Source organism: Amblyraja radiata, chromosome 43 (genome assembly GCF_010909765.2).
Source record: "Amblyraja radiata isolate CabotCenter1 chromosome 43, sAmbRad1.1.pri, whole genome shotgun sequence".
Classification (NCBI taxonomy): Eukaryota; Metazoa; Chordata; class Chondrichthyes; order Rajiformes; family Rajidae; genus Amblyraja; species Amblyraja radiata.
Genome location: NC_045998.1, coordinates 6,063,482 through 6,207,660, shown reverse-complemented (window position 1 = coordinate 6,207,660; position 144,179 = coordinate 6,063,482). Strand labels below are relative to the sequence as shown.

The 144,179-nt window shown below is 47.0% G+C and overlaps 2 protein-coding genes and 2 long non-coding RNA genes across 4 annotated transcripts in view; 3 read left to right on the top strand and 1 right to left on the bottom strand.

Annotated features, from left to right (window-relative positions):
• fis1 (fission, mitochondrial 1) overlaps positions 1 to 646 on the top strand; it is a 14,964-nt gene extending 14,318 nt beyond the window's left edge. The window contains exon 5 of the mRNA XM_033014658.1: positions 263 to 646. Within this exon, the coding sequence (XP_032870549.1) occupies positions 263 to 360 (98 nt within the window). The 3' untranslated portion in view covers positions 361 to 646. The remainder of the gene's footprint in view (positions 1 to 262) is intronic.
• Positions 647 to 43,604: 42,958 nt separating this feature from the next.
• On the top strand, positions 43,605 to 61,925 carry LOC116968036. The gene is made up of 3 exons (XR_004410387.1): positions 43,605 to 43,614; positions 43,740 to 43,743; positions 61,807 to 61,925. It is a non-coding gene; the product is annotated as an uncharacterized LOC116968036 (long non-coding RNA).
• LOC116968037 lies at positions 51,067 to 61,943 on the bottom strand. Its single transcript, XR_004410388.1, has 3 exons — positions 61,823 to 61,943; positions 58,724 to 58,727; positions 51,067 to 51,078 (listed from the first exon to the last, which is right to left on the bottom strand). It is a non-coding gene; the product is annotated as an uncharacterized LOC116968037 (long non-coding RNA).
• Positions 61,944 to 84,110: 22,167 nt separating this feature from the next.
• LOC116968050 (claudin-15-like) lies at positions 84,111 to 137,164 on the top strand. The gene is made up of 6 exons (XM_033014672.1): positions 84,111 to 84,416; positions 114,551 to 114,702; positions 116,963 to 116,975; positions 124,529 to 124,610; positions 132,312 to 132,419; positions 136,842 to 137,164. The coding sequence occupies exons 1-6, from the start codon at positions 84,203 to 84,205 to the stop codon at positions 136,951 to 136,953; spliced, it is 681 nt and encodes a 226-aa protein (XP_032870563.1). The 5' UTR covers positions 84,111 to 84,202; the 3' UTR covers positions 136,954 to 137,164.
• Positions 137,165 to 144,179: the final 7,015 nt, after the last annotated feature.

Genomic DNA, 144,179 nt, shown 5'->3' with positions numbered 1-144,179 from the left:
TATCACTCTGATGCTATGATTCTAGGTGGACTGAGCGGAGGTGTTCAGGGAAACGATCGGCCCACTGACTTTCCTCTCCTCCCTCAAGTAAAGTCAAGTCAAGTTTATTCGTCACATACACATACGAGATGTGCCGTGAAATGAAAAGTGGCAATGCTCGCGGACTTTGTGCAAAAAGACAAACAAACAACCAAACAAACTACAAACAGAATGGAACAGAATCACATATTCTTTTACATATTACCTCTCCTCCTCTCCGCAGATGGTCTGCTGGGCATGGCGATCGTTGGAGGTGCCATCGTTGGCCTGGCTGGGATGGCGGGGCTGATCGGACTGGCCGTGAGCAAGGGCAAGTCCTGACCCACGTGGCGGGCGAAGGTGCCAACGCCCCCCTCCAGCCATCTTGCCTCTCGTCTCACACTGAAGCAACTAGATACGGACTCTTGGGTTGACCGGATTTTTTTCTGCATCAAAGCTTAATGATGGAAGTGATTGTTTGATGTACGTATAATATTTAATTACCTAATATTGTATCATTGACTGTCCCTTCAGCGGTGGTCCAGTTATTCCTTCGGGAAGAAGAAGACTGCGCCAAACGTTGTAAATAACTGCTTTCTAAAATGAATAAACGTAGCCACGGAGTTTGGTGAAGTGTCAGTGGGATCTTGTTTTGCCCGGGGTCCGGCTGGAATCTGCTGCGTTATTTGCATCATGGACAGTGTGGAAACATGCCTTTCTGCCCAACTTGCCCACGCCGACCAACATGTCTCAGCTGCACTAGTCCCACCGGCCCGCATTTGGCCCCTATCCCTCCAAACCTGTCCATTTCCATGTACCTGTCTTAATTGCTTCTTCAATGTTGCGATAGTCCCTGTCTCAACCACCTCTTCCCGGCAGCTCGTTGCATGCACCCACCTCCCTTTGAAAGTGGTGCGTCAGTGGATAGAGTGGTGAAGAGGGCGTTTGGCGCTCTTGCCTTCACTGGGAACGGTGTTGGGGACAATTCTGGAACACTGTTTCTCTGGAACATTGGAGGTGAGGGGAGACATGGAAACAGAGAAAATAGGTGCAGGACTAGGCCATTTGAACCTTTGTGCCAGCACCGCCATTCAATATGATCACAGCTGATCATCCAAAATCAGTACCCCGTTCCTGCTTTCTCCCCATATCCCTTGATTCCTTTTGCCCTAAGAGTGATATCTAACTCTCTCTTGAATACATCCAGTGAATTGGCCTTCACTGCCTTCTGTGGCAGAGAATTCCACAGATTCACAACTCTCTGGCTGAAAAAGTCCTAAATGGTCTACCCCTTATTCTTAAACTGTGACCCCTGGTTCTAAACTCCCCCAACATGGGGAACATTTTTACCTACTTCTAGCCTGTCCAATCCCTTAAGTATTTTACTTTTCTATAAGATATCCTCTCATCCTTTAAAATTCCAGTGAATATAAGCCCAGTCGATCTATTCTTTCCTCAAATTGCCAGTTCCACCAGCCCGGGACTGGGATCATTGCATCCTCCTCGCAGCTCACACTGCCACCCAGCTTTGTGTCATCCGCAAACATGCATACAAATCTGACAAGCGTTTTCTGCCCTTGGCTATTTCGCAGTTCTACCCATGCCGATTCTACAACATACAAGCTAATGTCTCTCCTTGCTATTGCATTAATTTCCTCTTTAAGCAGCAATGCCACCCCACTTCCTCTTCCTTTCTGTCTATCTTTCCTGAATATTGAATACCCCTGCATATTTAACTCCCAGCCTTGGCCACCCTGGAGCTATGTCTCTATTGTCTTTATTTATGGAGGTAACATTCTGAGGGATGGATGGGTGGGCAGTCAGAACCTTCTCCCCAGGAGAGGGCATTGTTACAGTGACAGTGGGAACATTTAATGAATGTATGCCGTGCAAGTTTTTTGTAGAGAGTGGTGGGGGCCTGGAATGCGTTGCCAGGGGTGGCGGTGGAGGTAACATAGAAACATAGAAAATAGGTGCAGGAGGAGGCCATTCTGCCCTTTGAGTCAGCACCGCCATTCATTGTGATCATGGCTGATCATCCGCTATCAATAAACCCATGCCTGCCTTCTCCCCATATCCCTTGACTCCACTAGCCCCTAGAGCTCTATCTAACTCTCTCTTAAATCCATCCAGTGACTTGGCCTCCACTGCCCTCTGTGGCAGGGAATTCCATAAATTCACAACTTTCTGGGTGAAAATGTTTTTTCTCACCTCAGTCTTAAATGACCGCCCCTTTATTCTAAGACTGTGGCCCCTGGTTCTTGACTCGCCCAACATTGGGAACATTTTTCCTACATCTAGCTTGTTCAGTCTTTTTATAATTTTATATGTTTCTATAAGAATCCCCCTCATCCTTCTAAACTCCAGTGAATACAAGCCTAGTCTTTTCAATCTTTCCTCATATGACAGTCCCGCCATCCCAGGGATCAATCTCGTGAACCTACGCTGCACTGCCTCAATCACAAGGATGTCCTTCCTCAAATTAGGAGACCGAAACTGTACACAATACTCCAGATGTGGTCTCACCAGAGCCCTATACAACTGCAGAAGAACCCTATGCAACTGCAGAAGAAGATGCGATAGTGGCGTTTAAGAGGCTTTTAGAAGGGCACATGGAAGTGCAGGGAATAGAAGGATAGCTATGAGCCTATCTCTTGGAGTGCAATCCGCTTGGAGTGCATACTGTCGTTGTGTCCTTGGGCAAGACACTTCACCCACCTTTGCATGTGTGTGAGTGATTGGTGGTGGTCGGAGGGGCCATAGGCGCAGATTGGCAGCCACGCTTCCGTCAGTCTGCCCCAGGGCAGCTGTGGCTACAGAAGTAGCTTACCACCACCGAGTGTGACTGAGGAGTGAATGAATAATGCGATGTAAAGCGCCTTGAGTATTAGAAACGCGCTATATAAATCCCATCCATTATTATTATTATTATCTAAAAGCCTCTTAAATGCCACTATCGTATCTGCCTCCACCACCACCCCTGGCAGCCCGTTACAAGCACCCACCGCCCTCTGAAACAGAACCTGCAATGCGCATCCTTTTTGAACGTTGCCCCTCTCACTTTGAAGCTATGTCCCCTAGCCTTTGATATTTCCACCCAGGTTCAGACTGTCAACCCTATCTACACCTTCCATCATTTTATATACTTCTGTCAGGTCTCGCCTCCACGAATGGTGTTCCATTGAAAACAATTCATTGAAACAGGCACAAAGTGCTGGAGTAACTCAGTGGGTCAGGCAGCATCACTGGAGAAAGGGGATAGGTGACCTGTAGGGTCGAGTCCCTTCTTCAGACCAAGAGGGTGGTTGGGTGTAATTGAATGACGGAAGATCGGTGGACTTGAGGGATGTCGTGGGAAATGTGGATCAAGGCTATGTTTACAGATACAGCGCAAAACCAATCCCTTCGGCCCACTGCACCGACCAGCGATCCCTGCTTATTAACACTATCCTACACACACTAGGGACAATTTTACATTATACCAAGCCAATTAGCCTACAAACCTGTACGTCTTTGGAGTGTGTGAGGAAACTGAAGATCTCGATGAAAACCTACGCAGATCACGGGGAGAATATCATGGGGAGAACGTACAAACTCCGTACAGACAGCACCCGTAGTCGGGATCGAACCCGGGTCTTTGGCGCTGTAAGGCAGCAGCTCTACCGCTGCGCCACTGTGCCGCCCTGTGGTGACCCATATTACGGGAGGCTATAAATGGTTGGGTTCTGAAATGAAGGATGGAGTTGTGTTGGTTTGAGAGATCCAGTTTTTTTTTGTGTTTTTTTTTGCTCGAGTTTTCAGCATCAAGATGCAACCAAGATGGCGCCCAAGCCAGGCGACGCTTTGCATGCTGGTCCCAGAAGTGGAGCGGTAATCATTCATTACAATCGCTCCACTCTTTTTAAAATCAAAATCTTTTTTATTTAGTTTTCAGGACATAACAAAGTGCAAAGTTGTCCATTTGTTACAGACAGAGTGTACGAAAAGAATAAATAAAAAACAACTTATGCCAACATATAACAAGACAACAACAGTAAAAGAAAAACGAGATACCAAAAATAATCCCTCCCCAGTCACTGCCAGTGAGCATATGCAGATATCAGCCTGTCACAACAGTAATCCACGATAAGTGAATGGGTAGACTGTTAAGCTGTTAAACTTTCCCCACGCTTTCTGAAACCTTCCATTTGAATGTTGAAGTGAGTACCTGATTTTCTCGAGCTTTAACCATATAACCATATAACAATTACAGCACGGAAACAGGCCATCTCGGCCCTACAAGTCCGTGCCGAACAACTTTTTTCCCTTAGTCCCACCTGCCTGCACTCATACCATAACCCTCCATTCCCTTCTCATCCATATGCCTATCCAATTTATTTTTAAATGATACCAACGAACCTGCCGCCACCACTTCCACTGGAAGCTCATTCCACACCGCTACCACTCTCTGAGTAAAGAAGTTCCCCTCATGTTACCCCTAAACTTCTGTCCCTTTAGGCAGGACCTAATATCTGTCAGCCATTGTGTATGAGTGGGCGGGGTAGGTTGCGTCCGCTTGAGCAGGATTGTTCACCGAGCCAGAAGAGAAGCAAAAGATACAAAGATAGAAAGAAACAATCGCTCCTCTCTTTTATACCTTTATTTCAACAGCAGCATTTCTTGCTGTTCCCAATATACTGTATCGGTACACTGTGGACGGCTTGATTGTCATCATGTATTGTCTTTGCGCTGACTGGATGGCACGCAACAAAAAGTTTGACTGTATCTCGGTACACGTGACAATAATATTCTCCATCGGGTGGCGCCACTGCTCGCCCGCAGCTCGTCAGTCCTTTTGCTTTTTTTGTTATTTTTAGTGCGTCTAAATGTATGTTTAATGTTCCTCAGTATGTCTTGCGTGGGGGGTTGTTGGGGGGAAAACCGTTTTTTCAGTCACTTACCTGGACGGAGATGCGTCTTTTCTCCGTGTCGCATCTTTGCCCTGCCCCTTGCGGCCCCCGTCCCGACGTCGGAGTTCCGATCATCCCGGCGAGTGGGCCCTACATCAGGCCATCCATAGCGGCGACTGCAGAGGGTTCTGGACCCCGACCACGGGGGAACAAAAGAAGGAAGTGTGAGTGAACTTTATTGCCTTCCATCACAGTGAGGTGTTGATTCCAATGTGGTGGATGTTTATGTTAAATTCTATTGTGTATTGTGTTCTTTTTATTTGTATTGCTGTATGGTAACTCAAAATCGCTGTACCAATTGGTGCATGTGACAATAAATATGAACGAACTTGAACTAATAACGTCACAACAATGGGTGGCAGAAGAGCTACTGCCTCACAGCGCCAGAGACCAGGGTTCAATCCTGACAACGGGCGCTGAGTTTGTACGTTCTCCCTGTGACCTGGATAGAGTGGATGTGGTGGGGATGTTTCCACTATCGAGAGAGTCTAGGAACAAAGGTCATAGCCTCAGAATGAAAGGAAGGGGATGAGGTGGAATTTCTTTAGTCAGAGGATGGTGACTAACTCATTGCCACAGAAGGCTGTGGTGGCCAAGTCAATGGATATTTTTAAGGCAGAGATAGATAGACTCTTGATCAGTGCGGGTGTAAGGGGTTATGGGGAGAAGACAGGAGAACGGGGTTTGGAGGGAGAGATAGATCAGCCATGATCGAATGGCAGAGTAGACTAGATGGGCCGAATGGCCTAATTCTGCCCCTATCACTTATTAAGTTATGTGACCTGCGAGGGTTTTCTCCAGGTGCTCTGGTTTCCTCCTACACTCCAAAGACGTGCAGGTTTGTAGGTTACTTGGCTTGGGTAAAAATTGTAAATTGTCCCTAGTGTGTGTAGGATGGTGTTAGTGTGTTGGGATCGATGATCAGCGCGGTCTCAGTGGGTTCGGAGGGCCTGTTTCCGCGCTGTATCTCTAAACTAAACAAAACTAAACTAAAAAATAAACTGATCATACTTTACTGGACTTTATCTTGCACTAAACGTTATTCCCTATATCCTGTATCCATACACTGCACTGTACGGTGCACAGAGGTAGAGTTGCACTTACAGTGTCTGAGACTCAGAGACCTCCAATAAATCTACGTAGTTCAATCCTGACTACGGGTGCTGTCTGTATGGAATATGAATGTTCTCCCTGTAATCTGCGTGGGTTTGCTCTGGGATCGGCAGTTTCCTCCCACACTCCTAAGACGTGTAGATTTGTAGGTTAATTGGCTTGGTAAAATTCTAAATTGTCCCCAATGTGTATAGGATAGTGTTAGTGTGTGGGGATTGCTGATTGGCGCGGACTCAGTGGGCCGAAGAGCCTAGTTCCACTCTGTATCTCTAAACTAAACTAAACACTGTGGCCGGCTAGACTGTAATCATGTATATAGCTTTTCTGTTGACTGGATAGCACAAAACAAAAGCTTTTCACTTTGTACAAGTGACAGTAAACTAAACAGGCCTTTTCCAACCTCCATAGAAACATAGAAAATAGGTGCAGGAGGAGGCCATTCGGCCCTTCGGGCCAGCACCACCATTAATTGTGATCATGGCTGATCATCCCCAAATCAATAACCAGTGCCTGCCTTCTCCCCATATCCCTTGACTCCACTAGCCCCTAGAGCTCTATCTAACTCTCTCTTAAATCCATCCAGTGATTTGGCCTCCACTGCCCTCTGTGGCAGGGAATTCCATAAATTCACAACTCTGGGTGAAAAAGTTTTTTCTCACCTCAGTCTTAAATGACCTCCCCTTTATTCTAAGTGTGGCCCCTGGTTCTGGACTCGCCCAATATTGGGAACATTTTTCCTGCATCTAGCTTGTCCAGTTCTTTTATATATCCCTTGATTCCACTAGCCCCTAGAGCTCTATCTAACTCCAGTCCATCACCCTGTATTTTCTGTCTGAAGAAGGGTTCCGACCCGAAACCTCACCCATCCTTTTTCTCCAGAGATGCTGCCTGACTCGCTGAGTTAGAGTCATAGAATCATACAGTGTGGAAACAGGCCCTTCGGCCCAACTTGCCCATGTTGACCAAGGTGCCTCATCTACGCTAGTCCCACTTGCCTGTGTTTGCCCCGTATCCCACATTTTACAACATTTCCTATCTGCACTTGCTCCAAATGTCTTTTAAATGTTATTGAACCAGCCTCAACAGCTCGTTCCATACATCCACCTTTTTGACTCGAAAAGCACTTTAAATATTAGAACGTAGCGCATGGAACTGTACAGCACCGGAGATGGGCACGAATTACTGGAGGAAGTCAGCAGGACAGGCAGTAATCTCTGGTGAGAATGAATGGGTGATGTTTCGGGTTGAGATGGGCCGAGGGGCCTGTTTCCATGAAGTATCTCTAAACTAAACTAAACCAGAGGGATTACATGTGAGAGAGAGGTGGAGTGAAGGGTGTTATTAAGGAAGTCAAAGTTAAGTTTGGGTCTTGACTTCGAAACGTCACCCATTCCTTCTCTCCAGAGATGCTGCCTGTCCCGCTGATTTACTCCAGCATTTTGTGTCTATCTTTGATTTAAACCAGCATCTGCAGTTCCTTCCTGTACAGCACATGGACAGGCCCTTTGGCCCACTATGTTTTGTGCCGAACATGACGCCTAATTGAACTAATCTCATCTGCCTATACAGGATCCATATCCCTGTATTAGAAACATAGAAACAGAGAAAATAGGTGCAGGAGTAGGCCATTCGGCCCTTCGAGCCTGCACCGCCATTCAATATGATCATGGCTGATCATCCAACTCAGTATCCTGTACCTGCCTTCTCTCCATACCCCCTGATCCCTTTAGCCACAAGGGCCACATCTAACTCCCTCTTAAATATAGCCAATGAACTGGCCTCAACTACATTCTGTGGCAGAGAATTCCAGAGATTCACCACTCTCTGTGTGAAAAATGTTTTTCTCATCTCAGTCCTAAAAGATTGCCCCTTCATCCTTAAACTGTGACCCCTTGTTCTGGACTTCCCCAACATCGGGAACAATCTTCCTGCATCTAGCCTGTCCAACCCCTTAAGAATTTTGTAGGTTTCTATAAGATCCCCCCTCAATCTTCTAAATTCTAGCGAGTACAAGCGGAGTCTATCCAGTCTTTCGTCATATGAAAGTCCTGACATCCCAGGAATCAGTCTGGTGAACCTTCTCTGTACTCGCTCTATGGCAAGAATGTCCTTCCTCAGATTAGAAGACCAAAACTGTGCACAATACTCCAGGTGTGGTCTCACCAAGACCCTGTACAACTGCAGTAGAACCTCCCTGCTCCTATACTCAAATCCTTTTGCTATGAATGCTAACATACCATTCGCTTTTCCGTGTGTTTCCATGTGTCTTATCTCGAAGCCTCAAACAGCACTAACGCATCTGCCTCCACCCCTGGTAGCGTGTTCCAGGTCCCGCCAACTCTGTGTAAAAAAAGTTGCCCTGCACATCCCCATTAAACTTTCCCCCTCTCAACTTATAGCTGTAAACAATAAAATATGATTGATTTGTATTGAATGCCCTCCAGTGGTGGACATTACCACCCTGGGGAAAAGTTTCTGACTGTCTGCCCTCACATAATTACATGTACTTCCTTTAAGTCGCCCCTCAACCTCTCACGTTCCAGGGAAAATAATCCAGACATCCTTCCGGTAAACCTCTACGCCCTCTCAAAAGCCTCTGCATCCTCCCTGCAATTGGGCAACCGGAAATGTACGTAATACTCCCTGTACAAGAAGGGACTTATTCGCCTTCATAACAAGAGGATTTCAGTATAGGAGTAAGGAGGTTCTTCTGCAGTTGTATAGGGCTCTGGTGAGACCACATCTGGAGTAGTGTGTACAGTTTTGGTCTCCTAATTTGAGGAAGGACATCCTTGTGATTGAAGCAGTGCAGCGTAGGTTCACGAGATTGATCCCTGGGATGGCGGGACTGTCATATGAGGAAAGATTGAAAAGACTAGGCTTGTATTCACTGGAGTTTTAGAAGGATGAGGGGGTATCTTATAGAAACATATAAAATTATAATAGGACTGGACAAGCTAGATGCAGGAAAAATGTTCCCAATGTTGGATGAGTCCAGAACCAGGGGCCACAGTCTTAGAATAAAAGGGAGGTCATTTAAGACTGAGGTGAGAAAAAACTTTTTCTCCCAGAGAGTTGTGAATTTATGGAATTCCCTGCCACTGAGGGCAGTGGAGACCAAGTCACTGGATGGATTTAAGAGAGAGTTAGATAGAGCTCTAGGGGCTAGTGGAGTCAAGGGATATGAGGAGAATGCAGGCATGGGTTATTGATAGGGGATGATCAGCCATGATCACAATGAATGGGGGTGCTGGCTCGAAGGGCCAAATGGCCTCCTGCACCTATTTTCTATGTTTCTATGTTTCTAAGGGACAGAGCTGGCTGTACTTTTTGAGAAGGCTCCGCTCCTTCAACGCTTGCAGTAAGATGCTGCAGATGTTATACCAATCGGTGGTAGCCAGTGCCAGCTTCTTCGCTGCCGTGTGCTGGGGCAGCAGGGCGAAGGCTGCGGACAGGAATAGGATCATCAGGAAGGCCGGCTCCGTCCTGGGAGCGGAGTTGGATTCATGGGAGGTTGGTCTTGGAGGGGAGGATGCTCCTCCAACTGTGGAGCATCCTGGACAATACTGCTCACCCCCTCCATGACACACTGGTCAACCTGAGGAGCACCTTCAGCAACAGACTGGTTCCACCAAGATGCAGCTCAGAACGCCACGGGAGATCCTTCTTCCCTGTGGCTACCAAACTGTACAACTCCTCCCCCTTCTGTCATGGGGTAGACTGACTCCCTCCAACTCCCACCCCCTCCCCAATCTTTGCACATTTCCAATCCTTTCCACTCGTCACTTTAATTTCATATTTCATGCATTTTGTGTTTGATGACTGTTGGCAGATCAATTTCCCTCCTGGGATAAATAAAGTTCTATTGTATGGCATTGTAAATGTTGAGCATATATCAGTTGTGGTACCAGTTACTGAAGTACACAACTCCCTCGCCACTGAGTCAGCTTGGATTGGGTGGAAGGTTAGTTGAGTGTCATCCTCCAGATAAGACACGTCAATATCTTTGATCGTCCTGCTTGTTAAAAAACCCAATAAATCTACGCTGAGTGTCCTTGATTGATTAATGCCTTTGTAACTGAGCGATATGATTTTCATTCAGACTCTTATTGCATAACTTGTCCCCTCTCTGAACTTCAGAGCTTGCACTGTTTTGTCCAACTTAAACAATGCAACAATTGTCAGACATCACCAGTTTTGCAATGCGGTGCCAGAAACATCCTCTTTGTAATCACAATGACGTGCGTGGAAACAGACCCTTCAGCCCACTGGGTCAGCCCCAACCATCCAACAGCCATTTACACTAATCCTCCAGTAATGCCATTTTTAAAAGTCCATCTACGCACTCCTCTGTGCCCATCCCATTGCAACTCACATACAGATGAGGGGCAATTAACTAACAGTTCAGCCCAGTGGCACAGCGGTAGAGTTGCTGCCTCACAGCGCCAGAGACCTGGGTTTGATCACGACTACGGGTGCTGTCTGTACAGAGTTTGTACGTTCTCCCCATGACCTGCGTGGGTTTTCTCCGGGATCTTTGGTTTCCTCCCACACTCCAAAGACGTACAGGTTTGTACGTTAATTGGCTTTGGTAAAATTGTAACTTGTCCCTGGCGTGTGCAGGATAGTGTTAATGTGCGAGGATCGCTGGTCGGCGCGGACTCAGTGGGCCGAAGGGCCTGTTTCTGTGCTGTATTTCTAAACTAAACTGAACTAGACTAGCTTGCACATCGGGGATGTGGGAGGAAGCAGGAGTGCCTGGAGGAATCCCACATGACCACAGGGAGAATGCAAACTCGGTACACGGATAGGATCGTAGGTAGGGATCGATCTTGGCTGCCTGGTACAAGAGGCAGCAGCTCTGCCAGCCACATCCTGTGCCCTTGTAGAAAGGTATCGGAACAAACTCTAGATCTCAGTTTAGTCTAGTTTAGAGATACAGTGCGGAAACAGGCCCTTAGGCCCACCGAGTCCGCGCCGACCAGCGCTCCCAGCACCATCCTACACACACTAGGGATAATTTTACATTTACACCAAGCCAATTAACTGACAAACCTGTACGTCTTTGGAGTGTGGGAGGAAACCGGAGATCCCGGAGAAAACCCACGCAGGTCACGGGGAGAACGTGCAAACTCCGCACAGACAACACCCGTAGTCAGGATCAAACCCGGGTGTCTGGCGCTGTGAGGCAGAAACTCTACCGCTGCGCCACCGTGCCGCTCATCTCTTCTGTGAATCTCTTTGCCGCTGTTTTACCTTGAAGTGTTTCAGCTGAAACTTATCCCTCCCTCCCTCTCCCCTCTCCCATCAAGCAAGAGGTACAGAAGTGTGAAAACCCACACCTCCAGATTCAAGGACAGTTTGTTCCCAGCTGTTATCAGGCAACTGAACCGTCATTTCACCAACTAGAAAGCGGTCCTGATGTCCCATCTACCTCATTTTGGACCCTCGGACAGTTCTTAATCGGGCTTTACTTGACTTTATCTTGCAGTGAACATTATTTCCGTTATCCTGTATCTGTACACTGTGAACGACTTGATTGTAATCATGTATAGTCTTTCCACTGACTTAATAGCAAGCAACAAAAAACTTTTCACTGTACCTCAGTACATGAGATGATTAACTAAACGGAACCAACCAGGAGAAGGGATTACATGAGAGAAGGAGGGGGGGGGGGGGGATGAAGGCTGTTAATCTTGTCACAGAGGTGCAGCGGTAGAGTTGCTGACCTGGGTTCGATCCTGACTACGGGTGCTGTCTGTACAGGGTTTGTACGTTCTCCCCGAGACCGTGTGGGTTTTCTCCGGGTGATCTGGTTTCTTCCCACATTCCAAAGATGTGCAGGTTTGTAGATTAAATGGCATCTGTAAATCATTCCCCAGTGTGTGGGATAGCACTAATATATGTAAGTTTGCAGGTTGGACCAGTGTGGATGGGCCGAATAGCCTGTTTCCAAGCTGTATCTCTGCACACTGTGGGGACAATTTACAATTCTTCTCAAAGCCAAATAACCGACAAACCTGTACGTATTTGGAATGCGGGAGGAAACCGGAGCACCCGGAGAAAACCTATGCGGTCACAGGGAGAACGTAAAACTCCGTAGACGTCCCCCGGAATCTGGGTCTCTGGCGCTGTGAGGCAGCTGCTCTACCCGCTGCACCACCGTGCTGCCCTTTGCTCACTTTGTTGTAATGCCATTGGATCATAGGAACATCCAGTGTTTAAGTCAGAATGGTCGTGGCCAAGAGCATTTACAGTCCCACAGCAATGAGTCCACAGAGCTAGGTTGGTCAATGGTATGGTACCTTATTTGTCACATGTACCGAGGTTCAATAACATTCATTTTTGTATTCAGTTTAGTACAGGTATCACTGTACATAAGCTCTTAGATACATCTTAGATAAGCTGCAGATACATCTTAGATAAGCTTTAGTTCATAACAAGAGGATTTCAGTATAGGAGTAAAGAGGTTCTTCTGCAGTTGTATAGGGCTCTGGTGAGACCACATCTGGAGTATTGTGTACAGTTTTGGTCTCCTAATTTGAGGAAGGACATCCTTGTGATTGAGGCAGTGCAGCGTAGGTTCACGAGATTGATCCCTGGGATGGCGGGACTGTCATATGAGGAAAGATTGAAAAGACTAGGCTTGTATTCACTGGAGTTTAGAAGGATGAGGGGGATCTTATAGAAACTTATAAAAGGACTGGACAAGCTAGATGCAGGAAAAATGTTCCCAATGTTGGGCGAGTCCAGAACCAGGGGCCACAGTCTTAGAATAAAGGGGAGGCCATTTAACACTGAGGTGAGAAAAAACAGTTTCACCCAGAGAGTTGTGAATTTATGGAATTCCCTGCCACAGAGGAACAGTGGAGGCCAGGTCACTGGATGGATTTAAGAGAGAGTTAGATAGAGCTCTAGGGGCTAGTGGAGTCAAGGGATATGGGGAGAAGGCAGGCCCGGGTTATTGATAGGGGACAATGATCACAATGAATGGCGGTGCTGGCTCGAAGGGCCGAATGGTCTCCTCCTGCACCTATTTTCTATGTTTCTATGCTGCGTATTTCAGATACAGCAGTGGTACAGTGAGACAGTGTACAGAGTCGCCAGTTTGGGGCCATTTCCAAGTCCCAGTTGCTGTAAGCGCAGGGATCTTGAGCTGACCAAGAAGGCCCGTTGCCATGGCAGCGTTGCAGGGTCGGCCTGGCCAAGCGTAGCCGTGGTGTCCTCCGCCACTGCTCCACCGCTGTAGGCTGCGTCCGGTCCACGTGCTTGGCCTCTTGGAGCGGGGCCCAGTCCAGGCGAGCCCCCAGGCTGCTGCAGCGGCCACTCATCCGTCCCTCCCTCAGCCGGTCTGCTCACCGGCCCTTTAGGTAAGTTCCCCTGGTTCCTCGATGCAGAGTAATCACTGCTCTTCCGGCCTGCAGTTCTTGTTGGCATCGTCGTTCATAAGTGATAGGAGCAGAATTAGGCCATTTGGCCCATCAAATGTACTCCGCCATTCAATCATGGCTGATCTATCTTACCCTCCTAACCCCGTTCTCCTGCATTCGCCCCATAACCCCTGACACCCGCACTAATCAAGAATCTATCTATCTCTGCCATAGAAATATCCATTGATGGCCTCCACAGCCTTCTGTGGCAAAGAATTCCCCAGATTCACCTCAATCTGACTGAAGAAATTCCTCCTCCACTCTATTCTAAAGGTGCGTCCTTTTAGTCTCGGGCTGTGCCCTCTGGACCTGGACTCTCCCACTAGTGGAAACATCCTCTCCACATCCACTCTATCCAGGCCTTTCACTATTCTGCAAGTTTCAATGAGGTATCCCCTCATCCTTCTAAACTCCAGCGAGTATAGGCCCACAAACGCTCATCATTTGTTAACCCTCTCATTCCTGGGATAATTCTTGTAAATCTCCTCTGGACCCTCTCCAGCGCCAGCACACCCTCAGATATGGGCCCAATGCTCACAATACTCCAAATGCGGGCCTGACTAGCACTTTATAAAGCCTCAGCATTACATCCCTGTTTTGATATTCTGGTCCTCTTGAAATAAATTGATCTATTTTTTTTGGCATTTTTATTTACGATCATTCACCACCTTACTTGCAGCAGATAGAAACATAGAAATTAGGTGCAGGAGTAGGCCATTCGGCCCTTCGAGCCTGCGTCGCCATTCAATATGATCATGGCTGATCATCCAACTCAGTATCCTGTACCTGCTTTCTCTCCATACCCCCTGATCCCTTTAGCCACAAGGGCCACATCTATCTCCCTCTTAAATATAGCCAATGAAGTGGCCTCAACTACCTTCTGTGGGAGAGAATTCCACAGATTCACCACTCTCTGTGTAAAAAATGTTTTTCTCATCTCGGCCCTAAAAGACTTCCCCCTTATCCTTAAACTGTGACCCATTGTTCTGGACTTCCCTCTTATCCTTAAACTGTGACCCCTTGTTCTGGACTTCCCCAACATCGGGAACATTCTTCCTGCATCTAGCCTGTCCAACCCCTTAAGAATTTTGTAAGTGTCGCTGTTTCTATGACAACGGGCAACCCCAACAGGAACTTGGTTGGGGTTTTGGTTGATGTTTTACCAACACACGATACATGAAATCTCACACTACTGGTGCTATTATCTCAAAACAATTGTCAAGCCCAAAGTATTCCCAACTTACATTCGGAAGGTACAATCCATCTAAGGTGTTATGTAGACTTAATAAACGAGGGGTGGCACAGTGGCGCAGTGGGTAGAGCTGCTGCCTTTCAGCAACGGACACCAGGTTCGATCCTGACTGTGGGTCCTGTCTGTGTGCGTGTGGAGATTGCACGTTCACCCTGCGACTGTGTGGGTTTCCTCCGGGTGCTCTGGTTTCCTCCCGAACGGAAGCACGTTAGGTGGAAGAATTAACCGACAGACTTGTATGTCTTTGGAACGTGGAAGGGAAGAACCTTCTTCCTTTAAAGAAGTGGGAGGAAACCAAAGCTTAAATCGATGCACTTTGATCTTTCCACCATGGGCCTAAAGGTTCTGGCTGTCTATTCTACGTATGCAAAGAGGTTTACTAGAATGCTGTCTGGATTAGAGGTTATAAGATCATAAAGTGAGAGGAGTAGAATTCCCCATAACCTCTGACACCTGTACTAATCAACAATCTATCTATCTCTCCCACAAAAATATCCACTGACTTGGCCTCCACAGCCTTCTGTGGCAAAGAATTCCACAGATTCATAACCCTGTGACTAAATAAATTTCTCTTCATCTCCTTCCTAAAAGAACTTTAATTCTGGCACTATGACCTCGAGTCCTAAACTCTCTCACTAGTGTAAATGTCCTCTCCACATCCACTCGATCCAAGCCTTTAACTATTCTGTACGTCTCAATGAGGTCCCCCTTTATTCTTCTAAACTCCAACGAGTACAGGCCAAGTGCCAGCAAACGCTCATCATAGGTTAACCTACTCATTCCTGCGATCATTCTTGTAAAAACCGGCTCTGGACCCTCTCCAGAGCCAGCACATCCTTCCTCAGATATGGTGGCCAAAATTGCTCACAATATTCCAAATGCAGCCTCACCAGCGCCTTATAGATCCTCAGCATTACATCCCTGTTTTTGTATACAACCCCTCTTGAAATAAATGCTAGCATTGAGTTTGCTTTCTTTACTACCGATTCGACTTGCAGATTATCTTTTTGGGAATCCTGCACCAGCTCCCAAGTCCCTTTGCACCTCCGATTTCTGGATTCTCGCGCCATTTAGAAAATAGTCTACGCCTTTATCCCTACTACCAAAATGCATGACCCCACACTTTGCTACATTATATTCCATCTGCCACTTCTCTGCCCAGTCTCCAAGTCCTTCTGCAGAGTCCCTGGTTTTTATACACTACCCGCCCTTCCACCTGTGTGGTGTGGCGGCGCCTATAGGCAGCGGATCGACTACAATCCGTCTGTCTTTTTTAAATTTTTGTCTTGTTAAATGTATGTCATGAGCCTAGTTTTTGTTATTTTTCTTTAGCTGTGTATATATATGTGTGTGTGTGGGGGTGTCGAAAACGTTAGTCTCTTCCCTGTGCGGGGACCCGACTTTTTCCCTGTCGGATCTCCGATGTCGTTGGGCCTAACATCGTGGAGCCGGCGGCAGCCTCCAACCGGAACTAACTTGAGGGCTCCAGTCGAGGTACCTGCGGACCTGACATCGCGGAGCTGGCTGACTTCGGAGCGGGAGGAGCTGTGGTGGGGCGCGGCTACGACCCGACTTCGGAGCTTCGGAGGCTCCGTCCGCAGGCCCGATGGACAGGAACATCGGGAGCTCCAGGTCCCTGGTGGGAGACCGCTTTTCGGAGCTCCCGCAACGGCAACTTCTCCCGCTGGAATCGTGGGGTGAAATGACTTGTAGCGCGGCCTAACATCGCCCGGCGTGGCTTAAACGGTTACAGGACTTACCATCGCCCGCCGGGCCTTTAGCATCGTGAGCCCCAGTCGCCTCGACGCTACAGTTGGACTGCTGGACCTTGGGAGAACAAAGGGAAGAGATAAGACTTTGCCTTCCATCATAGTGAGGAGGTGTTGGAGATTCACTGTGTGTCTTGTTTTTTTTTGTAATTGTTAAGACTGTAGAAAATGCAATTTTGTTCAAACCAAGCTGTTTGAATGACAATAAAAGGGATTCTATTCTATTGTATTCTACCTATTTTCATATCATCCTTAGATACAAGGAGAGATTGGACAAACTTGAAGAGTTTTCTCTGGAATATTGGAGGCAGAGGGGAGAGAGGATAGATGTACAGAATATGAAATACAAGAGGCATGCGTGGAGTAGGCAAGCAGAACTTCTTCCCAGGGTGGAAATGTCAAACGCTAGAGGGCATAGCTTTAATGGAGGAGGGAGAAGTTTATAGAAACATAAGAAAACAGGTACAGGAGTAGGCCATTCAGCCCTTCGAGCCAGCACCATCATTTAATATGATCACAGCTAATCATCTAAAATCAGTACCCCATTCCTGCTTTCTCCCCATATGCCTTGATTCTGTTAGCTCTCAGAGCTATATCTAATTCTATCTTGAAAATATCCAGTGGATCGGCCTCCACTGCCCTCTGTGGCAGTGAATTCCACAGATTCACAACTCTGAGTGAAAAAGGTTTTCCTCATCTCAGTCCTTATTCTTAAACTGTGACCTCTGGTTCTGGGCTCCCCCAACATCAGGAACATTTTTCCTGCACTTGTCCAATCCCTTAAGAATTGTATATGTTTCTATAAGACATCCTCTCATCCTGAATTCCAGTGAATACAAGCCCAGTCGACCCATTCTTTCACCATATGTCAGTCCCGACATCCCAGGAATTAACCTGGTGAACTTACGCTGCACTCCCTCAATAGCAAGAATGCCCATCCTCAAATTAGGAGACCAAAACGGCACACAATACTCATCAGGGCCCTGTACAATCATCAAAGACTCACACCATCCTGGCCACACACTCATTTCACCATTGTCATCTGAGGAAAGACATTCTTGCCATAGAGGGAGTACAGAGAAGGTTCACCAGACTGATTCCTGGGATGGCAGGACTTTCATATGAAGAAAGACTGGATAGACTCGGCTTGTACTCGCTAGAATTTAGAAGATTGAGGAGGGATCTTATAGAAACTTACAAAATTCTTAAGGGGTTGGACAGGCTAGATGCAGGAAGATGATTCCCGATGTTGGGGAAGTCCAGAACATGGGGTCACAGTTTAAGGGTAAGGGGGAAGTTTTTTAGGACCGAGATGAGAAAATCATTTTTCACACAGAGTGGTGAATCTGTGGAATTCTCTGCCACAGAAGGTAGTTGAGGCCAGTTCATTGGCTATATTTAAGAGGGAGTTAGATGTGGCCCTTGTGGCTAAAGGGATCAGGGGGTATGGAGAGAAGGCAGGTACAGGATACTGAGTTGGATGATCAGCCCTGATCATATTGAATGGCGGTGCAGGCTTGAAGGGCCGAATGGTCTACTCCTGCACCTATTTTCTATGTTTCTGTGTCATCGGGTAGAAGGTACAAGAGCCTGAAACTGTAATGTCCAGGTTCAGGAACAGCTTCTTCCCTACAGCCATCAAGCTATTAAACACAACAACAAATAAGTTCTGAGCTCTGAACTGCAAAAGTCTATATTATTATTGCACTATATTCGTTATTTATTGTACTTTTTTTCTCTTCTCCCCTTATATACAATGTTTACATATTCACAGATTCTGTTGTGCTGCAGCAAGTAAGAATTTCATTGTCCCTCCTGGGACATATGACACTCTTGACTCTTACAGTAGGACTTCCTTGCTCCTGTACTCAAGTCCTCTTGCTATGTGATGTGTGTGGCATTGATGTGTGTGGCAAGTTTTCCACACAGAGGGTGGTGGGTGCCTGGAACTTTGTTTTCCACACAGGGTGGAGGCAGATATGATAGTGGCGTTTAAGAGTCGGTAGTAAATGGAGGGATATGGATCACATGCAAAGAGAGGAGATTATATAAGGCGTTGTATAAGACATTGGTGAGACCGCATTTAGAATAATGTGTTCAGTTCTGGGCACCACGTTATACGAAAGATATTGACATGCTTGAAAGGTTTCAGAGAAGATTTACGAGGATGTTGCCAGGACTAGAGAGTGTGAGCTATAGGGAGAGGTTGAGTAGACTGGGTCTCTATTCCTTGGAGGGCAGGAGGATGAGGGGTGATCTTATAGAGGTGTATAAAATCATGAGAGAAATAGATCGGGTAGACGCACAGTCTCTTGCCCGGAGTAGGCGAATCGAGGGCTAGAGGACATAGGTTCAAGGTGAAGGGGAAAAGATTTAATAGGAATATGAGGGGTAACTTTTTCAGACAAAGGGTGGTGGGTGTATGGAACAAGCTGCCAGATGAGGTAGTTGAGGCTGGGACTATCCCAACGTTTAAGAAACAGTTAGACAGGTACATGGATAGGGCAGGTTTGGAGGGATATGGACCAAGCGCCAGTAGGTGGGACTAGTGTAGCTGGGAATTCTCTGCCTCAGAGGGCAGTGGAGGCAGGTTCTCTGGATGCTTTCAAGAGAGAGCTAGATAGGGCTCTTAAAAATAGCGGAGTCAGGGGATATGGGGAGAAGGCAGGAACGGGGTACTGATTGGGGATGATCAGCCATGATCACACTGAATGGCGGTGCTGGCTCAAAGGGCCAAATGGCCTACTCCTGCACCTATTGTCTATTGTCTATTGACATGCTGGCTAGTGTGGGCATCGGGCCGAAGGGCCTGTTCCCACACTGTATCACTCTATGACTCAATGTAACTTGGCATCATGTTCGGCATGGACATTGTGGGCCGATGGGCCTTTTACTGTGTTGTGCCGGCTGTTTACACGCTATGCCCTCTAGTCTTTGATCTTTCCAATGTGCAAAACAAGATTATGACTGTACATCCTACCGATGCCTCTCATACTTTTATTAACTTCTGTCAGGAATCAGATGTCTATTGGGGGTGGCACGGTGGCGCAGCGGTAGAGTTGCTGCCTCACAGCACCAGAGACCCCGGTTCGACCCCGACTACAGGTGCTGTCTGTACAGAGTTTGTACGTTATCCCTGTGACTTGCATGAGGTTTTCTCCGGGATCTCCGGTTCACTCCCGCACTCCAAAGACGCCCAGGTTTGTAGGTTAATTGGGTTCAGAAAAATTGTACGTTTTCCCGACTGTAGGACCATGTGTGCGGATCGCTGGTCGGCGTGGACTCGGTGGGCCGAAGGGCCTGTTTGCGCACTGTATCTCTAAACTAAAGATCTCCCAACCTGCCCATCAATCTCCGACGCTCCAGAGAAAACAATCCAAGTTTGTCAAATGTCTTGTAGCCATTTAAGCCAACACCCTCAAAATCAGGCTACATCTCACCTGCCAATTCTGTAATGGGATGAGCAGAACAGAATGTCACACAATATGTTGTCAGCTTTATTGAGGCTTATTTATTGTGGTTTTTGTACCTGGCTTGTCTTTCATATCAGTTATGATCATACCATTTTTCCAGAGATGAGTTACAGCCCAGTTTCCAAAATGCCATAAATGGTGTCATAAATGTATAATCAATAATCTTTTTTTTATCAGCACATCAGGTCAATTTGACCTTGAATGATCTTGTTTTGAAGAGGACAATAAGCAGGGCAAACAGCCTTCTCTATCGTTCCTTGATACCTTGGATTAGTTTTTGATTTTAGGTTTAGTTTAGAGATAAGGGCCTGTCCCACGAGCATGCGGCTCCATGCGACAAGCACGACCTAAAGCGCCTGTACCACCAGCATGCGCTTGCATGCGGCAAGCGTGACCAAACCAGAAGCGGGAGCCGTACGGAGGTCGAGTGAGTGACATGAAGTTCGAGCGAAGTCCGCGGGAAGTTTGCGCGTGACGTACGGCGTCGAGGCGGGTGCGTGCTGGTAGGCTGTTAGCGCGCGGAATTTTTGAACAGTCAGTTTTTCGGAGCACCGCGCGATGTCGGGATCAGCTCCACACAACTCCATACAGCTCCTGCGATCGAAGTGGGACCGGCACGCGAGGCCGTACAGCTCAAGCGACCACGTTAGGTCGTGCTTGCCGCATGGAGGCGCATGCTGGTGGGACAAGCCCTTTAGGTCGCTTTTGCCGCATGGAGTCGCATGCTCGTGGGACAGGCCCTTTACAGTGTAGAAGCAGGCCCTTTGGTCAACTGAGTCGGTGCCGACCAGCGATCGCCGCACACTAACACTGCCCTACACACACACATGGGACAATTTACCATTTTTACCGAAGCCAATTAACCTACGACCCTGCATGTATTCGGAGTGTGAGAGGAAACGGGAGCACCCGGAGAAAACCCACGCAGGTCACGGGGATAACGAACCAACTCCATACAGACAAGCACCTGTAGTCAGGATCGACCCCGGGTCCCTGGCACTGTAAGCGCTGTAAGGCAGCAACTATACTGCCGCACCACCGTGCCACCCCATGTTTGTAGGTTAACTGGCTCTGTAATTTACCACTAGTGTGTAGGGAGTGGATGTGAAAGTGGAATAACATTACCGGTTAATTGGCTTCGGTAAAAACTCTTACATTCGGTGGCACTGTTGCTAGCTGCCTCCGCCTTCAGTCTGGTATCTTTTTGTTTTTTTGTTATGTTATGTTATGTTGAAGAGCGTTTTTTGTGGGGTTTTTTATGTCTTTATGTGGGGGAAGAGGGTATGGTAAGGGGGATACCGTCCTTCAGTCGCTTCCTGGAGAGTATGCGACTATTATTCTGGTGAGCAGGACCGCCGAGAGCAACATCTCCGGGCTGCGGGTCTGCGGAGCGGAGAGGCGGCGCCGACTTTAACATCGGGAGCCTGGGAGCTCCAAACCGGCGCGGCCTTGTCGGCTCCGGAAGCCGCGGTCTCCAACCAGGAAGCGGCCGTTCCAGGTGGCCCAGCCGCCGAGAGGACTCTCCCGACGCCGGGGCAAGACCACCCGGTGAGAACGGCCAGGAACATCGGGCCTCCGTAGAGGCAATTGCGGTGGCCTCAATAGGCCTGACTTTGGGGTGAACTTGGGGTGGGGACTGGACTTTGTGCCTTCCTCCACTGTGCTATCCACTGTGGGGGGATGATTTTATTGTCTAATGTAATCCTGTAAGTCTGTGTCCAAGATGGCTGCCGTGAAGAGAGAGTGGACGCTGGCGCGCTTTGGCTGCCGCTGCTCTCTCTTCACACTGTGTTTTTGATTTTCTGTTTTTGGACTGAATTCTGTTTTTAATTTGTGTCTCTGTGATGTCTTTATTACTTATTTTATTCTGATTATATGTTTTTATTTCTATTAATCTACGTAAGGTGTCCTTGAGATGTCTGAAAGGCGCCCATTAAATAAAATTTATTATTATTATTATTATTATTCGAGTCGCTGTGGGGTTATGTTGTGTCGTGGACTTCTGTATTTGTGCTTTTTTAAAATGTTTTATTTATTTATTATTTATTTTTATGTTACTTGACTGTAAGGAAAATCCATTTTGTTGTCTCTTATGAGATAATGACAATAAATTGAATACAATACAATACTAGTGTGAACGGGTGATCGATGGTCGGCGTGGACTCGGTGGGCCGAATGGTCTGTGTCCATGCAGCATCTTTCAATCTATCAGCTGGAATTGACTTGACACAGTTTATTGCGTTTTGGAAACTGGGCTGTAACTCATCTCTGGAAAAATGTTATGATCATAACTGATATGAAAGACAAGCCAGGTACAAACACCCACAATAAAGAAACCTCAATAAAGCTGACGACTTATTGTGTGACATTCTGTTCTGCTCATCCCATTACAGAATTGGCAAGTGAGATGTAGCCTAATTTTGAGGGTGTTGGCTACGAGGTTTGACAAACTTGGATTGTTTTCTCTGGAGCATCGGAGATAGATGGGCGTCTTTAGTTTAGTTTAATTTAGAGATACAGCGCGGAAACAGGCCCTTCAGCCCACCGAGTCCGCGCCCACCAGACATCCCCGCGCACTATCCTACACACTAGGCTACAATTTACAATTTCATCGAAGCCAATTAACCTACAAACTTGTTTGTCTTTGGAGTGTGGGAGGAAATCAGAGCACCCAGAGACAACCCACGCAGTCACGGAGAGACCTACCAACTCCGTACAGACAAGCAACTGTAGTCAGGATCGAACCCGGGTCACTGGTGCTGTAAGCGCTGTAAGGCAGCGACTCTACCGCTGTGCCACCGTGTCGCCCCAGGTTACCGCTAGTGCCTCGGGAGTGGATGAGAAAGTGGGATAACATAGAACTAGTGTGAACGGGTGATCGATGGTCAGCATGGACTCGGTGGGCCGAAGGGCCTGTGTGTCCACGCTGCATCTTTCAATCTATCAATAAGAACATCAGCATGAGTTGACTTTAGGCAGCTGGAATAGGCGTCTATTCGATACGATTGTGGCTGAATTGATCTTGGCTCATGTCCACGTTCCTCTCAATGCCACTATTGATGAGAAAGTTATCGTATCCTTGACCACACATAGTGACTCAGCTCCCCTGGGATGGAACAATTCACTGAGAGAGAGAGAGTAAAAAATCATCTTAGTTTTGGACTCTTCAACTTGGGGGGAAATCCCTACTTTGCTAACCCCGTCAAAGTCTCTGGAGTGAGATCACATCTAAGTTAGTTTTTTTGTTTTATTTTTTCAGATACAGCGCAGAAACAGGCCCTTCGGCCCACTGATTCTGCACCGACCAGCGATCCCCACACACGAACACTTCCCTACATACGCTAGGGACAATTTTAACATTTTAGAAACATAGAAACATAGAAATAAGGTGCAGGAGGAGGCCATTAGGCCCTCCGAGCCAGCATCGCCATTCATTGTGATCATGGCTGATCATCCCCTATCAATAACCCGTGCCTGCTTTCTCCCCATATACCTTGACTCCACTCGCCCCTAGAGCTCTATCTAACTCTCTCTTAAATCCATCCAGTGATTTGGCCTCCACTGCCCTCTGTGGCAGGGAATTCCTAAATTCACAACTCTATGGGTGAAAAAGATTTTTCTTACCTCAGTCTTAAATGACCTCTCATTTATTCTAAATCTGTGGCCCCTGGTTCTGGACTCGCCCAACATTAGGAACATTTTTTCTGCATCTAGCTTGTCCAGTCCTTTTATAATTGTATATGTTTCTACAAGAGCCCCCTCATCCTTCTAAACTCCAGTGAATACAAGCCTAGTCTTTTCAATCTTTCCTCATATGACAGTCCCGCCATCCCAGGGATCAATCTCGTGGTTCAATCACAAGGATGCCCTTCCTCAAATTAGGAGACCAAAATTTTGTACAATTATACCAAGCCAATGAACCTACAAACCTGTACAAACTTCGTGCAGACAGCTCCTGTAGTTGGGATCGAACCCGGGTCTCTGGCGCTGTAAGAGCTGTAAGAGCTGTAAGGCAGCAACTCTACCGCTGTGCCACTGTGCCGCACAGCCAGTCCCATGGATTGGAACTCTGTAGAGTTTAAGCCTAATCTTATCAAACTTCTCCTTATTGAAACCTCCGCAGTCTAGAATTCGAAGCAGCGAATATGATATAAGGCTCGTCCATAACTCCCTCACAGTGGATAGATCAGTTGAGTGTTTGACTCACATATCCCAAACAGTTCAATGAAATTCTTACTTCACATACAACACAGTCACGCACACAGTCACACAATGCTGGTGTAACTCAGCGGATTAGGCAGCATCTCTGGAGAGAAGGAATGGGCGACGTTTTGGATTGAGACCCTTCTTCAGACTGATGTCAGGGCAGGGGTCGGGACAAAGATAGAATTTAGTCAGAGACAGTAAAATGCCCCTGTCCCACTTAGGAAACCTGAACGGAAACCTCTGGAGACTTTGCGCCCCACCCAAGGTTTCCGTGCGGTTCCCGGAGGTTGAAGGTAGTTGCTGGAGGTTGCAGGTAGTGGAAGCAGGTAGGGAGACTGACAAAAACCTCCGGGAACCTCTGGGAACTGCACGGAAACCTTGGGTGGGGCACAAAGTCTCCAGAGGTTTCCGTTTAGGTTTGCTAAGTGGGACAGGTGCATAAAAGACTAGTGGGGAACTGGGAAGGAGAGAGAAAGCAAGGGCTACCTGAAGTTAGAGAAGTCAATGTTCATACTGCTGTGGTGTAAACTACCCAAGCGAAATATGAGGTGCTGTTATTCCAATTTGCGCTGGGCCTCACTCTGATCATGGAGGAGGCCCAAGACAGAAAGGTTGGATTGGGAATGGGAGGGGGAGTTGAAGTGCTGAGCCACCGGGAGATCAGGTAGGTTAAGATGAGTGTTCAGTGAAATGATCGCCGAGCCTGCGCATGGTCTCGTCGATATCCAGGAGTCAACACCTGGAACAGCGGATACAGTAAATGAGGTTGGAGGAGGTGCAAGTGAGCCTCTGCCTCACCTGGACTGTTTGGGTCCTTGGATGGAGTCAAGGGGGGAGGTAAAGGGACAGGTGTTGCATCTCCTGCGGTTGCAGGGGAAAGTACCTGGGGGGTGACACATTCCAGGTGCCAACTTCACTACATCGGTGAGAACAATAGTGGCGTTTAAGAGGCTTTTGGACAGGCACGTGGATATGCAGGGAATGGAGGGATATGGGTCTTGTGCAGGTAGGTGAGTGATAGTCTTGGCATCATGTTGGGCACGGACATTGTGGGCTAAAGGGCCTGTTCTTGTGCTGGACGTTCTATGTTCTATATCTTTGGGTTAACCCCATTTGGAGTATTCTGGCCGCCCCATTGCAGGAGGATGTGGAGATGTTCAAGAGGGTGCAGAGGAGGATTAGCAGAATGCTACTGGATTAAGGGGCATCAGCTTCGGGAAGAGGTTGGACAGACTTGGATTGTTTCCTCTGGAGTGTCATAGGTTGAGGGGAGACCTGATATAGATGTATCAACTTCTGAGAGGCACAGATAGGGTAGACAGTCAGAACCTGATTCCCAGGATGGAAGAATCAAGTATTGGAAGGCACAGATTTACGGTGGGAGGGGTAAAGTGTAATGGAGACGTCAGGGACATGTTTTTTACACAGGGTGGTGGGTGTCTGGAACGTGCTGCAGGAGTGGTGGTTGAGGCAGATGTGTTAGAGGCGTTTAAAATATTTTAAATATACAGGGAATGGAGGGGTATGGACTATGTGCAGGTAGATAAGTGATGGTCTTGGCATCGTGTTCAGCATATACATTGTGGGCAGAAGGGCCTGTTCTGTTTTATGGTCTATTAGACTTCGGTCAGGCTGCATGTGGAGTATTGAATGCAGTTCTGGTCGCCCCCATTACAGGAAGGATGTGGAGGCTTTGGAGAGGGTGCAGAGGAGGTTCACCGGAATGCAGCCCGGATTAGAGGGTGTGAGATACAGGGAGAGGTTGGGCAGACTTGTTTTTTTTTCTCTGGTATGCTGGAGTTACTGATAGAAGTATCTAAAATACTGGGAGGCATAGATAGGATAGACAGTCAGAACCTTTCTCCTGAGGGTGGAAATGTCAGACTAGACTAGAGGACATACAGTAGCCTTAAGGTGAGAGGAACACAGTTTAAAGGAGACTAGACTAAGTGGGACCCGTTGGGTCCCATGTTCACACGGGAGGGCTGGTCCCCCAATGCAATATTCCACATCTCCATCTATTCTAATATTGGTGGCCAGTGGGTGGGGCACTTTCTGGGGTGCTAGTATGGGTGTTGTGGGCCGAAGGGACTAGCTTCCAGAAGGCTAGTATGGACATTATGGGTCGGCGTGGACTCGGTGGGCCGAAGGGCCTGTTTGCGCACTGTATCTCTAAACTAAAGATCTCCCAACCTGCCCATCAATCTCCGACGCTCCAGAGAAAACAATCCAAGTTTGTCAAACGTCTTGTAGCCATTTAAGCCAACACCCTCAAAATCAGGCTACATCTCACCTGCCAATTCTGTAATGGGATGAGCAGAACAGAATGTCACACAATATGTTGTCAGCTTTATTGAGGCTTATTTATTGTGGTTTTTGTACCTGGCTTGTCTTTCATATCTGTTACGATCATACCATTTTTCCAGAGATGAGTTACAGCCCAGTTTCCAAAATGCCATAAATGGTGTCATAAACGTATAATCAATAATCTTTTTTTTATCAGCACATCAGGTCAATTTGACCTTGAATGATCTTGTTTTGAAGAGGACAATAAGCAGGGCAAACAGCCTTCTCTACCGTACCTGAAACCACCCCGGTTGGATTAGTTTTTGATTTTAGGTTTAGTTTAGAGATAAGGGCCTGTCCCACGAGCATGCGGCTCCATGCGACAAGCACGACCTAAAGCGCCTGTACCACCAGCATGCGCTTGCATGCGGCAAGCGCGACCAAACCAGAAGCGGGAGCCGTACGGAGGTCGAGTGAGTGACATGAAGTTCGAGCGAAGTCCGCGGGAAGTTTGCGCGTGACGTACGGCGTCAAGGCGGGTGCGGGCTGGTAGGCTGTTGCCGCGCGGAATTTTTGAACAGTCAGTTTTTCGGAGCACCGCGCGATGTCGGGATCAGCTCCGCACAGCTCCATACAGCTCCTGCGATCGAAGTGGGACCGGCACGCGAGGCCGTACGGCTCAAGCGACCACGTTAGGTCGTGCTTGCCGCATGGAGGCGCATGCTGGTGGGACAAGCCCTTTAGGTCGCTTTTGCTGCATGGAGTCGCATGCTCGTGGGACAGGCCCTTTACAGTGTAGAAGCAGGCCCTTTGGTCAACTGAGTCGGTGCCGACCAGCGATTGCCGCACACTAACACTGCCCTACACACACACATGGGACAATTTACCATTTTTACCGAAGCCAATTAACCTACGACCCTGCATGTATTCGGAGTGTGAGAGGAAACGGGAGCACCCGGAGAAAACCCACGCAGGTCACGGGGAGAACGAACCAACTCCATACAGACAAGCACCTGTAGTCAGGATCGACCCCGGGTCCCTGGCACTGTAAGTGCTGTAAGGCAGCGACTATACCGCTGCACCACCGTGCCGCCCCATGTTTGTAGGTTAACTGGCTCTGTAATTTACCACTAGTGTGTAGGGAGTGGATGTGAAAGTGGAATAACATTACCGGTTAATTGGCTTCGGTAAAAACTCTTACATCTGGTGGCACTGTTGCTAGCTGCCTCCGCCTTCAGTCTGGTATCTTTTTGTTTTTTTGTTATCTTATGTTATGTTGAAGAGCGTTTTTTGTGTTTTTTTTAATGTCTTTATGTGGGGGAAGAGGGTATGGTAACGGGGATACCGTCCTTCAGTCGCTTCCTGGAGAGTATGCGACTATTATTCGAGTCGCTGTGGGGTTATGTTGTGTCGTGGACCTCTGTGTTTGTGCTTTTTTAAAATGTTTTATTTATTTATTATTTTTTTTATGTTACTTGACTGTAAGGAAAATCCATTTTGTTGTCTCTTATGAGATAATGACAATAAATTGAATACAATACAATACTAGTGCGAACGGGTGATCGATGGTCGGCGTGGACTCGGTGGGCCGAATGGTCTGTGTCCATGCAGCATCTTTCAATCTATCAGCTGGAATTGACTTGACACAGTTTATTGCGTTTTGGAAACTGGGCTGTAACTCATCTCTGGAAAAATGTTATGATCATAACTGATATGAAAGACAAGATTAGATTAGATTAGATTAGATTAGATTAGGTTAGACTTTATTAATTAAGATTAGACTTTATTAATCCCCTTATTCAGGGGAAATTCAGATGTCCTTGCAGCACACTAATAAAAACACAACATAGTATTCATGAAGAAATTCCACACCAAAACATAAAAACATCCCCCCACAGTGATTCCCACTGTGGGGGAAGGCACAAAGTCCAGTCCCCATCCTCTTGTCCACCCAGAGTCGGGCCTATTGAGGCCTCCACAGTCGCCGCCTCGGCGCCCGATGTTCTCGCCGGGTGATGGTACTCCGGCGTCGGGAGAACCCCCAGCGGCTTGGGGTGCCAGGAACGGCCGCCTTCCCACCGGAGCCCGCGGCTTCCAAGCCAACAGACCGCGCCAGACGGAGCTCCGCACACTGGCGATCTCGGTGAGAGATCCCAGGCTCCGGGATGTAAAGTTCAATGTCGCAGCTGGCCGCTCCACAGAACCACGGCTCCACGATATTTTCACAAGCCAGGTACAAACACCCACAATAAAGAAACCTCAATAAAGCTGACGACTTATTGTGTGACATTCTGTTCTGCTCATCCCATTACAGAATTGGCAAGTGAGATGTAGCCTAATTTTGAGGGTGTTGGCTACGAGGTTTGACAAACTTGGATTGTTTTCTCTGGAGCATCGGAGATAGATGGGCGTCTTTAGTTTAGTTTAATTTAGAGATACAGCGCGGAAACAGGCCCTTCAGCCCACCGAGTCCGCGCCCACCAGACATCCCCGCGCACTATCCTACACACTAGCTACAATTTACAATTTCATCGAAGCCAATTAACGTACAAACTTGTTTGTCTTTGGAGTGTGGGAGGAAATCAGAGCACCCAGAGACAACCCACGCAGTCAGGGAGAGACCTTCCAACTCCGTACAGACAAGCAACTGTAGTCAGGATCGAACCCGGGTCTCTGGTGCTGTAAGCGCTGTAAGGCAGCGACTCTACCGCTGCGCCACCGTGTCGACCCAGGTTACCGCTAGTGCCTTGGGAGTGGATGAGAAAGTGGGATAACATAGAACTAGTGTGAACGGGTGATCGATGGTCAGCATGGACTCGGTGGGCCGAAGGGCCTGTGTGTCCACGCTACATCTTTCAATCTATCAATAAGAACATCAGCATGAGTTGACTTTAGGCAGCTGGAATAGGCGTCGCCAATCGGTACGATTGTGGCTGAATTGATCTTGGCTCATGTCCACGTTCCTGTTTATTCCACATTACTCTCAATGCCACTATTGATGAGAAAGTTATCGTATCCTTGACCACACATAGTGACTCAGCTCCCCTGGGATGGAACAATTCACTGAGAGAGAGAGAGTAAAAAATCATCTTAGTTTTGGACTCTTCAACTTGGGGGAAAATCCCAACTTTGCTAACCCTGTCAAAGTCTCTGGAGTGAGTTCACATCTAAGTTAGTTTTTTTGTTTTATTTTTTCAGATACAGCGCAGAAACAGGCCCTTCGGCCCACTGATTCTGCACCGACCAGCGATCCCCGCACACGAACACTTCCCTACATACGCTAGGGACAATTTTTACATTTTAGAAACATAGAAACATAGAAATAAGGTGCAGGAGGAGGCCATTCGGCCCTTCGGCCCTTCGAGCCAGCATCGCCATTCATTGTGATCATGGCTGATCATCCCCTATCAATAACCCATGCCTGCCTTCTCCCCATATACCTTGACTCCACTCGCCCCTAGAGCTCTATCTAACTCTCTCTTATATCCATCCAGTGATTTGGCCTCCACTGCCCTCTGTGGCAGGGAATTCCTAAATTCACAACTCTATGGGTGAAAAAGATTTTTCTCACCTCAGTCTTAAATGACCTCTCGTTTATTCTAAATCTGTGGCCCCTGGTTCTGGACTCGCCCAACATTAGGAACATTTTTTCTGCATCTAGCTTGTCCAGTCCTGTTATAATTGTATATGTTTCTGTAAGAGACCCCTCATCCTTCTAAACTCCAGTGAATACAAGCCTAGTCTTTTCAATCTTTCCTCATATGACAGTCTCGCCATCCCAGGGATCAATCTCGTGGTTCAATCACAAGGATGTCCTTCCTCAAATTAGGAGACCAAAATGTTATACAACTATACCAAGCCAATGAACCTACAAACCTGTACAAACTCTGTGCAGACAGCTCCTGTAGTTGGGATCGAACCCGGGTCTCTGGCGCTGTAAGAGCTGCAAGGCAGCAACTCTACCGCTGTGCCACTGTGCCGCACAGCCAGTCACATGGATTGGAACTCTGTAGAGTTTAAGCCTAATCTTATCAAACCTCTCCTTATTGAAACCTCCGCAGTCTAGGATTCGAAGCAGCGAATATGATATAAGGCTCGTCCATAAATCCCTCACAGTGGATAGATCAGTTGAGTGTTTGACTCACATATCCCAAACAGTTCAATGAAATTCTTACTTCACATACAACACAGTCACACACACAGTCACACAATGCTGGTGTAACTCAGCGGATTAGGCAGCATCTCTGGAGAGAAGGAATAGGCGACGTTTTGGATTGAGACCCTTCTTCAGACTGATGTCAGGGCAGGGGTCGGGACAAAGATAGAATTTAGTCAGAGACAGTAAAATGCCCCTGTCCCACTTAGGAAACCTGAACGGAAACCTCTGGAGACTTTGCGCCCCACCCAAGGTTTCCGTGCGGTTCCCGGAGGTTGCAGGTGGTTGCCGGAGGTTGCAGGTAGTGGAAGCAGGTAGGGAGACTGACAAAAACCTCCGGGAACCGAGCGGAAACCTTGGGTGGGGCACAAAGTCTCCAGAGGTTTCCGTTTAGGTTTGCTAAGTGGGACAGGGGCATAAAAGACTAGTGGGGAACTGGGAAGGAGAGAGAAAGCAAGGGCTACCTGAAGTTAGAGAAGTCAATGTTCATACTGCTGTGGTGTAAACTACCCAAGCAAAATATGAGGTGCTGTTATTCCAATTTGCGCTGGGCCTCACTCTGACCATGGAGGAGGCCCAAGCCAGAAAGGTTGGATTGGGAATGGGAGGGGGAGTTGAAGTGCTGAGCCACCGGGAGATCAGGTAGGTTAAGATGAGTGTTCAGTGAAATGATCGCCGAGCCTGCGTCTCGTCGATATCCAGGAGTCGACACCCGGAACAGCGGATACAGTAAATGAGGTTGGAGGAGGTGCAAGTGAGCCTCTGCCTCACCTGGACTGTTTGGGTCCTTGGATGGAGTCAAGGGGGGAGGTAAAGGGACAGGTGTTGCATCTCCTGCGGTTGCAGGGGAAAGTACCTGGGGGGTGACACATTCCAGGTGCCAACTTCTCTACATCGGTGAGAACAATAGTGGCGTTTAAGAGGCTTTTGGACAGGCACGTGGATATGCAGGGAATGGAGGGATATGGGTCTTGTGCAGGTAGGTGAGTGATGGTCTTGGCATCATGTTGGGCACGGACATTGTGGGTTGAAGGGCCTGTTCTTGTGCTGGAGGTTCTATGTTCTATATCTTTGGGTTAACCCCATTTGGAGTATTCTGGCCGCCCCATTGCAGGAGGATGTGGAGACGTTCAAGAGGGTGCAGAGGAGGATTAGCAGAATGCTACTGGATTAAGGGGCATCAGCTTCGGGAAGAGGTTGGACAGACTTGGATTGTTTCCTCTGGAGTGTCATAGGTTGAGGGGAGACCTGATATAGATGTATCAACTTCTGAGAGGCACAGATAGGTTAGACAGTCGGAACCTGATTCCCAGGATAGAAGAATCAAGTATTGGAAGGCACAGATTTACGGTGGGAGGGGTAAAGTGTAATGGAGACGTCAGGGACATGTTTTTTACACAGGGTGGTGGGTGTCTGGAACGTGCTGCAGGAGTGGTGGTTGAGGCAGATGTGTTAGAGGCTTTTAAAAGATTTTAAATAAACAGGGAATGGAGGGGTATGGGCTATGTGCAGGTAGATAAGTGATGGTCTTGGCATCGTGTTCAGCATATACATTGTGGGCAGAAGGGCCTGTGCTGTTTTATGGTCTATTAGACTTCGGTCAGGCTGCATGTGGAGTATTGAATGCAGTTCTGGTCGCCCCCATTACAGGAAGGATGTGGAGGCTTTGGAGAGGGTGCAGAGGAGGTTCACCGGAATGCAGCCCGGATTAGAGGGTTGGGCAGACTTGTTTTTTTTTCTCTGGTATGCTGGAGTTACTGATAGAAGTATCTAAAATACTGGGAGGCATAGATAGGATAGACAGTCAGAACCTTTCTCCTGAGGGTGGAGATGTAAGACTAGACTAGAGGACATACAGTAGCCTTAAGGTGAGAGGAACAAAGTTTAAAGGAGACTAGACTAAGTGGGACCCGTTGGGTCCCATGTTCACATGGGAGGGCTGGTCCCCCAATGCAATATTCCACATCTCCATCAATTCTAATATTGGTGGCCAGTGGGTGGGGCACTTTCTGGGGTGCTAGTATGGGTGTTGTGGGCCGAAGGGACTAGCTTCCAGAAGGCTAGTATGGACATTATGGGCCGAATAGATTATTGGGCTGGCAGCTCAGTCACTCGGGCCCGTTGGGCTGGCAGCTCAGTCACTCAGGCCCGGTGGGCTGGCAGCTCAGTCACTCAGGCCTGGTGGGCTGGCAGCTCAGTCACTCAGACCTGGTGGGATGGCAGCTCAGTCACTCAAGCCTGGTGGGCTGGCAGCTCAGTCACTTAGGCCTGGTGGGCTGGCAGCTCAGACACTCAGGCCTGGTGGGCTGGCAGCTCAGTCACTCAGGCCCGGTGGGCTTGCAGCTCAGTCAATCAGGCCTGGTGGACTGGCAGCTCAGGCCTGGTGGGCTGGCAGCTCAGTCACTCAGGCCTAGTGGCTGACAGCTCAGGCACTCATGCCCGGTGGGCTGGCAACACAGTCACTCAGGCCTGGTGGGCTGGCACCTCAGTCGCTCAGTCCTGGTGGGCTGGAAGATCAGAAACTGCCAGAAATTCTGCCGCAAACAGGTGAGAGACTCTGTGAGAGAGAAGGGGGGAGAGGTGGAGAATTTTAGACATTTTTCATCTTTTTCTGCAGATCACAGCAATGAAGGAGGAAAGTATATCCTGACCTGGATCTCCCAGGGGTTTAATACTTGCAGGGGGAATACTTACTGATGGGCCGAAGGGACCCCTCTTGGGCCTGATGGGCAAAAGGGATTCTCTTTAAAAAAACAATCTGAGTGAAATCTCAGTGAAAGGCAATTTTTCTGGACTTTTCCTGGCCTCGCACAGGAAATGCACCCCCTGGGCTAATACAGGCAATTTGGGCAAAAGGGACTGGCTTCTCGGCTAATAGGGGCATTGTGGGCCGAAAATTGTGATTTAAGGCAAACCAAACAACTCATTTAATTTCATTTCCATTTAAATTTCAAGCACAGGGCAGACCAAACAACTCATTTCATTTCCATTTCCATTTCAATTTCAAGCACAGGGCAGGCCAAACAACTCATTTCATTTCCATTTCCATTTCAATTTCAAGCACAGGGCAGGCCAAACAGCTCATTGCATTTTAATTTCATTTCCATTTCCATTGTAGTTTCTAGCACAGGGCAGGCCAAACAGCTCATTGCATTTTAATTTCATTTCAATTTCCATTGCAGTTTCAAGCACCGGGCAGGCCAAACAGCTCATTGCATTTTCATTTCATTTCCATTTCCATCGCAGTTTCAAGCACAGGGCAGGCCAAACAACTCATTGCATTTTCATTTCATTTCCATTGCAATTTCAAGCGCAGGGCAGACCAACTCATTGCATTTTCATTTAATTTCCGTTTCCATTGCAGTTTCAAGCACAGGGCAGGCCAAACAACTCATTGCATTTTCATTTCATTTCCATTGCAGTTTCAAGCACAGGGCAGGCCAAACAACTAATTGCATTTTCACTTAATTTCCATTTCCATTGCAGTTTCAGGCACAGGGCAGACCAAACAACTCATTTCATTTTCATTAAGGGCTAACAGATCATTTATTGCAAGTACATTGCAGACTCACCGTTCAGTTGATTCACAGCTTAGAATCACAGTTGCGGCCTCTCCCTCACGACCTTCCAGAGTGATTGACTCATGTCCAGGCATCCGGGGATTTATAGTCCTGCCCCCCCCCCCCCCCCAGAAGGGGCGTAACCTTTATCATTGTGATTGACAGGCGAGAGGACCAATCTGTTGATCTCAAGATTTTTTAAACACTCTTAACTTTTTTATTTTTCATCGATCAGAAAAATCCTCGGAGCTGCGGAGGAGGATTGTGGGTAAGATGGCCAAAAATCATAGCATATAGGGTAGCGTTTTTTCTAAAATCAATATACAACGCAGACAGGAAGTGGTCAAGATGAGACTTTTAGTTATATAGATGTGTTGGAAGGAACTGCAGATGCTGGTTTAAACCGAAGATAGACACAAAATGCTGGAGTAACTCAATGGGACAGGCAGCATCTCTGGAGAGAAGGAATTGGTGACATTTCGGGTCGAGACCCTTCTTCAGACTTAAAGGAGATGTGCAAGGCAAGTTTTCTTTCGACAGAGTGATGGGTGCCTGGAACGCTGCCAGGGGTGGTGGTGGAGGCAGATACGATAGTGGCGTTTAATGGGCTTTTAGATAGGAACATGGATATGCAGGGGATGGAGGGATATGGATCACGTGCAGACAAGGGAGATCAGTTTATCTTGGCATCCATTTTGGTTCTGTATGGCACTTTGGCACTTTCCTATCACAGTCGGCACAGAAATTGTGGGCCGAATGGCCTTTTCCTGGTGGTACGGTTTTGTGTTCTATGAGATGGGGCAGACTTGGCGGATTGTGGAAGGGGAAGGGAAGCCTCCGTGCCGGTCCCTGCTCCTCCCCCGATGACCAGAGGATAGAAACATCGAAAATAGGTGCAGAGGTAGACCATTTGGCCCTTCGAGCTAACACCGCCATTCAAAACGATCATGGCTGATCATCTAAAATCAATAGCCTTCTCCCCATAGCCCTTGATTCCTTTAGTCCTAAGAGCTATACCGCATCATAATCTCTCTTGAATACATCCAGGGAATCGACCTCCATTCCTTTCTCTGGCAGAGAATTCCACAGATTCACAACTCTCTGGGTGAAAAAGGTTTTCCTCATCTCAGTCCTAAATGGCCTACCCCTTATTCTTAAACTGTGACCCCTGGTTCTGGACTACCCCAACATCAGGAACATTTTTCCTGCATCTAGCCTGTCCCAATCCCTTAAGAATTGTATGTGTTTCTATATGATTCCCTCTCATCCTAAATTCCAGTGAATACAAGCCCAGTCAATCCATTCTTTTATAATATGTCAGTCCCACCATCCCAGGGATTAACGTGGTGAACCTTCACTGCACTCCCTCAATGGCAAGAATGTCCTTCCTCAAACTAGGAGACTAAAACCGCACACAATACTCCAGGACGGGGCTAGAGACGAGAAACGAGGCCGGTCGGGGAGGAGAGGGAACTGGGGTCTGGCCGACCGCTCCCTCATGGTTTGCTGTGGGGAACAGAGGCGGATGGGCGAGGAGAAGGACGTGGCGTTCAAGGAAGGAGATGGCCGGAGGCCGGCAACAGCCTGGGATTTTCCTGGAACAGGCACCGCTCGTACGAAATAGAGCGTGGACTTTGAAAATGGCGACAAAACATGGCGCCTCTTACAATGCGGGTTCGTTAGACCATTTCTGTTCATTTGCTAATTGGGTATGACAACACTCTACTGGACTGTTTAGTGTAGTTTAGTTTAGAGATACAGCACAGAAAACATGCCATTCGGCCCACCGTGTGTGCGCCGACCAGCGATCACCGCACACGAGCACTATCCTATACACACTAAGGACAATTTTACAATTTTACCGAAAGCCGTACCACGCAGGGGAGAAAAGTTTAATGTGGAAGTTAGACGCACAATGTTGGCGTAACTCAGCGGGACAGGCAGCATCTCTGGAGAGAAGGAATGGGTGACGTTTCGGGTCGAGACCCTTCTTCAGACTGAAGGCAGCGGAGTAGGAGTGGAAGTATTTATGTACCTCCCACTCGTGTAACATCAGTCGGAAGAAGGGTCTTGACCCGAAATGCCTCTCATTCCTTCTCTCCAGAGATGCTGCCTGTCCCGCTGAGTTACTCCAGCTTTTTGTGTCTCCCCATATTGAAGTAACGACCAAGAGGGCACACCCAACGCTCTCTACTTCCTTGGAAGGCTCAGGAAGTTCGGCATGTCCCCTACAACTCTCACCAACTTCTACAGATGCGCCGCAAGAAGCATTTTATCAAACATGCATTTTATGACAGCATGGTTTGGAACCGCTTCAACCAAGAACGCAAGAAATTGCAGCGAATTGTGGACGCAGCCCAGACCATCACACAAACCAACTCCCTTCCATTTACTCCATTCATATACACGCTGCCTCGGCAAGCCCAGCAGCATAATCAAGGAAGAGTTGCACCACGGTCACTCCCTCTTCTCCCCTCTCTTATCGGGCAAGAGGTACACAAGTGTGAAAATACACACCTCCAGATGAGAGACTGTTTCTTCCCAGCTGTTATCAGGCAACTGAATCATCCCACCACAACCAGAGAGCAGTGCTGAACTACTATCCACTTCATTGGTGATCCTCAGACTATCCTTGATCGGTCTCTAATGGCTTCATCTTGCATTAAACGTTATTCCCTTATCCTGTATCTAATCACTCGGGCTCGATTGTTATCATGTATTGTCTTTCCGCTGCCTGGATAACACACAACAAAAGCTTTGCACTGTACCTCAGTACACGTATAAATAAACCAAATTGTAATTGTAAAGGGCCTGTCCCACGAGCATGCGACCTGCATGCGACAAGCGCGACCTAACGTGGTCGCTTGAGCCGTACGGTCTCGCAGGGCCGGTCCCACTTCGATCGCCGGAGCCGTATGGAGTTGAGCGGAGCTGGTCCCGACATCACGCGGGGCTCCGAAAAACTGACACTGTTCAAAAATTCCACGTGGCAACGGCCTGTCGGCCCACAGCCGCATTGAGGCCATACGCACCGCCTCGAGGGGCGTACGTAACGTCTCGATGTCATACGCACCGTCTCGACGCCGTACGCAGCGTCTTGATGGCGTACGCCTAGTGCGAACTTCCCGCGGACTTCGTTCGAACATCACGTCAACTCGTACGGGATCACTCGACCTCCGCGCGGCCCCCGCTTCCGGTTTGGTCGTGCTTGCCGCATGCAGTTGCATGCTCGTGGGACAGGCCCTTAACTGTAAAAAGCCAAACTCCGTTCTCTTCTCAAATCCTTGCTTTGCCTCTGTGTGACAACTGTACTTGTGAAAGATTACTGAAAGCTCCCAGAACACTAACGTTCAAACATGTCCAACCATCTGCCTATAAAGATATAATAAAGGAACTGCAGAGAGTCATAGAATCATACAGTGTGGAAACAGGCCTCTCGGCCCCACTTGCCCACTGACCATCTACACTAGTCCCACCTGCCTGCGTTTGGTCCATATCCCTCTACCCCTGTACCATCCATGTACCTGTTGGACAGTTTCTTAAACATTGGGATAGTACCAGCCCTAACTACCTCCTCCGGCAGCACATTCCATACACCCACCATCCTTTGTGTGAAAGAGTTACGCCTCAGACTCCTATTAAATCTTTTCCCCCTCAGCTTAAACCTATGTCCATTGGTCCTCGATTCCCCTACTCTGGGCAAGAGACTGTGTGCATCTACACAATCTATTCTTCTCATGATTTTGTACACCCCAGTCATTCTCCTGCACTCCAAGGAATAGAGTTCCAGCCTATTCAACCGCTCCCTGTAGCTCACACCCTCTAGTCCTGGCAACATCTTCGTAAATCTTCTCTGTACCCTTTCCAGTTTGACAACATCTTTCCTATAACGTGGTGCCCAGAACTGAACACAATACTCTAAAAGCGGCCTCGTCAACGTCTTCTACAACTGCAACATGACCTGCTTCTAGTATTTTTATTTTTTATAGAAAGCGAGAAAAAGAGAGGGTAGAAAGTTACAAATAAAAAAGAAAGCAAAAAAAAAAACAAAAAAAAAAACACAACAGAAAAACAAGGGAGGTGGAATGGGTTACCTGTAATACATCAATGGAGATAGGTTCGTAGGTTATAAAGTATAGCTTTTCATCTGTTCCTGAGTTCAAGTTTCAGCTGGGTCCTCGTGCTGTGCCAATCTATCCCTTCAGATAGTTAATGAATGGAGCCCAAATTTTATGGAAAAGATCTTGTTTGTCCATTAAGACAAGTCTAATTCTTTCTAAGTATAGGGTCTCCGACATTTCCGTAATCCACATTTTAATTGTGGGGGTTGTAGGGCCTTTCCAAAATTTTAATATTAATTTTTTTCCGGTTATTATACTGTAATTGAGGAAGTTTCTTTGCTTTGTTGTGAGTGTTAAGCTTTGTTCTGATATTCCAAGTATTATTAATTTTGTGTCTGGGTCCAGTTTTGTATTAATAACTTCTGAAGTTATTTCAAAAATATCTGTCCAGAAATGTTTAAGTTTTATACAGTTTGCAAACGTATGTGTTAAATTAGCCTCTAAATGTAGACATTTATCACAAATAGGAGAGATTTGTGGGAAGATTCTATTTAGTTTTATTTTAGAGAAGTGTAGTCTATGTAAGACCTTAAATTGTATTAAAGTATGTCTGGCATTTAATGAACATTGATGTATTTGTTGTAAACTTTCGTCCCACATATCTTTCGTGATAGGATGACCTATTTCATTTTCCCATTTGTATCTATATGGTTCGGTCGGTGGTACCTCGTTATTTAGTAGGGTGTTATAAATATAAGCTATTAGTTTTTCAGTATTAGGATGCTTGTTCAGACATTCATCAAGAATTTCTGATTCCCTATTCCTGTAAACTTGTGTATTAGATTTAACATAATCTCTAATTTGTAGATATCTGAAGAAATTATTTGAGTGCAGTCCATAATTCTGTTGTAACTCTTGAAATGAAAGAAAAGTACCTTTCCCATAAAGATGTCCTATATTTTTGATTCCATGATTTTTCCATTGTGTGAAACCTTTGTCCATAAAGGATGATTTGAATAAAGGATTATTTACAATGGGAAGGCAGAGTGGTATATTATTCAATTTTAAATCTTTTTTTATTTGTTTCCAAATTCGTATTCCACTATGTATTATGGGGTTTTCTTTATAGGTTTTTTTGTGCAGTTTTGTGGGGGCAAATATGATCGGTCCAATTTCAAAAGGTATACAGTCTTCCTTTTCCATCATTAGCCAATCTGGTTGTTGATCCATTTCTTCCAGCCAAAAATTCATGTTTTTAATATGGACTGCCCAAAAATAAAATAAGAAATTTGGCAAAGCCAGACCTCCATTTATCTTTGATTTACATAAATGTTTTTTACTTATTCTATGATTCTTATAATCTCAGACAAAACTTGTAACAATGGAATCGACTTTTTTGAAAAAAGTTTTTGGGATATATATCGGAATTAATTGAAGTAGGTACAGCAGTTGCGGTAAAAAAATCATTTTTATAGCATTAATTCTCCCAAGCATTGAAATGGGGAGTGTTTTCCAGTATTGAATATTCTTATGTAGTTTATTCAGTAAGGGTGGGAAATTTAGTTTAAATAAAGAGGTATATGTCTTAGTTACATAGATTCCTAAGTATTTAAATTTATCTTTAACTATTTTAAAAGGGGATTGTTGTATTGTATGTAAATTGAATTTTGTTATTGGCATGATTTTGCTTTTATTCCAATTGATTCTATATCCTGAAAACTGACCAAATTGAGTTATTAGATTTAATAGGTTTGGAATACTAGTTTCTAATTTTGTAATATATATTAGTATATCATCTGCATATAAGGAGATTTTATTCCTTGTGTCTCTAGTATTGTATCCAAATATTCCTGGATGGTTTCTAACGCTTTCTGCTAGGGGTTTGATTGCAAGAGCAAATAATAGTGGGGATAGTGAGCATCCTTGTCTACAGCCTCTAGAGAGATTAAATTTAGTTGATAACATTTTGTTTGTTAATATTCTAGCTGTTGGGTTAGAATATAACAATTTAACCCATGTACAGTACTTCTCTCCTAGTTGAAATTTTTCCATCACCGAAAATAAATATGGCCATTCTACCTGGTCAAATGCTTTTTCAGCATCTAACGAGATAATTGCTAGCTCTGCTAGCTCCTAATGTCTATACTGCTGATGCTGGTTTGTACCAAAGCTTGACACATAATGCTGGAGTAACTCAGTAGGTCAGGCAGAATTTCTGGTGAAAAAGGATAGGCTGAGTTACTCCAGCATTTTGTGTCTATCATCTGCCTATCAAACCCACCCCTCCAACCTGAATCCACCTATTACTCGCCAAGCTTTGTCCTGCCCCACCTATCTTGCAGCTATCTCCCCCCCCCCCCACACAACAATCAGTCTGAACAAGGGCCATGGCCTGAAACATTGCCTACCCATGTTCTCCAGAGATGCTGCCTGACCCACTGATTTGCTCCAGCACTGTGTGTCTTCTTTTTTTGTAAAGTCTTGCGTCATTTAGTTTGTATTCTTCTCGATTCTCATCAAGGGCGATAATCTCACTGTGGAATCAAGGAACTGCAGATGCTGCTTTACAAGTCCCGGCCCGAAACGTCATCTATCCGTGTTCTCGAGAGATGCTGCCTGACCCGCTGAGTTACTCCAGCACCACTGGAACCATCCTCTCCACATCCACTCCATCCAGGTCTTTGGTTTATTTTATACATTTCAATGAGGTCCATCCTTCTCAACTCCAGCCAGTGCCGTCAAACGCTCATCATACTTTTTTTGCGATCATCTTATTGACTTTTGTCCATTCATTTGATGTGTGGATTTTACAAACATTGTGCTTTCTTCTCACAACTTCCTCCACAGTTATTTTTGCAGCGTTGTCTACTTGATTATGTACCGTTCTGTCCCTGCATCTGAGTGGAGACACAAGAGACAGCAGATGCTGGCAACTGGAGCAACAAACAACACAATGGACAAACCAACTTCTCTTCCATTGATTCCATCTACACCTCATGCTGCCTTGGCAAGGCCAGCAGCATCATCAAGGACCAGTCTCACCCTGGTCATGCCTTCTCCCCTCTCCCATCTGGCAAAAGGTACAGAAGTGTGAAAACGTACATCTCCAGATTCAGGGACAGTTTCTTCCCAGCTGTTATCAGGCAACTGAACCATCCCACCACAACCGGAGAGCAGTGCTGAACTCCTATCTACCCCATTGGTGACCCTCGGACTTTCCTTGATCGGAATTTGCTGGCTTTATCTTGCACTAAACATTATTTCATTTTTTGTGTATCCATACACTGTAAATGGCTCGATTGTAATCATGTGTTGTCTTTCTGCGGACTGGATGTTACGCAACTGTACCTAGGTACACGTGACAATGAACTAAACCGAACGGAACTTCGAGCTTCCAGTGGAAGTGGTGGCGGCAGGTTCGTTGGTATCATTTAAGAATAAATTGGATAGGCATATGGATGAGAAGGGAATGGAGGGTTATGGTATGAGTGCAGGCAGGTGGGACTAAGGGAAAAAAATTGTTCGGCGCGGACTTGTAGGGCCGAGATGGCCTGTTTCCGTGCTGTAATTGTTATATGGTTATATGGTTAACTTACAGTTTTGGTCTCCTAATCTGAGAAAAGACATTCTTGCCATAGAGGGAGTACAGAGAAGGTTCACCAGACTGATTCCTGGGATGGCAGGACTTTCATATGAAGAAAGACTGGATAGACTCGGCTTGTACTCGCTAGAATTTAGAAGATTGAGGGGGGATCTTATAGAAACTTACAAAATTCTTAAGGGGTTGGACAGGCTAGATGCAGGAAGATTATTCCCGATGTTGGGGAAGTCCAGGACAAGGGGTCACAGTTTAAGGATAAGGGGGAAATCTTTTAGGACTGAGATGAGTAAAACATTTTTCACACATAGAGTGGTGAATCTGTGGAATTCTCTGCCACAGAAGGTAGTTGAGGCCAGTTCATTGGCTATATTTAAGAGGGAGTTAGATGTGGCTCTTGTGGCTAAAGGGATCAGGGGGTATGGAGAGAAGGCAGGTACAGGATACTGAGTTGGATGATCAACCATGATCATATTGAATGGCGGTGCAGGCTCGAAGGGCTGAATGGCCTACTCCTGCACCTATTTTCTATGTTTCTACATTTCTATGAACTCGACTGAGGGACTCAGTGGAAGAAGGGTCTCGACCCGAAATCACCCATTCCATTTCTCCAGAGATGCTGTCTGTCCCGCTGAGTTACTCCAGCATTTTGTGTGTATCTTGGACTGAGGGACTCAGCAGGTCAGGCAGCATCCGTGGAGGGAATGGACAGGCGACGGATGGATGGGGGGGAGGGGGGGGGATATGTTAGGTATAAGCAGCTGGGGTCAAGGGTATCCTTTGGGGAGTGTTGGGGATGTAGGGGTTAAAGTAGGAAGTAAACAGGTACATCAACAGGGCAAAAAGGGACATGAGAGAGCTTTATCGGATAAAGTAAAGGAGAATCCGAAGGGATTGTACTGGTATCGTTTAGTTTAGTTGAGAAATACAGCACGGAAACAGACCCTTCGGCCCACCGTGTCCACTGACCAGCGATCCCCGCACATGAACACCATCCTACACACACTAGGGACAATTTTTACATTTACACCAAGCCAATTAACCTACAAACCTACAAAAAGTATGTCTTTGGAGTGTGGGAGGAAACCGAAGATCTTGGAGAAAACCCAGGCAGGTCACGGGGGAGAACGTACAAACTTCTCGCAGACAGCACCCGTAGGCAGGACTGAACCCGGGTCTCTGGCGCTGTGAGGCAGCAGCTCTGCCCGCTAATTGTAAGAGGAAAGATTTGGACCAGTTTAGTTTGTTGACATACGGTGAGGTACAGGTACAATGAAAATCTTGCTTGCAGCAACATCTCAGGCACACAGACTCAGACAACGCACAAGCACACATTATACATAAATTACGCAAGACGACATGGGGCAGCGGTAGAGTTGTTGCCTTACCTGGAGACCCGGGTTCGATCCCGACTACGGGTGCTGTCTGTGCGGAGTTTTACGTTCTCCCTGTGACCTCTAATTTCTTCGGTTTCCTCCAACACTCCAAAGACGTACATGTATGTACTGTCGGTAAATTGGCTTGGTGTAAATGTAAAGATTGTCCCTAGTGTGTGTAGGACAGTGTTAATGTGCCGGGCTCGCTGATTGGCGCAGACTCGGTGGGCCGAAGGGCCTGTTTCCATGCTGTATCTCTAAACTAAACTAAACCAAATTCTGCGAGAGAGTAAAAAGAAATAATGGCTGTCCAAAAATCAAGACGTTTGTCTCTGGTATTTCTGACTGCTGATTCAAGCTTTGGAAGGTGAGATGGGAGTCTCACTGTGAGAGAGGAAAATTTGTGGATGGAACGAGCTGCCAGAGGAGGTTGTTGAGGCAGGTAGTATAACAACATTTAAAAGGCATTTGCATGAACAAATTTAGGAAAAGTTTAGTTTAGTTTAGTTCAGTTTAGAGTTTACAACGGGGAAACAGGCCCTTCGGCCCACCGAGTCAATAGACAATAGACAATAGACAATAGGTGCTGGAGTAGGCCATTTGGCCGTTCGAGCCAGTACCGCCATTCAATGTGATCATGGCTGATTATCCCTAATCAGTACCCCCGTTCCTGCCTTCCCCTCATATCCCGTTTCAGAGCCCTATCTAGCTCTCTCTTGAAAACATCCAGATAACCGGCCTCCACCGCCCTCTGAGGCAGAGAATTCCACAGACTCACAACTCTCTGTGTGAAGAAGTGTTTTGTCGTTACCTTTCTAAATGGCTTACCTCTTATTCTTATACTGTGGCCCCTGGTTCTGGACTCCCCCAACATCGTGAATATGTTTCCTGCCTCTAGCATATTCAAACCCTTAATAATCTTATATGTTTCAATAAGATCCCCTCTCATTATTCTAAACTCCAGAGTATACAAGCCCAGCCGCTCCATTCTCTCAGCATATGACAGTCCCGCCATCCCGGGAATTAACCTTGTAAACCTACGCTGCACTCCCTCAATAGCAAGAATTTCCTTCCACAAATTAGGGGACCAAAACTGCACACAGTACTCCAGGTGTGGTCTCACTAGGGCCCTGTACAACTGCAGAAGGACCTCTTTGCTCCTATACTCAACTTCTCTTGTTGTGAATGAGTCCATACCAACCAGCGATCCCCACACATTAAAACTGCTCTACACACACTAGGGACAATTTCGACATTTTGTTTAAAACCAAGCCAAATAACCTACAAATCTGTATGTCTTTTGAGTGTGGGAGAAAACCGAAGATCTCGGAGAAAACCCACGCAGGTCATGGGGTGAAGATGCAAACTCTGTACAGACAGCATCCGTAGTCAGGATCGAACCCGGGTCTCTTTTTCTTTTTAAATCCTTTTATTAATTTTTTCAAAAACAAAAACAAAACAACACAAAAAACCCCCAATAATGATAAACAAAACAGTGATATTGATACATAGAGATCAGGATTACATTAATAACAAATATAACCTATGAATGAGTCCAGTGTCAAAATACACATTGGGTATAGACCTCCCGGTCTCTAGGTAAATATAGTTAAGTGTTTAAAAGATAACTTGTATATATAAAAACAAAAAGATAAAAAGAAAAAAAAAAGAAAAAACAGAGAAAAACAAAACCCCCTAAACTAAAAAAAAAGCAAAACAAAACCATTATATTGGGATCAGTAGGACGTTCTGATTGGTATAGGGAGGTATAAAATTCCTGGAAGGATTTATTAATTTCATCATGGTCTATTGTCAATATACCATCACGTTTACTCACTTTAATAATCTGACGTTTGGCTGACACAGCTTTCAACTGATTGGCGAGTAATTTGCCAGATTTATCGCCATGTATTTAAAATTCACTTTTGGTTTTAAGTAGCTGATTCTCAATCATTGATACTAATGACAAATTATGTCTCAGTTGAAGTTCAACTCTATTCTTATAGAGCTCTAGACTAGGAGCTTTTGAATATTTTTTTAATCAATTACTTTAATCTCATCTGCCAATATACGTATTTCATTTTTAGTTTGTTTTTGTAATCCTGCGGAGTATGAAATAATTTGTCCACGAATATATGCCTTAAAAGCATCACAGACTACACTATTAGATATTTCTTCAGTAGAGTTTGTTAAGAAGAAGAAAGCAATCTGATCTTTAATAAAATTAACAACATTTAAATCTTGGAGCAAAGTAGTATTAAATCGCCATTGTTTAGCACTAAACTTGGAATCAGATAGTTTGATTTATAGTTTCAATGGTGCATGATCAGAAATAGCAATTGCATCAGACTCACACGCAGTGACCGATGAAACTAGCCGGGAATCTATTATAAAGTAGTCAATCCTAGAGTAACTATGATATACATGAGAGAAAAAATAAAATTATTTGTCATTTGTGTGTAGGAATTTCCAGACTGCTAACTTTCCAGAGTCAAGTAAAAAAGAATTGATAAAAATAGCTGATTTATTTAGAAGCGCATGATCAGATGCAGATCTGTCCATCAAGGGGTTCAAACAGCAGTTAAAATCTTCACCCATTATCAAAAGATGTTCGTTTAAATTAGGAAAGGGTGCGATTAACTGTTTAAAAAACTCAGGGTGATCAATATTAGGTGCATAAACATTCTCCATAACAACTTTTTTTTTTTTTTTTTAATATTTTTATTAGAAGCAAACATATTATGGTAAAGTATAGTTACATATTATAGTAAAAAAACCTTTTCATATACATCAATCATACATTATTAAAATTTTCAATTGTCGATTAATTCTGCTTCTAGTGTTTTTTTATGTAGATAGAAAGAGAGAGAAAGAGAAAAAAAGAATTACAAATATCAAAAAAGAGAAAAGGTGGAATGAATTACTTATAATACGTCATTGGAGATAAGTTTTTGGTTATGAAGAACACCAGTGATCATCAAAAATCTACCATATGGATCAGAAATGGTTTCATAATGAACAACAAAATTGAGGAATCAATAAAAATAGAGACTCCTTTCACCTTCGCCTGTGAATTTGAATGAATCTGCTGTCCTCTCCAAAACTTAAAGAATCGTTGATTGTCGTCTTTCCTTACATGAGTTTCCTGAACAAAGATAATCTGAGCATTTAGTCTATGAAGAACTTTCTTAAAAAATCCTCTTAATGGGATGATTCAGACCATTAACATTCCATGAAAGGAAGTTAATAACTTTATCCATAATATTTGTAAAAATCATGTGGAATGTAAAGGGTTAATTTCGTAGGCCATAGCAGTTCATGAGACTGGAAGGAGAAAAATCTAATGCGGAGTCAGAAGTGACGACATTTCAGACATTTTTGTCGTTCAAATTCTGCCCAGATAGAAAAAACTAAACTTAAAGGAAAAGTCTCCCCCAACCCATACAAACCCCGAAACTGCCCAGTAGACAGTCAGTATGCTACCTAATCCCTCCCCTACACTCATCTCTTCTAATGACAGCTCCCAACATAAAAAGAAGGTATATTTACCACTCAATAGCCAAAACAAATTAATTTAATTGGTTAAAAAGTACATGCTTACTGTGAAAAACAAGAACTACTTCATATTGCTTATCCAAGGTCAAAATACGTGCAAACTATGAAAATCAAGAACTGCTTCACATTGTTTGTCTAAAGACAGGGGGAAAGATCCTTCAATGGACATTTTAAAAGTAGAAGAGCTAACAAAGAAGATCTTAAAAGTTAATATATAATACCATTACATTAAATCAACAGTATCTTAGAGAAAGTAAAAGTTATGGTCTGATACCATCATACTAAAATTCTAAAAAGTGATTAGACAATAATCTTAATTCTTAATCATTTACAGAACGATATATTGTCAAAATATGAACAATAACAGCTTTGAGAACAGCTTTCTTCCAGACTCTGTGTGCGTTGTCCAAAATTGGAAGATTTTCATACTGTTCAATGTTGAAAGTCTCCTTTATCATTTTAGAGGCATATTTTATAACATTATCCCCTTCTGGACCTTCAGGCAAACCAACAATCTGCAGATTCAGTCGACAGCTTCTGTTTTCCAGATCCATGTTTTTAGTCTTGTATTGCTCGATTGCCCGAGTATTTTCATTTATTTTCCGTTCCAGTATTTCAATCTTCAAATCTCTTTCCTGACCCATCGTTCGCAAGTTATCAATTTGTTCCTTCTGTTCACGAGATTCATCTTGTAACATAATAAGCTTGTCTTGAACTTCCTTCAATTTGCTCGAAATTCCTTTCTACATTTCTTCCAAACCGCAGAATCTTGTGTTCAATTCTCTGTTCATTTTCGATATTGCTTCTGAGGTACCAGAGTCAGAGGCTGCGCCTTCCCCACGCTCCTTCCTTGAAGAAGCTTTTTTTGCTCGTCTCCATCCTTTACACGATTGAAGCGTGTAAAAGTGTTGTCAACACTTTAAAAAAGGTTAGACCATGTCTTGAAATCAAGAAATAACAAGTAACATTGAAAGAGTGGTAGGCAAGGAGTTAAAAGTTAAGGGAGCAAACGACGTTACAACCTTACAGCATGCTACCACTAGGAGAACCCGGGTCTCTGATGCTGTAAGGCAGCAGCTCTACCGATGCACCACCGAGCCGCCATGCTATGTCACCGTGCTGCCCATTTGGATGAATATGGGCTAAATGTGGGCAAATGGGTCTGGCTTGGATGGGGCATCTTGGTCGCCATGGACTAGTTAGGATGAAGGGCCTGTTTTTGTGCCGCATGAAACTATGACTCTGTGTGTGTCTGTGAGTTTCCTCCAGCATGCTGCATGCAAAAGGTCTCTTCTCTCTGGAGTAGCTTGGGTGAGAGCAGGGCTCATTAAAGATATGTGATGGCGTCTACACCTGGAGCCGCAGGAGATGGAGGTGATGTTAAATAAATATTTCTCGTTTGGGAAAAGGTGCCCGGAAACTCGGGGATTACTCCTGAAGTCCGGATGAGACTACACATTACAGGAGATGAGGTGCTGGAGGTCCTACATTGCAAGAAAGTATATGATCCCCTAGGATTTTTTCTAACAACTTTGTCGAAAATCCATGTAAGAAAAGCACAGAGTCTTTGATCCAGAGCAGGAGAATCAGGAATGAGAAGGCTTTGGTGTAAGTTGAGAGGGGAATGATTTGATAGGAACATGAGGGGTAACTTTTCCACACAGTGTGTATGTGGAAGGAGCTGGCAGAGGAGGTTGTTGAGGCAGGTACAATAACAACTTAAAAAAAAAGACATTTGGACAGGTACATGGATCTTGACTGTGGGTCAGGAGTCGGCCTTTGATGCTCCAACCTGCGGGAGCTGTGGACTTTAACATCGTGAAGCTCGCTGTCCCTGGTTAGGGACCGACTTCGGGAACTTCAAGCCACAGGAGTTTCGACCGCCCGGATGCGGGAGCGTAGACCACCCTGTCGTGGGAGCTCGATCGCCGGCTGTGGATGGTTCAACTCCCCCGACCGCGGGAGGAAATGAGGAAAGAAGATAATACTTTATTGCCTTCCATCATAGTGGGGAATGTGGAGGAGTTGCTGTGGTGGATGTTTATGGTCAATGTTTTATGAAGTTGTGTGTCTTGTTGCTTTTTTGTTATGACTGTACGACAAACCAAATTCCTCGAATGTTGCAAAATATACTTGGCTAATAAATTATGATTATGATTATGATTAGTTTAGTTTAGAGATAGAGCGCTGAAACAGGCCATTCAGCCCACCGAGTCTGTGCCCCCACATTTTAACACGATCTTACGCACACTAGGAAGAAATTTACTGCATTACGAAACCGATTAACCGACAAACCTGTACATATTTGGAGTGTGGGAGGAAACCGAAGATCTTGGAGAAAACCCACGCAAGTCACAGGGGGAACGTACAAACTCTGCGCAGACAATCACCCATGGTCAGGATCAAACCCGGGTCTCTGGCTCTGTAAGCGCTGTGATGATGCCCCTGTCCCACTTATGAAACCTGAACGGAAACCTCTGGAGACTTTGCGCCCCACCCAAGGTTTCCGTGCGGTTCCCGGAGGTTTTTGTCAGTCTCCCTAATGGTCGAAAGTGGTTTCCGCTTCTTCTATGTTCTGCCGATTATTTCAAAAAATTCAAAACCGGCCGTGACTAAAAATAGGTTGCCGATTTAAAAATCGGTCATTTTTTAGTCGAAGCCGGTTGCGATGCTAGTTGAAGGTGGTTGCAGGTGGTTGCCGGAGGTTTCAGGTGGTTTCCGGAGGTTGCAGGTGGTAGCCGGAGGTTGCAGGTGGTTGCCAGAGGTTGCAGGTGGTTGCCGGAGGTCGCAGGTGGTTGCCGGAGGTTGCAGGTGGTTGCTGGAGGTTGCAGATGGTAGCCGGAGGTTACAGGTGGTTGCCGGAGGTTGCAGGTGGTAGCGGAGGTTGCAGGTGGTTGCCAGAGGTTGCAGGTGGTTGCCGGAGGTTGCAGGTAGTGGAAGGTAAGACCTTCCATTAGGGAGACTGACAAAAACCTCCGGGAACCGCACGGAAACCTTGGGTTGGGCGCAAAGTCTCCACAGGTTTCCTAAGTGGGACAGGGGCATAAGGCAGCGACTCACGGCTGCACTACTGTACCGCCCGAGTAAAGTGAAGAGTAAGGCAGCTTGGAGTAAGTAATGACGAGGGAAATCGAGGCTCTGGATAGGAAGGGGAGCCATGGGTCAAGTATAGGCAGCTGGGATCTAGTGCATCCCTGGAGGGTGAGGATTATTATGAAGTAGGAGAAAGGGGGGGGGGGGGAATTAATCTCATAAATGATGGGAGCAGAATTGGGCCATTCGGCCCATCTAGACTCCTCCACCATTCAATCATGGCTGAAAAGGGGGCAGGAATGGCTCTGGCAAATAAAAATGAGGGGAATCCAGGGATTTTATACACATATTAAGGTGAAAAAGGGTAACTGGAAAGAGAGCAGGGCCACTCAGAAACCAAAGTGGTCATGTCTGTGTGGAGTTGCAGGAGATTGGCATGACCCTCAATAAGTGTTTCTCCTCTGTTTTTACTGAGGAGAAACATAAAAACATAGAAACATAGATGCAGGAGTAGTCCATTCGGCCCATCGAGCCAGCACCGCCATTCAATATGATCATGGTTGATCATCCAAAATCAGTGCCCCTGTTCCTGCTTTCTCCCCTCAATTCCTTTAGCCCTAAATCGAACTCTTTCTTGAAAACATCGAGTGATTTGGCCTCCACTGCCATCTGTGGCAGAGAATTCCACAGATTCATAACTCTCTGGGTGAAGAGGTTTTTCCTCATCTCAGTCCAAAATGGCCTACCCCTTATTCTTAAACTGTGTGTGACCCCTGGTTCTGGACTCCCCCAACATCGGGGGATATGGGACGTTTCGGATCGGGACCTTGAGTCTGTGGAAGGGTCTTGAACCGAAACTTCACCCATCCTTTTTCTCCAGAGATGCTGCCTGAGGTGATGAGTTACTCCAGCACTTTGTGTCTGTCTTCATGGGTGTTCTTCCGCCCAGTGGCCTGTCCAGTGATGTGCAGGTGGAGCCGTAATCTTGGCATGGCATGGTCTATCCGAAGAGTGGACACAGGAACTGCAGATAAGACGACACACGGTGGTGCTGCGGTAGAGTTTACAGCGCCGGAGACCCAGGTTCAATCCGGACTACAGGTGCTGCCCGTACAGAGTCTGTGCGTTCTCCCTGTGACCTGCGTGCATTTTCTCCGAGATCTTCGGTTTCCTTCCACACACCAAAGACGTACACGGTCCCCTAATCTGAGGAAGGACATTCTTACAGAGAAGGTTCACCAGACTGATTCCGGGGATGTCAGGACTTTCATATGAAGAAAGACTGGATAGACTCGGCTTGTACTCGCTAAAATTTAGAAGATTGAGGGGGGACCTTATAGAAACTTACAAAATTCTTAAGGAGTTGGGCAGGCTAGATGCAGGAAGATTGTTCCTGATGTTGGGGAAGTCCAGAACAAGGGGTCACAGTTTAAGGATAAGGGGGAAATCTTTTAGGACCGAGATGAGAAAAACATTTTTCACACAGAGAGTGGTGAATCTGTGGAATTGTCTGTCACAGAAGGTAGTTGAGGCTAGTTCATTGGCTATATTTAAGAGGGAGTTAGATGTGGCCCTTGTGGCTAAAGGGATTAGGGGGTATGGAGAGAAGGCAGGTACAGGATACTGAGTTGGATGATCAGCCATGATCATATTGAATGGCGGTGCAGGCTCGAAGGGCCGAATGGCCTACTCCTGTACCTATTTTCTATGTTTCTTTGTTTCTATGTATGTAGGTAAATTGGCTTGGTAAATATGAAAATTGTCCCTAGTGTGCGTGGGATATTGTTAGTGTGTGGGGATCGCTGGTCGGTGCAGATTTGGTGGGCCGAAGGGCCTGTTTCTGCGCTGTATCTCTGTACTACACCAAACTAAACATTGCTGGAGTAACTCAGCGGGGCAGGCAGCATCTCTGCAAAACATGGTTAGTTGTTATTTCGGGTCGGGACCCTTCTTGAGACTGATTTTGATGGGTGGGGGGGGGGTGGTGGAAAGAAAGTTGGTAAAGAGGTGGGGAGACACAAAGTCTGGAGAGTGATAGGTGGATACAGGTCATTGAGACATACATGGAAACAGGTCCTTCAGCTCAACTTGCCCATACCGACCAAGATGCCCCTTCTACATTAGTCAAATCAATTCAAGTCAAGTCACTTTTATTTATATAGCACATTGAAAAAACAACTCTTGTTGGCCAAAGTGCTTTACATTGGTATAAGACGTCCCGAAAGGCTTGGGAGTAGAGATGAGTTTTTAGTCTCGACTTAAAGGAGTCGATGGAGGGGGCAGTTGTGATGGGAAGAGGGATGCTGTTCCACCGTCTAGGAGCTGCAACAGCAAAGGCGCGGTTGCCGCCACCTGCTCGTGTTTTGTCCAAGTCCTTTGAAACCTGTGGGCGGCTTGATTATAATCATGTATCGTGTTTTCGCTGACTGGATAGCACACAACAAAACAAATTTCTACTGTACAACTGTACACTGTGACTGAAAGAAACTAAACTAAACAACACCTTCCCAATCCATACACTTGTCCAAATGTCTTTTAAATATTGGGATATTGTACTGCCTCAACTATCCATTCCATAAACCCAACCTTTCTGTGAAAACCATCTTTCCTCTCCCACATCTTAAACCTATGTTCTCTGAGTTTTCATTCCCCTACTCTGGATAAAAGTGCATTTACCCTCTCGATAAACCTGTATAAGATCACCCCTCAGTCCCCTGTGCTCCATGGAATTAAAGCATATAGTAGCGATGTTACAAAACCTACCTTCAGCGGTGCTGCAGATCTGCCACTGGCCGTGTGCGACTCCGGATCCTTTAAGGGGGGAGAGGGTGGGGGGCAGGATTAAATTGAAGGTTTGTATCGCTTGTCGGAGAGGGATTTCCTCGGGCTGCTAGTCGATGAAGAAAAATCGATTGGACTTCCGTTCCCGGTTTTTTTTAAATCGCTGGACAATTTAATCGCTGGATTAAAGTAAAAAGCGACTTCTAACACCCTCAACGCCTTCAAGGTGACGGATCTATCATAATATCAGGACAAAACTAAAAGTAAGTTGTCTATTTCACATATAATCTTGCTTCTTGGGGTGGCTTTAGTCTAATTTTACGATGCGAAAATGTTATTTAGTCCCCAAACGATTCGGCGGTGTCTTTCCTGCCGATACGGGGTTAAAATTCATGGCAACGGCAATGTTCCAATTGATCACATTCCAGAAACACCCACTCGCAAGATGATTAAAATTCTCATTTTTTTGGACAATCATGTCATAAGAGCAACTAAATCGTCTATATTTTGTGTAATAATCTATCCATAATCAATATTTTTATACTAAATATCCACAACGGTTTTAGTCACATGTATTGTGTAAAAAAATAATAATTTTGATTATATTGAGAGTGGATGTTTCTAGATTAATTTATGGGAATGAAACATTAAATTCCTTCCATTTTTGCATATACGTTCATGACGGTGAGATTTAAAAATCATGTTATATTGTGAATTCTTGTGTGAATGGGGTCAGTTTGTTATTTGGATACTTAGGCTATTTAAAAAATGCAGCCCTTTCTTAAGAAACGGAAAGATGTTTAGATCTACTAATTGAATTTAGATGAATTTAATTGAATTGATTTGATGAAACTGATGAATATGAATTTTTTGTTGGGTATTTACTATTTGTTTTAGCATTTAACTTTATAATTTCTACCTTTTTTCTAAAACTGTAAATAATAACTTGTTTCTGTTAATGCTGTTCAGTGTTTTTTTACCTTTACATTTTAAACAGATGTCTCCGAAGAAGAAATGCAAAGTTGTCAATCCAAATGCCCAGCAAAAGAAACTGATTTAGACAGCATTCGCAGAGATTATCAGAATTTGGACTACTCCAAATGTGATGATCTACAGGACATTCTTAATGGGAAAGTAGTGGGCAGAAAGGCATGTCATGCGTGGTTTGAAGAGCAAGAACTTGCAGTTTAGAATGCCTAAATTGAGGAAAAACAAGGTGTACAGAGTTGCTTATTGGTTACAATCTGAGGAGTATGATGATGTTACTGATTATGATATGCTAATGTACCAGCTAGCAACTGATCTTCTCCATAAAGACTTGTCCTATTGCTAGAAATTGTAATTTATTTACCTATCTCATACGGACTTACAGCATATAATACAATAATATTAAAGCTCTGATCTTGAGAATATCATATTTTTGAATTTTCAAGGCAGTCTGGGTGTGTATTACTATTTCCATCATAACGGTCAATTTTATAATTAGCTACAATTAGGTAACTAACTAATTATATGCTTTAATTTCAGGTCATCCAAGTAAGATGTTTTATATTTGTTTCGGAATGCTTCAATCTATAATAACTGAACATTTCATTCAGTTCTCTTAATTTTTAAGAAAGTTATGGGCTTTTGACTGTCCTCGATCACAGCTTTTGTGTTAAGTCAATGGAAAAGCAATAGGGAACAAGATGCTAATTTCTGAGTATGAAATGGCCATCACTTTATTAATACTGAAGATATGAAAGTGAATTAGGTGTCAAATTAAAGTTCTTTTTATGCTTTATCTGATGGGATAAATTACAGGCTTGATTTTTTTAATCTCACCATTTTGTAACATTCCTATGGGGTCTGGGGGTGGTCAGAGGCCAGAGATGAAAAGACATATGGCGTGAGAAAACAACAGAAAAGGGGCTAATTGTGAAGCCAGAGGAAGGAATGCAGGTGGAAGGGGAGTGGGGAGGGGGGTTGAGAAATGCATGTGAGTCCAGGTACGGCAGGGACAAGGAGCGGCTGGGGAGGGAAGGAAAAAAAGGAGGGAGTGTTTTTTTGTAGATCAGTTACTTAAAGTTGGAGAATTCAATGTTCATAGAACATGGAACAGCACAGAACAGGTCCTATGACCCATTCCCAATATCTGTGCCCAACATAGTATTTTGATTAGAAACACAGCGTGGAAACAGGCCCTTCGGCCCCACCGAGTGCATGCCGACCATCGATCACCCCGTTCACACCAATTCTATGTTATCCCACTTTCTCATCTACTCCCTACTAGAGGTAATTTACAGAGGGCCAATTAACATCTTTGGAGTGTGGGAGGAAACTGGGGCACCCGGAGGAAACCCACATGGTTCAGAGGGAGAACGTGCAAACTCCGCACAGACAGCACCCGTCGTTAGGATCGAACCTGGGTATTGGGTGTTGTGAGGTTGTGCCGCTGCGCTGCTGTTGCACTGAGATGCCATGTCCATCTCTTATCTACCTGCACATAATCTAAATCTTTCCATCCACACCATTAGGTTGTAAGCAACCCAAGCGGAATATGAGGTGCTGTTCCTCCAGTTTATGTGTGGCCTCACTCTGGCCTTGATGGAGGCCCAGGACTAAAAGATCAGTGTGGGAATAGGGTGGGGGGTTGGTAACCGGGAGATCCAGCAGTTGGGCAAAATGGTCACACAAGTGTTGGGCAAAATGGTCACCAAGTCTATGCTTGGTAGGAAAGTAAGTGTGTTTTCACTGAATCCCTCAGTTCAAAAGGTGGAGTCATAGAGTGATACAGCGTGGGAACAGGCCCAACTTGCCCATACCGACTAACATATCCCATCTACATTCACCCCACCTGCCTGCATTTCCCCCAAATCCTTCTAAACCTGTCCTATCCTGTTCAGTTGTTTCTTCAACTTTGCAAATGTGACCTCACCAACATTACACACATATAAATTCCATCAACAATTCCTCAGCCCACCCGATCCAGATCCTGCTGAAATATTTCACATCCATCTTTACTCTCTGCAATACCACCCACTTTTGTATCAGCTGCACACTTGATAATGTTGCCAGGCACATTCTCAACCAAATTATTGATAGTGATGACAAACAGCAATGGGCACAACACTGAACCCTGAGGAACACCGCCTGTCACAGGCCTCCAGTCCGAGTAGCAACCTTCCACCATCACCCTCTGCTTCCTTCCATGAAACCAATTTTCTATCCATTTGGCTATCTCTCCTTGGATCCCATTCGATCCAACCTTCCAGAGCAGCCTATACCATGTTATCCAACTTTTGCATCCACTCCCTAAACACATGGGGCAATTTATCAAAGCCAACTAACCTACAAACCTGCAGGTCTTTGGAATGTAGGAGAAAAACCATGCAGGCCACAGGGAGAACGTACAAACTCCGTATGACAGGCAGTCAGGCAGCAACTGTACACTGAGATGCCATGTCCATGCCTACCCGTTCATCATCCATCTCTTTCCATCTGACTGGGTCATGTAGCTAAGAGGAATATGAGGTGTTGGTCCTCCAGTTTGTGTGTGGCCTCACTCTGGAGGAGGCCCAGGATAGAAACGTCAGTGTGGGAATAGGAAGGGTGGTTTAAAATGGTTGGTAACTGGGAGATCCAGCAGGCCTTGGTGGACCGAACGCAAGTGTTCGGAGAAATGGTCGCCAATTCTACGCTTGGTAGGAACTGAAGCGTGTTTTCACCGCATTCTTGCTATTGAGCGTAGGTTCACCAGGTTAATTCACGGGATGGCGGGACTGACATATGATGTACGAATGGGTCGACTGGGCTTGTATTCACTGGAATTTGGAAGGATGAGAGGGGATCTTATAGAAACAAATATGATTCTGAAGGGATTGAACAGGCTAGATGCAGGAAAAATGTTCCCGATGTTGGGGGAGTCCAGAACCAGGGGCCACAGTTTAATAATCAGGGGTAGGCCATTTAGAACTGAAATGAGGGGAAACCTCCCCAGAGAGTTGTGAATCTGTGGAATTCTCTGCCACAGAGGCAATGGAGGCCAATTCAATTTATGTTTTCAAGAGAGAGTTAGATATAGCTCTTAGGGCTAACGGAATCAAAGTGGGAAAATAGGAACTGGGGTACTGATTTTGGATGATCAACCATGATCATATTGAATGGCGGTGCTGCCTCGAAAGGCCGAATGGCCTACTCCTGCACCTATTTTCTATGAATCCTCAGTCGAAGAGACATCAAATGTGTTGTTGAAGTCCGGAGAGAGAAACAACCGATCATTTATTAACAGAGACACATACCAGCCTCACTTTCTCATAGTGGATTGTCCTTGATCAGTTTCTGTGAAACCACAACAGACGTCATTTGGTGCTGCTCGATACCCACTGGTGTTAATCAGTTACAGTCAACGTAGGAGCGAATGTATCATCTGGCAGGGTAAATGTTGACATAACCATCTTAATAGGATATTGCCAGAGATAAGGACTTGATCCAATTGCACTCTGCAAATCTTTCACCAAATACCGTCACATCGTAGACACTGTTGTAGACTTTGCAAGGGAACAATACATTGTGTTTGTGGAAGGAACTGCAGATGCTGGTTTAAGCCAAAGATAGACACCAAATGCTGGAGTAACTCAGCGGGTCAGGCGGTATCTCTGGAGAGAAGGAAAGGGCGACGTTTCGGGTCGAGACCCTTCTTCAGACTAAGAGTCGGGGGAGATACCGAGATAAGGAAGTGTAAGGTGTAAAAACGCGACAAAGGGGATGAGATGAAGGAAAATGTAGATTAGATCATTGCTCGTTAAGAAAGTAACAACAAAGCAAACAGAGATAAAATATAGTCGGAGATAGCAAAGGGCCTGTCCCACCAGCATGCGATTGCATGCGTCTAGCGCGACCAAACGTGGTCGCTTGAGGCGTACGGCCTCGCGGAGCCGGTCCCACTTCCAACCGTGGAGCCGTCTGGAGTTGTGCGGGGCTGGTCCCGACATCATACTCACCAATCAGCTGGGCAGGAGGCGGGCCGACTGAATTTGACGTCGCACGGCGTCGGTCGGTGACGTCATCACACAACGGCACGCCGGGCGGTGACGTCATCGCGCAACGCCATGCACTAGGCGTATGCCGTCAATACGCTGCATATGGCTTCAAGACGCTGCGTACGGCCTCAATGCGGCTGCAGGCCGGCAGGCCGTTGCCGCGCGGAATTTTTGAACACGGTCAGTTTTTTCGGAGCCCCGCGCGATGTCAGGACCAGCCCCGCACAACTCCATACGGCTCCGGCGATCGAAATGGGACCGGCCCCGCGAGGCCGTACGGCTCAAGCGACCATGTTAGGTCACGCTTGCCGCATGCAGTCGCATGCTCGTGGGACAGGCCCTTTAGACTGGTCGGAGAACTGGGAAGGCGAGGGATGGAGAGAGAGGGAAAACAAAGGTTACTTGAAGTTGGAGTAGTCAATGTTCATACCACTGGGGTGTAAACTACCCAAGCGAAATATGAGGTGCTGTTCCTCCAATTTGTGCTGGGCCTCACTCTGACAATGGAGGAGGCCCAGGACAGAAAGGTCAGTGTGGGAATGGGTAGGCGAGTTAAAGTGTTTAGCAACCAAGAGATCAGATAGGTATCTTCAGACTGAAGAAGGGTTTCGGCCCGAAACGTTACCTATCTCCTTCGCTCCATAGATGTGCTGCACCCGCTGAGTTTCTCCAGCATTTTTGTGTACCTTCGATTTTCCAGCATCTGCAGTTCCTTCTTGAACACAACAGATCAGATAGGTTTAGGCGGACTGAGCAGAGGTATTCATCGAAACAACAGATTGTCTTGTCATACGACGTGAAAACCACATTGCAGATCCTCATACTATCTTTAATTGGGTTTTTCTGGACTTTATCTTGCACTAAAGGTTATACCCTTTATCCTGTATCTGTACACTGTGGGCAGCTTGATTGTAATCATGTAAGATAGACACAGAAAGCTGAAGAAACGCTGCGGGTCAGGCAGCATCTCTGGAGAAAAGGGATAAGTTGGTCGACAGGCTTGTAATTGTGTAAAGTCTTTCTGCTGACTGGATAGCACAAAACGAGAAAGCTTTTGTCTGTACCTCGGTACACGTGACAATAAACAAAACTAAAATAAACCTTTATCCTATATCTGTACACTGTGGTGTAGTCCCTCTCTCGTGTCACCTGGGAGTGGACGTTACCCCGGCAAAGGGGACGGAAGCCGGCTCGGGCAGAGCCCTCTTCCGCCTGGCACTGTGACTCGCAGATCACTAGCTGGACCAGGCCTAGGATGCAACCGAACCAGGACATCTTCACCTCCCCTATGCACAGGGTGTTCAAAGATGAGGATGGTGGGTGTGAAGTGCAGCCAGAAGGTAAGGAGCAGCCCCTTTAGATATTGGACAGGGTAGGTCAAATTGTGGGTCAAAAGGCCTGTTCTGGTGCTGTATTGTTCTACTTTCTATGTTCATAGAATCATAGGAGGAGGATGCTAGGAGGCTGCAAGGTGACTTGGATAGGTTGGGTGAGTGGGCAAATGCATGGCAGATGCAGTATAATGTGGATAAATGTGAGGTTATTCACTTTGGTGGCAAAAACAGGATAGTAGACTATTATCTGAATGGTGGCCGATTAGGAAAAGAGATGCAACGAGACCTGGGTGTCATGATACACCAGTCATTGAAAGTAGGCATGCAGGTGCAGAAGGCAGTGAAGAAAGCAAATGGTATGTTAGCATTCATCGCAAAAGGATTTGAGTATAGGAGCAGGGAGGTTCTACTGCAGTTGTACAGGGTCTTGGTGAGACCACACCTGGAGTATTGCGTACAGTTTTGGTCTCCAAATCTGAGGAAGGACATTATAGCCATAGAGGGAGTGCAGAGAAGGTTCACCAGACTGATTCCTGGGATGTCAGGACTTTCATATGAAGAAAGACTGGATAGACTTGGCTTATACTCGCTAGAATTTAGGAGATTGAGAGGGGATCTTATAGAAACGTACAAAATTCTTATGGGGTTGGACAGGCTAGATGCAGGAAGATTGTTCCCGATGTTGGGGAAGTCCAGGGCAAGGGGTCACAGCTTAAGGATAAGGGGGAAATCCTTTAGGACCGAGATGAGAAGAAACTTTTTCACACAGAGAGTGGTGAATCTCTGGAACTCTCTGCCACAGAGGGTAGTTGGGGCCAGTTCATTGGCTATATTTAAGAGGGAGTTAGATGTGGCCCTTGTGGCTAAAGGGATCAGGGGGTATGGAGAGAAGGCAGGTACGGGATACTGAGTTGGATGATCAGCCATGATAATGTTGAATGGCGGTGCAGGCTCGAAGGGCCGAATGGCCTACACCTGCACCTATTTTCTATGTATCTATGTATCTATGTACTCGCTTGAATTTAGAAGATTGAGGGGGGATCTTATAGAAACTTACAAAATTCTTAAGGGGTTGGACAGGCTAGGTGCAGGAAGATTGTTCCCAATGTTGGGGAAGTCCAGAACAAGGGGGTCACAGTTTAAGGATAAGGGGGAAGTCTTTTAGGACTGAGATGAGAAAAACATTTTTCACACAGAGACTGGTGAATCTCTGGAATTCTCTGCCACAGAAGGTGGTTGAGGCCAATTCATTGGCTACATTTAAGAGGGAGCTAGATGTGGCCCTTGTGGCTAAAGGGATCAGGGGGTATGGAGAGAAGGCAGGTATGGGATACTGAGTTGGATGATCAGCCATGATCATATTGAATGGTGCAGGCTCGAGGGGCCGAATGGCCTACTTCTGCACCTATTTTCTATGTTTCTATAACGTGGAAACAGGCCATTCAGCCCAACCTGCCCATGCAGACCAACATGTTCCATCTACACTAGTCCCACCCGCCTGCCTTTTGTCCATAGCCCTCCAAGTTAAAAGATACTTGGGCAGGTACATGGCTCGGATAGGTTTAGACGTATAAGGGGCGGATGTGGGCAAGTGGTACTAGCTTACACATGGCACCAGCGTGGGAGAGATAAGTTGGGCCGAAGGGCCTGTTTCTGTGTTGCTTGACTCCACCTGTGAAGCGTGGAGAAACCCACGCGGAGAACGTGCAAACTCCACACGCGCAGGCATTGGCAGAGTGCCTTCAAGGTCAGCTGCAGGATGTGCCCCCAGGACACAAAGATGGCCGGGTGAGGAGAGGAGAGGGACGGTGGTTCGCTGGAACCGCACCAGTACATCGAGCGCATGGGCCAACCAGACTTTGTGGACTTAGATATATCGTTATTTATACATGTATATATATATACTGGACCAAGTGGGACCCCTTGGGCCCCGTCCCCCAATGCAATAATCCACCACTCACCCGTTCCCCCAATGCAATCCGTTTACACCACTCACCTGTTCCCCCAACGTAACCCGTTCCAATGCAATAATCCACCAAACACCCATAGCCCCCACGGGAGGCCTGGTCCCAACGCAACCTGTTCCCCAACGTAAGATTCTACAACTCACCCGTTGGGTCCCTGTCACATGGGAGGCATGCTCCCCAAATCTACCCATCCCCCAACGTAAGATTCCACCACTCACCCGTTCCGCCAACGCAATCCGTTCCCCAATGCAATATTCCACCACTCACCCATAGCCCCCAACTGTGCAGGTCGTTTTAAACTTAAAATAAAATGCAATTGCACTAAGATTTAATGTGATGCAGGTGCCACCGACACGGCCATCCTTTGTTAGCCAAATTTAATCATTGAACTTTGCTGTGCTAGGTTAGGCTAGCAGATTCTTTCTCCGAAGGACATTTGCTGTGAAGGACTCAGTGTTCTGGGATAGAAACATTGTGGCCAGTAGGGCATTGTGACATCATAACTGCCTAACTGCCTAACTGCCAGTGCAGACTTGAAAAAAATCCGACTTTTAAATGTCACTTTAAAACTTTTAAATCTCCCCTCTGCGTCCCTGTCCTTACAACAATGTAAAAACACTCTCACAGCTTGTGTATTGGCAGCTGAGATCACATTGTGATGTCATTTTTGGTTTACGGGATCTTCATGGCAGCTTGTGTAAATGAGATCCCATTGTGATTGGAGGACTGTAAGATGCCATTGTGACATCATCACTGGAAGCTGCTGGAAGAGTCTCACTCTCAAAGGCAGGTATTATTTTCAAAATTGGCTTTTTTTAAACTTAAAATGTCAATAACTTGTGAAATATAACATCAAATCTGAAGGAAGCGTGAAAAATGATGACGGGAAAAAGCTGAGTAAGGTTCTGCAAATATTTTCACGCTATTGTGTAGAGTTTTGGCGTAGTTCCTTGAGATCGCTCACATGCACGCAGACAGATCCAAACACAACAAGACTATAAGTATAATATACTAGACCATGTGGGACCCGTTGGGCCCCGTCCCCCAACATGGGGGGGGAGGGGTGCGGCATCCCATGGGAGGTCTGGTCCCCGAATGCTGCATTGCCGTTCAACCCGGAGACAGGCGTCCCCCGAAGCCAATCACCCCATCACCCGTTCCTCCAACGTAACCCATTCGTCAACACAAATTTCCACCACTCACCCATAGCCCCCAACTGCGCAGGCACGACTCATTTCCCCTCATCCCCAACACTCCCTCCCCCTTCTCTTCACCCTCCCTCTTCTCTCCCTCACCGCCTTCCCTCCTCCACTCCATCCTTCACCTCTCCCTCCCTCTCCTTTACCCTACCCTCAGTCACTCCTTACACTCAGTCACTTCCTCCCACCCTCCCTACACCCCTGACCCATTGGGCCCCATTTCCCCAATGCAATATTCCACCACTCACCTGTTTCCCCAACGCAATATTCCACCACTCACCCGTTCTCCCAACGCAACCCTTTCCACCAACTCAACCAATCCTTCCCATGTGGTGGTGGGGGGGGGGGGGGTGGTGGACAGTTGCTGCTTCCCGGAGCCAATGAATGGACTCGACGTTTGGGTTGGTATAAGCGCTCCCTTGAGCCAATCAATCCTTCTCACATGGGGGGGCGGGGAAATCTCACTCTCTCCTTACTCCCCTTTCACTCATTCATTCATTCATTCATTCATTCATTCATTCATTCATTCATTCATTCATTCCCTACCCTCAGTCAATCCATCCCTCACCTCTCCCCTTTCACACTCTCCCACTAAAGACAATGGTTAAATAACATTTCTTCTCCTCCCATCCCCCACTCCGTCAACTCTCATAGCTTGTGTATTGGCAGCAGAGATCACATTGTGATGTTATTTTCAGTTGTCGGAATTTTCAGGGCAGCTTGTGTAAATGAGATCCCATTGTGATTGGAGGACTGTGAGATGCCATTGTGACATCATCACTGGAAGCTGCTCGAAAAGTCTCACTCTCACTGTCAGTTATTATTCTCATAGTTCTCTTTTTTTGAACTTTAAATATTAATAACGTGAGATATAACATCAAATGTGAAGAAACTTGATACGAATGACCACGGGAAAAAGCCGTGTAACATTCTGCAAAACAATGTTGCGCTATTGTGTACCGTTTTGGCGTAGCTACTGAGATCACAGACAGGCAGACAAACAAGTCGAGACTTTTAACAGTATACTAGACCAAGTGCAGACCCGTTGGGCCTGTTCCCCGAACGTGTTTCAGACCCCGAGTACGGGGAGGGGGGGGGGGGGGGGGGAGTGGGCGGGCGGGCGTGATGCCGAGTGAGCCTGCGGGCCAGGCGTACGCTGTCAAGACGCTGCATACGCCGTCAAGACGCTGCGTATGCCGTAAAGACGCTGCGTATCACGTCGAGACGCTGCATACGCCCTCAATGCGCCTGCAGGCCAACAAAGATCGGCTGTTCCCCCGCTGCTTTTCGCCATCCTCGGACAGAGTACGGCGAAAAGCAGCGGGGGAACAGCCGATCTTTGGCTTCAGACAGCATGACAGAGCCGGGCCGGGGGGGAGTGGAGGAGAGCCGGGCAGCAGCAACCATTATGGTGGCTGGCCAGCAGGAGGCGAAGAAATGAGTGAGTGGGGGGGGGAAGGATTTTATTAAAAATGTGTACATAAAAACGACGAAATTTAATGAGGAGTGGATTCACGAATGTAAAAGTGAAATGGCTAGCGACATGGAAAAAATCTCGGAGTTTTTGCGTGTGATTTTGGCGGACCAATGAATCAAAGGCCAAAAATCGAATCTGAAAATCGAATCTGACATACACCAACACACACACACACACACACACAACACACACACACACACACACACACACACACAATTTTAAAAGTATATACCCTGTAGATGGATAGATACTCTATGTGTGTGTGTATATATAAATATATACACACACACATACACATGTATATGTTTATTTATCTATATATCTATATTTTATTTATTTGTATATATATATATATACAAATAAATAAAATATAGATATAACTATAAACAAATAAACAAACAATAATAGTAAAAAGTCAAAAATAATGCTCCCAAGTCGATGTAATTCAGAGATTAGTTGAGGTTGTAGTGTTTAATAGCCTGATGGACATTACAGTTTTCAGGCTCCTGTACCTTCTTCCCGATGGCAGTGGTGAAGATAAAGATGCAGGGGATTAACAATGCCTTGATTCAGAACTGGCTAAATGATAGAAGACAGAGGGTTGTGGTTGTGGTTGAAAGCCAATATTCAGGCTGGGGGTCTGTGACCAGTGGAGTTCCCCATATATCTGTGGGGGGACATCTACGGTTTGTGATATGTATAAATAACAGGGTTAGTTAGTAATTTTGCAGATTCCTGGTGTTTTGTAGTGGAGGAAGGCTGTCAAAGTGTGCAGTGGGATATAGATCAGCTACAGAAATGAGGGGTGAAGTGGCAGGTGGACTTTAATCCAAGCAAGTGTGAGATGGTGCACTTGGATAGGGCAAATTCACAGGGGAAAATATACAATTAATACAATGACCCTCAACAGCATTGATGTACAGAGGGACCTTAGAGGCCAAGTCCACAACTCCCTGAAAATGACAACACATTTCACAAGGATTTTGTGTACAAAATCATGAGGGAATAGATCCATAGATGCACAGAGTCTCTTGCCCAGAGTGGGTGAATCGAGAACCAGAGGACATGGATTTAAGATGAAGGGGAAAATAATTAATAGGAATCTGAGGGGTAACAGTTCCACACAAAGGGTGGTGGGTGCATGGAACGAGCTACCAGAGGAGGTGGTTGAGGCAGGGACTATCCCAACATTGAAGAAACAGTTAGACAGGTACATGGATAGGACAGGTTTGGAGGGATATGGACCAAGTGCGGGCAGGTGGTACTAGTGTAGCTGGGATATGTTGGCCAGTGTGGGCAAGTTGGTCGGGTTGGGCCTGTTTCCACATGTATCACTATGGCACTATGTATCTATGTTGCTGGGACTCGAGGGCCTGAGCTATAGGGTAAGGTTGGGCAGGCTGGGACTTTATTCCTTGGAGCACAGGAGGCTGCGGGGTGATTATAGACGTACACAAAATCATGAAGGGGATAGATGGGGTGAATGCACAGAGACCTTTGCCCAGAGTAATGGAATCGAGAATCATAGGACATAGATTGAAAGTGAGAGATGATAGGAATAACATTTTCACACGTAGGGTGGTGGGTAGAGGGTATAACCTGCCAGAGGAGGTAGTTGAGGCAGGTACTGCAACAACAGGCAAGTGAGTCTAGCATAGACAGGTGAATGCACAGTCTTTTTTCAAGCTTTTTTTGTGGCACCCACAATTGCTGCCTCGCCAACAGTCTGTCTCTTCCTTTCCTTCTATGTTGTTTGCTAATATGAATGTTTTAGTGTTCTTTATCTTGTTTTATGTGAGGGGTCGGGGAAACTTTTAAGAATCTCTTACCTGGACGGAGATGCGAGTTTTTTTCCTGTATCGTATCCGTCCGCACTGTGGCCGAACATCGTGGAGCTGCCGGCCTCTTGCTGGAGATCGACTTCGGGAGCTCCAACCACGGAGGCTTTGATCGCCGTCTGCGGGAGCTTTGATCGCCCCGACTGCGGATGGTTCAACTGCCCCGACCGTGGGAGTAAAGGATGGAAGAAGATTAGACTTATCTTTATGTTAACTTTTATGTGGTAGTGTGGCTTGTTGCTTTTTATAGTCAGGCTTTATGGCAAATCGAGTTTCACTGTACCTTATCTGCAGAAGGGTTTCGGCCCGAAACGTTGCCTATTTCCTTTGCTCCATAGATGCTGCTGCACCCGCTGAGTTTCTCCAGCATTTTTGTGTACCTTCACTGTACCTTAATTGGTACATGTGACAATAAAAGACCTTTGAACCTTTGAGGGTAGAGATCAACATCCAAAGGGTTTAAGAAGGAACTGCAGATGCTGGAAAATCGAAGGTAGACAAAAGTGCTGGAGAAACTCAGCAGGTGCAGCAGCATCTATGGAGCGAAGGAAATAGGCAACGTTTCGGGCCGGAACCCTTCTTCAGACTGATGTAGGGTGGAGAGGGGAGGGGGGGGGGGAGAAGAAAGGAGAAAGGAAGAGGGGGTCCCGAGGGCTGAGGGAGGACTGAGAAGGGGAGGAAACATAGAAATAGGTGCAGGAGGAGGCCATTCGGTCCTTCGAGCCGGCACCGCCATTCATTGTGATGATGGCTGATCGTCCACTATCAATAACCCGTGCCTGCCTTCTCCCCATATCCCTTGACTCAATTTGCCCCTAGAGCTCTATCTCACTCTCTCTTAAATCCATCCAGTGATTTGGCCTCCACTGCCCTCTGTGGCAGGGAATTCCACAAATTCACAACTCTTTGGGAGAAAAGTTTTTTTCTCATCTTAGTCTTAAATGACCTCCCCTTTATTCTAAAACTGTGGCCCCTGGTTTTGGACTCGCCCAACATTGGGAACATTTTTCCTGCATCTAGCTTGTCCAGTCCATTTATAATTTTGTATGTTTCTATAAGATCCCCCACTCGTCCTTCTAAACTCCAGTGAATACAAGCCTAGTCTTTTCAATCTTTCCTCATATGACAGTCCCGCCATCCCAGGGATCAATCTCGTGAACCTATGCTGCACTGCCTCAATCAGACGTACAGGTTTGTTGTTAAATTGGCTTGGTATAAATGTAAATTGTCCCCAGTATGTGTAGGATAGTGTTAATGTGCGGGGATCGCTGGTGGGCGTGGACTTAGTGGGCCGAAGGGCTTGTTTCCGCGCTGTATCTCTAAACTAAGCTAAACCTAAACTAAATTGTCTGACAAATTAACTATTAAAAAGTAACGATAAATGGACAATGCCTTGGTTATTCAGTAACAATAATATGGGTGGCAATAATGTGATGATCGTCAGAATGTAATAGCGGGATCATAAAGATACCCATTACACTTGTTTGCCTGACCCCTCCTTTTGGAACAGTTACTGTCATTGTTCTGGGTAAAATTCTCACCACTGTAGGAACTCAGCAGTTCAGGCAGTAGCTGTGGGGGGATGGATAGGCACTGTGTCGAGTCGGGACCCTTCTTCAGATTGGTGAAGTAGTAGGGGGATAAAGGTGGAAGAGAGAGAGGTGAGGGCGTGACAAAGTCTGGCAAGTGGTAAGGTTAGCTACAGGTGAGGAAGGAACGCTTACAGGTGGGTGGAGTAAGTGACAAAGGCTAGATGTGAACAAGAGACAAAGAGCAAATATAAGGAGAGAAAGATGAGTAGAATGTAAAGCCATGGAGAGATACGAAACTAAACTTAATCATAATCCTTCCTACAGCACAGAGTCAGAGAGCCTTAGAGTGATACAGCATGGAAACAGGCCCTACAGCCCAACACGCCCACGCTGGCCAACATGTCCCATCTACACTAGTCCCACCTGCCTGCATTTGGCCCATATCCCTCTAAACCTCTCCTATCCTATCCTCAACTGAATCATGCCACCACAATGAGCGAGCGGTCCTGGTCTACCTCATTGGTGGCCCTCGGACTATCGTTGATCGGACTTTCCTGGCTTTACCTTGCACTAAACGTTATTCCCTTTATCATGTATCTATACAGCGGATGGCTTGAGTGTTGTCTTTCCGCTGACTGGTTAGCACGCAACAAAAGTGTTTCACTGTACCTCGGTACACGTGACAATAAACTAAACTAAGCTGAACTGAACATAGAGACATAGAGTCATAGAGTGATACAGCGTGGAAACAGGCCCTTCAGCCCAACTTGACCACACCGGCCAACATATCCCACCTACACTAGTCCCACCTGCCTGCATTTGGTCTACATACCTCCAAATCCATGTACCTGTCTAAATGTTTCTTAAACGTTGGGATAGTCCCAGCCTCAACTACCTCCTCTGGCAGCTTGTTCTATACACCCACCACCCTTTGTGTAAAAAAGTTACACCTCAGATTCCTATTATATATTTTCCCCTTCACCTTGAACCTATGTCCTCTGATCCTCGATTCCCCTACTCTGGGCAAGAGACTCTGTGCATCTGTCCGATTTATTCCTCTCATGCTTTTATCCACCTCTATAAGATCCTCATAAGGTCATAAGTGATAAGTAATACCATTTGGCCTATCAAGTCTACTCCGCTATTCAATCATGCTGATGGATCTCTCCCTCCTAACCCCATTCCCTGCCTTCTCCCCATAACCTCTCGTACCTGTACTAATCAAGAATCTGTCAATCTCTGCCTTAAATATATCCACTGACTTTGCCTCCACAGCAAAGAATTCCACAGATTCACCACCCTCTGACTAAAGAAATTCCTCCTCATCTCCTTCCTAAAAGAACATCCTTTAATTGTGAGGCTATGACCTCTAGTCATAGACTCTCACACTAGTGGAAACATCCTCTCCACATCTACTCTATCAAAGCCTTTCACTATTCTGTATGTTTCAATGAGATCCCCCCCCTCATTCTTTTAAACTCCAGTGAGTACAGGGCCAGTGCCATCAATCTCTCATCATATATTATCAAATGCTCATCCTCCTGTGCTCTAAGGAATAGAGTCCCACCCTACTCAACCTCTCCCTGTAGCTCACAAGAAGTTCCTGTCTAATTGTTTCTGAAATGTTGCCATAGTCCCTGCCTCAACTAGCTCCGGACCAGAGCATGGTGACCAGAATTGCAGGATGTTCAGTTGTTGGGGAATCTGCGGGTCCAGCACAAACAAAGTATATTTAAGAAAGCAAGAAAAGAGAAAACCAGGATTTACTGATCTCTTATTTAACCAGCTGTTTGGACTATGTTAAAATGTTAATGTTAATTTAGTTTAGAGATACAGCGCGGAAACAGGCCCTTCGGACCACTGAGTCCGCTTCAACCAGTGATCACCCCGTACACTAGCACTATCCTACGCAGGGGTACAGTGAAAAGCTTTTGTTGCGTGCTAACCAGTCAGCGGAAAGACTATACATGATTACAATCAAGCTGTCCACAGTGTACAGATACAGGATAAAGGGAATAATGTTTAGTGCAAGGTAAAGCCAGCAAAGTCTGATTAAAGATAGTCCAAGTGTCTCCAGTGAGATAATATAGTAGGTCAGGACCCGCTCTCTAATTGGTGATAGGATAATTCAGTTGTCTGATGATAGCGAGGAAGAATCTGTCCCTGAATCTGGAGGTCTGGGTTTTCACACTTCTGTACTTCAAGGCAGAGGTAGATAGATTCTTGATTAGTACGGGTGTCAGCAGTCATGGGGAGAAGGCAGGAGAATGGGGTTAGGAAGGAGAGAAGATCAGCCATGATTGAATAGCGGAGTAGACTTGATGGGCCAAATGGCCTAATTCTGCTCCTATCACTTATGACCTCTTGCCTGATGGGAGAGGGGAGAAGAAGGAGTGACTGGGGCGAGACTTGTCCTTGATTATGCAGCTGGCCAGACTTGTAAACAGGTCCTGTATGTAAACAAGGTTAGAGCACATGGAATTGGGCTGATATCCCAGCATGGGTTATTTAACAGATTAAAGGCAAAGATTGGGAATAAGACGTTTAGTTTAGTTCAGTTGAGTTTAGTTTAGTTGAGTTTAGTTTAGTTTAGTTTAGTTTAGTTTAGAGATACAGCGCGAAACAGGCCCTTTTGGCCCATCAAGTCCGCACTGACCAGCGATCCCCACACACTAACACTCGTGCTAGTGAAGGTAAGAATAGGAGGACAGGGGAAATGAATGTGTAGCTGAGGAGTTGGTGCAGGGAGCAGAGAGTCAGATTTCTGGAACATTGGGATCTTCTCTGGGGCAGGGGTGACCTGTATAAAAGGGACGGGTTACACCGTAACTGGAGGGGGACCAACATCCTAGCGAGAAGGTTTGCTAATGCTGCACCGGTGGGTTTAAACTAGACTGGTAGGGGGGTGGGATCTCGTGCAGGACAGAGGCACGTGAGAGGCTAGAAGTTGGTATGGAGGGTGTTGAGGGAAAGGTTAGTGGACGGAATAAGCAGGTGAAAGGCGGAGAGCGAGGAAGGAGGGTTGGTTTAAACTGCACTATTTTAATGCAAGGGGCTTGACTGGTGAGGCAGATGAGCTTGGGGCGTGGATAGGTATGAGCGACTGGGATGTTGTAGCCATGACGGAAACCTGGTTAAGGGAGGGGCAGGACTGGCAGCTCAATGTTCCCGGGGTACAGGAGCTTCAGGAGAGACAGGGGTGAGGGAAAAGAGGAGGGGGTTTGCATTGTTGGTTAAGGAGGATGTCAAGGCTGAGTTCAGAGGTGACATTATGGACATTTCGTCTAGTGAGGCTATATGGGTGGAGCTGAGGAACAAGAAAGGGATGATCACCTTGTTGGGGGTGTACTACAGACCCCCAAATAGTCAATGGGAATTAGAAGAACAAATGTGCCGGGAGATTGCAGACAGCTGCAGGTCAAATAAGTTTGTTGTAGGAGGGGATTTCAACTTTCCCAATATAGACTGGGAAAATCATAGCGTGAAGGGTTCAGATGGGGTGCAATTCCTCAAAAGTGTTCAGGAGAGTTTTCTTAAACAGTATGTGGAGGCCTCAACATGTGAGAAGGCAACACTGGGTCTAGTATTGGGAAATTGGGAAGGCAAGTTAATGAAGTGTGTGTGGAGGAGCCTTTTTGGGACTAGTGGCTACAGTTCGATTAGGTTTAAGATAGTTATGGATCGGGACGGAGAGGGTCCACGTGTTAAAATGCACAACTGGGGTAAGGCCAACTTTGAGGGTATGAGAGAAGGTCTCGCTCAAGTTGACTGGAGCAGGTTATTTGAGGGGAAAGGAACATTGACTAAGTGGGATGTTTTTAAAAGTGTACTGACGAAAGCTCAGGATGTGTACGGCCCCGTTAGAGTGACGGGCAAAGCAGGCAAATGTAAGGAAGCTTGCCTGACGAGGGAAATTGAGACGTTAGTCAAAAACATGAAGGATGCATGGGACAGGTATACGCAGCTGGGATCAAGTGCATCCCTGGAGGACTTTCGGGAACTAAGCAGCAAACTAAAAAAGGAGATCAGAAGGGCAAAAAGGGGCCAGAAGATATCTGGTGGGTAGCATTAAGGACAATCCCGAAATTTTTTATAAATACATATGGGGGAAAAGGGTAACTAGAGAGAGAGAGTGGGACCTCTCAGGAATCAAAGAGGTCACCTCTGTGTCGAGCCACAGGAGATGGGCAAGGTCCTAAATGAGTATTTCTCCTCTGTATTTACTGAGGAGAAAGATAGTAAGAATTGAATTGAATTGAATACATTTTATTAGCCAAATATGTATACATACAAGGAATTTGCCTTGGTGCTTTGCTCATAAGTAACAAACGGAGAGCAGTAGACAATTACAAATAAAACATTACAATTTAAACAGGTGATGAATTAAATAAACTACCAGAGCAAAAGGAGGCTACAGACTTTTGGCTGTTGAGTAGAGCTACCACTCGTGGAAAAAAACTGTGTTTATGTCTGGCTGTGGCGGCTTTGACAGTCCGGAGTCGCCTTCCAGAGGGAATTGATTCAAAGAGTTTGTGGCCAGGGTGAGAGGGGTCAGAGGTGATCTTGCCCGCTCGCTTCCTGGCCCTTGCAGTGTACAGTTCATCAATGGGGGGGGGGGTTGCAGCCAACAACCTTCTTGGCTGATCGAATGATTCGCTGCAGCCTCCGGATGTCATGCTTGGTGGCTGAGCCAAACCAGACCAGTCGATGGTGGCCTCCCATTTAATGTCCCTGCAGATGATGGTTCCAAGGAACTTAAAAGACTCCACAGATGTGACTGTGGTGTTGTTGATAGAAGGAACTGCAGATGCTGGAAAATCGAAGGTAGACAAAAATGCTGGAGAAACTCAGCGGGTGAGGCAGCATCTATGGAGCAAAGGTCCGAGATGTGCTTTCTCAGCCTCACATGTTGATGGTGAGTGGGGGGAGCTCTCCTAAAGTCTACAATAAATTCCACCCTCTTAAGATCATTGAGCTCCAGGTTGTTGCGATGGCACCAGGACGCCAACTGTGTCACTTCCTGTCTGTAGGTAGATTCCTCCCCATCCCCGGCTAGGAAGCGGCCGTTCCAGGTGGCCCAGCCACTGTGAGGACTCTCCCGACGCCGGGGCAACTCCACCCGGCCAGAACGGCCAGGAACATCGGGCCTCCGTAGAGGCAATAGGCCTGACTTTTGGGAGAACTGGGGTTGGGGACTGGACTCTGTGCCTTCCCCCACAGTGGTAACCACTGTGGGGGGATGATTTTTTTGTATGTAGTTACTATGTTAGTCTGTGTCCAAGATGGCTGTCGGAAGGGAGGGTGGACGCTGGCGCGCTTTAGCTGCCGCTGCTCTCTCTTCACATTGTGTTTTTTGATTTTGTGTCTTTGGAGCGATTTCTATCTTTAATTTGTATATTGATGATGTCCTTATTATTTATTTTTCTCCGACTATGTTTTTTTCTCTTCTGTTAATCTTTGTAAGGTGTCCTTGAGATTTGAAAGGCGCCCGAAAATAAAATGTATTATTATTATTATTATTATACCAGGTCAGTCCAATCAGGGTTGTGTCATCCGCAAACTTGAGAAGCTTGACAGAGGAGTCAGTGGAGGTGCAGTCATTGGTATAGAGAGAGTAAAGGAGAAGGGAGAGTACACAGCCTTGCGGTGCTCCTATGCTGAGGGTCTGCGAGTCCGAGATGTGCTTTCCCAGCCTCACATGCTGCTTCCTGTCTGTCAGGAAGTTGGTGATCCACTGACAGAGGGGTTCAGGCACAGTCAACTCGGAAAGTTTGGAGTGTAGTAGCTCTGGCACAATGGTGTTGAATGCAGAGCTAAAATCCACAAACAGGATCCTTGCATAGGTCCCCTGGTGGTCTAAGTGCTGGAGGATGAAGTGCAGGCTTAGGTTGACTGTGTCATCCACCGATCTATTTGCCCGGTATGCAAACTGCAGGGGGTCCAGCACATCTTTCATGGGTCTTCATGATTTGTGCGATAGGAATTATGTCTCCGGAATAGCTTTTCCACCTCCTCAATTGCAATTGTTAGATGGGGGAAATTGGAGCAGTCACTGGAAGTGTCTTGAGAGCAGTCAGGGTCACTGTCGAAGAAGTACTGATGGTACTCTCATGTTTGAAGGCAGGCAAATCTCAAGGGCCTGACCTGATATATCCGAGGACATTGTGGGAAACTAGAGAGGAAATTGCGGGAGCCCTGGTTGAAATTTACAAGTCGTCCTTAAATACAGGAGAGGTGCCGGAAGACTGGAGGGTGGCAAATGTTGTGCCTCTTTTCAAGAAGGGCTGCAGGAAGAATGCTGGGAACTATAGGCCGGTGAGCTTAACATCTGTAGTTGGTGAGTTACTGGAGGGTATTCTGAGGGATAGGATATACAGGCATTTGGATGGGAAAGGGCTGATTAGGGATAGTCAGCATGGTTTTGTATGTGGGAGGTCATGTCTCATTGATTTTTTTTGAAGATGTGACCAAAAAGGTTGATGAGGGCAGAGCTGTAGATGTTGTGTACATGGACTTCAATAAGGCGTTCGACAAGGTTCCGCATGGTAGGCTGCTCTGGAAGGTTAGATCGCGTGGGATCCAAGTAGAGATGGCTGAATGGATAGCACATTGGCACAATGGAAGGAAGCAGAGGGTGATGGTGGGAGGTTGCTTTCCAGACTGGAGGCCTGTGACTAGTGGTGTGCCTCAAGGTTCGGTGATGGGCCCGTTACTGTTTGTCATCTACATCAATGATTTGGATGAGAACATACAGGGCAAGATTAGCAAGTTTGCTGATGATACACAAGTTAGTAGTCTTGCAGATAGTGAAGATGGTTGTGAACGATTGCAGCAGGATCTGGATCGGGTGGGCGGAGGAAAGGTTGATGGAATTTAACGTGAGGTGTTGCATTTTGGAATGTCGAACAAGGGCAGGTCCTACACAATAAAAGGTAGGCCTCTGGGGAGTGTTGTGGAGCAGAGGGATCTAGGAGTACAAGTGCATGGTTCCTTGAAGGTCAAGTCGCAGGAGATAAAGTGGCCAAAAAGGCTTTTGGTACTTTGGCCTTCTATACTCAGAGTATTGAGTATAGAAGTTGGGAGGTCAGGTTGCAGTTGTATAAGACGTTGGTGAGACCGCATTTAGAATATTGTGTTCAGTTCTGGGCACCATGTTATTATAAAGATATTGTCAAGCTTGAAAGGGTTCAGAAAACATTTACGAGGATGTTGCCAGGACTAGAAGGGTGTGAGCTACAGGGAGAGGTTGAGTAAGCTGGTTCTCTATTCCATGGAGTGCAGGAGGATGAGTATTGATCTTATAGAATTATTCAAAATCATGAAAGGAACAGATCGGGTGGATACACAGAGTCTTTTGCCCAGAGTAGGGGAATGGAGGACATACTGTAGGTTCAAGGTGAAGGGGAACAGATTTAATAGGAATCCGAGTGGTATCTTTTTCACAAAAGGTGTGGTGGATGTATAGAACAAGCTGCCAGAGGAGGTGTCTTGAGAGCAGTCAGGGTCACTGTCGAAGAAGTACTGAAGGTACTGTCGTGTTTGAAAGCAGGCAAATCTCCAGGATCTGATATATCCGAGGACATTGTGGGAAACTAGAGAGGAAATTGCGGGAGCCTTGGTTGAAATTTACAAGTCGTCCTTAAATACAGGAGAGGTGCCGAGGACTGGAGGGTGGCAAATATTGAGGCCTAGACTATCCAATTGTTGACAAAAGAAACAGTTGGACAGGTAAATGGATAGGACAGGTTTGGTGGGGTATGGACCAAGTGCAGGCAAGTAGGACTCGTGTAGCTGGGACATTGTTGGCCGGTGTGGGCAAGTTGGGCTGAAGCATCTGTTTCCACACTGTATCACTCTATGACTCTATCCTACACACACAATTTATACCAAGCTAATTAACCTACAAACATGTACGCCTTTGGTGTTTGGGAGGAAACCGCAGATCTCGGAGAAAACCCACACAGGTAACGGGGAGAACGTACAGACTCTGCACCCGTAGTCAGGATCAAACCCGGGTCTCTGACACTGTAAGGCAGTGCACCACAGTGCCGGCCTATGTTGTGACCACATAGATCGATGCTTAGACCCTGATTGTTAATAATCTATATCAATAATCATCATGATCTGGCCTGGGAGATCAAATATCACAGAGTTAGTTGACTAATCCATTTGGACCAATGAGTTATGCCCCTGTCGCACTTAGGAAACCTGAACGGAAACCTCTGGAGACTTTCCGCCCCACCCAAGGTTTCCGTGCGGTTCCTGGAGGTTGCAGGTGGTTGCCGGAGGTTGCAGGTAGTGGAAGCAGGTAGGGAGACTGACAAAAACCTCCGGGAACCGCACGGAAACCTTGGGTGGGGCGCAAAGTCTCCAGAGGTTTCCGTTCAGGTTTCCTAAGTGGGACAGGGGCATTAGTTGACTAATCCATTTGGACCAATGAGTTAGGGAGAAGGATGCAAAGAGGCTTCACGGAGAGATTGATCAGTGGTGCAGCGGTAGAGAGACGCTGCCTTATAGCGCCAGAGACCCGGGTTCGACCCGGGTGCCGTCTGTACGGAATTCGTACATTCTCCCCGGGACCTGCGTGGGTTTTCTCCGTGTGCTTTCGTTTCTTTGCACACCCCAAAGACGTGCAGGTTTGCAGGTTGATTGGCTTCTGTAAATTGTCCCTCGTGTGTATGGTAGAACTAGTGTGAATGGGCGTTCGTTGGTCGGCGCAGACTTGGTGGGCTGAAGGGCCCGTTTCCAGGCTGTATCTGTAAAGTAACCTAAACAAATAGGTTGATTGGGAGATACAGCATGGAAACGGCCCATCGAGTCCATGCCGACTATTGGTCACCCGTTCACACGAGCAAGGAATCAACGCGATGTGTTTCCAATTCCTTGTTGGATCCCAGCTGCCCATTTCTCAATGAATATTTGAATGAATGAATGAATCAATTTCCTAATCAATCAATCAATCAATCAATCAATCAATCAATCAATCAATCAATCAATCAATCAATCAATCAATCAATCAATCAATCAATCAATCAATCAATCAATCAATCAATCAATCAATCAATCAATCAATCAATCAATCAATCAATCAATCAATCAATCAATCAATCAATCAATCAATCAATCAATCAATCAATCAATCAATCAATCAATCAACCGACCGACCGACCAATCAATCAATCAATCAATCAATCAATCAATCAATCAATCAATCAATCAATCAATCAATCAATCAATCAATCAACCAACCAACCAACCACAATCAATCAATCACAATCAATCAATCACAATCAATCAATCAATCAATCAGCCGATCAAGTAATTAACCAATTATTTATTTATTTAACAGACGATACTTTATTATCACATGTGCCATGTCACAATAAATGACATTTTCTCCGGGTGCTCCGGTTTCCTCCCACACTCCAAAGACGTACAGTACAAGTCTGTAAGTAAATTGGCTTCGGTAAAATTGTAAATTGTAAATTGTCCCAAATGTGTGCAAGGTAGTGTTAAGGGCCTGTGCCACGAGCATGCGACTCCATGCGGCAAGCGTGACCAAACCAGAAGCGGAAGTTCGAGTGAAGCCCGCGGGAAGTTCGCGCGTGACATACGGCGTCGAGACGCTGCATACGGCGTCGAGGCGGCTGCGGGCCGGCAGGCCGTTGCTGCGCAGAATTTTCGAACACGGTCAGTTTTTCAGAGCCCCGCGCGATTTCGGGACCAGCTCTGCACAACTCCATACGGCTCCGACGATCGAAGTGGGACCCGCCCCGCGAGGCCGTACGGCTCAAGCGACCACGTTAGGTTGCGCTTGCCGCATGGAGTCGCATGCTCATGAGACAGGCCCTATAGTGTGTGGGAATCGCTGGTCGGAGTGGCCTCGGAGGGCCGAAGGGCCAGTTTCCACACTGTCTGTAAAATAAACTAAAACTAATTGTTAGACATGAGTGAGGTGACAGATAACTGCAGTGTGGTTAATATTATTTTATTTAAGAAGGGCTGCAAAGAAAATGCTGGGAACTATAGACCGATGATAGTAACATCTGTGGTAGACAAGTTACTAGAGAGGATTCTGCTAGATAAGATAAATATGTATTTGGATAGACAGAGGATGATTAGGGATAGTCAGCATTGTTTTGTATGTGGGAAACTGCATCCTACAAATTTGATTGAGCTTTTCGAAGAAGGAACCCAAGAAGGTTGATGAGGGGAAGGCAGTAGATGTTGTATATATGGACTTCAGCAAGGCTTTTCATACGTGTGGGAAGGAACTGCACTGAAGATAGACACAAAATGCTAGAGTAACTCAGCGGGACAGGCAGCAAGTCTGGATGGAAGGAATGGGTGATGTTTTGGGTCCCGACCCGAAGCACCACTCGGCTTTTCATAAGGTTCCGCCTGGCAGGCTGCTCTGGAAGTTTAGACCGCATGGGATTCAGGGAGAACTAGCTGACTTGACTTCATGGAAGGAATTGGCTTCATGGAAGGAACTTCATAGTGGAAGGTTGCTTTACGGACAGGAGGCCTGTAGTTGCTGGTGTGGCTCAAGGATTAAGACACTTATCCGTTCTCTCCCCATATATTTGCTTTTCTTAATGCCCGCTGACTATTGGGGCGGGAGGGCAACAATATTACTCCGTCAAAGTGATCACCCCTTTCTTAGTTCTAAGTTTTAGAGATACAGTGCGGAAACAGGCCCTTCGACCCACTGAGTCCATGGGGACCAGCAATTATCCCGGACACTAACACTATCCTACACGCACTAGGGACAATTGTATGGAAGCTAATTAATCTACATTTCCCCATCTCTCTCCATCCCTCCACCTTCCCAGTTCTCCGACCAGTCACTGTCTCTGACTACATTTTATCTCTGTTTGCTTTGTTGTTACCTTCTCCTGGCTAACAATTATTTATTCTACATTTTCCTTGGTCTCCATTCCCTTTGTCCTATTTTCACACCTTACACTTCCTTATGGTGTGGGGGGGAGGAGGTGGTGTGGGGGGAAGGAGAGAGGAATGGGGGAGGGGTAAAGGGAGGTGTGGGTGTGTGGGGGGAGGGGGGGTGTGGGGGAGGAGGGGGAAGGGGCTTGGGGTTGTGGGGAGGAGGGGGAAGCGGGGAGATGGGCAGGGGGGCTGGGGGGAGGGACTCCACTCAGCGGCCACCAGCCACAGTTCCACACAGCACCTCCCGACTCCACACAGTGACTTTGCCGACTCCACTCTTGTGGACACAATCAGCACGGCTTGTTTACTCAGCCCCGCCTCCAGGGCTTTATTCTCCAGCGGGTGTCAGAAGGGGTGTTACCTTCATAGAAACATAGAAACATAGAAACATGGAAAATAGGTGCAGGAGGAGGCCATTCGGCCCTTTGAGCCAGCACCACCATTCATTGTGATCATGGCTGATCGTCCCCTATCAATAACCTGTGCCTGCCTTCTCCCCATATCCCTCGATTCCACTAGCCCCTAGAGCTCTATCTAACTCGCTCTTAAATCCATCCAGTGACTTGGCCTCCACTGCCCTCTGTGGCAGGGAATTCCATAAATTCACAACTCTCTGGGTGAAAACGTTTTTTCTCACCTCAGTCTTAAATGACCTCCCCTTTATTCTAAGACTATGGCCCCTGGTTCTGGACTCGCCCAACAATGGGAACATTTTTCCTGCATCTAGCTTTCCAGTCCATTTATAATTTTATATGTTTCTATAAGTTAGTTCTATAAGTTAGTTATTCATGGTTAGTGACAGGCGAGAATCTGTTGAACTCATGATTTTTTGAACCTTCATCTTTTCTCATATATCACCGATTGGAAGTGGCTTGGAGCAGAGGAGAACGGTGAGTAAGGTGGCGAAAAAATCCTAGCGATATAGGGTAGCGTTTTTGCGCAAATTTCATTACAACGCAGAAGGAAGTGGTCAAGATGAGAGATTTAGTAATACAGGTGCACAACCTTTTATCCGAAATCCTTGGGACCAGACACTTCTCGGATTTCGGAATTTTTCGGATTTCCGAATGGAAGATTTTTGGCGTAGATTAGGTAGGTAGCGCGGGCGGCTTGAAAAGTCTGGAGCGGCTGCCTCCTCCCCGGAGACCGGGGAATCATTGTAAATCATTGCTTAAATGTTAGTCAGTTAGTTTGGAGGGATTTTCTGTGGTGGGGGTGAAGGGGGAAACCTTAATTCTTAGTCCCCTACCTGGTCGGAGAGGCGGGGAGCGGGCAATGCCTTACCGGGTCGCCGTGCAGTAAGCTCCGGAGCGCTGTGGCCGCCGACTCCCAACATCGCGGAGCTGGGGCTGCGGGCGTCCGGCCGCGGGCGGCGCCGGTTGTAGCTCCGACCCCGGCAACTCTACCCCTGGCTGCGCGGCGCTCCAAATCCAGCGCCGCCCGCGGCCGGACGCCCGCAGCCCCAGCTCCGCGATGTTGGGAGTCGGCGGCGTCGCAGCGCTGGGATACCAGCGGGGAGCGGGCAATGCCTTACCGGGTCGCCGTGCGGAAAGCTCCGGAGCGCTGTGGCCGCCGACTCACAACATCGCGGAGCTGGGGCTGCGGGCTTCCGGCCGCGGGCCGCGCTGGATTTGGAGCGCCGCGCAGCCAGGGGTAGAGTTGCCGGGGTCGGAGCTACAACCGGCGCCGCCCGCGGGCGCTACAGTAGTACAGACCTGGGTTGACCGTGGGTCGTTTCGGGTCAACCTTCCCTCATCTTCCCTAATTTTCATTCCTTCCCTATTCTTCTCTCAGCTTCCCTCTTCATTTTCCATAACTTGCATTCACATTCCCTCATCTTCCCTCACCTTCCTTAATCTTCCCTTATTTCTTCTCATCTTCCCTCCGACTTTGGTGAACAAGGTCCCTTCTCTAAAGGAAGACTCTCCCTCGAGAACGAGAAAAGGAGCAAGAAAGAGAAAGAGAAAAGAAAGAGCCTCCCTCGAAAAGAAGAGAAAGGAGAAGAGATCGAAAACCTCGAAAGCGACCCTCAAGCAACCCTCTCCCTCCCCTCTCCCCTCCCTCACCCGACCCACCTCAAATCCTCTCCCCTCCCCTCCCCTCCCCCTCCCCCCTCACCCCTCCCCCCTCCCCTCTCCCTCTCCCTCTCCCTCCCCCACCCCCTGTCCCTCTGCTTTAGGCATGCATGTCATCAATAAGGAAACTAACGAGGCCAGACTTGCAATATTATGTTCTGTTTTGCTCACCCTGTTTTGGGAATTATGCCGACAAAGTTGAAATGGTGCAGTGAAGATTTACGAGGATGTTTCCTGGACTCAAAACCTGAGGTACCGGAAGAGGTTGGGCTGGGGCTAGGACATTAATCCTTGGATCACAGGAGGCTAAGGGGTGATTTTACAGACCTATATAAAATCATGAGGGGAACAGAAAGGGTGAATAGATGGAGTATTTTACCCAGAGTAGGCGAATCAAGAGCTAGAATGCATAGATTTAAGGTGAGAGGGAAGGGTTTCATTGGAACTTGAGGGGCAACTTTTGCACACAGAGGGTGGATGGTATCTGGAACGAGCTGCCAGAGGAGGTAGTTGAGGCAGGGACTATTATAGTATTTAAAAGAATCTTGGACAGGTACATGGATGGGAAAGGTTGAGAGGGATATGGGCCAAATGCATGCAAATGGAACGTGTTGATGGGGCGTTTAGTTTAGTTTAGTTTAGTTTAGCTTATTGTCACGTGTACCGAGGGACAGTGAAAAGCTATTGTGTGCGATCCAGTCAGCGGAAAGACTATATATGATTATAATCGAGTTATCCACAGTCTACAGATACATAATAAAGGGAATAACGTTTAGTGCAAGATAAAGTCCAGTAAGGTCAGATTAAAGATAGTTTGTGAGTCTACAATGAGGTAGACAGTAGCTCAGGACTGCTCTCTAGTTGTTGGTAGGATTGTGCAGTTGCCTGAATCTGGAGGTGTGCATTTTCACACTTCTATTTGATCAGCCTGGATGTGATGGGCCGAAGAACCTGTTTCTGTACGACTCTATGAGAGACACAAAGAAACTGTCTCTGTACCTTTGGAGACTGTCTGACCCATTGACTGTTTCAGAAGGTCTGTAGGAGGGCCCCGACCAGGAACATCACCTATCCCCATTCTCCAGAGACACTGCCTGACTCGCTGAGTTATTACTGTACTTTGTGTGTGTCCTCCAGTTTTCAACAATTAGCCAGATAGAGTCATAGAGTCATACAACATGGAAAGTGACCCTTCAGCCCAACATGCCCACACTGGCCAACATGTCTGATCTACACGAGCCCCACCTGTCTGCATTTGGCCCATATCCCTCTAAACTTATCCTGTCCCTGTACCTGTCTAAATATTTCTTAAACGTTGCGATAGTCCCTGCCTCAACTACCTCCTCCAGCAGCATATTCCATACACCCACCACCCTGTGCGTGAAAACGTTACCCCTCCAGGTTCCTATTAAATCTTATCTCCCCTCACCTTCTCTGGTTCTCGATTCCCCCTCTCTGGGCAAGAGACTCTGTGCGTCGACCCAAACTATTCCTCTCATGATTTTATACATCTATATACGATCACCTCTCATCCTCCTGCACTCCAGAGTCCCAGCCTGCTCAACCTCTCCCTAGAACTCAAACCCTCGAGTCCTGGCAACATCTTCAAAAACATTTCTGCACCCTTTCCAGCTTGGCAACATCTTTCCTATAACATGGTGCCCAAAACTGAACACAATACTCTAAATGTGGCCGCACCAATATCTTATACAACTGCAACATGACCTCCCAACTTCGATATAATGCCCTGACTAATGAAGGCTAACGTGTCGAAAACCTTTTTGACCCAGTCTACCTGTAACACCATTTTCAATGAACTATGCACCTGCACTCCTAGATCCCTCTGCTCCACAACACTCCCCAGAGCCCTACTGCTCACTGTGTAGGTTCTTCCCTTTTCAGGTTCATAAGTGATAGGAGCAGAATTAGGCCATCAAGTCTATTCTGCCATTCAATCATAGCTGATCTACCTTTCCATCTGAACCCCATTCTCCTGCCTTCTCTCCATAACCCCTGACATCCTTATCACTAGTAGAGAATCTGTCAATATCCGCCTTAAAAATATCCATAGAAACATAGAGACATAGAAAATAGGTGCAGGAGTAGGCCATTCGGCCCTTCGAGCCATTCAATATGATCATGGCTGATCATCCAACTCAGTATCCTGTACCTGCCTTCTCCCCATACCCCCTGATACATTCAGCCACAAGGGCCACATCTAACTCCCTCTAAAATATAGCCAATGAACTGGCCTCAACTACCTTCTGTGGCAGAGAATTCCAGAGATTCACCACTCTCTGTGTGAAAAACGTTTTTCTCACCTCGGTCCTAAAAGATTTCCCCCTTATCCTTTAATTGTGACCCCTTGTTCTGGACTTCCCCAACATCGGGAACAATCTTGCTGCATCTAGCCTGTCCAACCCCTTAAGAATTTTGTAAGTTTCTATAAGATCCCCCCTCAATCTTCTAAATTCTAGCGAGTACAAGCCGAGTCTATCTAGTCTTTCTTCATATAAATGTCCTGCCATCCCAGGACTCAGTCTGGTGAACCTTCTCTGTATGGCAAGAATGTCTTTTCTCAGATTTGTATTGTATTGTATTGTATTGTATTGTATTGTATTGTATTGTATTGTATTCAAATTTATTGTCATTGTCTCAATTAGAGACAACAAAATGAATTTCCCTTTACAGTCAGTATCATAAAAATAAATAAATAATAAATAATAAAACATTAAAAATAAAATAGAATTTAAAAAAAAGCACAAGCACAGAAAGTCCACGACACAACATAATACAATGGCACCAAGGTGAGGAAGGCACCATAGTCCAGCCAGCCTCCCCTCCGATCTTCCCAGGTGTTCCCAGATGTTTGGAGACCAAAACTGCACGCAATACTCCAGGTGTGGTCTCACCAAGACCCTGTACAACTGCAGTAGAACCTCCCTGCTCCTATACTCAAATCCTTTTACAATTACACCCATTGACCTTGCCTCCACAGCCTTCTGTGGCAATGAATTCCACAGATTCACCACCTATGATTACAGAAATTCCTCCTCATCTCCTTCTTAAAGGTAGCTCCCTATTATTCCAGATTTTCTATTGTAGATTTCAGCACCTGCTGAGTTTTGTGTTGCAGCCACTCACTTCTATCCCTCTGTTTTGGGCAATAAGCCAGATAATTTCCTCCCCATTCAGTCCTTCCCTGGTCTCTCCATCATCCTCACCTCTCCCTAGCATTTATTTCAAGAGGTGCAATGCTGAGGTTCTATGAGGCGCTGGTAAGGCCGCATTTGGAATATGGTGAGCAATTTTGGCCACCATATACGAGGAAGGATGTGCTGGCTCTAGAGAGGGTCCAGAGGAGGTTTACAAGAATGAACCCAGGAATGAGTGGGTTAACCTTTGATGAGCGTTTGCCAGCACTGGGCCCGTACTCGCTGGAGTTTAGAAGAATGAGGGGGGACCTCATTGGAACATACAGAATAGTGAAATTGGATGGAGTGGATGTGGATGTGGAGAGGATGTTTCCACTAATGGGAGAGTCCAGGACTAGAGGTCACAGCCTCAGAATTAAAGGACGTTCTTTTAGGAAGGAGGAATTTCTTTGGACAGAGGGCGGTGAATCTGTTGAATCTGTTGAATTGCCCAAAAAGGTTGTGGAGATCAAGTCAGTGGATATTTTTAAGGCAGAGAAAGATCGATTCTTGATTAGAAGGAGTATCAGGAGCTTTGGAGAGAAGGCAGGAGAATGGGGTTAGGAGGGAGAAATAGATCAGTCATGATTGAATGGCTGAGTAGACTTGATGGGCCGAATTACCTAATTCTACTCCTATCACTTATGACCTTATGACTTTATGACTCTCCGTCCTAGCTCTGGCTCCTAGGGCTAAAGGAATCAAGGGATATGGGGAAAAAGCAGGAACGGGGTACTGATTTTGGATGATCAGTACATGTTCTTATTGAATGTCGGTGCTGGCTCAATGGGACTCCTGCACATATTTTCTATGTTTCTATGTCCTTTGCCGTTCTTGCAATCCGTACTCTACGCGCCCCGCCTCTTGCGCAACTTTAAACCTGCTCGGATGAAAGGTCGCTGCGGGGAACGTTTTAGCTCCCCCTCTCCGTCCTCCCTCCCTCTCTCCCTCTCCGCGGTCAAACTGAGAGGCTGAGCCCCGAGAGGGAAGGAGGTTTGCTCGATGTCCGTGGGAGACACAGTGAGCTTCTCGCTGGGGATGGTCGGCTGGGTGCTGACGGGGATATGTCTGGGGCACCACCAGTGGAAGGTGTCCACCCTGGACGGCAGTGTGATCACCACCTCCACCATCTACGAGAACCTATGGATGAGTTGCGCCAGCGACGCCACCGGCGTCTACAACTGCAGGGATTTCCTCTCGCTGTTTGGTCTGTCAGGTAATGAGGGGAGAGGGGTTGGGGGCAGGGAGATGGAGGGTGTGAGAAAGGAGAGGGAGAGGGGGGAGACAGGGAGAGGGGATGCGATGAGGGAGGGAGGGGAGGTGAGGGAGGGAGAGGAGGAGGGGAGGGGGAAGAAGGGAGGGGAGAGGGAGAGGTGGTGAGGGTGAGAGGGGGGAGGTGAGGGAGGGGGGGATGTGAGGGAGAGGAGGTAAGGGAGGAGGGGGAGATAAAGGAGGAGGGGAGAGAGAGGGAAGGAGGGAGAGGTAGTGTGGGGGATGGGGAGGAGGTGAGGGAGGGAGAGGAGGGGAGGGAGAGGCAGTGAGGGGGGAAAAGGGAGGGGAGAGAAAGAGAAGGAGGGAGAGGGTGAGGTGGTGAGGGGGAGGGAGAGGAGGGAGGGAGAGAGGGGGAGGGAGAGAGTGGAGGAGGAGAGAGAGAGGGAAGTAGGGAGAGGGGGAGGAGGTGAGGGAGACAGACATTTCATCTGCCCGGCCCCGTCTATTCATTGATGTCCGTCTCTCAACCCTGCGGAGAGTCCGGAGTCTGGAACAAGACCGCACAGCCTCAGAATAACGTAGGTGACTTTAGAAAATCAATGAGTAGGAATTGCTTTTGCCACTGGGCGGTGAATCGGCGGAACCCATTGCTACGGACGGCTATGAAGGCCACGGCATTGGGTATTTTCAAAGCAGGGATTGATAGATTCTTGATTTGTATTGGCGTCAGAGATTATGGGGAGAAGGCAGGAGAATAGGGCTGAGTCGGAAGAAAATAGATCAGCCATGATTAAATGGGGGTAGACTCGATGGGCTGAATGGCCTAATACTTTGGCCGTGTCATTGAGTAATTTCACTGGACAATCGGAGGTTGAGGCCAGATTTGATAGAAATATATAAAGTTACTAGACCGAGTGGGACCCGTTGGGCCTCGTTCCCCCAACGCAATATTCCACCACATACCCATAGCCCCCCATGGGAGGTCCGGTCCTCCAACGCAACCCGCTCCACAACGTAAAATTCCACCACTCACCCATTGGGTTCCTGTCACACGGGAGGCCTGGTCCCCCAACGCAATCTGTTCCCCAACGTAAGATTCCACCACTCACCCGTTCCCCCAACACAACCCGTTCCCCCAATGCAATATTCCACCACTCACCCATGGCCTCCATATGTGGAGGTCGGCTCATTTCTAACACAATATTCGATCACTCACCCACACCCCCACGGGAGGCCTGGCCCCCCAATGCAACCCGTTCCCCAATGTAAGATTCCACCACTCACCCGTTCCACCAATGCAACCCGTTCATTCTTTCTCTGAAGGACATTTGCTGTGAAGGACTCAGTGTTCTGGGATAGAAACATTGTGACCAGTAGGGCCTTGTGACGTCATAACTGCCTAACTGCCAGTGCAGATTAAAAAAAATCCAACTTTTAAATATCTCCCCACTACGACCCTCTCCTTACAACAAGGTAAAAACACTCTCACACCTTGTGTATTGGCAGCTGAGATCACATTGTGATGTCATTTTCGGTTGTCGGAATCTTCACGGCAGCTTGTGTGAATATGATCCCATTGTGATTAGAGGACTGTGAGATGCCATTCTGTCATCATCACTGAAAGCTGCCAGAAAACTCACGGCAGAGTGACAGTTATTCTTCTCAAACTGGGCTTTTTGAAACTTGTAAATATCAATAACTTGTGAAATATAGCATCAAATCTGAAGGAAACTTGACAAGATCGACGACGGAAAAAAGCTGAGTGAGGTTCTGCAAAAATTCTAGCGCTACCGTGTATTGTTTTGGCGTAGACACAATCTCAATCATCCACACACACTCACATAGAAAAAAGACGAGACTTTTAATAGTATACTAGACCAAGTGCAGACTCGTTGGGTCTGGTCCCCGAACGTGCTTCAGACCCCGGTTGGGGAAAATGTCGGCGTTTTTCGAGCAGAGCCGGGCGGCAGCAGCCGTTATGGTCGCTGGCCAGCAGGAGGCGACAAAATGAGTGAGTGGGGGGGGGGGGGGGGGAGGATTTTATTTAAAATTGTGTACATGAAAATGTCCAAATGTTTTGAGGAGTGCATGCGTGAATGTAAAAGCGAAATGGAAAAATCGCGGAGTTTTTGTGTGTGGTTTTGGCGGACCAAGGAATCAAAGGCCAAATCTGACACCCACAAATAAACACACCCACAATCAGAGTTTTAATAGTATATAGATAGATAGATAGATAGATAGATGAGGCATGATAGGGCAGAGTCACAACTTTTTTTCCCAGGGTGGAAATTTCCACCAGTAGAGAGCACAGGTATAAGGGTGTGAGGGGGGAAGGTTAATGGAGATGTATGGAGCAAGTTTTATTTTACACAGGTGGGTGTCTGGAACACGCTGCCAGGGGTGTTGGTGGATGCAGATACGACAGTGGCGTTTGAGAGGCTTTTAGACAGGCACGTGGATGTGCAGGGAATGGAGGGATATGGATCATATACAGGCAGATGAGATCAGTTTAACTTGGCATCATGTTCCGCAGCAACATTGTGGGCCGAAGGGCCTGTTCCTGTGCTGTATTGTTCTTTGTTCTCTTGATTCATACAGCATGGAAACAGGCCATTCGGCCCAACTGAGCCGACCAAGGTGCCCATCTAAGCCAGCCCCACCTATCCGCGTTTGGTCCATACCCCTGTATTTTTTCCTATTCACTTACCTATCCTATATATTTTGAAATGTTGTTATTGCTCCTGCCTCAACTACCTTCTCTGGCAGCTCGTTCCATACACCCACCACCCTTTGTGTGGAAAACACTGGCCCTCAGGTTCTTATTAAATCTTTTCCCCTCCGATGTGCTCTGGTTCTCGATCACCATATGGGGACCAAGTCTCTGTGCATTCACCCTATCTCTTGCTCTCATGCCTTTATACTCATTATGCCTCCATTAGGGCGGCAAGGTGACGCAGCGGTAGAGTTGCTGCCTCACAGCGCCAGAGACCCGGGTTCGATCCTGACTATGGGTGCTGTCTGAACGGAATTTGTACATTCTCCCCGTGACCTGCGTGGGTTTTCTCCAAGATCTCCGGTTTCCTCCCACACTCCAAACACATGGATATACTCACTCCAAAGACCTACAGGTTAGTAGGTTAATTGGCTATTTGGTATTGTAAATTGTCCGCAGTGTGTGTAGGATAGTGTTAGTGTGCGGGGATCGCTGGTCGGTGCGGACTTTAGTCTTAGACTTAGATCCGCGCTGCATCTCTAAACTAAAATAAGTCCCTGCGCTCCAAGGAATAGCGTCATGGATAGTCCATTAGGCCGATTAGGAAAAGGGGAGATGCACCAAAACCTGGGTGTCATGGTACACCCATCATTGAAAGTAGGCATGCAGATGCAGCAGGCAGTGAAGAAAGCCAATGGTATGTTAGCATTCATAGCAAAAGGATTTGAGCATAGGAGCAGGGAGGTTCACCTGCAGTTGTACAGGGTCTTGGTGAGACCACACCTGGAGTATTGCGTACAGTTTTGGTCTCCTAATCTGAGGAAATACGTTCTTGCCATAGAGGGAGTACAGAGAAGATTCACCAGACTGATTCCTGGGATGGCAGGACTTTCATATGAAGAAAGACTGGATAGACTCGGCTTGTACTCGCTAGAATTTAGAAGATTGAGGGGGGATCTTAAAGAAATGTACAAAATTCTTAAGGGTTTGGATAGGATAGATGCAGGAAGGTTATTCCCGATGTTGGGGAAGTCCAGTACAAAGGGTCACAGTTTAAGGATAAGGGGGGAGTCTTTTAGGACTGAGATGAGAAAATCATATTTCACACAGAGAGTGGTGAATCTGTGTAATTCTCTACCACAGAAGGTAGTTGAGGCCAGTTCATTGGCTATATTTAAGAGGGAGTTAGATGTGGCCCTTGTGGCTAAAGGGATCAGGGGGTATGGAGAGAAGGCAGGTACAGGATACTGAGTTGGATGATCAGCCATGATCATATTGAATGGCGGTGCAGGCTCGAAGGGCCGAATGGCCTACTCCTGCACCTATTTTCTATGTTTCTATGTCCAACCTCTCGCTATAGCTCCATGCCGACCAATTGGCATACCAAGCTAGTCCCATTTGCCTGCATTTGGCCCATATGTCTCTAAATCCATCCTGCCCATGCCCATACCCCTGTCCAATCTCTGGTACAGGTCTCTCTGGAGAATGAAACAATCTCCCTTCCTTGGGAATGAATCGGCGGGTCGGCCGCTGCAAGGGGAGCGCCAATCTGCGCCGCACTCCACCGGACTGCCTCCGTATCCGCGGCCTTCTGCCCTAATCGTTCCGGCACTTTATCTGAAAAGATCCCATTAAAAAGGATGCGGGGGAGGGATGAATGAGTGAGGGGACGAATCCGGGGCAGAAGATGCCCCACAGAAGCGTACAGCATGGAAACTGGTGTCTGGGAGAAGGCACATATATATATATAGAGAGAGAGAGAGAGAGAGGAGGGAGGGAGAGAGGGAGGGGAGAGGGAGGGGGAGGGAGAGAGGGAGAGAGGGAGGGGGGTAGAGGGCGCGATAGAGGAATGGAGGGAGGAGAAAGAAAGGGAGGACGGAGGAAGAGAGGGGGAGAAGGAGGTAGATGAAGCTTGTACCTGTATTCACTGTAGTTTAGAAGGATGGGGGGGATCTTATAGAAACATATAAAATTATAAAAGGACTGGACAAGCTAGATGCAGGAAAAATGTTCCTAATGTTGGGCGAGTCCAGAACCAGGGGCCACAGTCTTAGAATAAAGGGGAGGTCATTTAAGACTGAGGTGAGAAAAAACTTTTTCACCCAGAGTTGTGAATTTGTGGAATTCCCTGCCACAGAGGGCAGTGGAGGCCATCACTGGATGGATTTAAGAGAGAGTTAGATAGAGCTCTAGGGGCTAGTGGAGTCAAGGGGTATGGGGAGAAGGCAGGCACGGGTTATTGATTGGGGACGATCAGCCGTGATCACAATGAATGGCAGTGCAGGCTCGATGGACCGAATGGCCTCCTCCTGCACCTATTTTCTATGTTTCTATGCGGCAGATGAGATGAGATGACGTGTGTATGTGTTTATGGGGCAGTATGTGAGACAGACAGACAGACAGACAGAGCAAGCAAGACGAATAGACCGCGATGGTCGAAGTGAGTGTGTGTGCGCGAGTACGTGTGTGTGGGGGACAGAGGCAGAGAGATAGAGAGGGATGAATGGACTGGACTGCAGCCGATGGAGTGTGTTTGTGTGTGTGTGAGAGGGAGAGTGGAAGGGGGGGGAGAGGGAGAAGGAGAGGGAGAGAGGGAGGGAATGAGGGAGAGAGGGAGAGAGAGAGGGAGGGGAGAGAGGGGAGGGGAAAGAGGGGGAGAGTGAGTGAGAGAGAGAAAGGAGAGAGAGAAGGAGAGAAGGAGAGAAGGAGAGAAGGAGAGAGGGAGAGTGGGAAGGTAGGGGAGAGGGTGAGAGGGGGAGAGAGAGCTATACATATCAAACGGGACAGGAGATGGAAGGAGAGATTTCAATGTGGCCTGAATGCCAATATGCAGAGTCAATACACAAAGGCCACACGTTGTTTGGGACACAAAGAGGCAGGAGAGACATGAATACAGGGGCAAACTCGGGTAGAGATTAGTTGAACAACAGACGTCTGAAGAAGTGTCTCGACCTGAAACATGTCTGAAGAAGGTTCTCGACCCAAAACGTCACCCATTCCTTCTCTCCAGAGATGCTGCCTGTTCCACTGAGTTACTCCAGCTTTTTGTGTCTATCTTCGGTTTGAACCAGCATCTGCAGTTCCTCCTTAAACATTATGTACAGCACAGATATTGCAGGCAGAATGGCCTGTTCCTGTGCTTATAGTACATAGAGTACTATATTCTTCCATCAGTCCATCAACAAATTGAGTTTGAGTTTAGTTTATTGTCACTTGTACCAAGGTACAGTGAAAAGCTTTTGTTGCGTGCTAACCAGTCAGCGGAAACATAGGAACATAGAAAATAGGTGCAGGAGTAGGCCATTCGGCCCTTTGAGCCTGCACCGCCTTTCAATATGATCATGGCTGATCATCCAACTCAGTATCCTGTGCCTGCCTTCGCTCCATACCCCCTGATCCCTTTAGCCGCGAGGGCCACATCTAACTCCCTTTTAAACATAGCCAATGAACTGGCCTCAATTACCTTCTGTGGCAGAGAATTCCAGAGATTCACCACTCTCTGTGTGAAAAATGTTTTTCTCATCTCAGTCCTAAAAGATTTCCCCCTTATCCTTAAACTGTGACCCCTTGTTCTGGGCTTTCCCAACATCGGGACCAATCTTCCTGCATCTAGCCTGTCCAACCCCTTAAGAATTTTGTAAGTTTCTATAAGATCCCCCCTCAATCTTCTAAATTCTTGCAAGTACAAACCGTCTATCCAGTCTTTCTTCATATGAAAGTCCTGACATCCCAGGAATCAGTCTGGTGAACCTTCTCTGTACTACCTCTATGACAAGAATGTCTTTCCTCAGATTTGTAGACCAAAACTGTACGCAATACTCCAGGTGTGGTCTCACCAAGACCCTGTACAACTGCCTATATATAAGACTATACATGATTACAATCGAGCTATTTACAGCCTGTCAATACACTTCTATACCTTTCGCCTGATGGGAGAGGGGAGAAAAGGGAGTGGCCTGGGTGTGACACGGCCTTGGTTATGCTGCTGGCCTTGCCAGGGCAGCGTGAGGTATAGATGGATTTAATGGAAGGGAGGCTGGTTTGTGTGATGGTCCACTATTCTCTGCAATTCCTTGCGGTCTTGGAGGGAGCTGTTCCCAAACCAAGCTGTGATGCATCCCAATAAAATGCTCCTTTACGGCGCATCTGTATATGCTGGTGAGAGTTGTTGGGGAACACATGCCAAACGTCCCAAGCCTTCTTAGAAAGTTCGGCAAACTCTCCCCAACTTCTACAGATGCGCCATAGAAAGCATTGATTGAGTATCCCGAGAACTCTGGGGTGGATGTGTTGGAAAGAGCGTTTGTGCAGCCGCCCCCCATTACCCAAGGCCGTTCTCAGACAATGCCAAGAATTTAGCCACAGTCACAAGATGGCAGAACTTGTATACCTCAGTCAGTAAAGACATAGATGATGCTAAGGGGTGGTGCTGCTGGAAGAGCTGCTGCCTCACAGCACCAGGGTCCTGGGTTCGATCCTGAATACGGGTGCGTTCTGTGTGGAATTTGCACGTTCTCCCTGTGACTGTGTGGGTTTTCTCCGGGTGCTCCAGTTTCCTCCCACACCATGGCACAGTGGTGGAGTTGCTGCCGTACAGTGCCAGAGACCCGCGTTTTATTCCGACCACGGATGCTGTCTGTGTGGAGTTTGTACGTTCTCCCTGTAACCACGTGGGTTTTCTCTGGGTGCTTCGGTTTCCGCCCACATGGTGGTGCAGCGGTAGAGTTGCTGCCTGACAGTGCAAGAGAACTGAGTTTGTCCTGACCATGGGTGTCTTACCGCGTTTGTACTTTCTCCTCGTAACCTTGTGGGTTTTCTCTGGGTGCTCTGGTTTCCTCCCACACACCAAAGATGTACAGGTTTGTAGGCTAATTGGCTTGGTAACCTCCGGGAACCGCGCAGAACATTGGGTGGGGCGCTAAGTCTCCAGAGGTTTCCATTCAGGTTTCCTAAGTGGGACAGGGGCATTACTAATCAAGAATCTCTGCTATAAAAATACCCAATTACCATGTGAGAGGAGAGAGATTTAAGAGGGACTTCAAGGCATCTTTACCACTCAGAGGGCAGTCTGTATCTGGAACGAGCTGCCAGAGGAAACTATGGTAGCGAATACAAATAGGACTTTAAAAAGACATCTGCGAAGATACTGTATATGGATAGGCAGGGTTTAAAGGCATACGGATCAAATGCGGGCAAGTTGGACTGGCACAGTATGTCAACCTGGTTGGCATGGACAAGGTGGACCTCTTTCCATTTGTAGGAAGGGTCTGCAGACGCTGGTTTAAACCGAAGATAGCCACAAAACGCTGGAGTAACTCAGCGGGACAGGCAGAATCTCTGGAGAGAAGGAATGGGTGATGTTTCGTGGTCGCGACCCTTCTCCAGACTGGTTCGGGATAAGGGAAACGAGAGACATAGACGGTGATGTAGAGAGATAAAGAACAATGAATGAAAGATATACAAAAAAGTAACGATGATACAGGAAACAGGCCATTGTTAGCTGTTTGTTGTATGATACACAGCCAGCACCGCCATTCAATGTGATCATGGCTGATCATCCACAATCAGTACCCCGTTCCTGCCTTCTCCCCATATCCCTTGAATCCACTATCCCTTAGAGCTCTATCTAAATCTCTTTTGAATGCATCCAGTCAATTGGCCCCCACTACCTTCTGAGGCAGAAAATTCCACAAATTCACAACTCTCCATGTGAAAAAGTTTTTCCTCATCTCAGTTCTAAATGGTCTACCTCTTATTAGAGTACACAGTACAGAGAAGATTCACCAGACTGATTCCTGGGATGACAGGACTTTCATATGAAAAAAGACTGGATAGACTTGGATTGTACTCGCTAGAATTTAGAAGATTGAGGGGGGATCTTATAGAAACTTGCAAAATTCTTAAGGTGTTGGACAGGCTAGATGCAGGAAGATTGTTCCCGATGTTGGGGAAGTCCAGAACAGGGGGTCACAATTTAAGGATAAGGGGGAAATCTTTTAGGGCCGTGATGAGAAATTCATTTTTTACACAGAAAGTGTTGAATCTGTGGAATTCTCTGCCACAGAAGGTAGTTGAGGCCAGTTCATTGGCTATATTTAAGAGGGAGTTAGATGTGGCCCTTGTGGCTAAAGGGACCAGGGGGTATGGAGAGAAGGCAGGTACAGGATACTGAGTTGGATGATCAGCCATGTTCATATTGAATGGAGGTGCAGGCTCGAAGGGCCGAATGTCCTACTCCTGCACATATTTTATATGTTTCTATGTTTCTATTCTTAAACTGTGGCCCCTGGTTCTGGACTCCCCCAACATCAGGAACATGTTTCCGGCATCTATTGAGTCCAATTCCTTAATAATTTTATTTGTTTCTATAAGATACCTTCTCATCCTTCTAAATTCCAGTGAATACAAGCCCAGTCGTTCCATTCTTTCATCATATGACAGTCCTGCCATCCCAGGAAATAACCTTGTAAACCCACGCTGCACTCCCTCAATAGCAAGAATGTCCTTCCTCAAATTAGCAGACCAAAACTGCACACAATACTCCTGGTGTAGTCTCACCAGGATCCTGTACAACTGCAGAAGGGCCTCTTTGCCCCTATACTCAATTCCTCTCGTCATGAAGGCCAACATGCCATTAGCATTTAAGAAGGAACTGCTGATGCTGGAAAATCGAAGGTACACAAAAAAGCTGGAGAAACTTTTGGTGGGGTGAAAGGTGAGGACTAGGGGGACTCTGCCCTTGTGCGAGTGGGGGGATGGGGAGAGAGAGCAACACTGCTCTCTCTCCCCACCCCCCCACTCGCAACAAGGGCAGAGTCCCCCTAGTCTCACCTTTCACCCCACCAGCCATCACATACAACAAGTAATCCTCCGTCAGTTTTGCCACCTCCAACGTGACCCCACCACTCGCCACATCTTCCCATCTCCCCCCATATCTGCCTTCCGCAAAGACCGCTCCCTCCACAACTCCCTTGTCAATTCTTCCCTTCCCTCTCGTACCACCCCCTCCCCGGGCACTTTCCCTTGCAACCGCAAGAGATGCAACACTTGTCCCTTTACCTTCCACCTCGACTCCGTTCAAGGACCCAAGCAGTCGTTCCAGGTGCGACAGAGGTTTACCTGCATCTCCTCCAACCTCATCTATTGCATCCGCTGCTCTAGATGTCAGCAGATCTATATCGGTGAGACCAAGCGGAGGTTGGGCGATCGTTTCGCCGAACACCTCCGCTCGGTCCGCAATAACCAAGCTGACCTCCCGGTGGCTCAGCTCCATCTCCGACCTCTCTGTCCTGGGTCTCCTCCATGGCCACAGCGAGCAACACAAGAAATTGGAGGAACAGCACCTCATATTCCGCTTGGGGAGTCTGCATCCTGGGGGCATGAACATCGAATTCTCCCAATTTTGTTAGTCCTTGCTGTCTCCTCCCCTTCCTCAGTCCCCCTGCTGTCTCCTCCCATCTCCCAGCCTTCGGGCTCCTCCTCCTTTTTCCTTTCTTGTCCCTGCCCCCCCCCACCCCCGATCAGTCTGAAGAAGGGTTTCGGCCCGAAACGTTGTCCATTTCCTTCGCTCCATAGATGCTGCTGCACCCGCTGAGTTTCTCCAGCTTTTTTGTGTACATGCCATTAGCATTTATCCACATTATACTGCATCTGCCATGCATCTGCCCACTCACCCAACCTATCCAAGTCACCCTGCATCCTCATAGCATCCTCTTCACAGTTCACACTGCCACCCAGCTTGGTGTCATCTGCACATTTAATTCCTTCATCAAAATCATTAATATATTTTGTAAGTAGTTGCGATCCCAGCAAGGCAATCCACTAGTCACTACCTGCCATTCTGAAAGGGACCCATTAATTCTTACTTTCTGTTTACTGTCTGCCAACCAATTTTCTATCCATGTCAATACCCTACCCACAATACCATGTGCTCTAATTTTGCTCACTAGTCTGTGTGGGACCTTATCAAAGGCTTTCTGAAAGTCCAGATATACCATGTCCACTGGCTCGCCCTTATCCATTTTACTTGTTACATCCTCAAAAAATTCCAGAAGATTAGTATCCCCCTTTGTAACTCTGTGCTGACTTGGGCCAATTCTGTTACCACTGTCCAAATGCGCCGCTATTACATCTTTAATAACTGACTACAGCATCTTCCCCACTACTGATGTCAGGCTAACTGGTCTATAATTCCCTGCTTTCTCTCTCCCTCCTTTCTTCAAAAGCGGGATAACATTAGCTACCCTCCAATCCACAGGAACTGACCCAGTATCTATAGAACATTGGAAAATGATCACCAATGCATCCACGATTTCTAGAGCTACCTCCTTGAGTACCCTGGGATGCAGATCATCAGGCTCTGGGAAATTATCAGTCTACCCAACACATTTCCTAACTAATGTGAATTTCCTTCAGTTCCTCCATCACCCTAGATCCTCTGTCCCCTAGTATATCTGGGAGATTGTTTGTGTCTCCCTTAGTGAAAACAGATCCAAAGCACCTGTTCAACTCATCTGCCATTTCTTTGTTCCCCATAATAAATTCACCTGTTCCTGCCTTCAAGGGACCCACATTTGTCTTAACTAATCTTTTCTTTTTCACATACCTAAAGAAGCTTTTACTATCCTCCGTTATATTCTTGGCTAGCTTACCTTCATACTTCATCTTTTCTCCCCGTACTGCCTTTTTAGTTACCTTCTGTTGCACTTTAAAAGTTGCCCAATCCTCTGGCTTCCCGCTCATATTTGCTACGTTATACGTCTTCTCTTTTAGTTTTTTACTGTCCTTGACTTCCCTGTTCTGCCACAGTTGCCTCTTACTCCCCTTAGCCTGTCCCCTTAGGGAACTGAACGGAAATCTGGAGACTTAGCCCATCAGGTTTCCTGCCGTTCCCGGGTTTTGTCAGTCTCCTACCGGTCCATTCGCAACTCCGGCACCCACTGCACTTCGGGAACCGCTGAAACCTTGTTTGGGGCGCAATATTAGAGGTTGTCAGGTTTCTAGTGGGACAGGGGCGTAGAATCGTTCCTGGGAAGAAAGATCCTGCATTTGGATATTTCCAGCATCATGCCATTGCTGTGCTGGCTGTCATGCTGTGGTCCTTTCCAGCTCCTCCTCATGCTCATAGTTCTTGTTCAACGCAGTTGACACTTCTGATTTAACTTCTCCCTCTCAAATTGCAGATTAAACTTATCATATTATGATCACTATCTCCTATGGTACCATTACCTTGAGTTCCCTTATCAAATCCTGTTCATTCACAACAACTAAATCCAGAAGTGCCTTCTCCCTGGTAGGCTCCAGTACAGCTGCTCTAAGAATCCATCACGGAGGCACTACAAACTCCCTTTCTTGGGGTCCAGTTCCAACCTGATTTTCCCAGTCTACCTGCATATTGAAATCTCCCATAACCACCGTAGCATTACCTTTGTTACATGCCAATTTTAACTCGATGCAACTTGCACCCTATATCCAGGCTACTGTTTGGGGGCTTGTAGATAACTCCCATTAGGGTCTTTTTGCCCTTACAATTTCTCAGTTCTATCTACAATGACTCTACATCTTCTGATTCTATGTCACCCTCGCAAAGGACTGAATTTCATTCCTTACCAATGGAGCTACCCCACCCCCTCTGCCCACCCATATGTTTTTCGATAGAACGTATAACCCTGAATATTCAGTTCCCAGTTCCAATCCCTTGCAGCCATGTCTTTGTAATTCCCACAACATCATACCTGCCAATCTCTAACTGAGCCCCAAGCTCATCCACTTTATTTCTTATACTTCACGCATTCATCTGACACTTTTAATTCGGTATTCACCTCCTCTTTCACACCGGTTCCTATTTCACCTGACCTTACTCTCTTATCCCTTCTTGAACCTCTCATCCCATTAAATCGGGTGTTTCGTAACTTTTCCTGAAAACGAGCAGCTGGTGGGACATGGGTGGGGGAGGGATGGAGAGAGAGGGAATGCCGGGGCTACCTGAAGGGAGACAAATCAAAATTCATACCACGGGGCTGTAAGCTGCCCAAGCGAAATATGAGATGCTGTTCCTCTCTGCCTCTTTCCATGCTGTACAAGGATACTACTGAATGAACTGTGGTTAAGGGCCTGTCCCACGAGCATGCGCGACCTAACGTGGTCGCATGAGCCGTATGGCCTCGCGGGGCCGGTCCCACTTCAATCGCCGGAGCCGTATGGAGTTGTGCGGAGCTGGTCCCGAAAAACTGACCGTGTTCAAAAATTCCGCGCGGCAACGGCCTGCCGGCCCGCAGCCGCCTCGACGCCGTACGTCACGCGCGAACTTCCCGCGGACTTCGCTTGAACATCACTTCACTCACTCGACCTCCGCGCGGCCCCCGCTTCCGGTTTGGTCGCGCTCGCTGCATGCAGGTCGCATGCTGGTGGGACAGGCCCTTAAGTAAGCGTAGGGAAGACATATTTCGTGGGTAGATTGCTAACCATCTGTAGTAACATTGAATTCTCCAGTTTTAGGTAACTTCATAACCCTTTGCCTCTCCTTCCCCCTAAACCCTCCACCCCCCCTTACTCCCCTATTAGCTCCCCTATTCACCACCTGGTTTAGTTTAGTTTAGAGATACATTGTGGAAACAGGCCCTTCGGACCACCGAGTCCACACTGACCAGCGATCCCCACACATTAACATTATCCTACCCACTACGGTCAAGTTACAATGATACCAAACCTGCAAACCTGTGCATGTTTGTAGTGTGGAAGGAAAGCAGAGCTTCTGGGGAAACCTACGCAAGTCACGGGGAGAACGTACAATCTCTGTACAGACAGCACCCGCAGTCGGGATTGAACCCGGGTCTTTGGTGCTGAGAGGCAGCAACTCTACCGCTGCACTACTGTGCCGCCCAAAATGGCTCAAATTGGGATGCTGGGAATCGAACCTGGGTCAAGAGTTTGGAAGGCAGCTATGCTCACCACTAGGCCACCATCACTCTACTGACCTTGTGCATATTCCCTTCCCCCTCCCCCTACATTCCTTCCTCCAGCTTCACAATTCACAAGTCTCCTTTTGTCTCACAACTTCTGTATGTTCATCTCTGGCCTTTGTCCAATTACCTGCTCATCGACACTCCCCTCACCTGTATCCACCTATTATTTGTGTAGGAAGGAACTGCAGATGCTGGTTTAAACCGAAGGTAGACTCAAAATGCTGGAGTAACTCAGCGGGACTGGCAGTATCTCTGGGGAAAAGGAATGGGTGACGTTTCGGGTCAAGACCCTTCTTCAGACTGAGAGTCAGGGGTTAGGCCGTTAGCGAAATGAGAGATATAGATGGTGATGAAGAGAGATATAGATCAAAATGTAAGATATGCACAAAAGTATAAAGGAAACAGGCCATTGTTAGGGAGTACATTGCCATACAGGGAGTACAGAGAAGGATCACCAGACTGATTCCTGGGATGGCAGGACTTTCATATGAAGAAAGACTGGATAGACTCGGCTTGTACTCGCTAGAATTTAGAAGATTGAGGGGGGATCTTATAGAAACTTACAAAATTCTTAAGGGGTTGGACAGGCTAGATGCAGGACGATTGTTCCCGATGTTGGGGAAGTCCAGAACAAGGGGTCACAGTTTAAGGATAAGGGACTTTAGGACCGAGATAAGAAAATCATTTTTTACACAGAATCTGTGGAATTCTCTGCCACAGAAGGTAGTTGAGGCCAGTTCGTTGGCTATATTTAAGAGGGAGTTAGATGTGGTCCTTGTCGCGAAAGGGATCAGGGGGTATGGAGAGAAGGCAGGTACAGGATACTGAGTTGGATGATCAGCCATGATCATATTGAATGGCGGTGCAGGCTTGAAGGGCCGAATGGCCTACTCCTGCACCTATTTTCTATGTTTCTATGTTTCTATGTTAGTGTTTGATAAGTAAGAACGAGAAGCCGGTGCTACTTGGGTGGAGGAAGTTAGAGAAATCAATATTCATTTGAATATTATTCTGCTTTGTCCTGTTCCTCCTCTCTTCCAGCTTTCCAAGGCCCTTTCCTACAAACAGTCTGACGAAGGGTCCCGACCCGAAACGTCACCTATGTATTTCTCCAGAAATGTTGCCTGACCCACTGAGTTACTCCAGCACTTTGTGTCTTTTTTTTTGCTTGCCATCATCTGCGGTTCCCTGTATCCAAAGGGAAAACCTTGCTTGACGAGACTTATTGAACTGAATAAAGAGCAGAATAGATAAGCAGATGTAATTCGCTAAGTTTTAAAAGACTTTTGATAAGTCACTGCGATATAAACTAAATGTTTGAGAAAGAACTGCAGATGCTGGAAAAATCGAAGGACAGATCGATAAAAACAGCTGGAGAAACTCAACGGGTGAGGCAGCATCTATGGACTGAAAGAATAGGCGACGTTTCGGGTCGAGACTGATGTCGGGGGGGGGGGAGGCGGGTAAAAGTAAGGAAGAGGCAGAGACAGTGGGCTGTGGGAGAGCTGCGAAGGGGAGGGGAAGGACGGAGAAAGCAAGGACTACCTAAAATTGGAGAAGTCAATGTTCGTACCGCTGGGGTGTAAATACCCAAGCAAAATATGAGGTGCTGCTCCTCCAATTTGCGGTGGGACTCACTCTGGCCATGGAGGAGGTCCAGGACAGAAAGGTCGGATTGGGAATGGGAGGGGGAGTTGAAGTGCTGAGCCACAGGGAGACCAGGTTGGTTATTGCAAACTGAGCGGAGGTGTTGGGCGAAGCGATCACCAAGTCTACGCTTGGTCTCACCGGTGTAGATCAAGACTCACCCGCTGATTTTCTCCAGCTTTTTTTTATCTATGTGCAATAAACTAATGAGTTTGCAACCACTTGCACCAGAAATGGACTTTGATTTAGATTTCAGAGATACAGTGTGGAAACAGGCCCTTCGGCCCACTGAGACCATGTCGACCAGCACTCATACTATATCCGTGCACTCATACTATATCCACACATACTTGGGACAATTTACAATTTTGCCTCAGCCAATTGACCTACAAACCTGCACGTTTTTGGAGTGTGGGAGGGAACTGGAGCACCCGGAGAAAACCCATGCAGGTCACAGGGAGAATGAGCAAACTCGGTGCAGACAGGAGCCATGCTCAGGATCGAACCCGGGTCTCTGGCGCTGTGAGGCAGCAACTCTACCGCTGCGCCACCCTGCTGCCCCGTGCGCTAGATCCCGCAGAGACCCTCTCTGTTTACCAGGCATATGATTCACTCGGTGATATCGCAAGTGGAATAGAATGGTTGGGTTTTCAACCAGACGTCATGTCACCTTTACAACTAATTGTTGCAATCCAGACTTGCATCTTGCTGAACTGATTAAGTTGCAAAATTTTAATTCTGCTGACAATATGGAAAATCACCTGGGAAGTCCTTTTCACAAAGTGCAGGTCAATTAATTTAGATAATATTAATTGCTCTCCTTACATCAGCAAAGGGGTAGGATGTTGTCATCGAGTCCCAGAGTCATAGAAACATAGAAAATAGGTGCAGGAGGAGGCCATTCGGCCCTTCGAGCCAGCACCACCATTCATTGTGATCAGTGCTGATCGTCCTCTACCAATAACCCGTGCCTGCCTTCTCCCCATATCCCTTGGTTCCACTAGCCCCTAGAGCTCTATCTAACTCTCTCTTAAATCCATCCAGTGACTTGGCCTCCACTGCCCTCTGTGGCAGGGAATTCCATAAATTCACAACTTTCTGGGTGAAAAAGTTTTTTCTCACCTCAGTCTTAAATGACCTCTCCTTTATTCTAAGACTGTGGCCACTGGTTCTGGACTCGCCCAACATTGGGAACATTTTTCCTGCATCTAGCTTGTCCAGTCCTTTTACAATTTTATATGTTTCTATAAGATACCCCCTCATCCTTCTAAAACTCCAGTGAATACAAGCCCAGTCTTTTCAATCTTTCCTCATATGACAGTCCCGCCATCCCAGGGATCAATCTCATGAACCTACGCTGCACTGCCTCAATCACAAGGATGTCCTTCCTCAAATTAGGAGACCAAAACTGTACACAATACGTCACTCAGCAAGGAAAAAGGCCCTTCGGCCCAATTCATCCATGCCAACCAAAATGCCCCATCTAAACCTGCTCCATTTACCTGCAATTAACCTTCACCTCTCTAAACCTTTCCTATCCATGTTCCTTACAAATATCTGTTACATTTTATTTAGTTTAATTTAATTTTAAGATAGTGTGGAAACAAGCCCTTCGGCCCAACTCATCCATGCTGACCAAAATGCCCCATCTAAAACCAGCCCCATTTTCCTTACATAGACACAAAAAATCTTGGAGTAACTCGGTGGGTCAGGCAGCATCTTGGCGAAAAGCAACAGGTGTCGGGTCGAGATTCTTCATCAGACCCTTATCCCGCTAAACCTTTCCTATCTATGTTCCTTGCAAATATCTGTTACATATAAATCAGGTTAGTTCAGAGATAGAGTGGAAACAGGCCGTTCGGTCCACGAATCTGTGTCGACCCGCTATCCCCGTACACTCGTCCAATCCTACACACTGGGGACAATTTATAGAGGGCCAATTAACCTACAAAGCTGCATGTCCATGGAATGTGGGAGGAAACGGAGCATCCGGAGCAAACCCATGCCGGGTTTTGTGTAAAAGGTGCCCATCTGAGTCTTATTAAATCGTTCCCACATTCACGCAAAGGAAGGTGGGTGTATGGAATGAGCTGCCAGAGGAGGTAGTTGACGCAGTATTATTGCAATGTCTAATAAACATTTAGACAGGTAGAAGGATAGTACATGTTTAGAGGAATATGGGCAAATGCAGGCAGGTGGGACTAATGCAGACGGGACGTGTTGGCTGGTGTGGGCGAGTTGGGCCGAAGGGCCTGGTTCCATGCTGTATGACGTAGAAATATAGAAAACATAGAAAATAGGTGCAGGAGGAGGCCATTCGGCCCTTCGAGCCAGCACCGCCATTCATTGTGATCATGGCTGATCGTCCCCTATCAATAACTCGTGCCTGCCTTCTCTCCATATCCCTTGACTCCACCAGCCCCTAGAGCTCTATCTAACTCTCTCTTAAATCCATCCAGTGACTCGGCCTCCACTGCCCTCTGTGGCAGGGAATTCCATAAATTCACAACTCTCTGGGTGAAAAAGTTGTTTCTCACCTCAGTCTTAAATGACCTCCCCATTATTCTAAGACTGTGGCCCCTGGTTCTGGACTCGCCCAACATTGCGAACATTTTTCCTGCATCTAGCTTGTCCAGTCCTTTTATAATTTTATATGACAATTTACAGAGGCCAGTTAACTTGCACATCTTTGGAATGTGGGAGGAAACCGGAGCACCTGGAGGAAACACACGTGGTCACAGGGAGAACGTGCAAACTTCGTACAGACAGCACCATGGTCAGGATCGCACCCGGGTCTCTGGCGCTGTGAGGCAGCAACTCTACCGCTGCGCCACTGTGGTGTGTGTGTGTAGTTTGCACCCAGTGCATGGGCTCCCAGCGTAGTTTCAGTTACCTCCCATATTACAGGGGCCACCGTATTATGTGTGACTCATAAAAACCTTGGAAAGTGGATGGAAATTTGTGTGAATAAATCACAGGGATATCGAGTTAGAAATAAACTCAATATGAGTTAAGGGCCTGTCCCACAAGCATGCGACTCCATGCGGCAAGCGCGACCTAACGTGGTCGCTTGAGCCGTACGGCCTCGCGGGGCCGGTCCCACTTCGATCGCCGGAGCCGTATGGAGTTGTGCGGAGCTGGTCCCGACATCGCGCGGGGCTCCGAAAAACTGACCGTGTTCAAAAATTCCGCGCGGCAACGGCCTGCCGGCCCGCAGCCGCCTCGACGCCGTGCGCAGCATCTTGACGCCGTACGCAGCGTCTTGACGCCGTACGCAGCGTCTTGACGCCGTACATCACGTGCGAACTTCCCGCGGACTTCGCTCGAATTTCACGTCACTCACTCGACCACCGCGCGGCCCCCGCTTCCGGTTTGGTCGAGCTCGCCGCATGCAGGAGCTTGCTCGTGGGACAGGCCCTTTAGAGTGTATAAAATCATGAGGGGAATAGATCGGCTAGATGCACAGAACCTCTTTCCCAGAGTAGGGGAATCGAGAACCCGAGGACATAGGTGTAAGGCAAAGGGGAAAAGATTTCATATGAATTCGAGGGGTTGCTTTTTCCACAAAAAGGGTGGTGGGTGTATGGAACAAGCTGCCAGAGGAGGTAGTTGAGGCTGGGACTGTCCCAACATTTAAGAAACAGTTAGATAGGTACATGATCAGAAGGGACTAATGTAGCTGGAACATGTTGGCCGGTGTGGGCAAGTCGGGCCAAAAGGTATGTTTCCATGCTGTATATTACTCTATGACTATAACTCTATAAATAATATGGCTCTTAGAATCACAAACCCAATGTCCTCCGATGTCAAATTGAATTTGTATATAAAATTATGAGGAATAGATAGGGTAGACCAGAGACGGAAACCGCTTTCAAAACACGGAGGGGACCGAGGGTCAGGGGGGACACAATTTCTTGGCGGCCGCGCACGCATGCGCACACTCACACACACGCGTTAGGCATCGGAAGCTTCAGCGTGAATTAGGGTGCACGGCTAATTAGCTTGGGATTCTTCCAGTTTCCAGCCCCGCGACATGAATGCTTCTTCTACGGGGCCATTAATAATAATAATAATAATAATAATAATAATAAATACTTTATTGATCCCCTCAGGGAAATTCAGATTTTTTGTCAGCAGCGGTACAATGATAAAGAACACACAACCACAATAAAAATTTTACACAAACATCCACCACAGCATTCATCACTGTGGTGGAAGGCACAGAAATTGGCCAGTCCTCCATTTTCCCCCCATGGTCGGTAAAGAACAAAGTAAAGTCAAGGTAAGTCCAGGATCGGCTCTTCCCCACCAGAGACCGCGGCTTCAGGCTGGTGTAGGCCGCAGGCCGGCGGTCAAAGATTTAAAGTTCCCGCCGCGCCGCAGCCAGAAGCACCGCAGACGGCAGGGCCGGTGGTCGAAGCTCCCCTCCAGGGGTGATGGTAAGTCCATGCCGGACCCACGGTAGAAGTTGTCCGCGGGCCGGCCGATGGAGCTTCTTCTTCCCTCTGGGTCCCCAACGTGAGATCCCGGGCTGTAGACACCGCGCCAGCTGCCCCGGGCCAGTGAAATGGAGCGCACCCCTCCAGCGAGCCCTAGTGAGGGCTCGCCCGCTCCACGGCGAGAGTCCACGCTGCACCCGCCGCTGAAGCCCCGGGCACGTCTCCGGAAAAGGCCGCGCCGATCCTTGTTGTTAGGCCACGGGGGAGGCGACCTGGAAAAAAAGTCGCCTCTCCATGAAGGAGGCGGCCCGAAAGCGGTTTCCCCCTCACCCCCCCACACCGCCCCCCACACAAAACACACAAAGAAACACTAAAACATACTTTAAGACATACTTAAAAAATAAAAAAGTTGAAAAAACTAACACGCTGCTGACAGGGCTGCCAAATCAGGAATGGCAACAATACTGGGAACAGGAGACAAAGGGGAGACACCTCTATTCGCTACAAAACAGAGTGGGCATTACAGCAAGAAGAGGGGGGGAACAGGAGAGAACAGGTAGTATTAGCAAGATTGAGGATAGGACACACTCACCTGAACAGCACATTAAAAATGTTGGGAAAACACCCTACTGGGCTGTGTGAGGAATGCCATCAGCCGGAAACAGTTCAGCATGCTCTAGTTGCATGTAGAAGATATGAAACAGAAAGAAGAGTTTTGATCAGTGAAATGAAGAAAATTGGAATGACAGATATATCAGAAAAGAACATTCTAGAGTATGGAGGGGAAGGAAAAGGAGTAAAGGTGTTGTTTAATTTCTTGAGGGCCTCTGGCCTTATAAAAAGGATATAATGTAAAGACATGAGGACTGTGGAGTGAAGCTAGAAGGTGGCAGCAATGCAACATTGTGGATGCCGGCTGCCGTAAAACTCCAAAGAAGAAGAAGCAGAAGAAGACAGGGCCGCCGCCAATGCAGCGCCCCCACCGACATTAGCGTTAGAATGAGTCAATTACTGTAGATCTGTACCACAGATTTAAAGCTTGTAACGTGAGGGGGACCGTCCCCACCTCTGAAAACATGGAGGGGACACGTCCCCCCTGCCCCCCCCCCCCGGGTTTTCCGCCAATGGGGTAGACAGTCAGAACCTTTTCCCCAGGGTGGACATTCCCAGCATCAGAAGGCATGGCTATGAGGTGAGAAGGGTAATGTTTTGTTGAGATGTTTTTTTGCAATAGGTGGTGGAGGCTGGAACGTGCTGCCAGGAGTGGTGGTGGAGGCAGATACAATAGTAGCGTTTAAGAGGCTTTTGGACAGGCACATGGAAGTGCAGGGAATAGAGGGATATGGATCATGTACAGACAGATGGGATTAGTTTAATTTGGCATCATTGCGGGCCAAAGGGCCTGTTCCTGTGCTGTACTGTTTTATGAAATATGATACATATAAGCAGAACAAGGGCAAACATATGAACAAGGTGAAGAAAGGAGCATTAATACAGATGTGGACTAATTACAGAGAGAATCGCTGTGTATCATTGTCACAGTTCTGGCATTCAGTAAGAACATTTCTTACTCATTACTGAATGAGGGCAGCACCGTGGCACAGCAGGAGAGTTGCTGCTTTACAGCATCAGAGACCCGGGTCCGATTCTGACTATGGGTGCTGTCTGTACGGAGTTGGTACCTTCTCCCCGTGACCTGCGTGGGTTTTCTCCGAGTGCTCCAGTTTCCTCCCACACTCCAAAGACGTGTGGGTTTGTAGGATTAACAAGCTCATCAGGAAGGCCGGCTCCGTCCTGGGGGCGAAGTTGGAGTTGGATTAATGGGAGGTTGGTCTTGGAGGGGAGGATGCTCCTCAAACTGTGGAGCATCCTGGACATTACAGCTCACCCCCTCCATGACACACTGGTCAACCTGAGGTGCACCTTCAGCAACAGACTGGTTCCACCAAGATGCAGCACAGAACGCCACAGGAGATCCTTCTTCCCTGTGGCTACCAAACTGCACAACTCCTCCCCCTTCTGTCGTGGGGTAGACTGACTCCCCTCCAACACCCCCCCCCCCCCCCACCCTCCTCAATCTTTGCACATTTCCAATTCTTTCCACTCGTCACTTTAATTTCATGATTCATGCATTTGTGTTTTATGACTGTTGGCAGATTAATTTCCCTCCTGGGATAAATAAAGTTCTATCGTATCATATTGTATCACATTGTTAATTGGCTTCTGTAACTTGTTACCTAGTGTGTAGGATAGAATTAGTGTAGAGGATTGCTGGTCGGCGTGGACTCGGTGGGCCAAAGGGCATGTTTCCACACTAATCTAATCCAACCTGATCTTTGTATTACTTCATACTATTTTATGGGTTCCTCAAATTTACACTCTAAATTGAGTGAACTAATTGATGTTTCCATCTGTGGAAAGTTTCATAGAAACATAGAAACATAGAAAATAGGTGCAGGAGGAGGCAATTCGGCCCTTCGAGCCAGCACCACCATTCATTGTGATCATGGCTGATCGTCCCTATCAATAACCCGTGCCTGCCTTCTCCCCATACCCCTTGACTCCACTAGCCCCTAGAGCTCTAACTAACTCTCTCTTAAATCCATCCAGTGACTCGGCCTCCACTGTTCCTCTGTGGCAGGGAATTCCATAAGTTTTTTCTCACCTCAGTCTTAAATGACCTCCCCTTTATTCTAAGACTGTGGCCCCTGGTTCTGGACTCGCCCAACATTGGGAACATTTTTCCTGCATCTGGCTTCTCCTTTTATAATTTTTTATGTTTCTATAAGATCCCCCTCATCCTTCTAAACTCCGGTGAATACAAGCCTAGTCTTTTCAATCTTTCCTCAAATGTCCGTCCTACCATCCCAGGGATCAATCTCATGAACCTACGCTGCACTGCCTCAATCACAAGGATGTCCTTCCTCATATTAGGAGACCAAAACTCTACACAATACTAAAGCCCTATACAACTGCAGAAGAATTTTTCTTCCCTGCACATTCTGACCTTGATGTAGAGTCATAGACCTGTACAGCATGGAAACAGGCAATTCGGCCCACCCTGTCCATGCTGACCAAGTTGACATTCTAGGGTGGTCCCATTTTCCTGCTTTCGGATCATAGCCCTCTCAACACAATATCCATATATCTGCCCAAACATCATATAAATTATGCAGGAAGGAACTGCAGATGCTGGTTTAAATCGAAGATAGACACAAAATGCTGGAGTAACTCAGCGGGACAGGCAGCGTCTCTGAGGACTGAGATGAGAAAAACATTTTTTACACAGAGAGTGGTGAATCTCTGGAACTCTCTGCCACAGAATGTAGTTGAGGCCAGTTCATTGGCTATATTTAAGAGGGAGTTAGATGTGGCCCTTGTGGCTAAAGGGATCAGGGGGTATGGAGAGAAGGCAGGTACAGGATACTGAGTTGGATGATCAGCCATGATCATATTGAATGGCGGTGCAGGCTCAAAGGGCCGAATGGCCTACTCCTGTACCTATTTTCTATGTTTCTATGTTTCTATGCTCGGCACAGACATTGTTGGCCAAAGGGTCTATTCATTGCGCTTCACCGTTCTATGTAATAAGTGTCTTATCTAATGAGAATATTCAGTATCGGTCTGCCTAAGCCTACATGATCTCCCGGTTGTTCAACACTTTAACTCCCCCTCCCATTCCCACACAGACCTTTCTTTCCTGGGTCTCCTCCATTGTCAGAGTGAGGCCCAGTACAAATTGGATGATCAGCACCTCATATTTCGCTTGTAGATAAAAACGCTAGAGAAACTCAGCGGGTGAGGCAGCATCTATGGAGCGAAGGAATAGGCGACGTTTCGGGTCGAGACTGGCGTGGGGGTGGGGGGGAGCGGGAAGAAGACAGGAAGAGGCGGATACAGTGGGCTGGGGGAGAGCCGGGAAGGGGAGGAGACAGCAAGGACTACCTGAAATTGGAGGTCAATGTTCATACAGCTGGGGTGTAGACTACCCAAGCAAAATATGAGGTGCTGCTCCTCTAATTTATGATGGGCCTCACTCTGGCCATGGAGAAGGCCCAGGACAGAAATGTCGGATTCGGAATGGGAGGGGGAATTGAAGTGCTGAGCCACCGGGAGATCAAGTTGGTTATTGCGAACTGAGCGGAGGTGTTGGGCGAAGCGATCGTCAAGTTTACGCTTGGTCTCACCGATGTAGAGCTTGGGAGCACACACTAGGGACAGTTTACACCGACCAGTTATCCATTGGTAATGCATTGGCGGTTCCCGGAGGTTTTTGTCAGTCTCCCTACCTGCTTCCACTACCTGCAACCTCCGGCAACCACCTGCAACCTCCGGGAACCGCACGGAAACCTTGGGTGGGGCGCAAAGTCTCCAGAGGTTTCCGTTCAGGTTTCCTAAGTGGGACAGGGGCATTAGTTCACCTACAAACCTGCACGACTTGGGGATAGTTTTCTTTTTAGCAGAGATACAGCGGGGAAATAGGCCCTCCACACCGGCCAGCAATCACCGAACACTAACACTATCCTAAACACACGTTTACCAATTATCCTACAAACCTGTACATCTTTGGTGTGCGGGAGGAAACCGGAGCACCCAGAGAAAACCCACGCGGTTACGGGGAGAACGTACAAACGCGGTTAGACAGCACCCATGGTCAGGACAAACCCAGTTCTCTGGCGCTGTAAGGCAGCAACTCTACTGCTGCACCACCATGTGGGTGGAAACCGGAGCACCCAGAGAAAACCCACGTGGTTACAGGGAGAACGTGCAAACTCCACACAGACAGCATTTCCTACCTTCAGATGGATGAGACCTGGCTGGTAGGGGACAGTGCAGAGGGGCCCCTTTCACTGGGTGTCTGGGAGAGGGGGCAATGGTGTTGGGAGCAGTTAAAGACAGTGGCCTGATTCCTACTGGCCTGACCAGGGATCAGTCCGACACAGGAGGTTGCAGATGCTGGAATATCCAGCTTTAGCTACTTGAATTTTTTTCTGTGCATTGAGGTTGCCCCGGTAATATAGACTCCTAGAGTCATAGAGAGACACAGCGTGGAAACAGGCCCTTCAGCGCAACCTGCCCACACCACCCAACAATGTCCCAGCTACACTAGTCCCACTTGCCTGCGCTTGGTCCATATCTCTCCAAACCGGTCCTATCCATGTACCTGTCTAACTGTTTCTTAAATGTTGGGATAGTCCCAGCCTCAACTACCTCTTCTTGTTCCACACACCCAACACCCTCTGTGTGAAAATGTTACCCCTCAGATCCCTATTAAATATTTTCCCCTTCACCTCTTGTCCTCCTCCTCTGGTTTCCCTATTCTGGGCAAGTGATGCACTCATGATTTTATGCACCTCTATAAATCACCCCTCATCCTCATCATCCTCAACCTCTCCTTATAGCTCAGATCCCCTAGTCCTGGCAACATCCTCATAAATCTTCTCTGAACTCTTTCAAGCTTGACAATATCTTTCCTATAACACGGTGCCCAGAAATGAATACAATATTCTAAAAGCGGTCTCACCAACATCTTACACAACTGAAGGTGGAATCTCATGTAGATAGGGTGGTAAAGAAAGCTTAAAGTGTGCTGGCCTTTGTAAATCAGAGCATTGAGTATGGAAGTTGGGATGTAATGTTAAAATTGTACAAGGTATTGGTGAGGCCAATTCTGGAGTATGGTGTACAATTTTGGTCGCCAAATTATAGGAAAGATGTCAACAAAATAGAGAGTGTACAGAGGAGATTTACTAGAATGTTGCCTGGATTTCAGCAATTAAGTTACAGAGAAAGGTTGAACAAGTTAGGTCTTTATTCTTTGGAGCGCAGAAGGTTAAGGGAGGACTTGATAGAGGTCTTTAAAATGATGAGAGGGATAGACAGAGTTGACGTGGATAAGCTTTTTCCATTGAGAGTAGGGAAGATTCAAACAAGAGGACATGATTTGAGAATTAAGGGACAGAAGTTTAGGGGTAACATGAGGGGGAACTTCTTTACTCAAAGAGTGGTAGCTGTGTGGAATGAGCTTCCAGTGGAAGTGGTGGAGACAGGTTCGATTTTATCATTTAAAAATAAATTGGATAGGTATATGGACGGGAAAGGAATGGAGGGTTATGGTCTGAGTGCAGGTAGATGGGACTAGGGGAGAGTAAGTGTTCGGCACGGACTAGAAGGGCCGAGATGGCCTGTTTCTGTGCTGTCATTGTTCTATGGTCATATGGTTATATGGTTAACATTACCTCCCAACTTCTATACTCAATACTCTGACTGATGAAGGCCAATGTGCCAAAAGCCTTTTCGACCACCTTATCCACCTGCGACTCGACCTTCAAGGAACCATACACCTGTACTCCTAGATCCCATTGCTCTACAACACTTCCCAGAGGCCTACCATTCATTGTGTTGGTCCTGCCCTTGTTAGACGTCCCAAAATTCAACACCTCACATTTCTCTGTGTGGTCTCACCTCCACTAGGAAACATGCACTCAGCCCCATCTTACTGTGGGAGCTAACTAGATTTAATGGGATATGGGATAAACAAGGGCAAATGAAACTAGCTAAGATGGGACATCTCATTCGGCATGGATGAGTCGGGCCGAAGGGCCTATTTCCATGCTGTAAGGCTTGATGATTCTATAACAGGCTGGGCTTTAAGCACAAAGTGCCCAGTCTTGACCTAAAACGCCACCCGGATGACACGAAGCTGGGGGGCAGTGTTAGCTGTGAGGAAGATGCTAGGAGGCTGCAAGGTGACTTGGGTAGGTTGGGTGAGTGGGCAAATGCATGGCAGATGCAGTATAATGTGGATAAATGTGAGGTTATCCACTTTGGTGGCAAAAACAGGAAAGTAGACTTTTATCTGAGAGGTGGCCGATTAGGAAAAGGGGAGATGCAATGAGACCTGGGTGTCATGGTACACCAGTCATTGAAAGTAGGCATGCAGGTGCAGCAGGCAGTGAAGAAAGCAAATGGTATGTTAGCATTCATAGCAAAAGGATTTGAGTATAGGAGCAGGGAGGTTCTACTGCAGTTGTACAAGGTCTTGGTGAGACCACACCTGGAGTATTGCGTACAGTTTTGGTCTCCTAATGTGAGGAAAGACATTCTTGCCATAGAGAGAGTACAGAGAAGGTTCACCGGACTGATTCCTGGGATGGCAGGACTTTCATATGAAGAAAGACTGGATAGGATCGGCTTGTACTCGCTAGAATTTAGAAGATTGAGGGACGATCTTATAGAAACTTACAAAATTCTTAAGGGGTTGGACAGGCTAGATGCAGGAAGATTGTTTCCGATGTTGGGGAAGTCCAGAACGAGGGGTCACAGTTTAAGGATAAGGGAGAAATCTTTTAGGACCGAGATGAGAAAAACATTTTTCACACAGAGAGTGGTGAATCTCTGGAACTCTCTGCCACAGAAGGTAGTTGAGGCCAGTTCATTGGCTATATTTAAGAGGGAGTTAGATGTGACCCTTGTGGCTAAAGGTATCAGGAGGTATGGAGAGAAGGCAGGTACAGGATACTGAGTTGGATGATCAGCCATGATCATATTGAATGGCGGTGCAGGCTCGAAGGGCCGAATGGCCTACTCCTGCACCTATTTTCTATGTTTCTATTCCTTCCCTCCAGGAATGCTGCCTGACCCGCTGAGTTACCAACTGCCTGACACGCCTTTTGTGTCTATATGCAGCATACATACGTCCTGATTGTAGGTCTCAGTTGATCTTATCGGTCTTTTACCCAGCGTAGGCAAATCAGGAACTTGAGGGCAGATGTTTAAGGTGAGTGGGGAAAGATTTTATAGGAACTGAGGGGCTACCTTTACACACAGAAAGTGGTGGGTGTATGGAAGGAGTTGCCGGAGGAGGTAGTTGACACAGCATCAATAACATCATTGAAGACATTTGGGCGGCTACATGGATGGGTGAGTGTATTGGCTAAATGCAAGCAAATGGGATTAGCTTAGATAGGCAGGTACAATAACAACATTTCTAAAGACACTTGGACAGGGTCATGGATAGGAAAGGTTTAGAGGGATATAGGCCAACCATGGGCAAATGGGATAACAAGGAATACAAGGGCAGCATGGTGGCACAGTGGTAGAGTTGCTGCCTGACAGCGCTAGAGACCCGGGTTCGATCCTGACAACTGGTGCTGTCTGTACGGAGTTTGTACATTCTCCCCGTGACTTGCGTGGGTTTTCTCTGGGAGCTCCAGATTCTTCCCACATTCCAAAAAACATGTAGGTTTGCAGGTTAATTGGCTTCGGTAAAATTGTAAATTGCTCCTAGTATGTGTTGATTGGCGTTAGTGTGCGGGGATTGCATGTCGGGGCGGACTTTGTGGTTCAAAGGGCCTGTTTCCATGTGGTATCTCTAAACTAAACTAAAACTGAAAGGAACTGCAGATATTGGTTAATACCAAAGAAAGGTATGATCAGCCATGATCATATTGAATGGCGGTGCAGGCTCGGTGGGCCGAATGGCCTACTCCTGCACCTATTTTCTATGTTTCTATGTTTCTAAAGACACAAAATGCTGCAGCTACTCAGTGGGCCACGTAGCATCTTTGGAGAACATGGATAGGTGACGTTTTGGGTTGGGTCTAAGGGAGGATCCAGCCCAAAATGTTACCTATTCATGTTCTCCAGAGATCCTTTGAGTTACTCCAGCACTTTGTCATAAAGTCATAAGGAATAGGATTAGAATTAGGCCATTCAGCTCATCAAGTCTACTCCGCCATTCAATCACGGCTGATCAATCTCATCCTCCTAACCCCATTCTCTTGCCTTCTCCCCGTAACCTCTGACACCCGTACTAATCAAGAATCTATCTATCTCTGCCGTAAAAATATCCACTGACTTGGCCTCCACAGCCATCTATGACAAAGAATTCCACAGATTCACCACCCTCTGACTAAAGGCATTTCTCCCCATGTCCTTCCTAAAAGAACATCCTTTAATTCTGAGGTTATGACCTCTAGGCCTAGACTCTCCCACTAGTGGAAACATCCTCTCCACATACATTCTATCCAAGCCGTTCACTATTCTGTATGTTTCAATATGCCCCCCCCCCCCACTCATTCTTCAAAACTTGTCCTGGATGCTCCGCAGTTTGAGGTGCATTCTCCCCTCCAAGACCTCCTCCCATGAATCCAACTACACTCACAGGACGGTGCCAGCTTTCCTGGTGAGTTTGTTGATTGTATGGGCATCCGCAGCCTTTGCTTTGCTGCCCCAGCACACGGTATCGTAGAAGATAGCTTGGATGGGGCATCTTGGCCGGCATGGACTCAAATGGGCCGAAGGGCCTGTTATCATGCTGTATGACTCCACGACAAATTGTTCCCTCTCAGACCTCAGTCCGATGTCAACTGAGGACAGCCAGACAACGTACCTCGGTGACTGCCAATCACCCCCCCACCCCCCGGACACTTATTAACACTTATTATCATTTATTATTATTTATTTAAATCATTTGCTATGTCGCTCTTCCAGGGAGATGCTAAATGCATTTCGTTGTCTCTGTATTGTACACTGACAATGACAATTAAAATTGAATCTGAATCTGAATCTGATTAGAAAGATCATCCTTTAATAATATAATGAAATAATAATCCACCCTCAATAAAATTAGATTATATTGTGTAATAAAGTTATGACAGGATGGGATATCTGGCAGTAAAGCTTAAAGTGGAATGATAATGGAAATGACACTGATAGTCACTGGTGGTGAAAGGAGAAATGCCTTTAGTCAGAGGACACGCTAGAGGCAGGAAACATGTTCCCCATGTTGGGGGAGTCCAGAACCAGGGGCCACCGTTTAAGAATAAGGGCTAAGCCATTTAGAACGGAGACGAGGAAACACTTTTTCTCACAGAGAGTTGTGATTCTGTGGAATTCTCTGCCTCAGAGGGCGGTGGAGGCCGGTTCTCTGGATACTTTCAAAAGAGAGATAGATAGGGCTCTTAAAGATAGCGGAGTCAGGAAATATGGGGAGAGGGCAGGAACGGGGTAGTGATTGTGGATGATCAGCCATGATCACATTAAATGGCGGTGCTATCTCAAAGGGCTGAATGGTCTACTCCTGCATCTATTGTCTATTGTCTATTGTATGGAGTTTCTATATTCTCACCCTGACCTGCGTGGGTTTTCTCCAAGATCTTTGGGTTCCTCCCACACTCCAAAGACGTAGGGGTTTGTAGGTTAATGGGCTTGGTACGAGGGTAAATTGTCCCTAGTGTGTGTAGAATAGCGTAAATGTGTGGGGGTCATTGGTCAGTGGGGACTAGGAGGGCCAAAGGGCTTGTTTCCGTGCTGTATCTCTAAACTAAACTGAAAAACTCACCCTGGACTATGTCTGCCTCCCTGTCTTTAGATTACATCCGTGCCTCCCAGGCCCTGATGATCATCTCCATCCTGTTGGGCTTCTTTGCGGCCATCATCAGTCTATTCGGGCTGCAGTGTATCCAGTTCGGGACGACGGACCCTGTGGCGAAAGCAAAGATAGCCTCCGGGGGGGGGAGCGCTGTTTATCGTGGCAGGTGCGTGGCTGTGGGGCGGCTGAGATGACTCTGGGTGGCTCGGTGTGCTTCAGTCAGCGGCTGGAGTGGCCTGACGCTGGAGGTGTGGGGGGTCATGGAGTCCGGGAGCGAGGAAACAGGCCACTCGGTCCACCCTGTCCACACCAACATCTCTACTTCCTTCCTTAGGAGACTAAGGAAATTCTGCAGTGACTCTTACAAACCTCTACAGATGCACCAAAGGTTCATAGGTTGTAGGAACAGAATTAGGCCATTCGACCCATCAAGTTTACTTCGCATATCTGGAGAACAAGCATAGGTGACGTTTCGGGTGAGGACCCTTCTTTAGGCTTTTCCTTCCGAAGAAGAGTCTCGACCTGAAACATCACCTATCCCTGTGCTCCAGATGTATTGTCTGAACTGCTGAGTTACTCCAGCATTCTATGTCTTTATTCAAAGCATACTGTTGAGTTGCATCACAGCTTGGTTTGGGAACTTCCCAGTCAAGAGTCAAGATTCAAGAGTGTTTTATTGTCATGTGTCCCAGATAGAACAATGACATTCTTACTTGCTGCAGCACAACAGAATATGTAAACATAGAAACATAGAAAATAGGTGCAGGAGTAGGCCATTCGGCCCTTCGAGCCTGCACCGCCATTCAATATGATCATGGCTGATCATCCAACTCAGTATCCTGTACCTGCCTTCTCTCCATACCCCCTGATCCCTTTAGCCACAAGAGCCACCTCTTAAATATAGCCAATGAACTGGCCTCAACTGCATTCTGTGGCAGAGAATTCCAGAGATTCACCACTCTCTGTGTAAAAAATGTTTTTCTCATCTCAGTCCTAAAAGATTTCCCCTTTATCCTTAAACTGTGACCCATTGTTCTGGACTTCCCCAACATTGGGAACAATCTTCCTGCATCTACCCTGTCCAACCCCTTAAGAATTTTGTAAGATTCTATAAGATTCCCCCCTCAATCTTCTAAATTCTAGCGAGTACAAGCCGAGTCTATCCAGTCTTTCTTCATGTGAAAGTCCTGACATCCCAGGAATCAGTCTGGTATGTCAGGACTTTCATATGAAGAAAGACTGGATAGACTCGGCTTGTACAGTGCGGAAACAGGCCCTTCGGCCCTACCAATCCGCACTGGACAGCAATCCCCGCACATTAACACTATCCTGCACACACTTTTACCAAGCCATTTAACCGACACCCTGTACATCTTTGGAGTGTTGGAGGAAACCGAAGATCTCGGTGAAAACCCACCCAGGCCACGGGGGAGAACGTACATATTCCGTACAGACAGCACCCGTAGTCAGGATCGAACTCGGCTCGCTGGCGTTGTAATGCAGCAACTCTAGCGCTGCGCCACCGTGCCACCAAAATAAAAAGTCACCTATCCATGTTCTCCAGATATGCTGCCTGACCTGCTGAGTTACTCCAACACTTTGTGTCTTTTTTGTACATCTTTAGTTGTGGGCATGTAGGTGAATTTTACGTCGGAGTCACGTGAGTGACTACGTGAAGAAGCCCGCCAGGACGCATGCGTGTCATATCGCTTTCATGCTTGCGAAACGACAGGCGGGGTGGAACGTTCCCCCGCAGTGGTAAGTTTGAAACTGCGACCTGCAGGTACGTGATTTACTCTGCGGTAGTTTTTGTCCCCGCGCTGTTTTTACACAGGGGGGGAAGCTGGACAAAATAGTGTCCACAAGTGCTGCGAGTAAAGCTGGCTGGGGAGGACCACGAAGTTGCGGGAGCCAGCAGCAGCTGAAGGCACAAGCCCCGTAAGGGATCAGCTGTGCCGACATTTTGTCCCGCGCCGGCCAGAACACCACGGCCGGGCGGGAGACTATTCAGAATGGGGTCGTCGACTATTTGACAAGCCGAAAACGGAGGAGGCGGGGTGGAACGACGTTCCCCCGTAGCGACAATTTAAACCAGGACCTGCAGGTAAGAGCTGCGGTCTTTTTGTGTTTTCCCATGCTGATTACAGGTGGAGAAACCAACGGGTTGCGACAAAGCTGGTGAAGGAAGACCGCGGAGCAGCGGGCAGCCAGCAGCAGCCAGCGGCACTCGGATCACCGATAGTGGGATCAGCTGCGCCCGATGTCGCCTCCGCACCGGCCAGATCCACGCGGCCGGGCGGTAAGGCTAGACACAAAACAAACAAGGTCGTGGACTCAGAGGAGTCCGACTTTGAACAACCGCGGGCGGCCAGCGACCGAGAGCGCTGGAGCCGGATGGAGCGGTGTGTGGAGCATTTGCTCCAACGTGACAGACTCCGGGAGATGGAGTCGGGTCACTGAGGGCCCTATGATAAACCCACAGCAGTACCTCTTGAAGGGCTGCACAGTGCTTCTACCTCATCAGAGGGGAGCACTGCGGGTCAGTTCTGGGCTGACCTGGAAGAGGTGTCCGCAGAAGGAAAGGCAAGTGTGCAAGGGGTGCAGGGACTGTGCAAACCTGGGACCACAAACCACCAATACTATTGTTTGGAGGCAACCTATCGAAGCAAGTCAAGGAGCTTGATGAGGAAGCAAAAACCCTGGGACTAATAAAAGGGACTCCAACAAAAACCCACTACAGCCAAAGACAGCACCCCTACGCACCCACCAGCAGAACTGGTGAAAGCTCGAAGGCCCGGTACTCAAAACATGAGTCTTTTTAGGCCATGGCCCAGGCCGGCCTTCTTGGAAGATGCGGGGACCTCCAACGCCAACCAAACCGAAAATCCAGACACCAGCGCAACAACAGCAGCGAAGTACCTACAAAAAGAAGTAAACCTGCCACTGGTAACTATGGAGGTAGGTGGGTCTGGTTTCCTACAAAATACAGGGAGCATGGAGGTTGGGGGGAGATTACACTCTTTTCTGAATGCATGGAGCATGTTAACAACCGATACTTACATCTTAAGCAGTATTCAGGGATATACAATAGAGTTTATACACAAGTACAGCCCTCCAGTTCAACATATACCGAACCGAATGTTCGTCCTTTCTGATAAAGAAAAATCAAAAGCGCAAGCTGAACTGGAGCGGCTTTACGTAAAAGGTGTAATTGAGAAAACTCAACACGAACCATTAGAATTCGTGTCCAATATATTTACCAAAAACAAAAAAGATGCTGGTTGCGCATCATCATAGATCTGACAAAATTGAATACATTTGTACAATATATTCACTTCAAAATGGAAACCTTTGTTACTGCTAAACAATTAATTTCCAAAGGTTACTTCATGGCCAGCATCGATTTAAAAGATGCTTACTATTCAGTGCCTATACGAGGTGACCACAGATGTTAGTTAAATTCAACTGGATGGGACAACACTGGCAGTATAAAGCACTGCCAAATGGCTTATCATCAGCCCCCAGGCTGTTCACAAAAATTTTGAAACCAGCCCTAGCGTTTCTACGGAAACGTAAACACATGGTCATGGCACATTTAGATGACATACTCATTGTGGGCAAAACTTTGGAATTGGCCAAACAAACTGTAACAGCCACAAAACAGTTATTTGAAAAACTGGGATTTATTATCCATCCAGTTAAATCTAAACTAACGCCTTCCACTACTATGGACTATTTGGGGTTCACCATTGACTCAGTTCACATGTCGGTGACTCTGCCTAAGGGAAAGGCTAGAGATTTAATAGAGGCTTGCAATAACCTCATTGACATCAGCAAACCATCCATCAGATTGGTAGCAAAAGTAATTGGCAAAATGGTGGCTGCCTTTCCAGCCACACAATTTCGACCTCTACATTACCGAAACTTACAGAGAGCAAAAATACAAGCACTCAAAATTAATGCAGGTCACTTTGACAGACCTATGAAACTACCAATCAAAGCTAAAATGGAACTAAAATGGTGGATAGATCTGGCTTTGTTCCAATCCAATCATTGTCAGTAACCCTTCCATGGTACTACAAACTGATGCCAGTGCACTTGGGTGGGGAGCCACCAATACCATCACCAGCTGTGGAGGTAGATGGACTGCTCAGGAGGCATCATTATTATTCACACTGGGCATAAACTACCTGGAAATGTTGGGTGCATTCCATGGCCTAAAGTCATATTGTACTGGGTCATATCACCAGCATGTTAGACTACAGATAGACAATACCACCGTGGTAGCATACATTAACCACATGGGTGGAAACAAATCGACATCATGTGACAATCTGGCTAATACAATTTGGCAATGGTGTATCCAGAGAGATATTTGGATATCAGCCACTTACCTACCAGGAAGACTAAATTTAGTGGCAGACACCAGGTCACGCAAATTTAATGAAAACACCGAATGGATGTTGAATAAAAAAGTATTTGCTGATATTACAGCAAAATATGGAACACCAGATATCAATCTATTCGCATCCAAACTTAACCACCAGTTATCAAATTATGTTTCATGGGAACCAGACCCTGGGGCAGCGGCGACAGATGCATTTTCGCTGCATTGGGGGGAAATTGTTTATTTACGCATTCCCTCCTTTCTGCCTCATCAGTCGGGTATTAAGGAAAATACAACAAGACTCTGCGTCTGGTATTGTGGTAGTACCCGATTGGCCTACTCAACCATGGTTCCCAGTGGTATTAAACATGGTATTAGAACCATGTATCACCATCCCACATAGACCAGATTTATTGCTACATCCCGTAACAAGGGATAGCCACCCATGCCATAAACATTTGAACTTATTAATTTGTAGAGTTTAAAAACACCTCTACTACAACTGGGACTGACGGACCGAACAGTGAACATGATCTCGGCGGCCCAAAGACAGTCAACCAAAAAACAGTATCTGGTCTATATCAGGAAGTGGGAGATGTACTGCCATAAAAACAACATCACCTACAGAGACATGAACATCCCGTCTGTTCTGGAATATCTGGCAGGCCTCCACTATGATGAGGGGCTCAGTTACAATGCCATCAACTGTGCCAGAAGTGCCCTATCGACTTACCTATGGCAGGGGACAGAGCGTTACTCTGTTGGGACTCACCCACTGGTAACAATACATATGAGGGGAATTTTTAATACTAATCCCCCAAGAACCAGGTACTCCCAAATATGGGATGTAAGTATTGTCCTGAAGATGCTCAGGAATTGGTCTCCTGCAACAGCTCTGTCCCTACACAGACTGACATTAAAAACAGTCATGCTAATGGCATTGGTCACGGCACAGAGGGTACAGTCACTGCATAAACTAAGACTGGACAACATGACTTCCTCAACAGAAAATATTACGTTTCATATCTATGAGTTAGTAAAGCAGAACAGACAGGGATCAGCAGGCCTCAATATACAATTTAGGTCATACCCAACAGATGACCGTCTTTGTATAGTAAGACATCTGTCGTTATACATGGAGACAACGAAAATCCTAAGAGGCAATGAGAAGGCACTTTTGGTCAGCCACAAGCAACCACACAAAAGAGTGACGGTCCAGACCATCTCAAGATGGCTGAAACAGCTGCTAACACAGGCTGGGGTGGATACTAATATTTTAAAATCTCATTCCACCAGGGCTGCAGCTACATCGGCAGCGATACAGTTGGATGTACCAATGGACCAAATCCTCAAGGCAGCAGGATGGTCTGGGGAAAAAACATTCCAATTATTTTACAACAAACCAGTAATGAAACCTGGAACGTTTGCAGAAACAATTTTAAGTTCTATAAATTAATTTAAACCCATAATGTATGGGTTATAATTTTGGGTTAACAAATTTTATGATTTCAATGTCGAATTCATGTCCAAATTATGTTAACACAATTCCTCCTACAGTCATCAAGGCAGACGTGATGCATGGACTCGTTTCCACGGCATGAAATCACAGAGCTTTAAAATCTTCACGTAGTCACTCACGTGACTCCGAAGTAAAATAGTAAGATTAAACGAGAACTTACCAGTTTGAAGTTTGATCTGTATTTTATGAGGAGTTACGATGAGGGATTACGTGCCCTCCGCTCCCACCCTTGATCATATACTTAACTGGTATCTCTTCTCTAATCTTACTATGTTTAGTCATTACAGTTATCTGTGATTTCACACCGCTGCTTTGAAGAATGGCACGCATGCGTCCTGGCGGGCTTCTTCACGTAATCCCTCATCGTAACTCCTCATAAAATACAGATCAAACTTCAAACTGGTAAGTTCTCGTTTAATCTTACTATTCTGTGGGTTAGAATCTCTTCTGTGTTATACTTCCAGCTGCCCTAAAAAAATCTCGGGATAATCTTTGTTATTTGAATGTTGTCCATTCTAATCTCTTTTGCTCAGCATTGTACCGTAAACCCTGGGTCAACTTGGTTTAGTTCTTAGTTTATAGAGACAGTGCGGAAACAGACACATTAGCCCACCAACCAACGATCTCCATGCACTAACACCATCCTACTTTTTTTATACCAAAGCCAAATTAACCTATAGACCTTTATATCTTTGAGGTGTGGGAGGAGACCAGTGCACCTGGAGAAAACCCACGCAGTCACGGGGAGAACGTGCAAATTCTGTACAGACACCAGCCATAGTTAGGATCAAACCCGGGTCTCTAGCGCTGGCTGATCGTCCCCAATCAGTAACACGTGCCTGCCTTCTCCCCATATCCCTTGATTCCACTAGCCCCTAGAGCTCTATCTAACTCTCTCTTAAATCCATCTAGTGATTTGGCCTCCACTGCCCTCTGTGGCAGGGAATTCCACAAATTCACAACGCTCTGGGTGAAAAAGTTTTTTCTCACCTCAGTCTTAAGTGGCCTCCCCTTTATTCTAAGACTGTGGCCCCTGGCGTACTTGGTGAGAGGGCTCCAGATATTCACGCCCCCCCCGCTCGATAGTCATGAGTGATAGAGTCATGAGTGATAGAGTCGTTGTCACCCATTCTACACTAGTCCCACCTGCCCGAATATGTCCAGTATCAAAGTATCAAAGGTATCAAAGGTATTTTATTAGTCACATTCACATACACCCAGGTGTTGTGAAGTGAAATGCTTTTTGCCATTTTGCAGTACACAAAAAAAGAATACAGACATAACACCAATGAGAGTCTTAAACACATAGAACATCCCCCCACAATGGCTCCCACCGTGAGGGAAGGCACAAAGTCCAGTCCCCAACCCCAGTTCACCCATAGTCGGGCCTATTGAGGCCTCCACAGTTGCCTCTACGGAGGCCCGATATTCCTGGCTGTTCTCGCCGGGTGATGTTGCTCTGGCGTCGGGAGAGTCCTCCCAGCGGCCTGGGAACCCTGGAACGGCCGCTTCCGCACTGGTGGCCGCGGCTTCCGAAGCCAACAAGGCCGCGCTGGTTGGAGCTCCACAACTGGCGATCTCGTCGCGAGATCCCAGGCTCCCGATGTAAAGTTCAGCGCCGCCGCCCGCAGCGGGTCGCTCCACAGACCCGCAGCTCCGCGATGTTTTACCCGGCAGTCTCAGCTCACCGGAGCTCCAACGCGGTGACCCAGGCAAGGCATTGCCCGCTCCACGATAGCGCTCCAGCGCTGTGCCGCCGCCGAAAGCCGTGGTTCTGGGCGGTCCCCGACAGGAAACGCCGCTCCAGGCCCGCTGGTAGGCCGCGAGGACGGGTCGAAGCTGCAGCCCGGAGAAAAGCTGCCTCTCCGACCAGGTAGGGACCCTGGAAGGTAGTTTCCCCCTTCCCCCCACATAAAAAAAGTCTAGACCTCCAACAAAACACTTAACTAACTAAAATAAAAAATAAAAAGATGAAGAGACAGACAGCTGCTGGCTGGGCAGCCGTGCACAGGACAGCGCCCCCTTTTGAACTTCTATTCCTGTACCTGTTCAAGTGCTTTTAAATGTTCTTCCTCAACTACCTCAACTTCTGCCTCAACTACCCTCCTTGGCAGCTCCTTCCGTATACCTACCACCCTCTGTGTGAAACATAGAATAGAACAGCACAGGAATAGGCCCTTCAGCCCACAATATCATAGAAACATAGAAAATAGATGCAGGAGGAGGCCATTCGGCCCTTCGAGCCAGCACCATCATTCATTGTGATCATGGCTGATCATCCCCTATCAATAACCCATGCCTGCCTTCTCCCCATATCCCTTGATTCCACCAGCCCCTAGAGCTTTATCTAACTCTCTCTTAAATCCATCCAGTGACTTGTCCTCCACTGCCCTCTGTGGCAGGGAATTCCATAAAGTCACAACTCTCTGAGTGAAAAAGTTTTTTCTCACATAAGTCTTAAATGACCTCCCATTTATCCTAAGACTGTGGCCCCTGGTTCTGGACTCGCCCAACATTGGGAACATTTTTCCTGCATCTAGCTTGTCCAGTCCTTTTATAATGTTATATGTTTCTATAAGATTTGCCACTCGTCCTTGTAAACTCCAGTGAATACAAGCCTATCCTTGCCAGAGGAAGCTATAGTTATAGTTTAGTTTAGAGATATAGCGCGGGCACTGGCCCTTCGGCCCACTGAGTCTTCATCGACTAGCGATCACCACACTATCCTTCACACACTTATACCAAGCCGATTAACCTACATACCTGTGCTCTTTGGAGTGTGGAAGGAAACCGAAGATCTTGGAGAAAACCCACGCAGGTTACGGGGAGAACGTACAAACTCTGTACAGACAGCACCAGTGGTTAGCATCGAACCTGGGTCTCTGGCGCTGTAAGGCAGCAACTCTACCTCTGCGCCACTGTGTCGCCCAAAATTGGACATTCTGCAGACATGTCAGCCATAGAAGTGGATATAATTTTGTCCTTTAAAAGACATTTGGACCATTGTGGATAGGAAGGGTTCCAAGGGCTCTGGGAGGTGTGGCATTGGGGTCGGCATGGATACTTTGGGCCAGAGGGCCTGTTTCTGTGCTACATGACTAAGACATTTTTGCCATAATGTCCATGCTATACTTGATAGAACGGGCCCTTTAGCCCACAAGTACAGAGAAGGTTCACCAGACTGATTCCTGGGATGGCAGGACTTTCATATGAAGAAAGACTGGATAGACTCGGCTTGGACTCGCTAGAATTTAGAAGTTTGAGGGGGGATCTTATAGAAACTTACAAAATTCTTAAGGGGTTGGACAGGCTAGATGCAGGAAAATTATTCCCGATGTTGGGGAAGTCCAGAACAAGGGGTTACAGTTTAAGGATAAGGAGGAAGTCTTTTAGGACCGAGATGAGAAAATCATTTTTTACACAGAGAGTGGTGAATCTGTAGAATTCTCTGCCACAGAAGGTAGTTGAGGCCAGTTCATTGGCTATATTTAAGAGGGAGTTAGATGTGGCCCTTGTGGCTAAGGGGATCAGAGGGTATGGAGAGAAGGCAGGTATGGGATACTGAGTTGGATGATCAGCCATGATCATATTGAATGGCGGTGCAGGCTCGAAGGGCCGAATGGCCTACTCCTGCACCTATTTTCTATATTTCTATGTTTCTATGACTTCATACTGAACACAATAGAACTTAGAACATAGAACACTACATCATAGGATGAGGCCCTTCAGCCCACGCTATCCATGCCGAACATGCTGCCTAGTTAATCTTGTCTGCTTTCAGCCCCAACTACCTCCTCTGGCAGATCATTCGATTTACCCACCACCTTCTGTGTGAATATTTGAACAGTACAGGAGAGGAACAGGCCCTTCAACCCACAATGTCCATGCTATACTTGATAGAACGTATAATAGTACAGCACAGGAACGGGCCCTTTAGCCCACAAGTCCATGCCGAACATGCATGCACAAGGACTGGGCAGGTGTGAAGGGGTTGAGTTTTCAAAGTGTGGGTGGGTGGCGGTGAGCTCTGGGCTCAGACTGTTTCCTTACCCGTGTGCGTCCCTCTCCACAGCGCTGTCCGCAATGGTCCCGGTCTCCTGGTATGCCTTTAACATCACACAGCAGTTCTACGATCCACTCTACCCAGGAAAAAAGTGAGTCCCACCTTCCGCAGGAGCTGATGATGGATCGATGGTGTGGGCTGTAAGAGGAATCTGTGAGCTCAGAGCTTGGTTTAGAGATACAGCACAGAAACAGGCCCTTCCGCCTCGTGGACCAGCTATCCCGGCACATTAACACTACCTTACACACACTAGGGACAATTTACATTTACACCAAGCCAATTAACCTACAAACCTGTACGTCTTTGGAGTGTGGGAGGAAACCGATGATCTCGGTGAAAACCCATGCGGTCACGGGGAGAACGTGCAAACTCTGTACAGACAGCACCCGTAGTCGGGATCAAACCCGGGTCTCCAAGACTGCAAGCGCTGTAAGGCAGGAACTTTACCGCTGCGCCTCCGTGCCACCATAGTGTATTGAACGAGCTGCCAGAGGAAGTCGTTTAGTTTAGTTTTAGTTGAATTTAGAGATACAGTGAGAGAACAGGCACATCAGCCCACCAAGTTCGTGCCGACCAGCGATCCCCGCACATTAACACTATCCCACACACATTAGGGAAATTTACAATTTTACCAAAGCCAATTCCAGCTAAAACAATCCAAACTCTCCTCATAACTAATACCTTTCAATTCAGGCCAGCATCCTAGCAAACCTCTTCTGCACCCTCTCTGAAGCTTCCATATCGTTCCTGTATTGGTGCGACCAGAACTGCATACAATGCTCCAAATGTGGCCTTGTCCAAAGTCGAGAGTTGCAACATGACTTCTTGACTCTTATACTCAATACCCCGGCCAATGAAGGCAAGCATACCGTATGCCTTCTTTAGTTCGATTTAGAGATACAGCAGAGAAACAGACCCTTCGGCCCTCCCTGTTCGCGCCGACCAGTGTTCCCCGTACACTAACACTATACTGCACACTCTTAGGGCAATTTACAATTTTATCAAAGTTAATTAACTTACAAATCTATACGCATTTGGAGTATGGTAGGAAACTGGAGCACTCAGAGAAAACCCACACAGGTCACAGGGAGAACGTACAAACTTCGTACCGACAAGTACCCGTAGTCAGAATCGAACCCGGGTCCATCGCGGCACTGTGGCCCTTGGGGCTAAGGGGATCAGGGGGTATGGAGAGAAGGCAGGTACGGGATACTGAGTTGGATAATCAGCCATGATCATATTGAATGGCGGTGCAGGCTCAAAGGGCCGAATGGCCTACTCCTGCACCTATTTTCTATGTTTCTATGTTTCTAAATGCCAACATTTAATAGACACTTGGACGGGTACATGGACAGGAAAAAATTGAGAGGGATCATTGGGCCAAAAGTGGGTAAATGGGACTGGATTAGATTGGGTTTCTTGGTCGGCAAAGGTAGACACAAAATGCTGGAGTTACTCAGCGGACAGGCAGCATCTCTGGAGAGAAGGAATGGGTGACGTTTCGGGTCAAGACCCTTCTTCAAACTGAGTTCAGTCTGAAGAAGGGTCTTGAGCCGAAACGTCACCCATTCCTTCTCTCCAGAGATTCTGCCTGTCCTGCGGGTTACTCCAGCATTTTGTGTCTATCTTGGATTTAAACCAGCATCTGCAGTTCTTCCCTACACAGTTGGGTCTGAAGCACCTGCTTCCGAGCAAGGTGTCTGTTTGGAGCTGATGAGCTGAAGAGAATCTGAGTTGCATTTGGTTGGAAGGATGGAAATACCCAGGCAGCTCTGGCGTGTCAAGCCCACTTCATGAGCTGGAGGTGTCAGTGGATCCATTGACAAAGGACTTTGTTAATACTATCCTTGGCCTTGTTGTACTCTCCTTGTCCTCTGCTATCTTGGACTGCCTTGGGTGTCATGCCTTGGGACAGTTGTGGCTTTATCGCTGTGGCTTGTTCACCTTCTCCGATGGAAGGGCAGTGTCCAGTCCATATATAACACTGTCCAGTGCATAATTTGAATTTGTCAACATTAAACCACACATTGAGCTAAGGAGGTAGAACACCGAACTGTACAATATAGAAACATAGAAATATAGAAAATAGGTGCAGGAGTAGGCGAGCCAGCACCGCCATTCAATATGATCATGGAAGATCAACCAAAATAAGTACCCCATTCCTGCTTTCTTCCCATATCCCTTGATTCCATTAGTTCTAAGAGTGATATCTAAAGGGCCTGTCCCACGAGCATGCGACTGCGTGTGGCAAGCGCGACCTAACGTGGTCGCTTGATCCGTACGGCCTCGCGGGGCTGGTCCCACTTCGATCGCCGGAGCCGTATGGAGTTGTGCGGAGCTGGTCCCATCATCGCGCGGGGCTCCAAAAAACTGACTGTGTTCAAAAATTCCACGCGGCAACGACCTGCCGGCCGGCAGCCGCCTCGATGCCATACGCACCGTCTCGACGGGCTTGCGCAGCGTCTCGACGCCGAACGAGGCGTCTTGAAGCCGTATGTCACACGCGAACTTCCCACGGACTTCGCTCGAACTTCACGTCATTCACCCGACCTCTGCGCGGCCCACGCTTCCGGTTTGGTCGTGCTTGCCGCATGCAGTCGCATGCTGGTGGGACAGGCCCTTAACTCTCTCTTGAATACATCCAGTGAATTGGCCTCCACTGCCTTCTGTGGCAGTGTATTCCATAAATTCACAACTCTCTGGCTGAAAACTTTTTTTCTCATCTCAGTCCGAAATTGCCTCCCCCTTATTCTTAAACTGTGACCCCTGGTTCTGGACTTCCCCAACATCGGGAACATTTTTCCTGCATCTAGCCTGCCCAATCCCATGAGAATTTTTTAATGTTTCTATAAGAACCCCTCTCATCCTTGTAAATGCCAGTGAATATAAGCCCAGTCGATCCATTCTTTCATCATATATCAGTCCCGCCATCCCGGGAATTAACCTGGTGAACTACGCTGCACTCCCTCAATAGCAAGAATGTCCTTCCACAAATTAGGAGACCAAAACTGCACACAATACTCCAGGTGTGGTCTCACCAGGGCCCTGTACAACTGCAGTAGGACCTCCTTGCTCCTATACTCAACTCTTCTTGCTATATATACACTTACCGAATGGTGAAAGGCCTGGACATAAAGGAGGCGGAGAGGACATTTCCACTCGTGGGAGAGTCTGGGACCAGAGGCCAGAGCCTCAGAATAAAAGGACGTACCTTTAGAACGGAAATGAGGAGGAATGTCTTTAGTCAGAGGGTGGTGAATCTGTGGAATGTATTGCCACAGACGGCTGTGGTGGCCATCAATGGATATTTTAAAGGTGGATATTGACAAATTCTTTATTAGTTAGGGCGGAGAAGGCAGGAGAATGGTGTTGAAAGGGAAAGATAAATTCTGCTCTTATAACTTATGAACCTATGGGGTACAATGCCCACACTCCATCTTCTAGACTTTGGACATGGCCTAGTGTCTACATCTTCTAGACTTTGACAGGCATGATGCCACACTGTGTCTTCTAGACTGTGGATGGAACAAGGTGCCTATTGTATCTTCTGGGCTTGGGATGGCGCACGATACCACATTACACCTTCTGGACTTTGAAAGGGGCACGGTGTCTATCTCATCTTATGGGTTTTTGATGGGCCACGATGCCCACACTGCATTTCAGGATTTTGGATAGGGCATGGCTTCTACACCTTCTGGACTCTAGACAGGACAGCATGCCTCACCTCTAGACTGTGGATGGGTCATGGTGCCTACTGGATCCTGACTTTGGATGGGGTGCATTGCCCACATGGTAAGGTCTGGACTTTGGATGGATCATTGTGTCTAGCTCATCTTCTGGACCATGGACGAGGCATAATGCCACACTATCTCTTTGGATGGGGTACAGTGCCCACACCTCATCTTCAAGACTTCATAGAGGGCACAGTTGGATGGAGCATTGTGCCAACGCAATATCTTATGGTCTTTGGATGGGGCATAGTGGCCACACTTCATCTTCTGGACTTTGAAAGGGGTGTCTGCCACACCTTCTGAACATTGGTCGGGCATGGTGCCACATTGTACCTTCTACACTGTCAATGGGGCAAGGTGGCTGTTGCATCTTCTGGACTTTGGATCGGGCATGGTGTCTACCTCATCTTCTGGACTTTGGATGAGACACAATGCCACACAGTATCATTCAATGGCATTTATTTCGAGAGGACTGGAATACAAAATCAGGGATATCATGCGGAGCCTGAAAAGGCACTGGTCAGACAGCATTTGGAGTATTGTGTGCAGTTTTGGGCCCCATTTCTCAGGAAGGATGTGCTGGCATTGGGGTTTATGAGAATGATCCCAGGAATGATTGGGTTAAAGTATGATGAGCGTTTGACAGCAATGGACCAGTGCTCGCTGGAGTTTAAAATGATGAGGGGAGACCTCATTGAAACTTACCGAATAGTGAAAGGCTTGGATAGAGTGGATGTGGAGAGGATGTTTCCACTAGTGGGAGAATCTAGGAACAAAGGTCATAGCCTCAGAATAAAAGGACGTAACTTTAGAAAGGAATTGAAGATAAATTTCTTCAGTCAGAGAGTGATGAATTTGTGGAATTCATTGCCAAAGTAGGCTGAGGAGACCAAGTCAATGGATATTTTTTTAAATGGATGAGGATTGATTAGTACTGGTGTCAGGGGTCTGAAAAGGAAGCAGGAGAATGGGCTTGACAGGGTAAGATATATCAGCCATGATTGAATGGCAGAGTGGACTTGATGGGCCGAATGGCCTGATTCTGCTCTTATAACTTATGAACTAATGGGGCACAATGCCCATGCTGCATTTTCTAGACTTTGGACATGGCATGGTGTCGACATCTTCTGGACTTTGGATGAAGCACAATGCTACATTGTATCTCATTGTACCACATTGAGCTTCACGAGGTTAATCCCCGGGATGGCGGGACTGTCATATGAGGAAAGATTGGAAAGACTGGGCTTGTATTCACTGGAATTTAGATGGATGAGAGGGGATCTTGTAGAAACATAGAAAATTATAAAAGGGCTGGACAAGCTAGATGCAGGAAAAATGTTCCCAATGTTGGGCGAGTCCAGAACCAGGGGCCACAGTCTAAGAATAAAAGGGAGACCATTTAAAACTGAGATGAGAAAACACTTTTACACCCAGACAGTTGCGAATTTGTGGAATTCTCTGCCACGGAAGGCAGTGGAGGTCAATTCACTGGATGGATTTAAAAGTGAGTCAGACAGAGTTCTAGGGGCTAACGGAATCAAGGGATATGGGGAGAAGACAGGCACAGGTTACTGATTGTGGATAATCAGCCATGATCACAATGAATGGTGGTGCAGGGTCAAAGGGTCAAATGGCCTCCTCCTTCACCTATTTTCGATATTTCTATATATCTTTGGATGGGGTACAGTACCTACACTGCATCTTTTAGATTTTGGACGGGGTACCGATGGATGGGGAACTGTACCCACTCTACATCTTCTGGACTTTGAAAGGAGCATGGTGTCTACCTAATCTTCTGGACTTTGAACAGGCATGATGCCACACTGTATCTTCTAGACTGTGGATGGGGCAAGGTGCCTATGGACTTTGGATGGGGTATAATGTCTACCACATCTCTGGACTTTGAATGGGGCACAATGTCCACGCTGCATTTCAGGGTATTGGACAGGCCATGGCTTCAAAACTGGACTTCGGACAGGGCAGGATGCCTCTCTGTCTCCTCTGGTCTTTGGATAGTGCAATGTGCCAACTACTCACAATTATGAGAGGCAGAGAGAGAAGACTGCCAACCATTTTCCCCAGGGTGTAAATATCAAATACTTGAGCGCATAGTTTTAAGGTGAGAGAGATAATGTTTAAAGGAGTTCAATGTTTGAGGGGCAATTATTTTTACACAGAAGGTGTGGAGGCCTGGAACGATCTTCCAGGGGTGGTGGTGGAGGCAGATATGACAGCAGCGTTTTGGAGACTTTTGGATATGCATATGGATATGCAGGGAATGGAGAGAACAAGAAAACTCCAAACAGCGTGTGGGAAGGGGGAACACATAGAAACATAGAAATTAGGTGCAGGAGTAGGCCATTCGACCCTTCGAGCCTGCACCGCCATTCAATATGATCATGGCTGATCATCCAACTCAGTATCCCGTACCTGCCTTCTCTCCATACCCCATGATCCCTTTAGCCACAAGGGCCACATCTAACTCCCTCTTAAATATAGCCAATGAATTGGCCTCAACTACCTTCTGTGGCAGAGAATTCCACAGATTCACCACTCTCTGTGTGAAAAATGTTTTTCTCATCTCGGTCCTAAAAGATTTCCCCTTTATCCTTAAACTGAGACCCCTTGTTCTGGGCTTCCCCAACATCGGGAACAATCTTCCTGCATCTAGCCTGTCCAAACCCTTAAGAATTTTGTAAGTTTCTATAAGATCCCCCCTCAATCTTCTAAATTCTAGCGAGTACTAGCCGAGTCTATCCAGTCTTTCTTGAAATGAAAGTCCTGCCATCCCAGGAATCAGTCTGGTGTGTTTACTTATGTTTTACATTAGGGTTACAGCATGGAAACAGGCCCTTCAGCCCACTGATTCCACGAGGACCAGCAATCACCCCGTACAATAACACTATCCTACACACTTGGGACAAATTACAATTTGCGGAAGCCAATTAACGTACAAACCGGTACGTCTTTGGTGTGAGCACCCGGAGAAAATTCAGCGGTCGCAGGGAAAACGTACAAACTCCGTACAGGCAGCGCCCGTAGTTAGGATCGAACCTGGGTCTCTTGTGATGTGAGGCAGTAGCTCTACCCTCTGCGCCACCGTGCCACCAATCGCTGGCTGGGCATTGCAGTGATTGAGGACAACATTTTAACATGTTTTATTCTTGTTTGCTGCATTGAAAGATTTAAAAAAAAATTAAAAACATAGGTTCATAAGTGGTAGGAGCAGAATTAGGCTGTTCAAGTCTACTCCGACATTCAATCGTAGCTGGTCTATCCCTCCTGCCTTCTCCCCATAACCCCTGACACCCGTACTAATTAATAATCTATTTATCTCTGCTTTAAAAATACCCTTTGACGGCCTCCACAGCCTTCTGTGGCAATGAATTTCACAGATTCACCACCTTCTGACAAAATAAATTTCTCCTCATCTCCTTCCTAAAAGAACGTCCTTTATATCTGAGGCAATGAGGTTCCTCTGCACAGTACATCAAATAATGCAGGGTGGGTAAACCATGGATTAGATGCCAGGTGTCTTAGATGCCTTGGGCTTCGCCTGGGTTGGGATTCGAGCCCAGCCACTCTTGTCTGCGCAACAGAGATAGTGTGGGCTGTGCGACAGAGATAGAGTGGGACACGGAGTCGATGCCTTCATACATTGTCTCACTTGGTCAGCATGTCTGTCCTCGCATTTAGTTTAATTAAGAGATACAGCGCGGAAATGGGCCCTTCGGCCCACCAAGTCTGCGCCGACCAGCAATCCCCGCGCACTAACGCTAGGGACAATTTACAATTTTACCAAGCCAAATATCCCAGAAATCTGTACATAGTAGGAGTGTGGGGGAAAACGCTACCTTACACACACTAGGGACAATTTACATTTACACCGAGTCAATTAACTTACAAACCAGTACGTCTTTGGAGTGTGGGAGCCTAGGTCTCTGGCACTGGGAGGCAGCAACTCTACCCGCTGCGCCACCGTGCCACCCTGTGAGTGTGAAGGAGCGAGAGATGGTGAGGTTGTTGCCACTGACCATACTTACTCTTCCTCTCTGATGAAGGTTTGAACTGGGACCAGCACTCTACATTGGCTGGGCGGGTGCATCACTGCAGCTGATCGGAGGGATCTGTCTCTGCCTTGCTTGTAAAAGAGCCACGGGTGTAACTGGGTAAGTGTCTAAAGAGGAACCCCCAGCCCCAGGTGTCAATACAACCACCCCGCCCTTCGATCTGGACCCCATTCACACACTTCCCAAAACTGGAGTTCCCCTTCCGTCACTGATTGCTTGACTAATATTGGCCCAACAACATTGATATTATTAACACAAAATGTTGGAGCACTCAGCGGGACAGGCAGCATCTCTGGAGAGCAGGAATGGGTGATGTTTTGGGTCAAGACCCTTCTTCAGAAGACTCCCTCTTCTCCCTCTTCATTCCTGCTCCCCAGAGACGTTGATTATGATACCATAAGACGTCAGAGCAGAATTGGGCCATTCGGCCCATCAAGTCAGGTCAAGTCAAGTTTATTCGTCACATACACGTACGAGATGTGCAGTGAAATGAAAAGTGGCAATGCTCGCGAATTGTGCAAAAAAACAAACAAACAAACTACAGACAGAATGGAACAGAATGACATATTCACATATTACATATTTGTGGGAGGGAAGAAAAAGGAAAAAAAAACAGCAATTTACAAAAGACACCACACAACAGTAAAATGGTACAGTAGGTTAGTCCCTGGAGAGATAGGAGTTTACAGTCCTAATGACCTCTGGGAAGAAACTCCGTCTCAACCTCTCCGTTCTCACAGCATGGCAACGGAGGCGTTTACCTGAACATAGCAGCTGGAACAGTCCGTTGCAGGGGTGGAAGGGGTCTCCCATGATCTTGTTGGCTCTGGAGTTGCACCTTCTGATGTATAGTTCCTGCAGGGGGGCGAGTGTAGTTCCCATAGTGCATTTGGCCGAACGCACTACTCTCTGCAGAGCCTTCTTGTCCTGGGCAGAGCAGTTCCCAAACCAAATCGTGATATTTCCAGACAAGATACTTTCCACAGCCGCTGAGTAGAAGCACTGGAGGATCCTCAGAGACACTCTGAATTTCCTCAATTGCCTAAGGTGGTAAAGGCGCTGCCTTGCCTTACTCACGAGTGCCGCGACGTGTGATGTCCATGTCATATCCTCAGAGATGTGGACTCCCAGGTATTTAAAACAGTTCACCCTATCCACAGTATCCCCATTTATCTTCAATGGTGTGTACGTCCTTGGATGATGTGCCCTCCTAAAGTCCACGATCAGCTCCTTAGTTTTTTTGATGTTCAAGAGGAGGCTGTTGTCCTGACACCAGAGTGCTAGATCAGCCACCTCCTCCCGGTAGGCCCTCTCATCGTTGTCTGAGATCAGTGTCATCAGCAAACTTGATTATCGAGTTGGAGCTGAATCTGGCCGCACTACCATTTGATCATGGATAATCTACTTTTCCTTCTTGACCCCATTCTCCTGACTTCTCCCTGTAACCTTTGACTCCCTTACTAATCAATATACGTCTACATTCCAACTTATTCCCACTCGTCTCTCAGTTCAAACACCCTTGAATGTGATCCGACATTACACCAAATTGGCAATCCCCTTCTGATACTGGTTGCTTGATTTATTCTGGTCTGGCAACACTGATACCAATGTGTAGGAAGGAACTGATGGGCCGAATGGCATAATTCCACTGCTTGTACTTATGAACTTATGAAGAAATCAAAGTCTACTCACATCGCCATCATTCCCCCTTCCCCTCTCTCCCATCAGGCAGAAGATACAAAAACTTGAAAGCACGTACCACTAACCCAGGTACATCTTCTTCCTTGCTGTTATGAGGCAACTGAATAGACCTCCCATAAGCTTGGCTGTAGTCATAGTCCCATGGCATTGAAACAGGCTATTTGGCTCAACTTCCAGAACTTCTGCTTCTGCGCTTTAGAAAGCATTTCATCGGGATGCATCACAGCTTTGTTTGGGAACAGCTCCATCCACGACGGCAAGATATTGGAGCGAATTGTGGGACCATCACACAAACCAATCTCCCTTCCATTTGACACCATTTATACCTCGGCAAGGTCAGCAGCATAATCAAGGACATGTCACACCCTGGCCACTCCCTCTTCTCTCTCTTATCGGGCAAAAGGTATAGAAGTGTGAAAACACACACCTCCAGATTGAGAGACTGTTTCTTCCCAGCTGTTATCAGGCAACTGAACCATCCTACCACAGTGGCGTGAACTACAATCTACCTCTTTGGAGTCCCTCGGACGATCTTTGATCGGACATTACTGGCTTTGCCTTGTCTTTCCGCTGACTGGATAGCACGCAACAAATGCTTTTCATTGTTCCTTGGTACAGGTGACGAAAAACTAAATGATCTGAACTCTACTCTCAATTCCTGGACTGGTGAAGGCCAGCAGGAGTTGAGTATAGGAGCAAAGAGGTCCTTCAACAGTTGTACAGAGCCATGGTGAGAACACACCTGGAGTATTGTGTGCAGTTTTGGTCTCCAAATTTGAGAAAGGACATTCTTGCCATTGAGGGAGTGGAGCGTATGTTCACAAGGTTAATTCCCGGGATGGCGGGACTGTCATATGCTGAGAGAATGGAGCGGCTGGGCTTGTACACTCTGGAATTTAAAAGGATGAGAGGGAATCTTATGGAAACATATAAGATTATTAAGGGTTTGGACATGCTAGAGGCAGGCAACATGTTCCTGATGTTGGGGGAGTCCAGAACCAGGGGCCACAGTTTAAGAATAAGGGGTAAGCGATATAGAACGGAGATGAGGAAACACTTTTTCACACAGAGAGTTATGAGTCTGTGGAATTCGCTGCCTCAGATGGCAGTGGAGGCCGGTTCTCTGGATACTTTCAAGAGAGAGCTAGATAGGGGTCTTAAAGAAAGCGGAGTCAGGGGATATGGGGAGAAGGCAGGAACGGGGTACTGATTGTGGATGATCAGCGATGATAACATTGAATGGCGGTGCTGGCTCGAAGGGCCATATGGCCTACTCCTGTACCTATTGTCTGAACTTTTTTTACTGCCCTATCTATCTGTGGCACCAATTTCAGTAAACTATGTAGATCATAAGTGATAGTGGAATTAGGCCATTGGGCCCATCAAGTCTTCTCCGTCATTCACTCATTACTGATCTATTTCTCCCTCCTAACCCCATTCTCCTGCCTTCACCCCAAAACCCGTGACACCCGTACGTGTACTCCCTGTTGTATAACACTCCTCAGGTTCCTACCGTTCGCTGTGAAAATCGCAATCATTTGACTTCACAAGATGCAACACCTCATACTTATCATTCCTTAACCCACTTGCCCAGCAGAACATAGAAACATAGAAAATTGATGCAGGAGGAGGCCATTTGGCCCTTCGAGCCAGCACCGCCATTCATTGTGATCATGGCTGATCATCCCCTATCAATAACCCATGCCTGCCTTCTCCCCATATCCCTTGACTCCACTAGCCCCTAGAGCTCTATCTAACTCTCTCTTAAATCCATCCTGTGATTTGGTCTCTACTGCCCTCTGTGGCAGGGAATTCCATAAATTCACAACTCTCTGGGTGAAATTTTTTTTTCTCACCTCAGTCTTAAATGACCTCCCCTTTATTCTAAGACTGTGGCCCCCTGGTTCTGGACTCGCCCTACATTTGGACCATTTTTCCTGCATCTAGCTTGTCCAGTCCTTTTATAATTTTATATGTTTCTATAAGAACACCCCTCATCCTTCTAAACTCCAGTGAATACAAGCCTAGGCTTTTCAATCTCATATGACAGTCCCGCCATCTCAGGGATCAATCTCCTGAACCTACGCTGCACAGCCTCAAGAACGAGATCCTGATAACTATCTTCACTATCTTGTGTCATCTGTGAACTTACTAATCAAGCCTGTTACATTCTCATCCAAATTATTGATGGAGATGACAAACAGCAATGGACCCAGGATCAATCCATGAGGCACACCACTAGTTACAGGCCTCCAGTCTGAAAATCAACCTTCCACACCACCTTCTGCTGCCTTCGATGAAGCCAGTTCTCTATTCATAAGGAACCTTATCAAAGGCTTTGCTGAAATCCATAGAGACAACTACTATGGCCTTGCCCTTGTCAACCTTCTTGGCTACTTCTCCAAATAACCACAATCAAATCCACGAGACCAGGTCACCCACATACAACACCATGCTGAATATTCCTAAGCAATCCTTGCCTTTCCCAATACATGTATATCTTAGGTAGACATAAAATGCTGGAGTAACTCAGAGGGTCAGGCATCTTTATTGTAAAAAGGGGATAGGTGACGCTTCGGTTTGAGACCCTTCTTCAGACCTTCAGACTTCCTGGTCTGAAGAAGGTTCTCAACCCGAAACTTCACCAATTCCCTTTCTTCAGAGAAGTTGCCTGACCTGCTGAATTACTCCAGCATTTTGTGTCCATGGTTGCTGCCCCTCTATAGGCACTGGTCCTCCATGCACACCATTCCCCGCTAGGGGCATTACCTCCTCCGCATTGCTGGGGGGAGTTGCATTCATTGTCTGTGTCTGTTTCAGGGAGTACGCATACAAGTACCGAGCCCCCAGGTCTTCCCTGCGACCAGTGTCTCGGAACTACCCCTCCGAGGTGGACAACTCCAGTAACTACGGGAAGAATGCGTACGTCTGAGGGGTGGCGATGCCCCTGGATCCTTGGTGCCTGGTCTTTGGACTGACTGTCGTGGGGGGAGGACGGGGAATTCCTCCCCCCGGGCTCACTGTTCACCGTCTCACCTTGGGGAAAGCCTGTCCACCACATTCCATGGCGCAGCCTGTTGCACTGCCCCTCAATGAACGTGACTGAGATCGATTTCGTGGAGAGGCCGGTGATTCCCCCCCTCCACTCAGTGGATGGGCCGGGAGGGTGGGAAGGTTGGCAGTGATCGAAGGAATAAAGAAAACTCCAATTCCCAAAGAAAAGTCTTATTGTTCCTAATGTTCAAATCCAGACGGACTTGGGAGTGAAGGGTACAGTGTGTTCTGGACGGGGTCAATGTAGACCAGGAGAAATATTATGGCCATTGTGTGTTGGAACCAACTCTTCCACTGGTCACCCAAACCCTGCCATCACCTCGCCACCCCAAACCCAGACCATCACCCTAGGCCAATGTCTAGCCCCATGTCAACCCCCAAGACCATTTCACCACCCCAACCCCAAACCATCTCACCACCACGATGCTCAGTAGCATCTCACCACCCCGAACTCCAGCACCACATCATTCCAGAGCACAGGCCATCTCACCACCTCAATCCTTAGCACCATCTCACCAGCCCAATCTCCAGGTCATTTCCGCACGTCAACCCCAACAACATCTCACCATCCCAGAATACAGGGGGATCTTATAGAAACTGGGGGGATCTTATAGAAACTTACAACATTCTTAAGGGGTTGGACAGGCTAGATGCAGGAAGATTGTTCCTGATGTTGGGGAAGTCCAGAACAAGGGGTCACAGTTTAAGGATAAGGGGGAAGTCTTTTAGGACCGAGATGAGAAAAAACATTTTTCACACAGAGAATGGTGAATCTGTGGAATTCTCTGCCACAGAAGGTAGTTGAGGCCAGTTCATTGGCTATATTTAAGAGGGTTAGATGTGGCCCTTGTGGCTAAAGGGATCAGGGGGTATGGAGAGAAGGCAGGTACAGGCTACTGAGTTGGATGATCAGCCATGATCATATTGAATGGCGGTGCAGGCTCGAAGGGCCGAATGACCTACTCCTGCACCTATGTTCTATGTGTCTATGTTTCTATCTCCACCCCTATTCTCTGCACCATTTTTCTGGCCAAACTCTGGAACAAACTCACCACCCAAGACCTAAGCATGGTCATCCCAGACCATCGAACTCTACCAGACCACCGACCATCTCACCACCCCATATCCCCTTAACTACACTATCTTTAAGTGCTCTATCTAACTCTCGCTTGATAATATCCAGAGAACCGGCCTCCACCGCCTTCTGAGGCAGAGAATTCCACAGATGATTACCACCTCAACCCCCACAACAACCTCATCATCCCAGACCATCTCACGATCCCAGACCACAGACCAACTCCAAGCACATCTCACCATCTCAACCCCAGCACCATCTCACCATTCCAATTCCTCGCCCTATCTCATTATCCTAACCCCCAGCATCACACCATCCCAACCTTAGACCATCTCACCACCCGAACCCCACATAATTTCACCACCCCAACCCCCGCACCTTAATGCCACCCCAACCCCAGCACCATCTCCCCATGCTTACCCTCAGCAATATCTCCCCACACTAGCCCCCAGCGCAATATTTCCATGCTAACCCTACCACCATCTCACTATCCCAATCCCCAGCATCATCTGACCATTCCAATTCATAGCACCATCTCATCATCTTGACCCACAACACCACCCCAACCCCCCGAAAACCTCAACATCCCAATCTCATGCACATCTCTTCAGCCTTGCCCCCACCAGGACCATCTCACAATTTCAACTCCGAGCACCTTCATCGTCCTAAACAAATCTCACCATCCCAGCACCATTTCACCACGCCACCATCTCACAATCTGTGTCCTAGCGCTATCCTAGTGCTATCTCATCATCCTAACCTCCAACAAATTCTCACCACCCCACACCAAAGACCACCTCAACACCCCCACCCCCAGACCATCTCACCATCCTCATCCCAAACACATTTCTCCAGCCCAACCCCCCAGAGCACCATCCCACCATCTTAGACCACAACACCCCATCCCAATGCCCAGGAACATCTCTCCACCCCAGAGCACCATCCCACCATCTCAGACCACAACACCCCATCCCAATGCCCAGGAGCATCTCTCCACCCCAGACCTCCGTCACCATCTCAGCACACCAGACTTTCATCACTGTCTCATCACCACATTCACCAGAACCATCTCTCCTCCACATTCACCAGACCCATCTCATAAGGTCATAAGGATCATAAGGAATAGGAGCAGAATTAGGCCATTCGGCCCATCAAGTCTACTCCGCCATTCTAACCCCATTCTCCTGCCTTCTCCCCATAACCTCTGAAACGTGTGCTAATCAAGAACCTATCTATCTCTGCCTTAAGAATATCCACTGACTTGGCCTCCACAGTCTTCTATCTCAAGGAATTCCACAGATTCACCACCCTCTGACGAAATAATTTCTCCTCATCTCCTCCATCTCACCACCCCAGAGCTTGGTTCTTGGTTTCTTGGTTTCTTGGTCCTCCAAAATATTCCAAAATGGAATTTAAACTGGAGGTGGTGAAGGGAGGGCTTAAGCCATAAAGGGTTATTGGGAAGAAAGAGCTACTTTAAATTTAGTTGCATCTGGTTGGGTAACTATAGTAGGGTGGAGATCTTCTTCTTTCGTGTGGCATGCACAGCTTAAAGTTGTAGGACAACTTGTCCTATTTGATCTTCTGTTTGTGCACGTCTAGTTGATTGCATTAGTCGAAACAGGGCGGACCACGTGAAGGTTGCAATCTTCCACCCCAGGGTGGAGATTATTCCATGCTTTAATTGTGCGGGGGAAGAACGAATTGCTGTACACATCTGTCTTTGTAGCTGGGATCACAAATTGGATCGAATGCCCTCGTCTGCTCCTAATTGGTTTGAGTTTGGTAATCTATGTCGAGCTGACCATTTAACATTTTGTAAAAACAGGTCAAACGGTGAGCCTCACGTCTGTCTTGGAGAGGGTTTCACCCCAGAGAATTCAGAAGTTTGGTGACACTCGCTTCTCTCTCATAGGTGTTAGTAACAAATCGAACTGCCTGTCTTTGGACACGTTCGATGGAAGAAATGTTTTTATTTGTGTATGGGTCCCATGCTGCAACTGCGTAGTCCAAATGAGGTCTAACGAGGATGAAGTATAGCTTCTCCTTGACAGAAGTTGAACAATGATGAAAGTTGCGCCTCAGAAAGTTTAGGACACCTGTTGCTTTCACCGTTGCATGATGAGTCTGACCATTCCAATGCAGATCATTCAGCAATTTGATGCCAAGATGCTTGATTTGTTTGGATTCTTCAAGGATGGCACCAAGTATGTTGTAGGATGTTTCGCCTGGATTCCTCTTTCTGGTGACATGCATGGTTTCACATTTGGAAGGGTCCAGCACCAGCACCATCTCACCATCCCAACCCCAGCACCGTCCCACCACTGCAACCCACTGCACCATCTCATCACCCCACCAATTCACTTCACCAATTCTCTTTGTCACCTCTCGGAAAAATTCAGTCAAGATCATGAGATACAGTTTCCCAACACAAAGCCATGCCGACTATCCTTAATCAACTGTGCCTATCTCACAGCCTCTTAAACACCACTATCGTATCTGCCGCCACCACCACCACCCCTGGCAGAGCGTTCAAGGCACCCTCCAATATCTGCTAAACAAATTGTCCCGCGCATCCCCTTTAAGCTATCAGTCAGAATCTTTTTTTTTCCAAATACAAAAAATCAAATACTAGAGTGCACAGCGTTAAGGGGGAGTGGCAAGATTTAAAAGAGATGTGCAGAGGCAAGGTTTTTACACAGTGAGTGCCTGGAACATGCTGCCATGTGTGGTTGAAGCAGATATGATAATGGTATTTAAAAGACTGTGGATGGAGTCATGGAGTGAAACAGCGTGGAAATAGGCCCTTCGGCCCAACATGCCCATCATCCCATCTACATTAGTACCACCTGTCCACGTTTGCCCAATATCCCTCCAAACCTGTCCTATCCATATACCTGTCTAACTGTTTCTTAAACATTGGGATAGTCCCTGCCTCAACTACCTCCTCTGGCAGCTTATTCCATGCACCCACCACACTTTGTGTGAAAGGCCTATGGATTTGCAAGGAATGGAGGAATATGCGTTATGTGCAGGTGTATAAGTAATGGTCTTGGCACATATTCGGCACAGACATTGTGGGAGAAAGGGCCTGTTCCTGTGCTGTACTGTTCTAAGATTCATGTGTTATGTATCCCCCTCTATCCATGTGCTTATCTAAAAGCCTTTGAAATGCCACTATCGTATCTGTTTCCACCACGACCTCTGGCAGCCCGTTCCAGGCACCCATCACTCCCTGTGTAAAAAACATTCCCGGCACATCTTATTTAAACTTTAATATTTAATGCTATGCTCTCTAATTTAGTTTTTGTTTAGAGATACAAGGGTACCAAGTCCGCGCCGACCAGCGATCCCCGCACACTTACGCTAACCTACAGACACAAGGGACAATTTACAATGATTAACAAAGCCAGTTAACCTACTAACATGTACGTCTTTGGAGTGTGGGAGGTTACTGGAGCACCCGGAGGAAACCCACACAGGTTACGGGGAGGTACACAAAAAAGCTGGAGAAACTCAGACTGAAGAAGGGTTTCAGCCCGAAACGTTGCCTATTTCCTTCGCTCCATAGATGCTGCTACACTCGCTGAGTTTCTCCAGCTTTTTTGTGTATCTTCGATTTTCCAGCATCTGCAGTTCCTTCTTGAACAGGTTACGGGGAGAACGTGCAATCTCCGTACTGACAGCACTCATAGTCAGGATCGAGCCCGGGTCACTGGCGCTGTGAGGCAGCAACTCTACCCCTGTGCCACTTGTATCTTAGATATGTTCACAAATTGGGAAAAGGTTGTGATTATCTTCCCAGTGAGGCTGGCTATTGTGAATGTCTAAGTTACAGCACCAACTAAACTTGGTTTAAATTATTACACACCTCATGTGAATGTTTATTTTTATTGTAAGAAGCTGGGCTTTGTCCAAGGCATGAAAGTTGAGCTTCAGCTTCAGATTAGGCACCTCCCTGGAGGTTTGCCTTCTGAGTGAATAAGTTATCAAGTCATTGAGTCATACAGCAGGGAAACAGACGCTTCGGCCCAACTCGTCCATGCCGACCAAGGCACATGAGTTTGTGTTTGGGCCTGATCTTTCTGAACCTTTCCTCGCCATTAACCTCTACATGTCTTTTAAACGTTCTAAGTGTACTCACCTCTATCACTACCTCTTGTGCACCATTCTTCGTGTGAAAAAAATGTCCGTCAGATCCCTTTAAATCTATCCTCCTTCCACCTTACATCGATGGCATCTAGTTTTAAAGCCTTGTCCCACGGTACGAGTTCATTCCAAGAGTTCTACCGAATTCGCCCCGATTCGAACTCGGAGATTTAAGGTAATGGCCACTCGTCGGTAATCGGGGCTCTCGTGGACATTTTTCAACATGTTGAAAAATCTTCACGAGTCTTACCTGCCGTTAGCGTTACGAGCCGCTAAGAGACGTCCCTGAGCTCCGACGTACCCGCTACGCTCATTCTCCGTGCTTACCACGACTTTGATTTTTTTAAGCTCGGGAGAGCTCTTGGAATGAACTCGTACTGTGAGACAGGGCTATTAGACTCCACTACCTCGGGATAAAGACTGTGACCATTTAGTTTAGAGATGTAGCGTGGAAACAGGGTCTTCGGCCCACCGAGGTCACACTTGTTCTATCCCGCACATAAAGGGCCAATTTACAGAAGCCTATTGTAATTAAATATATGCAGGATTCAAGGATTCGGATCAATGAATGGAGGAAGCACATGGTGAACAACACAAATAACTATTCAAGCAAACACAAGTGAAATAGAAAATCTATCAACTATCAATAAAGAAACAATACAAAATAACTCTTATGTGGGGGGATCTTATAGAAACATGTAAAATTATAAAAGGACTGGCCAAGCTAGATGCAGGAAAAATGTTCCCAATGTTGGGCGAGTCCAAAACCAGGGGCCACAGTCTTAGAATAAAGGGGAGGTCATTTATGACTGAGATGAGAAAAAACTTTTTCACCCAGAGAGTTGTGAATTTATGGAATTCCCTGCCACAGAGGGCAGTGGAGGCCAAACCACTGGATGGATTTAAGAGAGAGTTAGATAGAGCTCTAGGGGCTAGTGGAGTCAAGGGATATAGGGAGAAGGCAGGCACGGGTTATTGATAGGGGACGATCAGCCATGATCACAATGAATGGCGGTGCTGGCTCGAAGGGCCGAATGGCTTCCTCCTGCACCTATTTTCTATGTTTCTATGTTATGCCCCTCTGCATATTGGAGTCTCCTGTCTATACTGGCTGGCACCGGCACACACCACGGTTGAAGCTCTTCCTCTCTCTCCCTCTCTCTTCTTGGCGAATGTCTTTTCCCTCCCCGAAGATGAAGCTCATGCTCTCGTGGTAGAAGTATGTGTTTACATCATAACTTTATCTCTAAGAACAACAGGTGATCAGCATGTGTCAAGCTAGTTATACGCCTTGGTATCATAATAGCGTGAGTTATGTGTCCTATCAGACACTGAGGTCTGATGTCTCTGGGAAGGCTAATTTTATCTCAGGGATCTCGCAGGTGTCCTTGTGATGTACAGCTCCCTTTGTATTAGCCTAAGCATTATTTGAAAATTCTACTTGTTTTCCCAAGCAGGATATGCTAATTTAGCTGCCAACTCCATTTTAGCTCACAGTCTGTTCAACACTTACATTACACCAATTAACCCACAAACTTGCACGTCTTTGGAGTGTAGGAGGAAACCGGGGCACCTGGAGAAAACCCACGTGGTCACAGCGTGAACGTGTAAACTCCACGCGGGCAGCACCTGTAGTCAGGGTCGAACCCAGGCCTCTGGCGCTGTGAGGCAGCAAGTCTGCTGCTGTGATTTGATGGCCCACATGATTTTATACACCTGTATCTTGGAATTTTCACTGCTCCAGCAGCAGAAGTCACAGCCTATCCAATCTCTCTTTATAAATCAAGCCCTCAGTACCAGCAAAATATTTATGAATCTCTTCTACACCCCTCTAGCTTCAACACAGAACTGTACAGAGGATTTGAATTTAAGAGCAAGGA

Bases quoted from the DNA above. Each gene is read 5' to 3' on its own strand.
- LOC116968050 (XM_033014672.1), top strand. From the start codon at position 84,203: ATGTCCGTGGGAGACACAGTGAGCTTCTCGCTGGGGATGGTCGGCTGG. The intron at 84,417-114,550 runs GTAATGAGGGGA...CCCTGTCTTTAG, and splicing joins CTCGCTGTTTGGTCTGTCAG to ATTACATCCGTGCCTCCCAG. The intron at 132,420-136,841 runs GTAAGTGTCTAA...TGTCTGTTTCAG, and splicing joins AGAGCCACGGGTGTAACTGG to GGAGTACGCATACAAGTACC.